At 59.4% G+C, this 140,137-nt stretch overlaps 1 protein-coding gene across 1 annotated transcript; it reads right to left on the bottom strand.

Annotated features, from left to right (window-relative positions):
- Nucleotides 1–25,333: 25,333 nt before the first annotated feature.
- ANKRD55 (ankyrin repeat domain 55) lies at nucleotides 25,334–88,187 on the bottom strand. Its single transcript, XM_045204834.3, has 11 exons — nucleotides 87,870–88,187; nucleotides 64,874–64,996; nucleotides 64,335–64,465; nucleotides 60,768–60,877; nucleotides 55,236–55,296; nucleotides 45,979–46,107; nucleotides 41,044–41,228; nucleotides 36,055–36,222; nucleotides 32,959–33,626; nucleotides 27,286–27,378; nucleotides 25,334–25,516 (listed from the first exon to the last, which is right to left on the bottom strand). Exons 1-11 carry the CDS (start codon nucleotides 87,907–87,909, stop codon nucleotides 25,395–25,397), a joined length of 1,830 nt encoding a protein of 609 aa, XP_045060769.2. The 5' UTR covers nucleotides 87,910–88,187; the 3' UTR covers nucleotides 25,334–25,394.
- Between the last annotated feature and the right edge of the window lie 51,950 nt (nucleotides 88,188–140,137).

Genomic DNA, 140,137 nt, shown 5'->3' on the forward strand with positions numbered 1-140,137 from the left:
GCAGGAGTGCGGGAGGCGGATGGGGGCGAGGGTTGTCCCACACTGGGAGGCACTCAGTGCCACCAACTTGCAAACCTAAAAACGACTACAGTGATACGTTTTGTGTCAGGTGTGTTCCACCACGATAAAAAAGAAGGCGATAAACTCTCGATAAACTCTCAGCAAGAGTTCCCATGGACTCTGCAGCCTCGCCCCTTGGCGACAGCTCACCAAACGGCCCGCAACCAGGACGCTGGTGCCGGGACCGCCCCAGGACCGCCCCCAATCTCACACCGGCCTCCGCAGCCCCACGTGGACCCATTCGCGTGGCGTTTACATTTCTCGATGATCGAAGACAATCAAAAGACTAACATTGTGTGACCCGTGAAAATTACATGAACTCCAAATTTTGGCATCCGTACGTACAGTTTGGGTAGAAGGTAGTCTCACGCATTCATGTACGTGACATCTGCGTCTCCTTTGGGGCAGGGTCGCACGTTGGGACAGTACGCGGCCACACACATGACGTGTCCACTCTCCTGTCCTTCGCGGAAAACGTGTTCAGGCCCCGGCCCTGGAGTGCAACCAGCTGCCCCGCCCCCCAGAGGCGTGCGTGTAAAACACCCTGGGAAACACCCTGGGGGGCCCACTGCACAATATGTGTAACTTCAGGAAGAAGAACAATAATGGAAATGGTCCGTTGTCCAGGGTTGTATTTATGGGACTTAAAACCCAAGTTGGAGCCACTTGGCCTCGCAGGGAACTCTCATTGTTCCGACATGCACGCTCTCGGCTCTTGTCACCACAGGAAGTGTTGAGTGCTGCTTGTCTTCCTGTCTTCCTGTCTTCCTTCCTTCCTCCCTTCCTCCCTCCCTCCCTTTCCTTTCTTCCTTCCTTCCTTCCTTCCTCCCTCCCTCCCTCCCTCCCTCCTTTCCTTCCTTTCCTTCCTTCCTTCCTTCCTTCCTTCCTTCCTTCCTTCCTTCCTCCTCCTGTACCTTTGGTCATTGAACCAATGCATATGCTTTTGATGCAAATAACAGAAAACACACTGAATGTAGTTTAAATACTAAGAAAATTATATCACCTCTCTTTAAAACCATAGAAGTAAGGGAGTTCCGGACTTGCTTAGCTCAGTGGCTCGAGTGTGCCCCAGGGCCCAGTTGCTTCCACTTCTGGGCTCTGTCTGGCCAGCCCTCCCATCCACCACATGCCCCACGGCTCACCCTGGCCCGGGTGTGGCTGAGGCAGAGCCGTGTCCCCTCCTCCTGCTTCATGGTGGGGATGACAAGACTCTTTCTGCAGTCCCCTTCCTGAGGCCCTTCATGAGCCCACGCCAGCCTTGGCAAAGGGAGAGAATACTACCATGACCAGCCAAGACGGGTCGGTCTCCACCCTGGAAGAGGCAACCTGCAGCCTGCGGCTCAGCCATGGGGACCTATGGGCCAGGAAGTGGGCTCTGCCAGACACCGAGTCTGTGTGTGGACATCCCAGGCTCCTGAACCACGAAGACCCAGTTTCAACAGTTCACGAGCCCCAGGGCCTGGGATAGGGTTAGGGCGGCTGGCTGACAGCCCCCCCCCCCCCCCACCAGTGCCTCCTGCCCTCTGGGTCTGAAAGCCCTTTGAATGACTCTCTCAGGTGACCCAGCAGCTCAGCAGCGGTGAGCTCAGCCTGCGGGTGGAAATGAGCCACTCAGGTCAACCTGCTTCCTGTGGAACCGCCAGCTGCCCTGCAGCCGTGCTGTCCCCCCTTCAGGAATGGGGGGAGTTTGAGGGAGGGGTGTGTGACTGAGACGGGGCCGAGACCTGTGCTACCAGAGAGGGGCTCCTAGAGCAGGGAGCGCCCAGGGCCGCGGGTCCTGCAGAAGGATGGTCTGGGGACATTTGGGGCAAAGGGGCGTTAGGACCAGAAATCTGGGGTAAAGGTGAGCATCTCTCCTGGGGTTCTGTTCTCTCTGGCCTGAGTCTGAAATCCTGAGTGATTAGGAGCTTGAGAGGCAGGGGGTCCTGCCCAGAACTGCCCTGTCCTTGCTAAGCAGCAGTGTCCTCCACCCTCAGCCACCCTGGGACGCAGTCCCCACCGGCGTCTTCCCGGTGGTCCAGGGTCCACGCAACCAGAAGAGCACACGTCTGGGAGAGGGTCCTGGGAGGTCGGGCCTCCACCTCCGACAGTCAGATCCCTTTCCTGTCTGGTCTGGGATGCGCTTCCGAGGTCCAGGGCGACGCACACTCCTGTGCTGACTCCTGAGAGCCGTTCCTGAGTGCATTTCGTTGGCGGCCGGAGTACAGCCTCGGAAGGACTCTCGGAGCCCCAGGACCACATTGGGAATGGGGTGGCAGAGACCGGGTGGGATAAATTCTGAGCATGGCAAAGGTGAATTAGAAGTAGGAGCCTCCGTCACTGTACCCTGGGTTCAAGTGACAGTGCCGGGTGATGTGGCAGATGCTGGACACTGGGTGAGCAAGCAGAAGTACGAATGGGAAGGAGGAGGACAGAAGGGACAAGGAGGATGCTCCTATCACAGCACTCGTCCTTCAGAAAGCCCGCATGCCCACGAGACCCCTACAACCAGACTGTTTGTAAAGAATCCTCGATTCACACGTATCCCTCCTCTCTCGAGAAAGAGACATAAAACGCACCGGTAGAGAATAAGCAATGATTTTAAACAGAGGAAGCAAGACAAGTGAAACCCAGCCTAAGGCCAGGGCAGAAACGCCTGATGACTAGGTGTGACCCAGACACACCCTGAACTTGACTCCTCTCTGCCACCAACTCACGACTCATGTGGGGGAGAGAGCTGCCTGCGCAGCTCCCACAGCTGATCAGAGAAAAAGGCAGCGGCCCCAGGCAAGCCAGCCGTTCCTGGCATGGAGACCAGACACACCCACTGTCAGGGAGCCTGCCGGAGTCGGGGGCAGAACACCGGACAGTGAGCTCAGCCCTTTCCTCAAGGAGTGGGGGCTGGGCCAAGGTCTTCCGATGGCTCCCTTCAGCAAGCAGATGCTCCTGGGGGTGGGGGGCGGGGGTTGCCTCTTTGAAATGGCAGGGTGTGTTCATCAGCCCACAAGCGTATTGCCCGTTGAGGAATAAACACAACAGGCTCCATTTTCTGGAAGGAGAAAGCCCTGCCTCCAGCCCCAATACCCCCGTCCACACACACACACATGCTTCTGTAAACCCTCCGCCCTCAGTGTGGCCGAGTGGAGAACGGTTACACTGTACCACCTGCTTGTATGGGTGCTGGAGCTTACGCGATCTGGGGTTGTGGGGCTCAGAACAGGGCACCCCAGATGTGTCTCTGCGGTATGCAGCTTATTTTGAGCTAAAGGCAGCGGAGACCTGCAGGCTCAAGAGAAACTTCTGCCCCCCACCCCGAGCGAGCTAGAGGAATTCCAATGAGGGGCCTTGTTTCTACGCTGGTGCCAGAGATCACTTTTTACAGCCGAGAGAACATCTAATCACGGAACATCTGCTGTCCTCATCATCCTGGGAACGGCCCTCTCTGACGCCCCAGGGCCCCAACCTCACCCCTGGCTCGGAATGTCACGGGGACCTCATTTCGCCTTTCTGTCTCAGAGCCTCCCATGGGCATGGGTTCCCACCGGCATGCATGGGACTCAACGTGCCTGCTTTCTCTGGTTCGTCTGTCTCATGGAGCTTAGATGGGAGCTCACTGGAGCAGCCAGAAGAACCTGAGAGGGTGGAGGAAACCTCCCTGCCCCACAGGCTCTCTTTTTAAGGAAAATAACACACAATTATGAACATCGAAATCGTATGAAACCCTGACAGGCTTCTGAAGCCTTCGACCCCAATGCACTCTCAGCAACCCAGAGGGCGCGGAAGAGGTTGGCCCTGGGAAAAACTGACAGTGGACGTCAATCTTAAAGGAAGCACACATGGATTGCTTAAGGCATGCTCCCTACCAGCTCAATCGCTGAGGAGCCAGGGGAACTCCTGGGATTGCTTCCACGCCCGAAAGGAAAACATTGTCATTGTATCAATTAATCGTTATCTAAACTGTGAGAATAAATCACAGCACATTACTGGAGCCAGGAGGTTGCAGTGAGTTCCTCTCTTCCGAGATTAGGCCATCTTCCGGAAACGCTCCTGGAGTGATGCTTCCTGGCTGCAGCCAGGGGAGGTGGGGGGCACTGTGTCTTACCCACTGCGAAGCCCTAGCCCCCGGCGGGGCAGGGAGGGGTCTGCAGCTTAGCCTGAGTGGATTCCAGGCTTTACGGAAAGTCTCCGTTCCCGGCACCAGCCCATCAGGTCTCCTAGGAGACCCAGCGTCCCCCACCTCTGCTCCCACAGACTTCCCAGCATGTTCTTTTTTAAAAAACGGTTATTTGCCCTTACTCGTGTGTTGGGCTATAAATATGGGCGTTCTTGGCAATTGCGCAAGAGGATTTCCAGAGAAGTGTTTTGGGGCCAAATGGGAGGAACGTGAGCTGTGTGCTGCTCTGTGAAGCCAACCCCAGGAAGCGGGGAGAGCCAGGCATCTCTGAGCCTGTTCTCTGGACATTTTGTCCTCTATTCCAACCAATTTTAGTTTTCCTTCTCGGACCACCAAGCTGCCGCTGACGAGCTGGGAGAAGGTCGACTTCAACTTTGTAACTAACGCACTGGGAAGTGGAAAAGCCGGATGGAAAAACAGTCTCCAATCTGAAAAGCCTAAAGTCACGCATACTTTTAGAAAAATGTTGCATGTGACTCAGAAAAATTAGTATTTAACAGTGAAACTATGAGCACACAGGTTTTGCTGAGTGTTTCCTCTTTGCCTCTTGTAATTTTTTGGGGGGGGGGCGTTAAGCAGCGTCAGCAGATTTGCTACAGAGTAGATTTCCTGTCCGGGCTGGGGAGTCAGAGGCCGAGTTTATCTGAAGGAGGCCAGCCCTCGGTGACTAACAAACTGTGAAGTGGCCAGATTTTTAAAAAGTCCACAGCTGGTGTAGCTCGGCAAGATCCTCCCCACCCACCATGGTGTCTGAGCTCCGGGGACGCGGTGTGAGCGAGGCCCCGGGGACGGTGGGCACCCAGGGGACACGGGCTCTGAGCCCAGACTGGAAGGCAAAGCCTGGGACGCTCAGACCCGTTATCCATGCTGCTGGCCTCTGGGTCCCTGGAGAAATGGGGGTGCCTTTCGGATTGGACATCGTTGCTTAGGAGGCCGCAGAGCTGCCCGTGAGAGCACATCGAGCTGATTCACGAATGGGCTTTAAGGGAAGGACTGGGAATGAGTCGTGAGAAGGAAACACAGGAAGGAGAGGAAAGCAAGCCTAAGTTCGAGTGCAGCGCGTGGGGAGGAAGCACGGGCGGGCTTCTGGAGCCCTCAACTCCGAGAGCTCTCAGCAAGGCAGCGGGTGCGGAAGAGGTCGGACCGGACCGAGACTTATGCTGGACGTTCATCTAAAGGGAATGCGCACTAATGACTGCAGGGCACACTCCTCACCAGCTTCGCGGCAGAGGAAGCCAGGGGACTCCTCCTGGGACCGATTAAAAGCCCAAAGGGAGACGCGCAGAGTGGCCGCCGGGCTGTCGCTGTCCTCGAGGCAGAGGCCGCGGCAGCGCTCTGGGGCTCGAAGGCGCTTTGCTCCCAGCAGCACGCCCAGCACAGTTTCGGCGTTTGTTTATAAGTCTCATTTTTCAAAATATCGCTTTGACAGATCTTGACTCATTCTTGAAATTATTTGGTGCTCTTCCCACCGCAGGGTGAGGAAGAGCGTGGTCTTAGCCCATGAGGATACATTCGACTCTCGGGGCAACTACGGTGCAACAGTACTTTCCACGTATTTTGTGTTGGCTGCGGAGCAGGCTCCAGGCTGAGCTCTCCCTGCTTCTTGAGATCACAGTTCCGTGAACTGGTCAGCTCTACCAACCAAAAAGTAAACAAGAGAAACAGAAGGGAGCAGAGCGAGATGCACAGAAAGGAAGTCTCCCTCCCATCCTTACTCCCCGTCTTTCCCCCAGCGTCCACCTCGCCCCCACCCTCAGGTCTGCCTGCGAGACAGCGCGCTGAGCACTGAGAGTGGGTCCCTCTGTCCCCCCCCATGCCGTGTGGGGCAGAGAAACTTCCCTCCCACCACCTGCCAGCTGGCCTAGTAACCAAATTGGCAGGAGACCGCTTACCAAGACAAAATGACCAACTTAATTTCACATGTATGTACGGAACTCCTGCACACACGAGAGTGTCACAGGCCCCACGTACGTGATGCAGAAAGGCGAAATGAGGTCCAAGTGACTTTCGGAGCAGAGGGTGGGGTCAGGGGCCCTGGGGCGTCAGACGGGAGGAAGGCCGTTCCCAGGACGCTAAGAAGAGCAGATGTTCGTCCTGCCCAACACTAGGTCACGAAAACACCTCCGGGAATAACTCACTATGAGCAAGGCCCCTCAGGTGTATTCTTTAAGGGAGAGGTGACACTGCCCATGAGCCCACGGGGTGTCGATCGCGTCCCACCAGAGCACTTCTCGGGCCGAAGTGGCCCGTCTGGGGGAGGCCCGCTCCCAGCCCTTTCACGGTGCTTCCTACACACCCCGTGTGTGGCAGCTACAGCCGTCCCCTCTACGACAGATGAGGAAACTGCAGCCCAAAGCGTTCTCGTCCCAAATCACAGGAAAGTAGGAGACCCAGGGCCAGGCTCATGCCATCTCACACCAGGGCACGTCCTTCCCAGCGTCTTCACTGCAGAGGAACCCCGGTAACCGCCCCCGCCCCCATGTGCCCCTCTGACCGCCCCCCCCCCCCCCCCGCCGCCTGCCAGCCTGCCAGGGCTCTGCCCGGACAGGAACAGCAGCCTTTATTCACTGTGTGCCGGCACACACAGACACGGTCTGATTAGCCCCAGACGCCCGGGGAAGGATGTACTATTACTATTTGCCCACTCGGAACAAGAGAAATTGAGACCTGGACAGTCACCCAGCGAGTGAGTGGCAGAGGGAAACTCAGCCAGGCCGGTCCCACCTCAGGGCCTGGCCCCCCAGCTCAGACAGACCCGCCCCCGAGGTCCCCGGCTCAGTGTGGGGACAGCCGCCGGCAAGTCAGCATTGCAGACCCCTCTCCGTCAACTCGGCTGTCTGCTCCTGGCGAGCAAGGGCTCTGTTTTAGGGCTCAGCGATGATGCTTATCGAGCGGCTGGCTATACTGAGTGTAAGTAAACCACTGGTTTATCTCTTATGAAAAAGGTTTTGGCTCCGGCGAGCAGTGGCAGAGACAGAACGAGAAAATGGACTGTGGAACGCCGGAAGTGTGGACTCTAAGCCGGGTGGACCGCTGGGTGCAGGGCGGGGTTATGTGTTCTCCGCACTCCAGGGGCCCCGAGGCTGTCGTGACAAAGGCCTCCTGCACTGTCGATGCCTCTCTCTCTCTTTAGCCAAGCCCTCCGGGGCTCTGCAGGATGCTGGCTCTTGGCCTCCTTGGGGACAAGGGCTGCTGGGCTGGGCCAGAGGGGACGCCGCGGGGACACCCCAGGTCCTGCTGTGGGGACCACTGCCCGGCCTGCGAGGACCTGTTTAACCTGCGGATTCTCCAGTGGCCCCAGTTCCTCCTGCCCAGGTCTGCCCCTTGTGTACCAGCAGGAAGGAGCACATTAGCCAAAGGGAGGGAGGGAGGCTCAGGTACTGTCCTCCCAGACTCCCGGAAAGGGGGGGTGAGCCCAGAGCTCCAGTGCGGGGCCTGCAGGGAAGGGAAGCTGGACTCTAGGCCCTGGCCCCCGACAAGGCTGTGCAGGGAGGCCCTCTCTCCCGCCCCCACCTGTGGGTGAGGCAGCGGCCGCTCTCTGCATCCCCTTACATCCGTCTTGGTCTTGTTGTGACCCGTTTGTTGGCTTTCCTGGAAAGGCGCTCCTGGCCTGGGACACCCTCAGTTCAATGCCCCCCTTTTCTGGGGTTTGTTAGGCTAGGTTGCCACAAACAGGCTTGACAAGCCGTCTCCTCTGACAACCCCCCTGCGCCCCTCTCGACACTACCCCCAAATCCGAGAGAGGGCTCCTCGCTGGTGGAGAGAGGCCAGTCCGTGGTTTTTCTGCCCGATAAGTCTTGCCATTCATCATTTATCAGAGCCTCAGCCCAGGGGTCCGCTTCCTCAGGAAGCAACCTGCCCCCACTTCCAACAGCAGCCCCTAACCCCCAGGCCACTGAGGGCCACCCCTCCTGGCCTCCAGCACCTGCCCCTCCTGCTTGGGACTCGGGCTGTGTCTGAGCCGCCTGCCACCCCCAGCGACCACCTCGACCACTGGACTTCACTCCTCGCTGCCCGTGGTCCCCGCAGGGTCACGGGGTAACCGCCTGCAGGGATGTGTCCTCTTTCCGCCCTCTCAGACACTGTGTGTTTCAGCTTTTAAACTCACGTGTCCCCCATCCGGGCGCACCACGGGGAGAGCGCAGGCTGGGTCCGCCCCGGGCCGTGAGACGGGCAGCAGCTGCGTGCACAGGAGAGCGTGGACCCAGGGGGCAGCAGCGGCCGCCTGGGACCGGGGACGGCGGCGTGGGTGGCCCCAGCACCCGCTCACCCAGCCTCCCCGCATTCACTAATGGTCACACCTGCCGCAGTGCACAGCGGCCACCTGCCCTTTCCCCCAGGTGTCTCCAACATCAGGTGTAACACTTCACCCTGCATACCTGCCTTTGCATCTCTAAAACCGACACTTCCTAACAGAACAGTAACGCCTTCCCCACAGCCCATCATCTTTATGGTACCTAAGAAAATAACCAGTGGGTCCCCACCATCGCCCGGGTCCCCAGAGGTTCTCATGTTGGGTTTATTCAAACCAGCATCCCCACCAGGGCGCTCGTTGGTGGACCCCACCCCTGCGCCCAGGTTGTTGACTTGTAGGGGAAATCCCGCCAGTTCTGCCCAGAAGCCCCCTTTCCCAGTACTGTTGACCCCCAGACCCCTAAGGGGGCTGGCCCGGGAGGGGCCGCAGCCCCAGGGCCCCGGGCAGGCCGGAGCGAGCCCCTGAGCTTGGGCTCCAGGTGTGAGGGGCAGCCAGCGGCCAGCAGTGACATCCTGGAGTGAAGCGAACACTCTCTCCTCCCAACTTCCATGAACTCGGTGAATTTCGAAATTCACCTCAGAAAAACAGCCTGTTTTCTAAGTGACCGGAGGTCCAGCCTCGCCAGACCGGTGGGCCAGCTCCAGGAAGCAAATCGTTCCCATTGGCTGCTCCTGCTGGAAAAAAAAAGGAAGAAGAGACGACTCATTGATGGACTGAGACCTGTGTGGCTGCCAGCCAGCGTCTGGGCCCTGGTGCCAACAGGGAGCGGTCCCGGCCTCGGCTGAGAGGCGCCCGCCACCCAGCCCCGAGGAGCAGGGCCCGCTTTCCCGCTCAGAGGGAGGGTGGCGGCTGGGTGGGCTCAGGGCAGCCGCCTGTGCAGCTCCGGGCCTGGGCGGGGGGCGTGGAGTGCGCAGTCCCAGACGCACAGGGTCCCTGTGGGGCCCAGAGCAGGGGGGTGGGGTCAGGGCGGGGTGTGGGTGGCTGGAACCCCAAGGGGAGGGTTCTTCCAGCCTGGCATGAAAATCTCACTGTTGACGTTGGCTCCTCGGGCTTCTACTTGTGTTTATTTTTTTAATGAAGAAACATCTCTGGCACAGTTGCCTTTGTGGGGTGGGGTGGGGTGGGCCGTTGGGCCCTTCCCGGGCATGGTCCCTGCTGGGTGGTGGTGAAGGGGAGCGAGGACGGGCCTGGGCACTCCCACCCGAATCCTCAAGTTAGCATGGGTTAAAGCCTTTCACCTTCTGGCTCTTCCTCCTACTAGTCTGTTTCCTGTTTTTCCTTTCTGCCACGCTGCCCCCCTTCGCCCCCACGACTGGCGCCAAAATCAGAACATTATTCAGTTTTGAAACAGTCACAGCCGGAAGCTGATGAAACCCTGTGCTCTGGAGGTTTCACTAAAGCACGTCTGAGCTGCTTTTTTTTGCAGCAGCTTCTTAGGGAGAGGGGCGTGTGTGTTGGGGAGGGGGTGCTGGTGCAGGAAGGGCGACCTGGAAGGACACCCTCTCTGTGGTGCAGAGTGGGGGCTGAGGGCGGGGAGTGGGTGAGGCTCCTGCTTCCAAGGGAGGCCCAGCTGCCGGCAGATAACTTGGCCCCGGCTCCGAGCTGCGGTTGATTTGGAGAGCAGATTGCTGAGAGCGGCCAGGACACAACCGCAAACCCCCTTTAAGAGAGGGCCCTCCTGACACACTCTGGGGGGTGGGGGTGCCCGCAGAGGGACCTGCAGCTTCAGGGGAGGGGAGGGGGGTCTGGGGGGCCTGAAGCAGCTCAGCTGTCTGGGAGAGCAGGACGAGGAAGAGGAGGAAGCCATGACTTGGGCTTTGAAGCAGGTTAGTGCTTTGTGGGAGGCAGTGGACACAGAAACTGGTCTAGAGGATCAGGAACCAAACAAAATTGGGGAGGGGGTGCGTGGAGAGGGCGGGACGAGACAGGCGAGAAGAGGCGTCAGGCCCTGCCGGCCGTGGACCACCTGCTGTGGGCCTTCTGGAAGCTGACTGCCCTTCCACATGGGGTGCCCTTGTCCTCTCTGGATGCAGCTCTAGGTCCTTGGTCCCATCTCTGAGGTCAGCCCCCACTTGCTCCCTGACCCTTTTCCGGAGCCACCAGACCCTTCTGGGCCCCAGCAAACCCTCCCTCCTCCCTCCTTCCCGACGAAGCAGCGATGGAAGGCTCCCAGGGCAGGCAGCGGCCACACCTCCGAGGCAGCACCCAGGGGCCAGCAGGGGCTCTGCTGGGCCCCACGCTTGTCACCTCGGCTCAGGGGTCTCCTGGGCCTAGGGTTGGGGGCTAGGAGCTAAGCCTGGGAAAGGAAGGAAAGCGAGGCATCGGGCCAGTTTTGTTCTGTCCTGTTTTCTTCTTGCTGGTGAAACTACAACCGGAAAAGGCGTGCGAGCATTAAAGCTGACATGCACCTGGCGCCCATCTACCTGATCGGTCTCCTGTCGGGGACTTTCTCTTCTACTTTATAAGAAAAAATAAAAGCCACCAGAGAGCAATGTCCCGAATCCCCCGCCCCCGCCCCCCACTCCGCACACCCGCAGAGACGCCGGCCCTCCGCCCCTTCCCTCCGTCGCGCGTCGCCCAGGTCCAGGCCTCCGCTCCTCTCCCGTGGCCGTGCCGACAGCTCGGTGGCAGGGCCCTCTCTCTGCTGCCGATGTCTGCTACATCGGCATTTCCACAAGCCCACGCTTCCCCACCCGAGACGAGACGCCTCCCTCGCTTCGCATTCCTTTCCAGCATAGTAACTGCATTTTCATAACTCCGCATGCTCGATGCCCTGGCAGGTGAGGCCTTGCTGACCAGGGCTAGCTCTGTCCTGGAGATCCAGACAACTCAGCTGGGACTGCGCTTTCATTTGCAAACTCACCATCCTTTAGGGCTTGCACGGGGCTCTTACCCATGGCCCCACCTCCTGCCCTAGTCACTCCAGCGCCCCACACCAGACGATCAGAGACAGCCCCTGTGCCCCGGGCCTGGGCCTGCTGAGGTTATTCAAAGCAGCCCAGTGGGGCCTTCCTGTGGAACACAGCACCCTCCCCTGCGCCCCCTTCCCCGGGCCTCCTGCTGGACGCAGCTGCTCCCTGCCTGGCCCTGTGTGGCCTGCTGAGCCCCTCCTCTTGGGAGCTGTGGGTAATGCACTCTCCAACGGCTGCGTCTCCTGGTTTGTTGGCCTCATGTCCCTGGAAGAATGAGGAATGACAATAAAGTGAATGATAATGATAACCTACATTCTAAACCATGGCCCCATCTGCTTATCCGGTTCCTTCTGGGCTTCAGCCACATGAATGGAACCAGGTGAGTGTGTTCGACATCCCCTCCTCCTCGCCCTCCACTCTCCGATGCGGCTTGAAGTCTGGCCCCCATCCGGCCTCCCTCAGAGGGAAGTCCAGCCACAGTCCCCGGAAACCATGCTGCTGGAGTGTGAGGCCACTCTTCCGGAATCATCCGGCTCTCGTGCTAAGCGGGTCTCCTGCCGGTGACTGGGCTTCCCTTGGCCCCAGATCTGCAGGTTCCCTTGTCGTGTACGTGCTCACTGCTGACTCCATGTACACGCATGAGCGTCCGGTCGCGGCCACACAGATGTGCCCCAGCATGGGAGAGCGGGAGCGTCTCACTGGAGCTCACCACTCCACCCGAGCCTGTTCCACACTGCACAGCCGCGCACCGCTAAGTGACGGGGTGCCTTCTGAGAAGTGCGTCCTCGGTGGTTTTCTCACTGTGCCAGCGTGGCAGAGCGTATGGCACCCCCGGGTGGGGTGGCCGCTGCTCGCCTGGGCTCTGTGTCTGGCCTGTCGCTCCAGGACACAACCCCACACAGCACATTCCTGTGTCGAGGGCCTGAGGCACCTGCACCACGGTGGTGAGGGCCCAGCGAGAGCGTGGTCGGAAAGATGGGCCTGGCGCACCAGCACCGGGCAGAGGCCCCGAACGGAGCCTGCAGGGTTGCAGGCTGCTCAGGGCGCATCGGGAGTGAGTGGTGAGCGGCTGAGGGCCAAGGACGTGGCTGCTCACGATGGCAGACTCCGTGGACCCCGCCCCGCAAGCCTCCCCTCCTCCTTCCCATGGGGTCAGAAACGGAACAGGGCACCACGAACAGGGGCCCGGCTGGACCAACAGGGAACACGGAGGGGAAGCTGGCCAGGGAGGCGCTGGTCACCCTCACAGACGCCGTCGGAGGGGGGGGGCGGGTGGCCTGGGGTCGAGGAAGCAGGGGTCAGGGTGGATGGGGCGCGGGCACACCAGGGACGGCCACGCGACATGGGAGCAGCAGCCAGACTGAGGAGCCCTGTGGTGAACAGAGAAGGGGGCGCGGCACGGGGAGGGTGTGGGCCGAGGGCTCTGCATTCTGGCTTCGGAAGTTTGGTTTTGGATCCCCTGACCCTGCCTGGCACCGACGGTGGGAACAACACAGCCTGTCCGTGCTTCACAGCAGCCCAACTGGAACTGGTCCCGAAGCGTGGGGACAGGCCAGCTCCGCAGCCTCACAGAAACCCGCCACAGACACGGCAGCGGCACTCACTCCCCGTCTCGGGCACGCCTGTGGCCCCACGTCCTTGCGCAGGGCCCAAGGTCCCCAACAGAGGACGTGCAGCAACACACTCGGAAGACCCTCAGCCGGGTCTGGGAGGCCTCTGCGCCCCCGGACCTGCAGCACTACGGACACAGCTCCTCTGGGCTGACACAGGCCAGAAGGGGGCCGACGGGGGCTGTCAGCTGTGCACTCAGCCCGGAGGGGCTGCTGGGGACAGGGACTTCCTGCCACGCCCCACAGGCCCTGCTCCCCTCAGAGAACACCCTCCTGGACCACATCCCTCCGTTCCGTTAGGAAATTCGGCTCCATCGGAGTCTGACGGGACCCCTTGTGTGTGGCGCCCACCGCGGGCCGTCCGCCATCAGCAGCACGTGGCTGCGCTGCTTTCTCAGGGAGGCCACTGTCCCCTGCCGGGCCTGGTCGCAGTCCTGAGGTCATCCTTGCTCCTCAGTCAGCCACAGACCCCACCTGCGGCCAGCCACCAAGACCTGGCAGTGTTACCTCTTCAGTGTGTCCAGTCCGCTCCTGTCTCCCTGTCCCTCTGTCCCCGTGGCCCTGTGTCAGTTGGAGTCACTGGTGCATCTCCTGGACTCCCTGCGGGTCCCCTTCCTCCATTGCTCCCGTCAAGGCCAAGGCCCTTCCCCACAGCCACAGCAGAGCACAGGGCACCGCACCCCTCCCCCGACCGGGCCCCTGTGGTGGCCACTGTTCCTGCCCCTCAGGACAGGCCTCCCTTCTCCTGACCTGTCGGCTGCGGCTCTGTGCTGGCCTCCCTGGTCTCTTTCCTCGCCATGCCTCCCCCGCCCACCACACTGAACGGTGGCAGATCCCTGGACGCGGCCCCGTCTCCCAGCCTGAGTCCATGCTGCTCCTGCAGCCTTCTCCTCTCTCCCAACAGCTCAGGCTCAGCTCTCCAACCTGAGTGTGAGTCGCGGGTCCCCCTTGAAGCCTTTCCTGAGTGCCAGGCTTTCCCGAGCCCACAGGGTCCCTCTGGCCAGAGTCCTACACACTCTGTTTCCTGTGCCCGTCTCCCTGTCTCCCCAACACCTGCCGGCATGGGGAGGCCAGGACCATGTCACATGGGTGACAGTACTGCTCCCGACCCCTCGCCCGGGGCTGGCACAGGTCGCAGCTGAATAAAGGACAGTGCTTGTGTGCGAGAGGCTCAGTGGCACGGCCTGTGCTGAGGACACGGAGATCCTGTCCTCACTCACCTCACGTTGTCAGAAATAACATTCACAGACACAGACAACAACTGGAGATCGCTGGAGGGCAGGGGGAGGGGGTGGGGCAGGTCGAAGAGGGGGAGGCGGGTAAATGGTGACGGACGGAGACTGGACTTGGGGTGGAGAACACACGATACCGTGTACAGGTGACATGTTACAGACAGTACCCCTGAAACCTGTGTAATTTTGTGAACCAAAGCCACCCCAATGAATTCAGTTTGACAAAAAGAATGGCCGCCGTTGAGACCTTCCTGGGTGCCATGCTGGCTGCCAGCGGCAGGGAAGGAAGCCCAACCACTTCCTCATTCCTTCCACTGAAATGACATTTAACAGAGCCGCTTTCATTTTTCTTCTGTTTGGGCAGTGAGGAGAACCGAGACCGGGCCTGTGGGCTCGGGTGTAGAAGGTCCCGGGACCAGTCGCTGGCTCTGAGCGGCGCTGACCTCGGGGGACAGAGGTCCTGGTTCTCCGAGAGAGACCGCCCAGCACAGATACACCCCTTCTCGTGACCAACCATTTATCACACGACCACCAGCACGCAGTGCTGTGACGTAACGATGTCCCACTCAAGCACACCACGGGACATTTCAGGGGACACGTCCAATGGCTGTCCATCTCGTGCGAGACATTCGCGGAGCCCGCCAGCCGCACTCAGGCAGGTGCTGCTTCTGCCAGGCCCCGCGTTTGCCGCAGGCCGCTGGGCCTGGACGTGTTCATGCCAGACCGTCCTCACGCTGTCTGGGGACCGGTTTTAGAGTCGCGCCCCCTCTCCAGGAATCGAGGGGCAGGGAACGAACGCGCGTGCTTTGGTTTGCTCATAGGAGTGCGGTCCCTAGTGCGTGCTGGGAAGAGGGGGTTGGCCCGGGCACAACGGAGCCGTCGCTGACGAGTCGGCAGAATGTTTGAGGGTCTCCTGGAGCAAACGGGTGTTTGCACACCGGGCGGCGGCTGTGAGTGACCGCGCGTCTTGCGTGTTTGAATCCTGCAGCGCCCCCCACGAGGAGTCTTCCCCCACATTTGTCACAGGACAGTTTGCGAGGACCGGGCGGGGCCCCCACGCATTCTGGGGTTGAGTGGCTGCCCGTCATCTTCCCCCGGGGACGGGGTGAGAGGCACTCACACCCCCGAATGCCTCCGTCCCCCACCATCCAGGCTGCAGAGAAAAGGCTCTGTCCTCGTCCCTGTGGGCTGCTCCCACAGCAGACATTTCCTCGTCACAGTTCCAAAGGCTGGCAGGTTCAAGGTCTTTTGGTGTCTGGGGAGGGCCTGCTCCCTGGATCACAGACGCTGGGCGCCTTCTCCCTCTGCCCCCCCACCCCATGGAGCGAGGGAGGTCTCTGCAGTGTCGTTAACCAGGGCACTAATGTGGGGGGGCCTTGGGGAGGCGGGCAGTGAGGAGGTCTGGAGAGGTGGGTGCTCTGTCAAAGGCCCCGCAGGCTGCTAGCCCCTTCCCCCACAGAGCACAGGGCCAGGGCTGCCGTCTGCAGCCCAAAACAGCACCCTCGCCTGACTGTGCCCGCACCCCACTCCCAGACTGCCGGCCTCCAGGGCCGTGAGAAGTAAATTTGTTGTCTGAAAGCCGCCCAGACGGTGGCAATTTGTTACAGCGACCCATGGATCCTGACCCAGACAACTTCCTGAGTAAGGAAGGGACCCCGGGAGGGAGGTGGGCACCCAGACTCTTGGGGCGGGTGGGGAGACAGGAGCCGCTGGCCGAGGGGAGCTGTTTCCGGTGAGGGGGAGGAGGGAGAGCAGTTTCAGGAAGTCCCTTGGGGCTGGGGAAGAAGGGGATAAAGGAGGTGAGCACCTGGGACAGCCGGTTCCCCCACGGGCTGCCGAGCCCACAGCTGAGGCGAGCTGGGAGCTCACATCCCACTCGGGTTGAAGTTCTGATACTCACTGTCCTGGGCCTGGGAAAGCCTGGGGCCTGCTCGCGACGTGTGTCCTGGGCCTGGGGGAAGGGCCTCCGCTTGCTGTGGCGTGGTGGGCGAGGCCAGAGTCGCTTTCACACTCACACTCGGCTGAGACTTACGTCTTCAAAAAGCGGGTCACATGGAGATCTTGGAGTGTTTGCTAAAGAGAATTCATCCTGCTACGTCACGGCGTCTTCGTGTGTGTGTGTGTGTGTGTGTGTGTGTCGTACATACATAATACATGTCACATGTATGTAACCCCAGACTCTTACAGTGGGCAGGAGATGGTTTTGAAGATGCTCTGGTCCCACATACCCGTCTCCCCGCACGACTGTTTCAGGAAGAGCCTTTCGGTCCCTGAGTTCCGGGACTGGAGGCGGACAGCTACCCATGAAGCACAGTGAAGTGCGTGGCGCTTTCCTCTGAGGGAGGGGCATTATGTTGCCTTAAAACACAGGGAGGCGACGTCTGGTGAGAGGCAAGGTCTCAGGACGCCAGCAGGCTCGTCACTCCAGCCGGAGGCACAACGGTGGCTTTTCAAACGAGTTGCACTGGGGACCCGCCGCCTGCGTCACCGCAGCGTTCGGCCAGGAGCCCAGCCTGGGAGCCACCGAAGGGCAGTCCGAAGGCTGCCCTTGTGTCGAAAGGGCCGTTTCCAGTCGCCTCCAGAGGACGTCTAGGCGTGCGGGCTCCCCATGGAGCCTGGCTCTGGCTCCCCAGGTTTCCTCCCGCCCAGCGGCACAGGCAGACCCTAAAGGAACATGGGGTAGCAACAGCCACACGCCATTGATCTCCTCCTCTCCCCTGGAGTCTCCAGTGAACATCACCAGGTCGCCTCTCCCTCAGGGCTCGGGAGCCGCAGGTCCCGTGTGGGACGGGAGGTGGGACGCGAGGGGCACTGCCGGCTGCAGGTTGGCAAGCACTGCGTGGCTGAGAGGGCACCAAAGGCCCCACGCCACCTTCTCTCTTGGGCCCTGTGGTCCAGAGGCAGCAATGGCGTTGAAGTGGTTAAATATCAGAGCAAAGGGGCAGGTGCCTGAAGCTGTGAGCATGTTGGGGCCTCAAGCATGAACACTCAGGTGAACACAAGACAGGGAGGGGTGTGTGCCGAGTTCCCGGGAAGCCCCGGGGTCCAGGTCTGGGTGTCCGGGAGCCGGCGGGAGGAGGGGCCTGACCACGGAGACCGGTTCAGCCTCGGGGATCCCCCAGCAGGGTTTCAGGTTGACTCTGCAGGAGACAGAGCAGGGCTACCAGCACAGTTCTGAAGAAGTGGCAGCTGTACAAGCCAAGCCACCGGCCCCTTTCATTCTGCCGAGATTCTCTTGTACACACGCAGACCACAGGGAGCTTTCCCAGAAAAATCAGATCTTAGCAGCAAAGCTGCCGGGGCGGTCCCCAGCCCTGACTCTCGGGGACAGCACCAGCAAGCTTGCTGCACGACAACCTCCACGTCCAGTTGAGTCTCCGGCCACTGGACTCCGACCACAGCCACCCACCAGTGCCGCCCTGCTCTAGGGCCTCCGTCCTCACCTGGGTCCTCGGCCTCACGCTCCTGCGGCCTGCCCTGGGCCGGGTGTGCAGAGGCGGGCGCACCCCAGACACTCTCTGTCAGGGTCGGCTGGGGCCTCTGCCCACGCTGCCAGGTGCTGGAGACCCAGTTTCACACAAGCCGGCAGCAGCGCAGCCTGAGGTGTGGGCTGCGGCCTGGAGCAGCCTGGGGGAGTGCAGTGGGCTGAGGCTGGTTCACGGGAAACCACACCTGTGCTGAAGCCAGTGACACCGAAACCAGACCCCGTCCTGACCTCGCTGCTGTTCAGCTTCTCCCACAGACAGCGTCTTACCCAGCGTCTGGGCACCCCGTGGGGCCAGCTGTCACAGGGGCCTCTCCGTCCCCCTCCTGACCCTGCAGACAGAAGAGACAGTCTGCTGGATAACCTGCAAACCGCCCCCCCAAAGATGTCCAGGCTCCCCGATAATCCCGTCTTCTCTTTCGTTGACAGCTCTCTCGCCCCACCGTCCTTCCTATAAAACCCCCCACGCGGTTCGACCCCTGGGCGGCCCTTCTGGTTGCTGGACCGGATGCTGCCTGAGCAGGAAACGCTAAGTAAAGCCAGTTAGAAGGAGGCCTTCGGGTCTCCTTGGTGTAATTTTGTTTTGTTTTCTTTAGATTTTATTTATTTACTTTTAGAGAGGGGAAGGGAGGGAGGAAGAGAGGGAGGGAAGCATCGATGGGTGGTTGCCTCTCGTGCACCCCTCACTGGGGACCTGGCCTGAAACCCATGCATGAGCCCTGAGTGGGAATCGAACCGGCGACCCTTTGGCCACACCAGCCAGGATGAATTTTATTATTTAACAGGTGAGCAGGCAAGGTCATTGACACCAGCGCGCTGGGTGGAGTCCTGGCCTTGCCTCCTGAAGCTGCGACCTTTTCTGTGGACAGGGCCTGATGCATCCCGTGTCCCCACCACCGGCACGGAGCTGGGAGCCCCTCCCGGGGGGGGGGGGGGCAGCAGCTGCTGTAACGCCCTTGGGGCAGGCCCAGGACCTGAGGGAACAGGAGCCACTCCAGCTTCTCCTTTCTTGTATTTATGACTTCAACTAAAAGTGCTGTTTTCTGAAGGTCCTTCTGCTTCTCCTTTCCTCCCCTGCTCTCCAGGCTGCGGCTGGGGTGGGGCTGGGGCGTGGGGGAGGCTGCTCCTTTGCAGACCTGCGATTCCACCTCCCCACTCCGGGCTCGCCCCACCCTGCGGCCTCCGGGCCCCTGCCCGCCCTCAGCACGCGGGAGCACTTCCTCTTACAACTCGGTCCCCAATGCCCACTGAAGGAGTCCCTCTAAATCAGGTGTGGCCGCCCCCTCTGGTTTTCACCTTTTGATCCCTTATCTGGCTTCAGTTCCCGCAGGAAACGACACCGGGGGGCCTGGGGTCATTAGCAGCAGCTATACCAGTAATTGGGAACCAGGTTTCGTAGGGTTTCTGGGAGGTTGGCGGGACAGACTCAGAGACCAGAGCCCGAGACAGTGCACAGGTCAGGCGCCTGTGTGGCGGCCTCACCCTTCAGAGAGTGACTGACCTCAGGAGGGTCCGGAGTTAAACTCTGTAACCGGCGGGCCTCGGCGGGCAGGCCTGTCCTGGGCCGGAGTCCCCCTGACGGCACTCAGTCTGCACCTTCACCGAGCCCGTCTGCTGTCTCCTGTCTCTGAGATCACACACCTCTGGGATGCCCAGGTGGCGTCCCTTTCTCCGGACCCCTCCGGGCGCAGCCACCACCGGGAGCAGAGACCGCAGTCCCCGTGTGGCTACTGCCGTCGCGCTGACTGCTGACCGTCCCGGCCTGCACCCACCTGTGCAAAAGCAGCATGCGCCTGTCTTTTCCTTCCCGTCCAGTCCCAGAGGTTCCCCACGGCGCTCTCTCCCGCCTCCCCGACCTGCCACCCACGGAGGGCCTCTCTGGTTTTAATGTGCGAAGCAGGGGGCACTTTCTCAACCCGCTGAGGGTTTGCTTCCCGGCAGCTGTCAGTCTGGCTGAAATAAGCGCATGCGAATTCTTACAGGTTTGGGCGTTTCTTCCGCTGACACTCGCGAATGACCTCCGGAGGTTCTGGCCGTGTCCTCTCAGACAAAGGGCTCGTTTACTCCCGGCCGCGGCTTCCCACCTGGCGCGGAGCTCACCGCTGCTGAGAAAACGCTCTGCACCTGGGGCGGGGCGCGTGGGCCGCGGAGGGAGCTGGTGGGAGCGCGGCGTTTATTAAAGACCACAGCAGGAGTCTCCTCTGATGGTCTCCGCTGCTTCTCAGGGGCCTCTCATCGAAACGTCGTCAGTAGTATTAGCAGGCATTTTAACTGCATGACAAAGGACACTAGCGAGGTTGGAAGGGCGAGCCTACTCTATAAAAACACGTGTCTTAGGGTCCACATGGCCTTTCTCTTTCATCACCTTATTTTTCTCTCAAAAACTGTCAAGAAGACACATTCCCTGGAATCGATGTAACTGAAAAAAGGCAATTACTCACGTCGGTGAAACTTGAAAGTAACAAAAAAATCAGAGCAAAGCATTCATTCTGCTAAAGTGACCCTGTTTTTAAAATGGTTTGTAAAGGGTAACTTTAAAACAAAAATATTTATTTATTTATTTATTTTTAGACAGAGGGGAAGGGAGAAAGAGAGAAACATTAATGTGTGGCTGCGCCTCGTGCGTCCCCTACTGGGGACCTGGCCCACAACCCAGGCATGTGCCCTGACTGGGAATTGAACCAGCAACCCTTTGGTTTGCAGGCCAGCACTCAATCCACTGAGCCAGGCCAGCCAGGGCTGGTAAAGGTAACTTTTGAATGTCGAAGGCACCACGGACCCCAGAAGCATCTTTATGGTCTGTCCTGACCGTTCTCACGGGGAACCGACCTCGCACTGAGGACGCAGCCGCCAGCTCACTGTCTGTCTGTGTGCGGCTGGTGTGGTCGTGCAGCCTGCGGCCAGGGCTCCCTCGCAAAGGACGGCCCTGGCTCCCACAACTCTCCCTTCTCCCTCCTCTGGGGCTCACAAGCACATCCCTGGGGTGGGTAAGAGGGGGGTGGGATCGGGAACATGGCCCTTGGCTGGTTAGGCTTTTGTGAGCAGGTGTGTTCAAAGTTTTGCGTGAAGAGAGCAGGTCATGGGGAAGCCATGGAGACGCTGTGTCCCAGGGGGTCAGTGCCCCACAATGTTCTGCTGGGTAATCAGTCTAGAGGAAAATTGGGGATCCCGGCTGGGCTGAGCGGCCCTGCAGGGTGGGCCAGGCTGGGGGCGGATCAGCTCAGTGTCCCCCGCTCCTTCCCCCACTAGGGCCCCTGAGGAGGAAATGCGGTCAGGTTAGCATGAAGAGCCGCTCTAAGGAAGACACGGCCGGTGATGTGGGTGCACTGGAGAGGGGTGGGTTTGCCCCACGTGTGAGGACGGACTGCCTGCCGGGCAGCACGGGTGCCCGTGGTGCGACCCCAGCCAGCCCTGCGCGCCCTCTGGCCCCGGGGTCGGCCACGCAGAGGCCCAGGCCCTGAGCGCCGGGGTCCAGTAGAGGTGCTGTGGTGGTCATCCTACTCATTGCTTCCGTCTTCTCTCGGGTTTCTTCAGCCTAGAGCCTTTTAACTTTCTTTTTTTCTTTTAGGTGCTGAGACTGACTCTGACACTATCACTGAGAGCGGAAATAAAAGTAGAGAAGCAATTTCAAGACAATATTTGGTTTTATTAAAAACCTTTTTGGGCTTCAAATCACAGCCACAAAAAATAAAGACTCAAAACAGAGTCCACAGCTTAAGTAATGACATTTTCCCATGAGGATTTTACCACTTAATCTCGTATAAATTTCCTTTACACCACCTGAGTTCTTTTTCTACAGCGCAATGCAAGCAACCAAGGCCTGCGGAGTGAGTGAGTGAGTGAGTGAGTGAATGAATGAGTGAGTGAATAAGTGAATGAGTGAGTGAGTGGATGAGTGAGTGAGTGAGTGAATGAATGAGTGGATAAGTGAATGAGTGAGTGAGTGAATGAGTGAGTGAGTGAATGAGTGAATGAATGAATGAGTGGATGAGTGAGTGAATGAATGAGTGAGTGAATGAATGAGTGAGTGGATGAATGAGTGAGTGGATGAGTGAGTGAATGAGTGAATGAGTGAGTGAGTGGATGAATGAGTGGCAAGTAAGTGAGTGAATGAGTGAGTGAATGAGTGAATGAGTGAATGAATGAGTGGATGAACGAGTGAGTGAGTGAACGAGTGAGTGAATGAGTGAATGAATGCATCAAAGCTGCTTGGTCGTCTGCTGCCGACCCAGAGCACACTAAGGCGAGGACAGAGACCCAGTTCCGGAAAAGGAGATGACTCCCAGATTCTGGACCGAGAACCAAATCCCCAGGGGCCCCTCTGACCCATCCGCGTCCTGTCTGAGTCCTTGGGTCACACGATTTAAATGAACTCTTCTCCCTACCAACAAGTGGTGACCAGCTACGTCCCCGACAGAGTCGTCAAACACACGTACCTCCAGTTCCGCACAAAAGACCTTACTTCGCCTGGTAGGTCTACCGTGGGCAGACATGGCAGGTGAACGTGAGCGGAACCCTTGTTTCTCCTCGGGGTCCTGGGGGAGCCCGCCCGAGGCAAGGCACGTCACACCCGTGTCCCGGTGCCCCCTCACCAAGGTTCAGTGTTTATTTCTTAGCCATGAGGGCGGTTGGGGACACACGCATTTCCTGAGGGTTTGAGTGTGGGGGGCAGTGACAAGGTCAGACCTGCGGCCCCAGAGAGTGCTCCCCACTTTTTGACCAGGCTCCCCACCTTGAACAGAAAAGCTGCCCACACTGGGCCGCGGGGTGTCCGCGGTGCCCGGGAGAGAGGGCGTTCACCCACAAGGAGCCGTCGGAGGGAAAACCCCACTCGGCAGCGAGTCACGCGTGCGTGTCGCACGGCTTTCATTGCGAAATGTTATGATTGACACAGTGACACGTAGGCGAGTCAGGCGTGCTCTGGACACAGGCTGCGAGTCCTGTTCCCCAGCGTCGGTGTTTTCAACGCATAGCTTTAAGTTAATGAACATTATGTGATTTAAAGTCCTCTTAATTCTGCACAACCTCCCCCCAGAAAAGCCACTTCCAGGGATATGCAGGTAAAGCGACCTCAACGGAAACAGCACCCCGATTCGCAGAGCCTGCTGATCCCCGCGGTGAGCGCTCACACCCGGCCGGGTGCCAGCTCTCGATGGTAGAACGGCCGTCCACCAGATTCCTCACACCACACCCACGGTCTTCTAGAGCAGGAAAAGGGCGATTTGGGAACTTTGTGTGTGGACTGGGGCCGAGAGATTTCCCGCTGGTCTTGCTCTGCCCTTCGATAGCTGTGTGACTTGGAGTGAGTGGCCGCGCCTCTCCCTCTGCCTTGGGTTCTGGCCTGCGCTGGGGGGTGCGGCCCGATGCGGCGACCAGACGGACGGCGTCTGCAAAGCTGGGGTTTTTCTGGGTGTAAGTAAACTGCCCCCAGCAGCAAAGGGAACTATAAGTGATAAAACTAGAAAAACATCATTTTCTGAGAAAATAAATTTTTATAAGCTGTGTGCACATCGGGGACGCCTGACCTCTGCTTTGGTCAGTAAAATATTGGCCAAGGATAGACGCGCCCCAAACCAGCAGGGTTCCCTGGCGGCCGGAGGACAGCCTCCCTACTCACAGGGGTGGAGGCAGGCGGGTGCCACTTCCGCACAGCTGGGGAACGGTTCTGGAAGGAGCTTGGAGGGAAGGCCCAGCACCAGACGACTCTAGGTGTGTGGATGTAGGCGCGCCCGCTGGGTGATGTGGCTTTGTCCACAGCTGCACACAGGGTTTCCTTCCTTTTTTTCTTTTCTTTTCTTTTTTCTTTTTCCCCTCCCCTCCCCTCCCTTTCCTTCCTTCCCCTCCTTTCCCTCCCTTCCTAGCTGCTTTGACCTCTTAGCCCTCCGCTTGGCAGGGGCACACCAGTGCCATGAAATGCTCACTTGGGGCCTGAGTGCTGGTTAGTGTGGTAACCTTTTGGATTAGTCATCCCGCTCCCGTTCTCCCTTGCCCTGACACGCAGGAGGAGTGCATTTCTCTATGCGCTTTGAAGTGAGGCATGGCTACGTGACTCAGTCTGGCAAACGAAATCTAAGAGGCGGTGACGAGACTCACCTCCTGTTTCCTGTGCGTTGGTCACCGCGGAAGCACGTGGTGAAGTGGAAACTAGTCAGCCACCTGCCATCTGGTGCGGGACACGGGGGATGCACGAGAAGACAAGTGTGTCAGCCGATGAGGCTCGGGGGCTGTTTCTCAGTGACTCCCACCCTGACACTGGGCTGTGGAGAGCAGGCGTCTCCTCGTGGAGGGGCGCGGTTCGGAGGCAGCCAGGTGATGCAGGGAACGGCCTCACCGATACAGAGAGTGAGTCTTCGCAGATGGGAACAGCCCGAACACGAAGGGAACAGAGCCTGTCCCGAGCACTCTTCCGCGGGCACCAGGATGTGCCGCTCAGCGGCTGCCTGGCTGGGGAGGCCGAGTGCCGGGCGCTCCTTTCCTGGTCCCTCATTCAGACCACCGCCGTCCAGATGACACTGCATGCAATAACCTCTCACGATTACTTCCCACGTCTCTCCCCGTTACCAACTCCCTACCTCCTACTCCCCTCCCTTCCTTCTCTCCTGGAAAATGAGACACGGTCAAGCGCCTGCTCTGTGCCAGGCACCGCACAACTTTCCAGAAGGGCAAAGCCAGAGGGCTGCGGTTTGCCTTTGGAGGAGCTTCTGTTGAGTCTGAGCTCCCCGAACCAACAATGCTGATGTAGAACGGCGAGCGTGGTACTTGGTGAGGTATGCACAGGATAACACGCTGGCTCAGAAACACCAGGGAGTGACTCTGACCTAACGCAGCTCAGCCTTGAACTTCAGACCAGTCCAGACAGCACACAACGACCCAGCAGGGAGATCCGCAGTCAGCTGCAAACTTTGCCGAGTCACAACTCCGGGAGTGTCGCGGGCAGGCTCAGATCGTCCTTTGGAGACAGGAGAACACGTGGTTAAACGCGCAGAGTGTGTGAGGACTGAGTGAGAAACGTCTGCTCCGGGCTGTGGGGCCGAGATGTGGACCTTTCCACTCACATAAGCTGCTCCCTCTGGAAACAGTCGGTCAGGTCTGAAAATGCCCCTGCACGGAAATCGAGGAACAAAGGAGACCAGGAACAGTGCCCCGTGACCTGGGCCGTGGCCCGGGGTGAACGGTGTTAGGAAATGTTTTGCCGAAGACCGTGCATGTACAAGTCACAAACTGACTGGTTAAGGAATTTACTACCTTACTTTTAATGAAGTTTCATTGTGACAAGGCAGAGTTACAGTAAACGTGAAGAACAGTTGCAGAACGTGCTGTTCTGTTTGTTATTCAGCAAAGCAGACTCCGAAAAACAAAGCGTGAAGTCATTCAGAAAAAGCCTCGGCACACGTCACGCAGCCAGCCAGACGCAGCCCGGAGCCCCGCCGACGCCGTTGTTTGGCGTTTGGTTCGGGCACGTTCAAGTCCAGAGATGCACAGGCTCACAGTAAAGGCACGGTCAAAGGTTCTAAGTGCTTATTTGGGACATGCCATTATTTGGAATAAAGAATTTTGAGTTCCAAAACTGTGAATGGCTTACTGAGTGCAATTCATGAAGTCAGCCTCTGTCCTTACAAACCAGGGGACGCTCCCCTCGGACGACGGAAAACACACGCAGTCTGTGGCTGGCAGGCCGTGACCCACGCTCAGTCTCCTTCCGAGGTGGGGGCGGCAGCGCGGTCACTCCCTCGGGCTGCTGGGCTCGCGTCCCGGTGGCTTGGAATGGCAGGAAGCACCCGGCTCGCTCGTAGAGGTCCTCCCAGCAGAACTGGGGTGGAGACAGAAGCAGACACTTTCAGAGGTGGCTCCTCCCAGAGTCTCCTGAGGAGTGGCGGCAGGAGAAGTGTGCTCTTTCTTCAGGAGCAAGTGTAAGGAGCGTGTGGGGGTGGGGGCTGGGCTGCAGCAGAAGGCTGTGTGTGCGAGTGTGTGTGAGCTCGCCACACGTGCTCAGCAATGTCGAGTACGCACAGACACAGGTCAGGCCCAAGTGTGACCACCGCGTGGTGGGCTGTGCGGCTGGGCAGCGCTCGCTGGGCCGGGCTGGGCGGCTGTGGATGGCCCCGCCAGCACCGGCTCTCAACCAGCCCCGAGACACAGGCACCTCTGCGCTTTTATGCAAACTTGAAGGTTCTCCGGTTATTTTCAGAAAAAGCACTGCCTACCTTTCTTTCCATTTCTTTCTCATAGAGCTGACCAAAGATCTTTATCTTCCCTCCTCTCCTGAAATTTAATTGTGAAAAACGGAGAACCTGGACCCTGCCAAGACAATCCCGTTGCTGGGCCTCTCTGAGCCCTACCAGAGTTTCGGGCAGATTAAGTGGCTGTCTTTGTTTAGACACCTGAGACTCACTTCTGCTTAAAGACGGGACTGGGCTGGAACTGCCCGAGCAACTGCATTCGCACCGCCCGGAATTCTCTGCACAGACCCTGAAGGGCTGAGGGTCAGCTGTGGCCTGGGCTTCTGAGGCTCTTTACCACACCAGGACCTTCCCTCCACTGCTCCCTTTCCTTCTCTGCAAAAACAGAGGGTCCTCCCGAGACGCCCTGGCTTGCTGGTGCCCCCGGAAGAACTCCAAGACTTGGGCCCGGTCCCCCCACAGTGCAGGCTGGGGCGGAGCAGGCACACTGGGTATGTGCTCTGGAGAACAGCTGCCAGGTGTCTGGCGTTGGGCAGCACCTACATCCCTTAGCGGCCGCAGTCCAGAAGTGTGGAGGGTGCGTGTGCACGTGGGCCTGGGCACGCGTGGTACCCCATGGCCGGGCTGGGATGGGGGAGAAGGAAGAACAGTGGAGTCCGGGAAGCTCGCCTGTCTCAGAGGCGGCTGACCCAGCATCCGGAGAGATGCTCCTGGCTCCGCCATCGACTCTGGGAGTCGAGTAGCCTCTCTGGTCTCAGTTTCCTCTTCTACGCGGTGGGAACAGTGAGAGGCTCTGCCCCTGAGGACAGAGTGTCTGGGTGTCGGCCCAGAATCTACTTTACGACAAGCACCCCAGCTAATACTTGCAAATGCTCACACGCGAAGATCACTGGCTGAATAGAATCCATTAATATTAATAATAATTGTGAGACATTTCTGTATAAAGTATAACAGAAATCGGTGATGCCAAAGGTACCACTGGTGGGCAGCATCTGTCCGACTCCTTTCTGCGGAGCAACGCGCCGTCTGTGGACGCAAAGGGGACAGACCCTTCTGTCGTCCACCACAGTAAACAAACCCGGGCCAAGGGGCCAACCTAACAGAAGGATTTGGAAGCACCTTCTATACACATGAACTGGCACTGAGCCGAATGCACTGTTTCTATAGTCCAAACAGAAACACTCCTCCAGGGAAGGAGTAGCTTTTTGCTCTTTAAAACAAAACAAGCATCGCCGAGCTGGCTGAAGCTGTATGGACTTTCTCTGTTCTGTTTTCCTGTGATGTACCAGTGCTGCCCGAATGCCCACTTGAAAACTGAAAGTACATGGAAACGACACTCGGTCACGCCCAGACACGCTACCACTCGCCCCGCAAGCTGGAGAAGGCGGACGATACTCACATTTTTGGTCGGGCAGGGGAGCCAGGCTGTTCCGGCTGAAAGGAAGGTCCCTGATTTTGGCTCTGTTTGGGGACAGGTGCTGAAAGTTTTGTCCTGGGGACAACATATTTGCATCAGTCATTTAGGAGTCACCCGAGTGCAAGTTAGAAAGAACAGTGGGCGCGAGAGCCGTAGAAATTACTAGAGACCCCCCCACTGAAGATGCCAACAACAAGTGTAACAGCTCCTCTTCACTGGGTTTCTGCTACATGCCCATCGCTGTTTAAATAAAAGGAAAAGTATCAAAAGGTATCATTTTGGAATGAACTAGTTTAAGTAAGATTTGAAGACCAAGCACAGTGGGCCACCCATACTGTAAAACTTAAAAGCTTGAAAATAGAATAGGTCATAATGTATCACAGTCATCAAATCCGTGAAGAACGAGTGGGTGCTGGGCGGGATATGTTCTTCTGGCTGGAATTCCTGACGGGAATTACCCGAGGGGTCAAGGAAGCACTGCTGCCCAGATCGGTGAAGTGGGCATCTCCGGGGAGGGGCAGCTGGGACTGAGAGTCACCGCCCTGCCCCAGCAGGTGTAGGTGGGTGCAAGTCCTGGGGGACGGCTGTTGTCCAGCTCCGACCTGGACCAGTGTGGTGCTGAGGGCGCAGGCACCAACTCTGGGGAGCTGATGGCCAGGTTCCCAGGAACTCTGAGAGCTGGTGGCCATCACCGTGGGGCCGGGACCTCGGCCACGGTGGACGCATTTACACCACAGAAGTGAGCAAGCACTGGCTCTTCTTCTGGAGGGTCAGCTGTGACCCATTTAGCAACACACTGCGGCTTACCCGAAAACGGAAGGGAATACGCCAGTGACCAAGGCCCTTTTTGACAAGTGCTTGGGCCCTGGGGCCTGGCGGGATTCAACTCAGTCCCCAGCTCGGGTGATCGATGCATACCCTTAAGCCCTCGGTTCCTCGTATGAAAAAGGATAAAAACCACTGTGTGTCTGTCTCTTCCAGATGTCACGGAGAGGAAATGGGGGTGCAAACGCACAGCATTCAGGGTGCAGGGTCACCCCTCGAGAGACGCCAGCCGTCACTGCAGACTTGTTCTGCGCCGTGTCTGGCAGGCCCTCCTGCGCGGGGGGCAAGCGCTGACTTGGCCTTTCGCCCACAAGCCTGCAGGAACCGGGGTCAGCGCAGCCACGCCGGCAGGCTCCACGTCTTCTGTTGGGGCGAAGCCGCCCTCAGAAGCGGGGGGGGGGGGGCAGGAAAGGGTGTCAGCCAAGTTGCACCGTTCACCCGCACAGGTGAGTTCGGTGGCAGGCCTGCGGGCTGGCCGGCCCTCCGAGCAGAATCCCGGTCTCCCCAGTGGATGTTATATTTCTGTTCCTTTGGACTCAGAAGGTCAAGTAACTTAATAAGCCGTTGTTTAAAACAAGTCAGCCCCTCCTAAGTGGAACGGCAGCGAAGCCCACACCCCCGCTTGTGCGTGACCTTACCCACGAGCATTTGAGTGGAAGTCTGCAAAGCTGGGGACGGAGAGGACAGTGGTTGTGGGTGGTGTTTATTAGGCGCTCACTATGGTTGACACTGGGCTGCCCACTTACACAGGTGGGTGTGAGTGCATGTGAGCTGGACAGTGCCCCCCCGGTGGGACCGCACTGCTGCCATCACAGACACTGGCCTGGCGAGTGTGCAACAGTGTGCAGCCGTGCGCAAGGAGAACGCAGGCTGGCAGTCCCAGCACCGGCGCCCAGGCTCAGGTCAGCCTGGCCGGAGGACCCCAGCCTGCCTCCTCCCAGCAGCCAAAGCATGCTGGCAAGTGGGGAAGGGGGCAGGGCTGTGGCCGTGGTGTGGGGTGAGTGGGGGTCCACCCTCATGGACCCGGCGTTTGGCTCCGTTTCGAAGGACAGGGTGGAGCTGGGACAGCCCAGGGCCCCTCCAGGGGTGCTCAGCTGTGGGGACACAGCCGAAGACGGCCTCCTAGGACAAGGAGGCCGGAGGGGTTTCTGCACTGCAGGGAGGAACTGCAGTGAATGGAGGGCAACGGGCACTGAAAAGACGCATCCCGCCCGCACTCAGCTGCTGCCCGGGGGCTCACAGTGGGAGAGACAAGCAGGCTGGTTTGAGGCCCACAAGGCTGCTGTGAGGCAGCGGGGGGGGGGGGGGGGGGGGGGGGGGGAGGGTGCGCAGAGGTCAAGGCTCCTGGAGCCCCACAGACCTCGCTTCCCGGCCAGCTCCGTGACCGAAGGCAGCAGCTAGGCCAGCCGCTCTGCGCCTCCGCTTCCTCACCTCGAGGAGGGGGACGGACACCCCTCCGGCGTTGCTGGGGGAACACAGCTCACAGCCCCAGCAGCGGGGCCCAGCAAGGTGGAGCTGCGCAGTTTTGACCCGGAGTCAGCAAGAGCCCCCAGCCCCGCAGAGGTCAGAGGTCAGGGCGCCTTTTACGTCCACAGGTGTTCTGAGCTGGCTCCTAAAAGGCTGTAGGACGCTGCCGAGCACAGGGTGGGCCAAACGTCCGTTACGTTACATGTTTTCCCAGGCAGGCGGGGACTGTAGCAGTGCTTCCTTGTCTTTAACTTCGTTGGAAACAATTTTGTAACATTGCATTGTCACAGCTGTCATATCGGTGAGCATTAAAATAACCACATCGAAACGGGGGAATGTTTGTGCAGCCATTTTAATACTGAGGACGGAAGAAGACATGCAACACTTCGGCGTGTTATGCTTTATTTTTTCAAGAAGGGTGAAAACACAACTGAAATGCAGAACAGAAGACCTGTGCAGCGTGCAGAGAAGGGGCCGTGACCGGGCGAACGTGTCTGAAGCGGTTTGCGAAGGTTCTTGTACTGCAGACACTTTGGCCAAACGGTTCCTTGCTGTGGGGCTGTCTCACGCACTGGAAGGTGTTGAGCAGCACCCTGGCCTCTGCCCACTAGAAACCAACAGTGGGAGGGAGCCACCGTACTCAGAATGTCCAGATCAATAGAGTTATTGGTGAAAATGAAAAATGCGTCTTCTATTTTACGGAACAAACCATACGGGCTTTTTGTCCAACCCCATAAAAGTGACAGGAACAGGGACGCTGTAGCGTGCAAAGGCACAAGGGGCCCTTGCTCAAGGGGGTGGGGAGATAGGGCCAGGCAGGCTGAGGGGGCTGGGGACTGGGGCATGTTGGGAGGACTGTCTGCCTCAGTCCAGGAGACGCAAAGCCCTGGATGGGATGGGCTGGAACGGAAGGGTCACAGGACCAGACCTACATGGGGAGGAGGGTGCATTGTTGCTGGGATGGTCTAGAAAATTCCAGAGACGGAAGTTCTCTTGTGAGCGAGGGGGGAGCTCAGCACGCCCTTCCTTTCCTTGTGAAGGCCGGTGATAACCAGGCTGGGAGTGGACCCCTCCGGCTTCCTGTTCCATTTTCTCTGGAAGCCGCTGGCAGTGGAGGGAGCGGATGTGCTTGGGCAGGGCAGGGGGCGAGGGCCTCACCCGCGTCTCTCCCCAGTGCGGCGAGCGCACCGACAGGCCTCAGCGAGCGCTGGACGCTGACCATTACAACTCACATTCAGGGCCCTGAAGCAAGCGCAGGGTGTCCCCGCCAGGAGCTCGGAGGCAGCAACTCTGCGCCCACATTATTGCTGCCGCCACGGAGAAAATCCGAAGTTCCGTCCAAGTTCGAGCCAGCACTGCTGTGCGTGGATTTCTAGCAGCCGACTGACCACTTTGCCCCGTTCGACCCCCACGTCAAGTGCGAGAGGCCAGACGCACAAACACTGCCACCGACAAAACACTGTCGTGCAGACGCCTCGGCAATCCCGAAAACGGCATTTTGAAGTGGGGTAGGAATGTCCACAGAACTAAAACCCGCAGGCAGGAACCTTTTATTTGGGGAGGACGGTGCAATTTCTAAGAGGATCACACTGTGCCGTCCACTTTGGAACTTAGGGAGAGACGCGCGTGCCTCGGGGGTGCCTCCCTGTTCAGGAGATCCGCGGCTGGGTTCTGAATGCGCCACTGACAGGCTGTGAGGCTTGGAGCCCTTTGGGTTTGCTTTTCTGGGCCACGTGGACTGCAGTTAGAAAGGGCCCCGTGGAACCTAACGGTCCTGGCCTCACATCCAGAGGGGGAGGAATAGTGGCCTGGAGGCCTGGTGTGTCTTGCTTTATCAATCAGTCTTCATCCAGGAAAACAGAGATCTCTCCAGGTCTTTGAAACAGAGGGAATTTCAAACAAAGAGTTGGTTATACCGGTCAAGGGAAAGCTGAGAAGCCAAACACAGCACCAGGTGGAAAGGCAACCCAGACAAGAGCCAACCCGCTAGGCTGGGGGGAGAGGCGAAGAGGTGGTCTTAGTGCAGCCGAGAGACTCTTGGGAGCCAGAACCACAGAGGAGGGGCCGTGGGGAGGGAGCTGGGAGGAGGAGAGCCACTGCAGGGCCGGGGAGCGGGCTTCCACAGCAAGCTCCTGCTCTCCGCCTGCGCCTCCTGGCACTTGGCCCAAAGCACCCGGAAGCAGCTGGCAAGGCAGGCTGGGAAGTGGAGTTCCTGGAGATCCTGGGGGGCGTGGCAGGGAGACGCTCAGATGCCAGGGCAACAGGCAGCGGACGCTTACATTTCATCATCTTAACACAGGGAACGTGCGCTGTGTCCCTAAGGCCCAGGGCCTGGCGTGGTTAAAAATCACCAGTGGGGTCCCGGCTGGTGTGGCTCAGTGGGTTGAGCGCCAGCCTGCGACCCGAAGGGTCACCAGTCAGATTCCTGGTCAGGGCATGTGCCTGGGCTGCGGGCCGTCTCCAGTTGGGGGAAAGCGAGAGGCCACTCATGGATGTTTCTCTCTCACGCAATGTCCCCCCCCCCCGAAAGACAAGACAAAACCACAAACCAGAATGTGCGTCTAGCACCCTGTTCAGGTCCCTGCTCTACGGACTGGACGTGCGCCAACTCAGACCCTAGCGGCAGCCTGCCCCGGATGAGTTAGGCGGGGTTTCCTCCCGTTTTTCCAGACGAGGAAACAAAGGCTCAGAGAAACTTAGTGCCAGCACCTGAGTGGCTGGCCAGACAGCGTGGCTCAGAGCCCTGAGTAGCCATTCAGTGAGTGAGTGCGAGACCGAGCCCTCCCCTGAAAGTGCGGCGCGCTCTCGCACCTCAGCCCGAGAGAGAACCAGCTGAGAGTCAGGGCGCGGTCAGGTTAGCAAGTCTGCGCCCCTGAAGGCTGCCGTGCAGGCCACGGGCTCTTGGGAGGGTTGTGTTAGGCACCACTCAGTGGCCCAGAATGGCTGCCAGTGATCAGCACTCAAAACGCTGGGAGAGGCCAGATGACACCTGCTTTTACTTGGGGCACCTGAAGCCGGGAGGCCCAAGAAAGAAAGGAGGCACTGCCCTGACCTGGTGGCCCTGTGGTTGGAGCATTGTCCCGTACACCCAAAACTAGCGGGTTCGAGCCCCGGTCCGGGTGCGTACGAGAGACAGCTGGTGGATGGTTCTCTCTCATGTCACATCTCCCTCCCTTCCTCTCTCTCAAGTCCGTGAGTGTGTCCTCAGGGGAGGATGAGAAACAAAGAAACACAGAAAAAGACCCATCACCATTTTCCCTGGCCCTGCCCTCCCAGCGCCAGTCACACCAGCCCCTCCCCAGAGGGGACCCCTGTTGCGGGAGAGGCTGACAGGAGTGAGGATGGAGGAAGCCCGCACTTTACCTGCTGACGGGCTGTGCAGGTGAGGGAGGTGTGGAGGCCCCGGGACGTCCTGCTGCTTGGGTCTGCCGCACAGCAGCCGGTCCAGCAGCCTGTTGGCCGCGGATGCTGGCCACGCCTGGCAGAGCCCCTGGTGGGCATCGCCGCGCCAGAGGTCACTCCGCAGCGCCTGGCCGCCTGGCCTGCTGTGCAGCAAGTCCTGCTCGCTCCAGCTTTTCTGAGACGGTGGGCCTGCGTGCTGGGGGCCAGGGCCGGGGCCCAGGCTGGTGTGGGAGGGGGCCCCAGGGCAGGCCGTGGGGAAGCTGTTGCCTGCGGTGATGGGTGGGAGGCTCTGCGTTCTGATTGGTGGAAGCCCCTGGCGGGCCAGAGGCCTTTTCTCTGGCCAGAGGTATTTTGAATCCTCGGGGGTCCTCTTTTTGAAGCCGACCATGGGTCCCTGGTCCCCAGGCTGCTCCTGGCAGTTGGTACCCAGGACGTTGTCAAAGGTGGTGATGATGTCATCGACTTCCGAGGGGAGCTCCCCCCTGTCAGCATCCTGGTGGCCGTCCTCTGGAGAGGCCCTCTGCTCTTCTTTCTTGCCTTTGCCGAAGATCTGGTTGAGCACGCCGAACCGTCCCTCCTTCTTCAGGGGTCTACCGGGCTGGGGAGGAAGGGGGTGAGCAGGCTCCACTCTGTGAAATGCCGAGGACAGAGGTGAGGTCAGCAAGTGCAGGTGACAAGCCCACCGACTCTTCCGTCTGGTCCTGCCCCTGGGCTCAGCCCTCTCAGCTCAGTGACACACCAGGACTCAAGACCCCCTTCTAGACCAGCGATTTTCAACCTGCCCACCGCAAGTTTTAACACACGTGCTACCTGGCTGTTTAGTCAGCGCCACCGACCTCTTTTCCCTCAGGCTGTCAAATAAAAAGATGACAGCAGCCAACCCAATAATAGCCATGTGTGAACGCATCAAATTCATACCCATTTTTTGGTCACATCGGCGAAGGATACAATGTATTCTTTGGTGTGCTGCAGGGTTTCAGTGATTGGTTTAGGTGGGGTGAGGTGGGGCAGGTTGGAACTTGCTGGTCCCCACAGAAGAGCTTCCTGGACGGCCTGTCCCTCCCAGGAAGAACGGGTCCCGGCACAGAGGCTGGTCTGTCAGATTTGCAGGGACAGCCTGTTTTCACTGCTGAGAACAGCCCCCAGCTCCCTGCCCTCACTCTCAAGGACAGGCAGGCGCAGGGTAAGGACGCGGGCTCTCAGCCAGAGACGAAGGCCAAGGGCGAGCGGAGCTGCTCGGAGTCAGGAGCCCCGAGGTGTCCGGAGGGGTGGCCCTGGTCTCAGCCTCTCTGACGGCCCCCGGGGACCCCAGGAGATGGGGGAGGGGCTCTGACACTCTCCCCTATGTGCTTTTGAGTCCCTTCCAGTTTTCACTAAGTTTCCTGCTGAAAAACACTTCATGAAAAGTATGCTAAAGGGGACCAGGGAGAGACGCTGCCTCTGGGCTTTAGCCGCAGAAGAGGAAGCTTGGGGGCCAGGGGTGGGAGGGAGGGAAGTGAGCAGCAGGGACTGGCAGGCACGTCCCAAGGGGAGAAAGGTCAGCGGCCAGCCGCACACGGGGCTTCCCTGGGCACCGCTCTGTGTTTGCCCCTTGGAAACTTCTGTTCTCTTCTGAGGCCGCAGTCGACCTACTGCTTTCCGCGGTGTGAGCGGAGGATGCGGCCTGACCGCCGTGCGGCCCTGGAGCCAGACGGTGGCCCTGCTCCCCGAGAGCGAGATGTGGGGACCTGCGGTCTGAGGATCATCACTTGTAGTTGGGACACGTGGTGCAAAATCGCACCTTTATCCCCAGGGAGGTATTTTTATCCGCCCCCACCCCCACCCCCCAGGAGGCACTTGGAGACACTGAGCGTCGCTTCTGGACGCCCAGGCTGCCGGGAAGAGGCTCAGGGGATTTCTAACCCTGTTCCAAGTTCCCTTGTCGACCATGTCCCGTGCTGAGGGGCTGATGCTGCTTCAGCAGCTGCGATAGTCACCTCCTTGCCCTCTTACGGGGGGGGGGGGGTCTGGGCCGGTGGGCCTCCCAGTGTGGCCATGAGCCCTGGGGACAGGGTCCGGACAGCCGTCAGGGGGCTCGTGGGGTGCACGGTGTTCCTCTCTGTGGGTCTTCCTCACTGTGCCGCTTTCGCACCAGGGGCTCAGCGGAGACAGAGGGCAGGACTGGGGTGACCGGGCCCCAACAGGGGCAGCGGTGTCCTTGGGCTTACTCCACAAGCCTTGTCATTTAACTCAGCAAAGCCCAGTGTCGTTTGGAAGACACTTGTAACGAAGTGAGCCGATATCTTCCAAACAACCAAAGCAAGCTGCTACAAAACCACGCGTATGGACAAGTGGATTTGAACGCCACAGGAAGTGTGCACTCCTGTGGTGAGGTCCGCCCTGCAGACAGCTGCTGGCCAAGCTCCGGTGCGCCCTCGGTTACCTGAAAAGGCGACCGAACCATTTCCGGTCCAGCCAGGCGTTTCCGTGAGGCCGGGCGGCTCTCGCGCACGTCAGTCGGAACGACGGCGGTGCCGGACTGAACGCAGGTGCAGCGGGGTCCCGCTGAAGTCTGCTAGACTTCTGTGCCGAGGCCAGAGACCTGTGAACCCACGCTCTTCCCGTTACAGTGTTTTGTGTTTCGAGCAGCAGGTGGTTTCGACCAAAAGCATGGTGTTGATGTTAACACAGAAATGTAAAGGGTCCGCTATTACTTTAAACAGACAGCTGAATAACTACTCCCCTGGAAACTTTGTTTTCATGGTGAATGTGTGCGTGTCAAGTCGCAGGATCAAGAGCTCTTTGGGGTCTCCCACCACTTTGAGAGTGAAGGGGCCTACGAACAAGAGGTGTGAGGACTGCTGGTGCCGGCGGGGGCCGGTAGGACCACGGCTGATGGGAAGAGGGGGCAGCAAAGGGAGCGTCAGGTGGACGGACTCGCTGCCATCGTTTCGCTCCACAGAGGCGAGGGCAGGTCACCGGGTGCTGACAGTGGCAGAGGCAGCCGGCCGGCCGGGGAATTGGCAAGTTCCCTCCGCCCGGGGGGGAAAGGGAATGCACACCCCGCGCCGCACTCACCTGCTGTCTAGGGACAGGAGCCGGACGCAGGCCAGGTGGCCGCCTCGGAGCGCGTAGGCCAGGGCCGCGCCGCCGTGCACGTCTTGCTGCCCGCTGTCCACGCCCAGGTCCAGCAGGGCCTGCACGCACGCCGCCTTCCCCGCAGCCGCCGCCCAGTGCAGGGGTGTCCTGGGGACCAGGCGGGAGGGGACACAAATGCGTGAGCACAGGTGGGACAGGCCCCGCTCGGCGCAGGAGAGGCAGGTTGCTGGGGCGTGTGGGAATGGTAGGGTCACAGGGGCTTCAGGGAGACGGGTCGCTGGAGTCTAGTGCGCCCGGCCTTCCGCCTTCGCTGGCCTTTCTGCGCATCTCCTAGAAGAGGAAGGTGTGGGTCGAAGGTGGGACCCACTTTAAGGCTCTTTGTACTTCTTATCGAACTGCTGTCTAAGAACACTGACCCGACTTACCCTCCTCCTGGTGGGGGCCTGGCTCCTCCCAGGCTGAGTGTCAGCCGGCCCGAACACCTCGGCCCGGCTGGTGGCTGAGCGACGCTTCACTGGGGCTTTCTTTGGGGTCTGCTTTCTCAGCAGCGAGCTGGACTTCTGAAATGTGTGTTCAGTTGTCAATTGAGTTTCCTCGCTGAAAGGACCCAGTGCCCTTTGCCCGTGAGAGTGTTAGTTTTTCTCACCAGTTTATGAGGGTTCTGTGCGTGGTACAGGCATCGATCTTTCATAAGACGTCCTTACACAAACGTTTCCTCCAGTTCGTTACTCGACTTTTAAGTTTTTAGTGATCTTCCGTAAGTTTTAAAAAACGACCTCTTCGTTTTTGTGCCTTTCACAATTTTATGCTTATAGAAAGTCATCAGCCAGGAGGTAAATAAACACTCATCAGTATGTGAAGCTTTATTAAAATGTAAAACTTGTCCTTTTTAAAAATAAAATGAAAAGAAAAAGCCAGAGACTTGGAGAAAATATTTGCAAATCGCACATCCAATGAAGGGCTTATATTCAGAATACATAAAGTCTTTCAAAGCTGAATACGGAAATCCAGAAGCCCAGAACACACACTTGGTCAAAGAAGATATATGAGAGGTGAATCAGCTCACGAGAAGGTGCTCATAGTGTCCTCCCCTGGGGAGATGCACGTTAAAACCACAGGGAACACTGCTGCATTACCTCTGAAACGGCCAACATCCCAAAAGAAAAACACGAGCCCGGCGACCCCAGGAGACCCTGGGGCGTCGGCCGTTGCCGGTGGGACCCAGAATGGTGCCGGCCACCTGGAACGTGGCATGCCAGCTCCTTCTGCGCCGTAAACATGCCCTCCCTGCGTGAACAGCAGTCTCACTTCTGGATGCTGCTCGGCTCGAGAAATGAGAACTCGCGTGCACACAAATGAGAATGAACCCAAAGGAGAACTGGGCGTGACTGTTGGTAGCTGCGTCACAACGCCCCAAATGGAAACACCTTACGTCCTTCCGCAGGTAACCGCACCAAGGAACAGCAGCTCCTCGCCCAGCGGAACGGACCTCAGCACGGAGGGCGGCCCATGTTATGCAGGGCGATGCGGGCACGACCCCGACACGGCCGGCTCAGTGAGTAAGACGGTCTCCCACAGTTCCACACTGCATGTTCCATGGACGCGCTTCTGGAGAAGGCAGACCTCCGCGAGGAGAGCCGATCGGGGCCAGGGCGGAGAGCCGGGGGAGGGCTATGAGGACACACGGTGAGCCAGCGCCGAATGGACGGCTTGTTCGGAATCTTGTTTGTGGCGGTTACAGGAATCCGCGAGCGAGCTGAAATCACGTAGCCGCACACCAGACGGGTGAATCTGACTGACTGTAGATTTTTTAAACAATCAATATTTTCTCCCATGTTTATTTGGATTAAAAACACTGTACGTGGTTTGCATGTGAGGGTGAGGCCACGCTGCTTTCCAGGCACAGGGCCCGGGTCCCAGCGCCGGGTGTTACGTCCGCCGGTGAGGTGGGGCCACATGCCAGACCCGGCCCGGGTGCGGGTTTCTTGCCCTTCCCCCTCCCCATGAAAGACCACGGTCGGCTTTGTGTGTGACCTCAGGGCAGGAGGTCCAGAACAGGCAGGAGAAACCGTGTCTCTCTGTTTTCAGAGCCAAGCCCGGAACTGAGAGCCCGTCTGGAGTGAAGGAGTCAGACCCCCCCACCCCAGCCATGGGACATGGGGGTGGGGCGCAGGCAGGGGCTCTGGCCCCAGAAGCGGAGCCCACTACAACTGAGCTTCCTCGGCGGGGCTGCTGGGACGTTGGGCGGGGGAACCTGTGAGGATCTCCAGGTAGTGGGGCCATAGGAGGGAGGGGAAGGGGGGCATGGGGAAGGGACCTTCCTGTAAGTGGAGTTCCCACGAAGAGAATGGCTAGGCTTCCTGTCAGGCCCTCGGGGAAGGGCCGTCCTGGGGAAGGACAGGAGGGCCTGGGAGGCTGCTCCTTGGCCTTGTGCTGGGGCCCTGCGGTTGCTCAGTGGGACAGAGCGGGGCTCAGCTGGGACGCCTGTGAGGACACCGTGCCCGGTGTTTGGAGGGCAGCTACGTGCACAGTATCCAAGATCCCCACACGCAGGCTCTGTCGGCAGTCTACCAAACACCCTCCCCCTCAAGGGACGCTGTGGGCAGCGATGGGACGGCTGCACGGGGCTGCGTGCGGGTTGAACACAGCGGTCAGGCGCACTGCCTGCGTGGGCCTGTGGCAGACAGGCTTGCTCCGCTGCAGGTGAGAGGGCTCTGAGACGGATTCGTCAGGAAACCGGTGGGACCCCAGCCAGGCTGCGCCCTCCCGCGGAGAGAACACGGGGCTAATGAACTCTGCGGGGGCTCAGCCTCCCGACACGGGACAGCGTGTGCTGGGGCTCTGTGCATCCTCCTTCACAACTGCTAGAGCAGCTGTCCTCGCTCTTCTGACCCACAGCACGGACGAGGCGGCCCAGGTGAGCAGGGGGAGCTTAACTTGGTTTGCAGAGCGGCAAGGGGAGCATGGAGACGACACCTCCCTGATACGCACAGGGCCTTCGGGGAGACCTGCCGCGTCCACGTCCAGGCGAGGCCAGCTGTGGCTCCTCCCTCCCCTCTGTGCTCTGGGTCCCAGAGCCCATGCAGCTCCAGTCGCCTCCTGCCCCGGGACTGGCCTCAGCTCCCACAGTGAGGGGCAGAGGGGCAGGGCTCGTGATTCAGGAGACAGGCACAGACAGGAACAGGGGGGACGGTGGGGGGTGTGCGTACAAGAACGCAGTGTTGCTGGAGGGTCCATAGCCAAGGAGAGATCTGTGGAGCAAGCCCACATTCCCTGGAGAGCCCCGGAGACGCACAGGGAGAACTCGATAAAAGACCGTCCTCCCTGGGATAAATGAGCTGGGCACTAAAGGGCAGTGCGACCTCAGAGACTGATGAAACCTGGGGTAGTGACACTTCGCAAGCTGTCTCTGGGCTATGTGTCCTGTGCCATCAATCACAGGCTGGCACCACCTTGTTTTAAATGTCGTAGACTTATGACGTATTGTAATATCCAGGCGCTTGTTCCCCGTTATTTTTCTTCATCCTCTTTTTTAAGTCAATGCCTTATTTTCCTTCCCTTTCCACAAGGACTTTCTCTCCACCAGGAAGGAGGAGGGCAAAGGGGAGTTGCAGCGACTGCATTTGCGTAAAGCACGGAAACCCAACAGTATTTTAAAAAATTCCGTTACTATGAACACGCGCACGCCAGTTTCAGCGAGAAGGTGCCTCTGCCGGTGCGGAAAACGGGAAACAAGACGGCTGTGGCCCGGGGCAGGAACGGAGCTCCGGGAGATTTCACTTCGCCTTGAACTCTCGTGGCCCTGCCCTGTGCACCCCCCCCCCCCGCCCAGTTTTACTTCCTCCCCTGAGGGCCTATAGGAACTAGATTTTCTCTGCTCAGCGTGGGACCACACACAGTGGGAACTATTTGGTGCGGAGCTGGTTCCAGAAGGGCACTGGAGCTGGCAGGCCGGCTGTTCACCGGCCTTCCTCCCTTTCAGGGTCACTCACTCACTTTCGTTCCCTGGGACCGAAGCCCTTGTGGCGTCTCACCTGCTCGGGGCCAACGCCTGCTCTCAGGGAAGCCCTGCTCCAGGGACAGGGACTTTCCTTCTGACTAAGGTCCGCACGCCCACCCTCTCCAGCCTCTGAGACCCACGTGCAGCTCGGCGTCTTCCTGCATTGCAAGGGTCTCAGGTACCGGGGAGTGTCTCGTGGTCTCTGAAATCAGGACGAGTAAGCGGCTGATTCTGAACTTGAGTGAGAGAGGGTGAAAAACCACACGTAACATAGAAGCCTTGAACTGATTTCCCTCAGTGCCGTGTTTGTTATGTTCTTCTACTTCCACTGAGTGGGCGCCCGACCTGGACAAAGGTGAGCCCAGCACCGTGGCTGGGGCGCTCTGGCAGGTGAGGGCGGAGGCAGCGCCTGCGTGGCGGAGACCTCTGTGCTTGGAAGACGGGGCACAAGGCTTCACTTAGCTGCTGACTGCCCCCCAGTTAAGTCTCTTCCCTTTCTGGACCCCGCTTCCTTTTCCCTGCCAATGCCTCTTTAATGACTGAAAAAATAAAAATAAGAACCCTAACAAGGTCTCACCTTGTTCTGGACACAAAGCCTCTATTGTGCCTTGTCTGGAGAACAGAACTGTTGACTTTGTGACACGTTCAGGAATGAAGAAAAGTAAACCACGTGGTTAAGGACAGAAAGGTCACAGGGCAGGGAGCTGATGTACCGAAAGCCCGAGAATACAGAGGACGTTTGGCAGAAGGCGGCGGGTCTCACAGCGCCGTGCTGTGCCGGCGTCTGCCCTGACGGCAGTGGCTTCCCTGCCTGGGGGAAAGGGGGCGGCCCGTGTTGCACGCATGCGAGCAACCGGCATAAACCTAGAGTCGCACAGGGCGACTCCTCAACCCTGCCCCCTCGGTGGAGAGGGACAGCTGCAGAAGGGGAGGGCTGGCCTCCACCGGGCTCTGCGTTTCCACAGTACCTGTCGTCCACGTCCAGAGCCTGCAGGTTGCACTCGGGGACCCTCGCCAGGTCGGCGAGGATGTCGCTGAAGCCCGCCGCGGCGGCCATGTGCACACACGTCTTGCCGCTCTCGTCATCGCAGTTGACAATGGACGGGCCCTGGCGGTGGCTCAGAATGAGGGAGCACAGCGTCCTGTTCCCGCTCTGGAAGACAGGGCAGGGGAAGCGCGTCAGGTGCCGTGCGGCCCCCACCCCACTCCGGTCCGTGCGGGGGAAGACAGAGATGCAGAGCGGCGCATCCCCCGCAGGAGCAAAGACACGCACCCCATCCAGGCCGCCCACGAAGCCCCGCGTGTGTCTGCTGGCTGCGGAGATTTCTGCCTCCCCTACAGCGACGCCGTCTTCCCTGACTAAGGATCGGAGGGGGAGCCACGTCACACACGCGGTAACGGATGGACACGGGAGCTGGCGGGGCGCTGGGGCCGCCCGCCGGCCACTTGCTCAGTGCATCCACTCGTCCTGTTGCCCACTTGGCTCCAGAAGCTGACCGCCGAGAGGCCGGCCGGGTCAGTTTTCACATCCACTCGATGACGACGGTGCGTGCTGACCGAGATGGCCCGGCAGTGACTTCTTCGCCCCAAGTCACGTGACCTCCACCCACTGAAAGTCCTCGGTGATGGAAGTGGACAGCTGCACAACCAGGTAGCTGACCCGGAGAGAAACGGCGCACACGAGGACGAGGAGGGACGGTGCGCGGGCGGGCGGGGACGCTGGGCCCGCGCCCTGAGCAGGTCTTTCATCTGGCAGTCCCGGGGGGCCGTTCCGCACGGTGTTTTATGGCGCACCCCCGGCCCCCCCGGAGAGTGCCCCGCGTCTCTTCAGCGTGAGGAAGTGGAATCTAGGCATTCCGCTCTGCTCAACACCACTCACAGGACTGACAATCGAGACACTCGGTACGAGCATCTGCCGTTTAAGGTGATGTGACATTCTCCGGGGGCCGATGGTCGAAGCCCTGGGTTTAGGGTACACAAAGGAAGCCGTCGCTCCTGGGCTTCTCCTGCCACCTGCGGAAAGATCGTAAGACGCCCCACACAGTCCGTTAGCATTCCGCTCTTCTGCACGGACCCTCAGGGAGACCCCGTAGCTGTGTGCACGGGGTCCGAGGGCAGAGGGCATGGCCGGGAGGCGGCCGCAGGCCCAGGGAACAGGGGAGGCCCGCCTCGGGGCACGAAGACAGAGCTGGGTTTTTAAGAAGCTGCAGTTCTGATAACACACAGGTGCCGCTCAGGAGCGACCTCTGCATCCACTGTCCCCCCCAAGCCTCCCGCCCGCGGTCTTCCACTGGTCTGTGTGCGCTGGGCCAGTGCTGGGTCGTAGGTCCTGAGTCGTTAGCACGATTCCCTGGGACGGCACAGCTGCTCCCGTCCGCTTTTGCCCTTCTTCCCTCTGTTTGCACCTGTGGCTCTCCAGAGGTCCCATTGCTCAGGGGGTGCAGGCTTCACAGTGGAAGATCATACCCTGAGGCCGAGTGTGCCGCCCTGTCCCAAGGGACAGCAGCTGACACCTGATCTGAAACCTTGGCAGGGCTGAGGGCGGGGGACACTGGAAGCTCCCAATATTGAGTACTGAGTGGCCCTGAAATGCTACTACCAGGGCCAGCTGCACAGTTTGTGGGGCCTGGGGCACAATGAAAATGTGGGCCCCTGTTCACACAGCAGGGGAAAGACTCACTCCTTTCTTCCACGGTGTCTCCCTCCACCTGGCATGGCGATCTTTATTTGCTATCGAGTATCATGCTCCCTCAGGCTGGGGATTCTCGCTGCGGCACAAGCCCCAGAGGCTCCTGCCGGCCCTGCAGCTCCGTTCTGTGCAGGCCTGAGCCCCACCTGTGCTGGGGAGGCAGGGAGGCGGGACTGTGTGCCAGGGCTGCACTGTCCAATCAGACTTCGCTCACAAAACACAAATGCAAAGACGTCATTACTACAATTTGCCGAAGGCGACCGCAGCATGCAGCAGCCGGAGCGCAGGTGGCCCTGGGAGGATGGGATGTGCCCGGCCTTGCTGTGTGTCCCGTGCACACCAGGCGGTCCCTTCTCTTCCTCGCACCTCTCCCTGTCCCCTCTGCCACCCTCCATGCTTCTCCCTCCGTCTAACAGTGACTTTGGGACAATTCGGGTCAAGCTGTGCAGCCACACTGGACACACCTAAGCTCTCATGCCAGCTTCATCGACTTTTCTAAGATTCTTCCACCTGATATAACTTTAAACATATTTTTCTGAGGTCTAAAATACATTTAAAACAATCAAGAGGCCCCCCCCCCAAACTCCCTTTTAAAAACCACTGACTGTTCGAGAAGGAAAACAGCAGGAAGTGTGAGTTCAGTGACTTGATTCGCTTCCAGTTTTGCGATGGTGCAAAGGGGTGCAGGTTGCAAGGCCACTCAAACGGCAACGGCCCTGGCCCGTACCCTGGGTGTGAAGCGGAGCACCCAGCCCGGAGAGCACTGGGGACACCTTACTCAGAAACAGGTAGGCTGGCAGCCCACGCGCCCACAGGTGAGCCCTCTAGGGTCCCTACAAGGGATCTGTACACCTTCCTCTTGTTACCCCCATGCCAGTCACATGGTGGGGGGGCCTCAAGAAATCTCTGCTACATGGTTGAGTGAACAAACAAGGTGTTTTGCCTGCACACAACCCACATGCAAATACCTCGGGCGGGCTAGCGAAGGCTTTGGAGCCCAGGTTTGGGACTCATTTATCACTGTGGTTTTCAACCCGGGCTTCACATTACGCCTCCTGGGAGGGGGAGGGGAAGCTTTAGAAGGTATGGGTGCCCCACCCAGAACGAGGGACAGGAACTCCAAGGGGCTCACAGTCCGGGACTGGGTAGCGGGAAAGACTGCAGACGCAGCCTGGTAACCCAGCCGCCACGGAGGAGACCAGGAGCCAGGATGGCAACGGCCCCTCTTCCCGTCACCCAGCTCATCATGAGTCGCTGTCACACGCACAGTCAGTCACGCGCCAAGGACACACTGGTGGTGAAGCAAGCAGGTGGCAGACTTTTCTTGGGTTAAGACGGGGCTGCGAAGGCAAAGCCAGACCCTCTGAGTTAAGGACACCAGTTTTGCCAAACGGCCTCCTTGAGGCTAAGAGCCGGGGTTCCTGCCCCGAAGAGCCCCACTCAGCAGGTATGGAGTGGGGTCCGCGGATGTCTCTGCCCCAGCCCGGCCCAGGACAGCAGCGCTGAGCTGCAGGTGCGCGCGGGAAGGGGAGGCGTGGACGCGCACCAGTCGGAGGGCCCTGACAAGACAGTCCCACGTGCACACACAGGAGCCCCCACCCCAGGTCCATGGAGGCAGCAGGCAGAGTGAGTGTGCAGAAAACGCTCCACACTTGGTTCTGGCACCACGCCGCCTAGGCTGACAGCCGCCCTACATGGGACCCTCCCTGGACGCCCAGCCAGGTCACACCTGGGTCCACTGCTGTGATGGCAACCATGGCTCAGCCGGACAGCTGGGCCCTGGGCGGGGACTGGCCTGAGAGGGGCAGGGCAGATGATTAGATACTGAAGGTGCTGTGGGCAGGTGGAGGTGACACAAGCCACCTGGCTCACCCCACTTTGGCCCAGGGCTGGCCGGGTCCGGTAGCAGCAGCCACAGTCGGAGAGACAAACCCAGAACAGTTTCCAAAGCCCTTCTGCGTCCCCCTGACCTCGGGCACCGATGTCCGCGCTGAGAGGGCCAGGTGCCCGTGTGTGGCACTGGAGACCACTGGGCACCGCCGCGGCTGGGGGGGAGGGGCAGACACTCCTCTGTCACAGCCCTGCAGCGCTCGCACGGCGCCCTTCCTGGGCTGATGGGAGCAAACGGGGCGGGGGTGGGGGTGTCTTCAGAGGCAAGAAAGACAGAGGGCTGGCAGGCCCACTGGGCGGGGCACAGTGCCACTGTCCCCTGAGGGACAGAGCAGGTACCGCCTCGTTAACCACTCCCCCGGGAGGAGAGAGCCTTTCGGTGGATGTCATCTACCTGTCCTTCCGCTTTGTCCCCCGTTTCCCTCCGACAGCACACTTCCTGGGCCTGCCCTGAGGTCTTCCGCTGCGTGTCTGACACACACTCCCTTTTGAGACAGTGACGTGGGGTCACCAGCCACGGTGGCTCAGCACAGAACACAGGGTCCCCCGGCCTCCTCTGCCTCAGAGGGCTTGGGAGGAAGAGGAGAGTCATGGTCTAGGCACTTCGAAGGCTTATCCTGGAGCCTTGTGTGCCCGTGACGAGCACTGAGAGAGAGCAAGAGGGGGGTGTGAGTGTGTGTGTGTACTAGTGTATCTGTATGTGTAAATGAGTGTATGAGTTTGTGTGACTATGTGTGTGACTGTGTATGTGTGTGAATATGTGTGTGTGAGGTCAGTGTAACTACATGTGTGTGAGTGTGAGTGTGTCTGTGAGGTGTGTGGCTGTGTGACTGTGTGCGTGAGTGTGAGTGTGTCTGTGAGGTGTGTGGCTGTGTGACTGTGTGTGTGAGATGAGTGTGTCTGTGAGGTGTGTGTGTGACTGTGAGTGTAGCTGCATGTGAGTGTGTGAGTGTATGTGTCTGTGTGTCTGTGAGGTGTGTGTGACTATGTATGTGAGTGTGTAAGTGTGCGTGAGTGTGTGTGCGTGTGTGTGTGTGAGAGAGAGAGAGAGAGTGTGATGGCCAAAGCGGGTCCTACCTGTGGCCCACAACCTGTCCCCCCACCCCGTCCACCCCCATCTCGGCAGGGTTTCTTCCCAACAACGGAGGCCCCCATGTCCTCCCCAGTGACAGGTGTGCTTGCCCCCCGGGTGTGAACGGCGGGGACAGGGCACTGTGAACCCTACTTGGTCAGACAGAGAAGCCGCTCATCAGTGCTCCGGCTGCCCTGTGGCCGCCCCAGGTCGCAGGTGTGCCTCCCACAGGGCACCGCGGACAGGCCCTACCTGGACCGCCCAGTGCAGAGCCGTCTTACAGTCCTTGTCCGCCAGGGTGGGGTCTGCCCCTTTCCGCAGCAGCGTCTGTGCGTGCTGAGGCCGGTTGTGGAAAGCGGCCCAGTGGAGCGGTGCCATTCCCTGCAAAGCCAAAATCAGACCGGGCACAGGTGAGCACGGGCCGCCAGGCAGGAGGACGGAGTTCACACTTTCTCCCGGGCCAAAGGCCCTCACCAGGCCGGCTGCTGCCGCCCGCTCATTCATTCCTTATATGTTCTCCTGACTGATTCATTGTGCTTCCGCTCTGTGCCGGGACACAGGGGTTGAGGACAGCACGGGGAATGAGATGGACGAGACCCCTGCCCCGTGGGGATTGTCTTGTGGGAGAGGAAGACAGACAAACGCACCCAGAGGAGCCGAAGGGTTTCTCAGATTGCCGTGTGCTAGACGGACGCATGTGGAGGGCCCTGATAGGGTGACGCCCGATGGGCCTCTGGGAGCCGGCAGCAGATCGTGGAGGCCAGCCCTGGGACGGAGCCACACCGGACACCATCTCCTCCACGAGGGCAGCGCACGGCCTGCCGTGCTGTGGTGGTGCCCGCAGTTACTACAGCCGAGAGAAGGAAACGGCGGGTGGACGGATGAAGGACGGATGAGCAGGGAGAGGAGGAGAGCCGTGTGAGTGCGGCCGCAGAGGGAGGCCGGGGCTGACCCGGGCTGTGGGACGGGGCGCCCACCCCGTGGAAGGTGCGGCGCAGGGTTCCGAGCAGACGCTGGCGCGACCTGGCGTGCGCTGCGGAGAGCTGGTCACGCCGCGGCTGTTGGAGAAGCGGCGCGGACGGGTCAGTCTGGTGAGCCCGTTTCTCTCAGGGTCTGGGGGCACAGGCTCCCAGTACCATCTCACAGTCAAGTGGACTCCTCATGGCCCCTCCGCCCCGCCCACACCTCGCGATGGCACACAGCAGAGCACACCTGGCTGTAGATGGCGGCCAGCGGGACTCGGGGCAAGGCCAGAGTGTAAAGAGAGGGGTCCTGCCCTGGGCCTTCGCTCCACCCACAGGGAGAGGAGTGGAGAGAGAGGCCTCTGCCGGGGTAGGAGAGCGGGGCTCACAGTGTCCCCAGTTAGCACTCACTGGCCCAGGGACCTGTGTGAGTTCTGGCGTGTCATCTCTCTCCACCTGCATTAAGTGTGGTGGGAAGACAGCTACCTGCTTACCAACCTCCAGCTCCGTCTTCTCTGGGGACACAGACTCCGCCTCCCCCTAGGCAGGTGTGGCATGAGACCCAGACCTGACTGCGCCATGTGGCCGCTGTCACGGAGCCCCTCGGGACACCCATGTGGTCCTGCGTGCATCTGCCCTTCCTCACCTGACAACTGGATGTGGAGTGCACAGGCTCGAGAACGTGCCGGAACCACAGGATTAAAGAGCCCTGCTGCCCTGACTGATCAGGTAGGACAGGGCCATCTGGTCGACCAGCTTTGGCCTCTGGTGCCAGCAGGACACAGGCGGACACCGTGTCAGGGCCCCGAGATTCGGGGACATTCTGGACAGCGGTTAGCCCACACCGGCAGGTGCCGCTCTGCTTCTCGGCTTGTGGAAGAGGAAGCTGAGCTCCGGAGAAGTCCCTGAGTCCGTGGGTGGGCAGGGAACTGAATCCAGGGTGTGGGCCCGGGGGCACTGGGGTTAGACTGAAATCCCCTTGGCCGGTTCCACGTCTGCACCACCACACTGTGCTCCGCTCCCCAGTTTCGTGTCCAGCCACGCGGCACCAGGCCTCTGCAGACACGCTGGATGGTATTTCAAGAAATTGGTTCCATGTGGACCCGAGTGCTGGTGTGAAGGCAGCGGAACTTCTCGTTCTCGTTCCCACAGCTGCCTGTCCGCTTGTGACTCAGAATAGCTCGATGTGTTTCATTTTTAAGTTGGCCCGCTGGAGTTAGAAATCCGGACTCCAGAGCACCGGCTTCTCCTTCTCACGCACGCTTTCCTCCTGCTGGTGCCGCGTCCCGTGCGCTTCAGTCACCGGCCCCGTCCTGAAGCGCCCCTGTGCCCAGGATGAAAGACACCGGGACCAGGGGGTCACTGAGTGTGAGCTGCACGGGGCCGGCTGTCAGCCCGTGGCTTCCCTGCAGCATTTACTCAGGGAACAAATGGCTTCTCATGGTCCCTGAGTGAATGTTTCACTTTTGTAAAATTTGGCTTCGCTTTTTAAAATCGTGCGCACAGGAAGGAAAGGCAGAACAGGACTCCTCCTTTACAGAACGTGAGCTTGTCTGACGCCATCACTGTCAGCAAATCGTCCTCAACACGGGTCAGCATTTTTGACGGGTCGCAGCTGCTGTGTGCAGAGACGTGACTCTGTGAAGTGAGAATCCGGTGTGAAAATGTGGTTGTGAATTAACCCGTAATCACGAGTTTCCTAGTGATCTGTTGTTCCTTGTCTCCTACACACAGCTAGGCGGCAAGAGCTATTGTCTTCAAACAACACCCTTCCCCCTCCACACAAATGACAACCCAACTCCGCCTGCTTTGGCGAAGGAGCAGGGTGGGGACGGACATGACAGAAGATCGGTACATCCCTGGGGCCCAGAATTTCCTATATGTCACCTTGCTAATCCTCACGACAGCCCTGGCAATGCCCAGGTGTTTTTACCTGTGCCACAGGTGGTTACCGGTGAGGCACTGAGAGGCAGGCAGGCGAAGCCGTCTGCCTAAGGCCACCGACCGGCTCCGTGGCGAGGTCAGGTTCAGGTCCAGGTCTCTCCAACTCGGCTCCTTCCTCACATCCTGCTGCTCGACTGTCATTTTGGAAATGAGCTCTGATGCTGGGAGAGTCTGGTCTTTGTGATTTCAGCTGGAGTGAGGAGGGTCTTCTTGCTTCTAGAACGGGGATTCTCGCTAGCCCAAGGGTTGCCGCCATATACTACCATTTGTTCCATTTGTCATCACCTCTGCCCCTCCCTGAAGGGCAGCTGGCAAATATTTATTTAGGTGAGGTGTTGCGACGTGTGTATTTCCCCCCCCGCCGCCCAGGCATCTGGGATCGCCGTTAGACATGACCCTTGATCCACTAAACGGCCCCAACCCGAGGGAGACTTGAATTACTCCATTACTTCTCTGAATAATAACATATGTTATAACGCATATAATACACAGCGCATAGACACACAGGGCGTATTTATGGCACAGCACACACAGGTGGAAAGAGCGCTGAGTCAAGGGGAATTTCCTGTTGTGTATTTTTCACCTGGGCTAAGGAGAAGTAGAAACCAGTCCTCTTGGAGTCGGTGACGTGAAAACCAAACCTTTCGAAACCTGCCTGGGTCTAGTGCCGCGCACATATCTTGCACACCGTTGTTCAGCTTTTCCTCTCGGCGGGCCCTGCCCCTTCTCCTGCCGAGCTGCCCCTGGCGAGCTGGCCTCGGTGCAGCCAGCCGTGACCGAGACCAGGGTCCAAGGCTCAGGCTGCGGGGCTTTCACCGTGCTATGCCCACTGCCCCGAGCCCACAGTGGGTGCCCGAGTGATGTCACAGGGAGAGTGAGTTAGAGAACTGCAGGCATCGAGCCTCCTGTGGATGCACGGGGCGGGTCACACACCGAGACCGTTGAACGCAAAGCCCTGTGTCCAAGCCGGGGAGGCCACTCATGCTGGCTGCTCTCTGGAGCCTCACCGTGGGCTCAGCTGGGCCGAAAAGGCACCCAGGGCCTGAGCAACGGGATACCCACCAGCAGACACCCAGCGGGCCCGGAGGGTGTAGAATGCCACTTTCTGGAAAAGCAGGAAGTACTGGCTCCGAGAACAAGGACTGACTCGCACTTGGCTAAGCACAGGCTCTCTGGGTGTGCTGCAGGGAGGTGGTGCAGGGTCCACTCCGAGATGCCCTGGGACCGAGTGTGACTGCTGTCAGGCACCGTGGCTGCTTGGAGCCACGCTGCTGTGCAGATGAGTCATCCTGTGCCCTGAGCTTGTGCCGCCAACACTTCCGTTAAGGGCTTACAAGACCTATTGGCTTCCTAGAACGTTTTTCCCCCAAACCGCTGTAGCTTTTGTGTTTCCTGCACCAGAAATCTGATTCCGTTCCAAGCAGTTTGCGCTTCCGGAACTGCACTTTCCGATGGGGTCCGGCCGCCCTGCGGGCAGGGACAGCTGTGGGCTGCACCAGGTGCTCTGGGGACGCCATCAGAGCAGGTGGCCGGCAGGTCAGCAAAACAACCCCAGATGCTCCCGCAGACCCGGGATGGCCCGGAAGTCCAGCGGGGCCCTGGCGGGCGTTTTTGAACGCACACACTATTAATAGTAATCTCCCACCGCGCGGGACTGCGCCACACAAAATTAGGAAGGGTTTTCTCCAGACACAAAATTGGCATAGATGCTGTGCTTTAAAAGATTAAAACACCTGTTAGAAGTGTGGTCACAAATGCCATTTTCTTTCATTTTTATTTGGAAACACCTTACAGATTGAAAGGATCAGTAAATGAACAGGTCGCCTCTGTTCTAGGGTTTTCTAACCTGGACACTCAGGGCACACCCCAAGCAGAGACCCTTTGAGAAAGCCTGCCTCCGCCTGTGATGATGACAGAACAAGGCACCTGACAAAGAATAGAAGGCTTTAGAATGGAGATTTTCCTCATGTAAATGAGACACAGACGCAAGAAAAACAATGTGAGCCAACGTGGGTCGTGAAGTCGCAGAGCCAAGTCTGACAAGGACAAGTGAATAACACAGCCTCCGGAGTGCAGGCCGGGGCGACACCTCCTTTTCAATGACGTGGAACCCTCGCCCCTTCTGTGCTGAACTGTGGCCTCTCAGTGCGGGGTGGGGCCTGCGCGGCACGCGGCAGGCGCCCTAAAACGTGTCGAATGAGTGCGACGACGACGTCTCTGGACTCTGGGGGTGCACAGATGGGAAAGACGGGTCTCCCCCGGTGGGCTGTGGGGTGTGGGGGCTGGGGCAGAGGGACGCCGGCTCCTACAAGTAGTGACTCCGTTCCATTTTCTCAGGGTATGCGTTTTTAGGACAAAAATTCTGGTGCAATAAAAAAATGGGCCTGTTATTTTACCTTTCGCTAACCATAAAGTAAAATGATTTCTAGGGTCGGGGACCATTCGTTCGACTTTGCTTTTCTGGGGCGCAGTCTGTGCTTGCGGCTGTGCCTTAGGAATGTCAGTGCTAAGAGTGAGAGCCAGAGGTTCACATCTGGCTTTTCCGACTTGGCTTTACTTTCTCAGCGTGCTGCTGGAATGCAGGTCTGGACGGTCCAGCCACTCACAAAAAGTCTGCTCAAGCCAGAACACGCCTCTGATGGGGAGCCCACGACGTGTCCCAAGCACCACGCATCTCGGCACTTCTCTGGTGGGTGTCAGGCTCTAGCCCGCGTGCCAGCAGCTCACAGCCCCTCTCATGGGGTGTCTTCCTGCCAGGGCCACGGAGAGAGCAGGAGAGGGCAGAGTCCAGGTGGTCAGCAGCTCATGGGCTCCGCGGAGCCGCCGGGGAGAAGACTCTGTCTTCGGCGCGGTCCCTGGAGGACAAGGTGCAGCAGCAGCCTGAGCTGTCTGCCTCTCCCACTGGGTGCAGCTCTGCAGTGTGGCTGCCTCTGAATGAGTCACTTTGTACTAAAGCAGTGAGGTTAATGAAGCGGAACCTCCCCCCAAAAACTGGACCGTTAGCACAGAACAAGAGTCAGGAAAGGAAGCTCGTATTTAACAAAGAAATCTTGTAACCACTAAAAGCCTCGTGCAGACACGCCCCTGGGGGCAGGGTAGGCCTTTCAAAAGGCAAAGACAAAAGCAGTCAGGGGCCAGAGCGAGGTTTCGATGACATCACACTTTAAAACGTGTGCGCGAGAAAAGACATCACGAGGAGTTCTGCAGTAAGCAGCAGACTGAAAAAAAGTTTGCGACCCAACAGCAGAGGATTCGTTTCCAAAACGTGAACGCTTACGAATACGTAAGACCACGACAAGCAGCCCACCTGAGGAAGAGACGAGGGACCCAAACAGGCGAGCCGCGAAAGAAAACGCAAAAATGGCCACCAACCTGTGAGGCAGCTCCGTCCCACTGGTTCCCGGGGGAAATTCCAGCAGCGGCGCAGCAGCGAGCGCCTTCCGCGGCGGCCTCACGGGAGGGGAGCCAGGCAGGCGGGGGACAGTAGCCGTGGGCCCCATGCGAAGCCTTCCGGAGCAGTGCGAGTGGAAGACACTCACGGGGCCCAGACAAGGACGCGCCCAGGGAGGCGCTGCAAGGCTGAAAAGTGGAGACGGCCTACATATCTATTCGGGAGGAGCAGTGAAACGGAGGTGTTGTCACAGGACAGAAGCCCCCCCATCTGTGGGGGACCCTGGAACCACGATTACACCAACCCTGTGTACGCCTGCTTTTTCTGAACGTACGTGCCCCCGATAACACTGATTTATAAATGGGGCACAGTGAGAGATGAACAGCGACACCTAATGAAGTAGGAGGACAGCTATAGGAGTCCACTAGGATGGAGGGCATTTGGCTGGGGCTTCGCCGAGTGAGAGGAGACCGGCCCGTCCCGCCCTCCCGCAGCTGCTCCTCGACGGGCCAGTGGGAAGCCTCTCAGCACCGGTGCGCCAGGCGTAGAGCTGAGCCCCGTCCCACGGGGACAGTGTGAGACCCCACCAAGCCGCCCGGAGTGGCACGCAGTCAGATCTTGTGAAGCGCTTATTTCTTGAAGTCCCCGTGCACCACGTTCTGACCTCGGCTGACCGCGGTGACTGAGCCGTGGACAAGGGGACGACCTATGATGCACGAAGAAGTCATCGGCGGGGCAGGCCAGATGACACGTGTCACACAGAGGGGCTCTGGGACGGCTCTGGGAGAGAAAGCGAAGTTGCGGAAGGACAGAGGGACTGTGACACTTTCTGCAGCACATCCTGTGGGGTCCACGGACACGCAGGAGAGGCCGGGACAGAGACCCCTCAACAGTGGCTGCCTGGGGCCATCACCCAGGACGTCCCAGCATTACCTGCAGCCTTTGAGTTTAGAAGAGCGAATGCATTCACGAATCCCTTATGTGAGTGAAAACCAGTAACAACAACAGTAGAACATGTTTGCAGCCCCCGAGCCCGGGTGAAGGCAGCCCCCGCCTGGCACTCGCCCCCCCCCCCCCCCCCCGGCGGAAAGTGGCGAGCGCTTTGCTTTACTCGGACAGTTGCAGAACGGCTTCAGAAACAGGCTTCTTCTTCCCCTCCCCCTATTCTTTCGTTTCGCTCTCAGGCTAACACAACTCTTGAGAAGTTGGATTTCTACCCTTGACCCATTCCTCTTCAGCTGTTATCAGGATGAGCTGGGAGTCCTCCAGTCGCTCTTGGGAGCTGGTCTCAGAGACCACGGGTGGCGTGCCCTCCTCTGGCCTCCGGCCACGGGGAACCACAGAGCCCCCGGCACACACTCACCTCTGACCCGCCCCTCGCTCCTGGGCCCCTGCGACCTGGCTTCCCGCCTTGCAGCGTGTGTGGGGAGGGCGGTGCCGGCACTGTACCCGCGGCTCTCGCGCCCGGTGGACATGCACTGCGCAGGGACTCCCTGGGGCCTTCCTCGGGAAGTGGTGGGCGGTGGCTGGCTCAGGATGTGGAGGAGCCAGAGGCAGGCCCTCCCCCAGGGGAATGGCGGAGAAAGGAAGCCTGGCTGCGTCCTCTCTGCTCCAGAACTGTCCTTGCTTCCCAGTGCCAGAGAGCCCCCGGCCCTCGCAGAGTTGTCCACATTGGCTCACGAGCAACAGCACATCTCTGCACGGAAGACAGCGCGGCGAGCATTTGCAGGTGGCTTTGGACACGGTCAGCCAGGCCCGCGGGCTGGGACAAGCCGCCACACTGCGGGAGGAGGGACCTTCCCAGGGCCCCTGTTCTCTGCACGGAAGAGCCCAGGGTCCAAATGCAGTGTCCCAGCCAGACAGAGGAAGCTTCTCCAAGAGGTCACTGGGCAGGAGAAGGACCGAGAGACCTTCCCAGTACTCACCACTCGTCCCAAACACACTACAGTGAGCACGGGTAGCATGGCATGGCCCTTCCCTGGGCCTACCAGCCAGGGCCCCAGGCTGGGGAAGAGCAGGGACTCGCTTTGCTGGGAGGTGTTTGCTCGGCGGAGAGTCTGTGAGGGGACCTTTACCTTTGGGGTAGGGGTGACTGAACGTGCGCCATCCCCAAAAGCCCCGTTTGGGGCCAGGGTCGGAGCTGGAGGTGGAGGACGGGCCAGCGGTTCACCCAGGAGTTCACGGCCAGCTGATGGCCCACACCTGCTGACGCGGCCTGCCTTCGCACCTCGCACCGCGGCCGCGCGACCGGCGTGCGCTCTCGTCTCTGGCTCTTGGTTTTAAAGCAGAGGCCACACACGGTGCCGTCCCCTCTCTCCTGCTGTCAGCTTCAAACCGCTGAAGACGTGGGCGTGGACGCAGAGTGTGGCCGCAGAGTTGGGAGGGGCCCACCTCAGACCCGGGCTGCGACGCAGGCACTTCCTGCCGGGGTCACCGGCCCAGGCCAGCTGGGAGGAGGCCTAGCCACTGAGGGCAGGCGGACGGCAAGGCCCAGCCCACCCGCTGTCGACGGCCAGCCGGCTCCGTCGGCGACGGTGCCACTTGGCATTTGGGGCAGATGCACTTACTTCCCTTGCTGTCAGACGCACGTAACGTGATCTATCGCACGTTCTTAGCGGAGGGCGGCCAAACCGAGAACATGCTTCCAACACCCGTCATTAAAAACCGGGCATTTAAATTGGTTTTCCAGAGCTTGTTAAAGGCATCAGGCTGGCTCTGGGCAGCCAGTCCTGCTTCTGGAAAGAGCTAAGTAGCTCCCACAGTGCCTGGCGTCTGACCTGCACTTGCCAAGAACTTGGCTTCTTGGAAGCCGGCGCCAGGCTGTCTTTGCAACAGGAACGAAACAGCAGCTGTGGCTGCTGGCACGCAGAACGCGGGCTCTGGGACCGGAGGCCTGGGGCCGCTGTCTCTCTGACACTGGTCCCTCCGAGACAGCGTGGCAGCCGCAGCGGGCCACCCGAGCTCTGGGGACTCAGGAGGACAGGACAGAGCCATGTGGGTTTCTCAGTGTCCGGGGGGACGTCACAGAACTTCAGGGGTACGCTGGAATTCTTAATGCCACAACCCCCCTCTGAGAAGCTGCCTGCGGCCGCCGTGGAAGACACTTCTACCTGAAGGCCCCGGCAGCCCAGTGAGTGGTTCCAGAAGGTCTTCCTCCCCCCACCCCCACCGACGTGCACAGTGGCCATTGTCCCTCCCGAGGGCAGGCTCACCTCGTTGTCCTGGTGATTGACCTCGCTGAGGCTCGACTGCTGCACCAGGACGGCCAGGAGCCTGGAAAGAGAACCAGAGGGAGCTCGGGGGGACAGACCCATGTTGTTGGGGTGGGGGTGGGGGGTGCTCTGTGTGAAGACACCCATCCCCCCGGCCCCTCTCTGCTGACTCGGTGGTGGCGGTGGTGGCGGGGACTGAGCAGCAGGCGTCTCTGGTTTCCTTTGTGAATTCTGGTAGGAAGGGGCCATAAAAACAACTGCATTTTGGGTAACACTGTTCTGTATTTGTAATTATACTCCACTACTGGGTGTGTTTTCCCTTAAAGCTGCTTTGGGGGGTGGGTAACCGCAGGCTGCCCTTCTTTTCTCTCTCCCTCCCGTCTCTCCTCCTTCCCCCCATTTCTCTCTCGTCTTCTACGAGCACATCCACCCTAACCAACCGCTTGCCGGCTGTCCCACGTTGCCCCACGACTTGCCTGGACGGGCCCCTGGGGCCCGGCGCCCAGCCCGCTGCTCCCAGGCTGTCAGGGCACCGAGGGAACCTGAGGACACTGGCCCCACACCTGTCTTGGTCGCCACACCCCTCGCTCGCCTCGCGGTTTTGTCCGCAGGGTTGGTGTGCAGGTAGCCGGAGAACCCCTCCCTTGACTCCCGGCCCGTCTCCTGTGGGCCCCAGCTCGGCACCGTCCTGGCCTCAGATCTCCAGGCAGCAGAGGGACAGCCGGTGCAGGGCCGCAGTGCCTCAGCTGGAGTCCCTGCTCCGTGCTCAAAGAGCTCGAGACCTTGGCCGAGACCTTGCGCCTCCCAGTGCCTGACATTTCCTCGTCACAGTCACACCTACTTCTTAACGGTTTGTTTGTTGGGACTTTAAGTGTCAGTCCTGTAGAGCACTTGGGATGATGTGCATGCCCTAAGCTCTATTTAATGATCACTTTTTTGAAAAGCTTCTACCCTTTATATTTTGGGGTCCTCTGATTGCCATTAGGTGGCTGGTGGGCCAGAGAGCAATCAACCCAAGGTGTCCTGGGGCAGCTGGCGCTGGGGCTTCTTCTCTGTTTCGCTGGCCCCTGGGCCCGGCCAGCCCAGGGTTGGGGGCGGGAGAAGGGGTCCCCTGGCCAGCCACCTGCCCCGTCCCGGAAGCTCCTGGTTGTATGTGGCAGTGAGACACACCCCTGTCCCTGCCCCAGATTAGCGTGTGTCCCTGGGTGACTGGGGAACAGGCCCCAGAAAGAACGAATCCCCTCCTGCTCCTGGCCACAGGCAAAAGCGGTGGAAACAGGCCGAGGGGCTGGTGCTCTCTTGGGCAGGGAAGAAAAATTCCACCAGTTACCACGGAGACCATGAAGAAGGCCTGTGAGAGTCCAGGGCTACTGCAGAGGACTGGCTGCTGGCCTTCCCAGACCAGCCGGGGCACCCTGTGCACACACAGCCCCCGGCCTTTAGAGGCTCCGTCTTAGTGATTGCCCGGCGGGCTCCAGCCCAGGAGGCAAGCGAAGCCCCGGGACCTGCTGAGAGGCTGGGGGCTCCATGCGGGCCGGGGAGTCGTGAGGCAGAGGCTGCACCCCTTTGCTTCTGTCCACCTGCCTGTTTTCCAGCTGGTGATAGTAAATCACTTGTCCCAGCAGCATCTGGGACCGCCTGGGGCCCTCAGCTCAGGCTGCGTGTGGGAGCCGACTGGTCTGCTGGTGAGCCGTCTCTGTGAGGACCCGATCCCTGGAGGCAAAGGGCTGATGGAAGAGCCCCTTGGCTTGTCTCTGCGAAGCCTGAAGCCTCAGGTGGAGGCTTTGCTCCAAGAGACCTGCAGCGAACACCGGGTGGGAGGGGCATGCGGCTCAGAAACTCGGGAGCTGGTGGGTTTTAAGCAAGAGTGGCTGCCTGAGCACCAGGCCGCCGCGCAGTCCATACTCGTGCTCGAGACCAGGGGAAGGAGGCCCCGGCGCTGAGAGCAAAGGCAGGGAGGGGCGCTTCGGGGAGCTGAAGGGCCGCGTTTGATGTTCGTTGGTGTCTTGAGGGCAGCCCCAGACCCTGGGGACCCTGACGCCTCGCAGTAAGTGTGTGCATATGTGCTCACGTGTGTGCGTGGTTCCGTGCACCGTGTGTGCTAGGGAGGGGAAGGCAGGTGAGAGCAGGGGGCAGCAGCGGCAGGGTTCATTACTGAGCACTGACATACAGCATTTCTCTCCTTCCGCCTGCCTAACGTCGTCCCCACCGTCCCCCCCAGTCACTGAGCACGCACTCACAGCTGACACTGCCCATGCTTCCCACACCTTCCGTCCTGCTCTCCCGCCTACTCCGGGAGGCAAGTCCTGCGTCGCCCCATCTGAGGAAAGACAGCCAGCTGAGCCTTGGCGTGTCAGCTTGCCCTGGGTAACGTGGTCCCAGAGAGGGGGTGCCGATTCGCACCGACCCCTGGGCTGGCACTCCGGGCTACGCTCACCTCCGTCCAGAAGTGTCTCAGGTGGTTTTCAGACACAAGCAGTGAGGCGCGATCGCGTGGGAGGACACGGCCAACCGGGGGCAGGCGGGGAGGGCGGAGCTGTGGCCCCACGGGGCACCAGAGGTGGACACACCCAGCCCTGGCCTTTTTGACCAGAGCCGGAGCCCCAGTGCGCGCAGGAAAAATGAAGGGTGATTTACCCAGGGCGAGCGCAGCAAGTCCTCTCTCAGCGAATTTTTCGTGTGGAGTCTCACAAAGGATTTCCGGTTGTTGGGAGGAGCAAAGCCCTCCCTGACGACGAGAGGATAGGAGTTGGGCACGGCTGTCCCCTCTGAGGCCCTGGGTGTGGGCCGAGGGCCGATGACAACAGGTGGCCGTTGAAGTAAACCCTCCAGGGTCCGCAGCAGACCGCCGGCGGCCTCACCCCTGGCCCAGGAGACTCGTCCTTCTCTTCCTGGGGCCTCTGCTCCCTCAGCTGCAGAGAGATGACAGAGCCATCACCGTCACACCGAGGCACTGCCAGATTTGATGGGGTGGGACACGGAGAGCACTCAGAACTCGGTCAGTCACGTTTCTGTTTGCAGTCATCACCATGGTCGTAGTGAGGACCTGCTGCGGTGGCGGTGGCCAGGCTGGCCCGGAGGACATGTCCCCGCGTCCATTTAGGCAAACGGGGCAAACGGGGGCACACAGGGACACACAGCCTGACGGGGCTCACGCCGCCCCGCATTGAGGCTGCAGGGTGGGGAGGTCCTCACGAGCCAGACCGAGGTTCTTCCTGCTCTCAGAAAGCAGTTGCTCGCCCTGTCCCAGTGGGCGAGGGCGCCGGGCTCTCTGCCGCGCGGCCGGAGTGGTCAGTTTCTCCCGGAAACGTCAATACGGACGCCGTCACCTCCGCCCGGGCCATGAGGTTTCTCCGTAAGACAACGAAGAACACCCGACTATGGGCAACGCAGTTCCACAGGGAGGCGCCTAAGGCAAAGTAGCTTAGCATGCGCTCTAGGTAACAAGCCCGCTGAGTGCTCCGTGGGTGGGCGAGCTTCCACCCAGCTCGTTTCCGGAGAGCACCCACCAGAAGTCATGGTTCTGGCTCCGAAGCGGCGACTCGCCTTAGGATTCTACGGTGGCAGCGGCTGGTGTTGGGGTGTGTAGATTGAGACTTCGCCTTCCGGACCAGCTCAGGGTCGGGCCAGGACAGTGGAGCTGCGTCGTCCGCACACTCTCCCAAAGGCGGTGGCTGCGTCATCAGGAACAGCTGCAAGCACAGGGAGAGCCGCGTGCTGTCACCCCAGGACGGTGACGCGGTGAGCCCCTCCAGCCTTGAGGGCCGCTGCTGGGCGTCAGACTCGTAAGAAGAGGGAGCACAGGTGGCCTGGTCCTCGCTCTGTGGTCGCAGCGATTTCAGCTGATGCGCCTCTCTGACAGGACGAAGCGGCCGCCAGTGGGATGAGGACCAGCAGGTTCAGCACGCCCGCGGGTGCCATCAGGCCCTTCTTCATCATGTCCTTCATCATGCCCTTGGCTTGGGGTGGCTGCTGGGAGGGGGATCCCTCATCAGGGACTCGAGTCCCCAGCACCCGGCCCCCAGCTGTGGCCAGACCACCGACTGGTCCTTGTACCTGGACAGTGAGGGGAGGGGAAGGGCGTCACCTGAGGCTGAGAGTTTAAAGAAGTAGGCGGGGCTTCTCTGCCCTCCTTCCCTATCCGCTGGCTGACCAGGGAGGGTGTGCGATCTGGGGGGACAACAGAGCCGTGAGAGGGAAGAACCTGGGTCCCGGAATCACCGTGTGGAGGGGAGCCACCCCTCCCCTGCCAGGATGCCCGCACTAGGCTGAACTTGCACCGTGTTAAACCCCAGAAGCATTGGGCTTTGGTTGCTCCAACGGCGGTAACTGCCGCGACTAGAGCAGGCCTTCACTGTCCAGGACAGCTGGGCAGACTTTGAAATGACCGCTCGGAGTGAGGCACAGAAAAGCAGTTACCTAGAGTAAATCAAGGCGGAATGGTCTTAAAAGACACATTTTAAACCTATTTCCTGAAGGTTACACCCAGGAAAACCGTATGGCTTTGTGACCCCACGTTTCTGGGAGGTGTCCGGACGAGCCATCTCCCTGCTTCCCCGAAGGGCGTCGCTGTTGACGTGGCTCCGGCACTTCCTGCTCCAGCCTTCCTCGTGTGTGAGGCTGAGTGCTGTCCTGTTGTTCCTGGACGTGGCCCAGCGACAACAAGCAGCCAGGCTTGGTTGGGAGTCGACGTGGGGTTTCCCAGGCCCTCCTATTGTAGTGCCAGGCACAGCGGGACGTGCTGTGATCGGCTGCTCCACGGGGCTTTCGGGAGACTGCAGACCAAGGCGGCTGAGACCCGCAGGACTGGGGACGCTCCGCTTGGCCTGCGCAAGCCTCTTCCCTCTGTTGCTCCGTTGTCTTACAAAAACGAGAACTTCGCGGTCACCCCATCAACTTGAGTGTGCCTGTTCCCAAGCCTTTCAACACGCCTGGTTTTCACTCCCACCCACCGGTGTCCCGGCCCAGGCTCCTGTCATCTGTCCTTCACCTCTTCCCGACCCAGAAACGCCAGCCCGACTCTTCGTTCCCACACCCTCCTTCTGCCCGCACTCTCCCGTGTTGGGTTTTCTCCCGGCACTTGTCACTGTCCTAAGTGACCCCATTCCTTGTCTTATGAGTGGCCACTTGTTTCTGTCCCTGGGGCCTGAGCTCTGTGAGGCCAGGACCCCGCTGTCCTTTCCCTGGAACTCGCGTGGGCCTCAGAGGAGCGTGGCCCGTGGCGAGCACTCAGCCAACAGTTACTGAAGTAGTAGGTGATTGATTCAGGGGGTGGGCGTGTGAACTCGAAGGTGACAAACAGCACTACTGCTTAAACCCACGGGGACGAAAGGGTCTGACGGACTCGAGTCCAAGATCATTCCAGGGTGTTTTGCTTCACTAAGACGCAGTCCTGTCTGCTCCAACGTCAAACAAGTGGGTGAATCCGTTTTAAGTGGCCGCAGGGCTGGAGTGGATCACCTTTCAACCCCAGTCGGCCCCGGCCCCCAGTCAACCCCGGCCCCCAACAAGCCCCGGAACCCGGCTGCTCACCTCACGTCCGGCTCCGCCGTGGCTGCGTGCAGCGGCAGACGGCCGTGCTTGTCCGGGATGCTGTGCTTGGCCCCGTTCCTCAGCAGACTCACACAGCCTTCCAGCCACCCCTGGAAGGCGAGAGCGGCAGCCCCGTCACGCCGCAGTCCCTCGTCACGCCGCAGTCCCACACCACGTGGCCCAGACCCTCCCTCGTGTCCTCCCCCCTGCTCCGCGTGGCTGAACGAACTTCGCTCTCGACTCGGGCGGTTCAACACGCGCCCAGCCCACACGCCTCAGCAGGGCCCAAGGCCTCGAGGTGGCTCCCCAGGAGGCTGACTCCTAGGCCCTCCCTGCGTCCCCCACCCACATTCCCAGGGCCACCACTGGTGTTCCACCTTCACGGCCAGTTCCCAGGGCACGTGACAGGGGTGACAAATCCGCTCGAGCCTCCCGTTCGGGGGGCTCAGCCCTGAAACGTGCTTGCCCGAGTCTGACCTCAACACCATGGTCCTGCCTCCGACACTCGTCCCTGGTGTCACTCCTGAGCCCCAGCCTCCTTCTGTGCCTCAGTTTACCTACAGCCAAAAAACAGGCCTTGGTCCTCTTTTCCAAGTTCCCTTCCTACTGACCCTGACCGGAGACAACACCCTGCTCATTCTAGTCAGTCTCCTGCCGACACCACCACCCGCCCGAGCCCTGCTCCCATGGCGGGCACCCTGCCACCTCCTGTGGGGTTGTTACCGGCATCCTCAAAGGGTTCCCCATGGCTACGTTTTACCCACTCACAGCTCCCCAAGAAACTGCATGAGCCCCGGCTGTCCCCACATCCCACGCTCCTCCCTCCTCGGTCACTCCCGAGCAGGCAGAGCTGCGGGCGCACCCCCTTTCTGCCCTGTAGACCGGAAGTGGCTGGCTCAACCCCACTGATGGCCAAGGCAGCCTCGGCTGCCAAGGGGCATGGCTCCCGCACCCACCCACAACCACTGGGGCTCGCTCAAGGAGACTGATATGCAGATGAAACTGTTATTATGAAGAATAATTGATAGCTTTCTTCCCAGCCTACCTCCTTTCACGTATAATTAAGATTCAAGATTCCCGAGGAAGATAAGGAAGATGACTGGAGATTTCCCTCACAAAATTGCAAATAGTAAAAACCAAAATGTTGTCAAGTGCTCAGGGGAGAAGGGAGATAGATAATGGTAAGAAAAGAATCTTTTGGTTCTGAAAAGTCTGGAAAAAAATCTTTCAATAAAAGCACAGGAAAATGCATGGGCTATAATATTGAACATGATTTTGTAGAGTTGACCGATCACTTCCACGTCTGAAACAGTTTTCTTCTTATGCCAGCGTTTACTAAGGAATTAGATCTGGTTTAGTCGCCAATGTCCACGTCACCGAGTTCTCTCATTAAGAGGAACAAAGTGGACTGACCGGGAGACCCAAAGGCAGGCATGTTGGAGAGATGTCAGAGCCGACAAAGTGTTGCGGGTTTGGAAACACAAATCTGATGCGGGACGGTAGGAAACATTTTTATCATTTTGCAACGTTTCCTGGCACTGTGTGTGCGTGCGGTTTTCTTTCTTTCTTCGGAAAAGGGCTGGGGAAGCTACCGAATACTTCCAAAGCCCGCGGTCGGTCGAGGTTCGAACCCACAGTCCGCCCCGTACTGACCGGGGGCCGGGCGCGCCCGCACGCTTCTGCTCTGACTCCGACGGTGCCACACCCGGCTGCCTCTTCTGCCCCATTTCACTAACGCGGAAAGAGGCACGAAGAGGGGCAGCGACGTGCCCACGGTCACACGTCTGTGGCGAACCTGCCTGTACCCTGAGTTTGGAGCTGCAGCTGAGACTTTGTCCCCGAGGCCCCTTTGCCAAGTGTCTCGTTGATACTTGAGCTCACACGCTGCCAGGGGGCGTGGGGGGCTTCGCAGGGCACACCCAGGTGGGGGCCCCAGGGCGAAAGGGGAAGGGGCCTGCCTTGGGGGGCCATGCAGCAGCGGGGACGTAGCTAAGCAGGTGGGTGATGCCACGCAGCGTCCTGCAGACATGCTCCCCTCGGGCGTCTCTGCAGAACGTGTCCCCTGAAGAGCTGACTGCCCGGGTGGCCGGTCCCTAGGCTCATGGTCACCGTGGCACAGAGGAGCACCTCTTCCTGGCCCCATAAGCACCCGTCTGGCCCAGGAGAGGCTGAACTTAAGAACTGGGAAAGGAGTGCAGCTCGGTTCCCCTCTGCTCTAAGTGCTAGTAGCAGCCAACTTCAGAGCCATCTCTGTGGCCTTTCCCCAACCCCGGACCCACATTCTCCCTTTTCCTTGGCTCAGAGATGCCGACAAACCCCGTAGCAAGGGCAGCTGTTCAGGCGGGTGCTCGAAGGGAGGGCCCTGGGTGTGGTCCGGCGTCTGTCTGAGACGAGGAACCTCACCCAGGACCGAGGGCCAGGGGTCTCTAACGTGAGTGGGCAGGCAGACTGCCGGGAAGGGCTGTCTGGCATTGCAGGCCCCCCGGCCCACTGCCCTGGGGTCCAACCCAGGAATTCTAGGGCGCCCTCCTGGAAACTGCAACACTGGAAAGTTCTCCCCAGGCCCCCGTGAGAGCCCTAGAGGAAGGGGCCTGGGGACTGGCAGCAAGAAAGTGGTTTGTGCAGAGAATCTGGGCACAGGGCCAGGTCACGGCGCCCACGCAGAGCGTGGCCGTGCGGTGTTGGGGAGGCAGGGGTCCTACTTCTGATCCGCAGGCAGAGGCAGCCTGGAGGTGGGGGGTCGGGGGTGGGGGGACCCAGGGTACAGCCACCACCCTGAGGGGCAGCAGCAGCAACTGCAGGAAGCCGCTGCGGCAGCCACGGTGGTGACAGCGGTGGTCTCCAGGAGCCGCAGTGGAGGGGAGGGAGGACGATGACATCGTGGGGCACTAAGGAGACCTTGTTTGACCTGGAGTGGGGCTTCCCAGAGGGCTTCAGGGAGGCTCCGAGAGCCAGGGCCGGCAGTTTCTGGAAGGCCCAGCAGGCTTGCTCTGGGGGAGGGAGAGGCGGACCCGACCCTCCCGTGGTGAGGGCTGGCCCCACACAGACTTGAAGCTGAGCACTGACTGTGGGCTGAGCCCTAGGCCAGGGGTGGCCCCTCGGGAGCCTGGTGTCTCTCCCCCTCCCACCCCTACTCTCCCCAGGTCTCCTCGTCAGTGACAGAGGTGCTCACCCTCTGCCTCCCATTCCACTCATCTGACCTTCAGGCCCCACGGCAGCCACAAGGATGCTGCCCCCTTCAGGGCATCCTGGGGGGCCTGAGAAGGGGCATCAGGGGGACCAGAGATGCCCACGGGGAATTCCGATGAAGACAGCTGTTCCTCTCACGGCGCTGTCGTCTCTATCTCAGCTCTAGAGAGTTGTCGGGAAGGGCCAGAGGGACCGGAGTCCACACCACCAGCTCTAAGTGGTGGCACAGCCATCGGAGAGAATTGACGCAAAGCTTCACACTCAGATTCCCTGGGCCAGCCGCGTGGGCCCACAGCACCCCCCACCCCCGCCGTGGGCCCCGTCACAGCACCCTGGCCCACCCACCCACCCCCGGGGCCGAGCAGACGTGGTCCGTACCAGGTAGGCCGCCAGGCACAGGCTGGTGCGGCCACGGGCATCCTGGGTGTTGACGTCGGCGCCCATCTTCAGCAGCAGCCTCACGGTGTCCGCCTGGCGCCCGGACACAGCGTGCATCAGCGGGGTGCACCCTGGAACGAGATGTCCGACAGCTCTCAGACCTGGGGCCCAGGCCCCGCGGAGTGGACAGAGCCTGCCTGCTCCTTCCCCACACTCTCTGCCGACCGGTGCCCGCCCGCCTCACGAACCCAGGAGGGCAGAGACAAAAGCTCTGCTCCTCCATCCTCTTGGAGGCGGACGCCCTTGCTGCCTGCTGGTAACCCTGACACTACCGGTGTCCCTGGCTACACAAGTGCCCCTCCTTTCCACCCCTTGTCTCCACCCACGACTTTCAACCTTGGGACGGAGAAGTTGGAGACAAAGGCAAACCAACTGGCTTCCCTAGAAGAGGAGATGCAAAGGAATCTGTCCCTCTGTTCCCGAGACCCGCGTTTAAAGAGGTGCCAGGGGCCCGTCTGCCACTCGCCGGGCCGGCTCACCTTCGCCGTCACAGCACTCGAGGATGGACGGGTCCTCCCGGATGGCGGTGGTCAGAGCCCGGACATCGCCGCTCGCTGCTGCCTGGTAGACCAGGGTCAGGTCCACTTCCTCCAGTGACTCACCTGCGTGACTCAAACGGAGACATCCTCGGTGTGCGCGGGATTTGCTCAAAGGACAGCACCCACAGGTCGCCTGTGTTACTGATTCACGAACTCCTCTCGGTGGGCGGGCAGAGGGCTGAGTCAGCCGCTCACTGGCACCCACACCACTTCCCAAGAAAGGTGGGCCGGGGTGGCCGCAGGGCGGTGTCACCGGGGCTGGGAAGGAGCTGTGGGGACTAGCTGTGCCCTGAGACTTCACCACTCCCTCCAGGCATCGGACTGCACGGAATCTGAGACCACAGTCCCCGCTTCCCCTTTCTATCGGGAACACGGCACTTTTGCTTTCAGTGATCCGGTGTACCCACCTCTGAAGGTGACTTCGTGTCTCTTCTTCTCGGTCCTCCAGCTCTGCTCCTTACCCTTTTCCCCGGCCCGCTCTGCGCCCTGAGGACTCACCCTCGCTGATAGTTCCACCTGGCCCCCGCCCACTCCCCCTGTTCTCGGAGACGCCGGGCAGGAGCTGGTGGGGAGAAGGGAGAGAGAGGCCTTGCCTGCCATCCCGGAGCACAGAGCCCACCGGGAGGCCCCCCTTGCCCAGAGCCAGCTCCCTGGCTCCTTCTGGGAATGAGCCTAGTTTTCAGCTCTGCCTCATCTCTGCATGTCGCCCCTTCACAAAGGCCCCTCCACGAGAGCCAGCTGGGGTTTCAGGTCAGGTGTTTCCAGAAGGAGCAGAGCCGCATGCAAGTCCTCTGACTGGTGGCCACCGGCAGGGCACCTCTGCGCACCTGGGCCGGCAGTGATAGTGGAACTGCGGGTTGAGCGAGCCCAGGGCAGCACTGGCAGGCCTGGGAGGCCAGTCCCGCTCACAGGGACCCCACGGCGCGATGCCATGCCGAGCCCTCCACTCACACGGCTTCTCCACACACAGCCTTTGTTGGGGAATACGTGGGAGAAAAGTCGTCAAGTTGAGTTTTGCTCCTAATGTGGACATCATGCCAGAGAAACCTCACAGCTCTGACCGGCCCCTCGCTGGCAGGGGTCCTGACCCCTGGGCGTGGCTCCTCTTGTCCCAGTACTCCTGGGACGTCAGTGACGATTTTTCAGCAGCCCACCTATCCCAGGAGGAGCTTGTTACTGGAAGCGATCCACCGGGGCCAGCAAACGGCCCCGTACAGCGAGTAGCTGCCCCCTGCTGTAGCTGCAGGAGGGGCGTCACTGTTGGGTTTCTAAAGCTGACACACTGGGACACCTGTCCCCAGTGGGGGGCGGGGGCACTGGCAGGTGAGGGACGGGAGGGACAATGCCACTTCCGCAGCGAGAGCCACCGGCTTGGGCTCCAGTCTGGAGTGTGACCACCAGCTGTGTGAATTTGGGCCGGTCACCGTCTCGCAGCCTCGGTTCCCTTTTCTTAGCAGCTGAGGGGGACGACCGCCCGTCTTGGAAGCTTGCGGCGGAATAAACGGGTTACTCCTCTGAGCTTCTAGGACAGGGCGTGGCGTGTGGCAAGCGCTGTGCACACTTTGTCACTGTCGCTGCCACTTTCTTTTTTCTTGCAGTCGAGGGAGCTTTAGAACTCTGGGCCACGTAGAGAAAAAGCTCTTTCTTCGAATGGCTAGTAGCGAATCTGCTCGCTGCGCGGAACTGTCCCTGTCGGTTAATTTCTCGGGTTTGTTCGTTCGTCTGAACACCAGCTGGACTAGTAGGTGTGAAGAAACCCTCCCGGAGTCTGGGCCCTCGGCTGAGGTCGCTCGCGGTGCCTCTGGGCGCAACGGACAGAGCCCAGACTCGAGGACCAAGGCAGTCCCATGACACCCAGAGAAGTCGGGGGCGGGACCTGGGCAGGAAGTTCCTGGGGTGGCCGAGGAGCCCCGTGCCGACGGCCTGCTCACATCTCACATAACGTGTTTACGGGACGCACACAGGGGTTTATAGCGTGTTTGCCGCTGAGAGTGACAGGGTCTGCAGGCACGCCCCTCACACCCTGGGACACACGCAACGGAGAGAAGCAGCACCGCGCTGCCTGACGGAGTCAGGACTCCGAGACAACTTCCCTGGAGGGTTCTAGAAGGGCCGTGTTTGTTAGAGATGAACCTAGGGTGCTGTCTTTGCCCCAAACACGCCCACTGAACGCACTGAAGGATGGCGGAATCCATTGTTTTTGTTGCTCACCTCCCCTCACCCTACTGGGGACCTCGCCAAATTATCTCCTGGGGACCACCCTCCTCCACTTTCAGCACGGGGGCTGATTCAGGGGAGCTGGTGCATCTCCGAACAGGGCAGCAGATGTGACCTAGAACCAGCCATTCAGCACAAAGGTCACCCTGGGCCCAGAGGCCGGCCAGGGGCGTGCCCCTCTGAGGGCCCCTAATGGGCCCGGACAGCAGGACTGGGTCGTCAGGAGCCAAGCCTTCCTTTCTCCCACCCCCCGTGAACCTGGGGGACAGGCCGGGGCATCTCGCGGGGGGAGGGCCTGAAAGTCAGGGCCCCCAGAGAGCAGCAGAGCTGGGTAAGACAAAGAGGTCACCGAGACCTGGCAGCACCGCCTGAGCTCCCAAGCGAGCCACACCTGACGCCCGCCCGTCTCTGGACCAGTCACAGGTGCCGACAGTTCTGTTTTGCTCGAGCCGGTTGGCACCACAGCGTGTGTCTTCCTGTTAGTAACAGGGAGAGGTCCGCCTGGACCCAGGTCTCAGTGGCAACACACGGGCAGAGGGCCCAGGGCTTTGGCCGGCAGCAGGCGCCCTGGGAAGGACGGTGACACTAAAGGAGTCGGAACAGTGGTGGCATCAGTGACAGCCTAGTGGCCAGACCGGGGAGGTGATGGGACTTTTCCAGTCTTAGCCGGTCGTGCCCCGTTGGGGTCTGCGGCCCGTGGGCTGAAGGGCTCCAGGCGGAGGACATGCAGCAGCGAGTGCGGGGCACGGGGCGTGAAGGGGCCTGAGGTCCCATGACCCAGAGGGAACGGGAACAGCTGTGTTTACTCTGGAGATTATTCTCCAGGGTTATGACTGAGACCTTGAGATATTTGAAAAGCTTTCTTTTAAAGATTGTTTAAAATAATTGTGATAAATACACCCAACATAAACTTGCCATTTTAATTACTCTCCAGTGCCCAGTTCAGTGGCTCGCTACACAGTCACACCGCCGTGCCACCGCCGTGCCACCGCCGCCACCGCCACCTGCAGAGCTCCTCCCACCTTCCCCAACTCAGACCCCATGCCTCTCAGACTTTTTTCAAAGCTCCCTATTCTCTCCTCTCCCCCTCCTGGCCCCGGCTCCTGGAAACCAGCATTCCCCTTCCTGGCTCTGGGAGTGGATGGCTCCTGGGTCCCCCATGTGAGCGGAATCAACAGTCTGTGTGCTTCGGTGCCTGGCTTACTCCACTCGGCATCGCGTCCCTGCCGTCACCCACCCGGTGGTGTGTGCCCGTTGTCTCTGGGGGCCACGGCGTGTTTATCCATTTATCCGCGGATGCACGCTTGGGCTGTTTTCCACGCTTTGGCTATTGTGACCAATGCCGTCGCAAACAGGGATGTGAAAATTCCTTCCAGACTCTGCTTTCCGTTCTTCTGGGTGCGAACTTCAAAGCGGAATTGCTGGACCATAGGATAATTCCACTTTGAATTTTTTAAGGAACCCCGTGCTGTTTTCCGCAGTGGCGTGCTGTGCCACTTTCCATTCCCACCCACAGTGCTCAGGAAAATCTCCCATTCTCCCCGTCCCTGCCGACACGTGTCATTTCCTGTTTCTGTTTCTCGGGTTCGTTCATCTGAGCACCAGCTGGACTAGTAGGTGTGAAGTGATATTCGTGGTATGATCACGCATTTCCCTGTGACTGGTGACGCTGAGCATCTTTTCACGTGCTTCTTGGCCATGGGTGCATCCTCTCTGGAGAGACGGCTACTTAAGTCCTTTGCCCATTTGTTGACTGGGTCATGTGGTGTGTTTTGTTATAATATTGTAGGGACTCTTTGCACACCCTGGATATCTGCCCACCAGGCACACGACTTGAGTACAGTGTCTCCCACTCTGCGGGCCGGCTGGTCACTCTGTGCGCGGCGTCCTCCGGGGCACGGCGCTTTCACTCGGACGCAGTCCACTGTCTGTTTCTCTGTGTGTCTGTCATCACATCCAAGAAATTGCCGCCAAATTGGATGCCATGGAGCCTCCCCGTGTTCTCCTCTAGGAGCTTTGTGGTCTGAGGTCTCTGATCCATTTTGAGTTACTTTTGTGTGCGGTGTTAGGTGAGGGTCTGATGTCATTGTTGCATGTGACGGCCCAGTTGTCCCAGAACTGTCTGTGGAAAGACAATTCTCCCCTCTGCCGGACGGTCTCGGTGCCCTTGTTGAAAATCAGCTGAGCACCGAAGTGTGAGATTATCCCCAGACTCCCGGTTCTGTCCCATAGGTCTGTAGGCCTGTCTTTGGGCCAGGACCACACTGTTTTGATGACTGTAGCTCTGTAGTAAGGTTTGAAATCAGGAAGTACGAGGCCCTCAACTTTGTTCTTCTTTTGTAAGATTGCTTTGGCTCCTTGGCATCCCTTGAGATTCCCTATGATTTTTGGGTGGATTCTTACATGTCTGGAGAAATGCCATGGGGATTTCGATAGGGATTACATGGACTCTGTAGCTCTCTCTGGGCAGTATCTTAACAGTACTGTCCTCTCATTCATGAAATCCCGCACGCATTTCCACTCGTTAGTGTCTTTCTACATTTCTTTCCGCAATGTTTTGTAGGCTTCAGTGTGCAAATATGCCACCTCCTCGGCCGAGTGTATTTCTGAGTATTTTATTCTTTCTGATGCTGTTGTCAGTAAAATTGTCTTTAAAAGAGCTTTTAAGCAGACGTGTGTCTGGGTCTATGGAACTCCAGCAGTGAGAGAGCCGCAGGCGGAAGTGGCGGACAGAAGAGGGTATTAATTACTGGGACACCGTGGAAACATTTTGAGTCACCTCAGGAGGCGGTGAGCCTCCTGTCCCTGACGATGGCCAGTCTGGGCCAGATGGCTGCCAGTGGGGTGGACGGCAGAAGGAACGCAGACACGAGTGGATCCCCGGTGGGGGAAGGAGAGACTCGGGAGGCGAAGTGGAATGTACTTCTCTGAGTTCCTGCCCCAAGACAGCATCTGAGCCACAGAGCGATTAGGAAACAGGGAACGAAGGGGCCCCCACGAGGCTGCGGGGACCCAGCCCATTGGAACTGTGGTCGGTGCGGGTGAGCGAGCTGCCCATGAGGCAGTCGGAAGACGCTGGGGAGACACGAGTGAGGGCGAGGTCACGATGCCAGGTACGTATGAGGACAGCAGTGACAGGCGGTCCTTATGGAGCCTCAAACAGGGGCAAGAAAAATGTTTTCTACCAAAGGTCACAGAACCATCTCGCACAGGGGCCCCCAACCCCGGGGCTGCAGATGGGGACTGGTCCATGGCCTGTTAGGACCGGGCTGCACAGCAGGAAGTGAGCGAGCGAAGCTTCGCTCTCATTGCTGCCTGAACCCTGCCCTCTGCACCCCCATCTGTGGAAAAACTGTCTTCCAGGAGACTGGCCCCTGGGGCCAGAGAGGCAGGGGACCACGGGTTTAGGATGTGCAGAAGGTCGAACCAACAGAGAACACGTAAGTTCCCCCTTCTTGCCTTCCTTCTCTCCTTACGTGTCTATCATCTACCTATTGATCATCTATCGATCATCTATCGATCAGTCATCTATTTATCTACCATCATGTACCTCCCACCTATTTTTATCATGTCGTTCTTTCCGTCCAGCTTAGTGGCGGGCCACGGTTTGACCAGCTCTTGCCTCTCTGGCCGTAGGAAAGTTGAACAGCTAGACTTACGTACTGCTCACAAAGAGAAATTCCAGAACTCACGCAGAGGAAGAGAGACTGCCAGTCAAGAAAGGGAGAAAGACACAAAGGAACAAGGAGAGCGAGGCATGTGGACAGAGGCGGCCACGTTTTACAAGGAACCGTCGCAGTATGGACTGTAGAGACGGCTGGAAGAAGGTGCCTCAGGAAGGCGTGGAGGCGACGTCTTGGACAGTCCTCAGAACTTTCTCATACTTTCTCCACGTCCCACAAGGAGTCTACAGTTTGACGGTCACCCAGGTGACCGGGCTGCGTCCTTCACAGGGAAGGAGGGCCGCCCGAGTGCCACGCCGCAGGGACAGAGGCGGACGGCCCAGCGTGTCTGCGCTGAGTCGAGCCCTCGATGTTTGACGGAGCTGTGAAAACATGCATCTGTCTGACTCTGAAATATCCTGGATGATTTCAAAAAACGAACGGGTACGTATTTTGAATTTTCATTAATGTTTACCTAAAAATTGAAGGGCAGGGGTTCTCTCCCTCATTTTCACGGTTAAGAGCCAGGACGGCTCTCGCGCTGTGTCCCCAGTCGTCCGCCTTCCTGCCGGGACTGGCTTGTTAGCAGCGGGGCCTCAGCCCCGGGACCGGCGGATGCAGGAGCGGCTCTGACAAGATGACCTTCTCCGGGCCTCTCAGGCCTCACACCACGTGGCTTCCTCTGGTCATGCTTCCCAGGGGCCCTGCCCAGGGAGCCTGGACCCTCTGACCATGGGGTCCCCTTTGTGGAAATTACCCAGAGGGCAGAGGCATTTGTTCTGCTTACATGGTGACCGTCGGTGGAAGGGCAGGCCACGGTAGGGGTGGATGGGCTCTGGCAGTTTTGAGAAGCCAGACCAGGATGGCCAGGAGGGCCCTCGGGTGGCAGAGCCCGCCCTCGAGTTACCCGTGAAACCCAGCTCCACTTAGGGCGACTGCAGAGGAGTCTGCAGACCCTTCTCCGATCTCTCCTCGGGGTGCAGATGATCACTGCAGAGGGCTGCAGTGGGATCCTTCACCTGCATGCCAGCACCTTCTCAGGGGAGCGAAACTGCCGGCACAGCGGGTGCAGTCTCCATCCTGGACAGGGATGCTCCCCCCTGGAAGATGGGCACTGAGTGTGACTGCACTATACCAGGGGTCTCACACAGCACAGGGACGGATCACTTAGTAACCAGTGTCCTGGGTGTTGCCCCAGTTCAGGGCCTCGTACCCCCCAGCAGCCTTCTCCAGGGTTGGAGGGGACGCTGGAGAAGTAGCGTTTGGGGGCTTCCTGGAATGACCTGTCAGTAAGGTGCTGAGGCCTCTGTCCCATCTCAGGGAGGTGCCAGCCCTTCCCTGCACCCAGCCGGCTCCCTGTAATGACAATGCCGCTCACTGGTGATAAAGAGTCTCTGTGGCCTTGACCGGGACCCCGAACCAGGAGGGGACCAGGTCCGCTGGTGGAATGAGAAGCCACGTGGGACCAAGCTGGAGGCCACCAGCACAGGTGGCCAGCATGAAAGCAAAGTCGGCCTCTTGTGGGGCACCAGGCATAGGACACGTGCAGGCGATGCAGAAAAATGGGGAGAGCGCAGCCCCGAGCTCAGGGTTTGAACCCCAGCCCTGCCCCCACCTGCTGGCTGTGCGACCCCAGGGAGCTGCTTGCCCTCTGTGTCCCCACCTGTCAATCGGGGCAACGACAGCATTTACCTTGCAGGGCCATCCTGAGAGCCAGTCCATGAGGTGTGCAGACAGCACGGCCGGCACGGAGTCACTGTCCACCCTCCCCGACTGGTGTGGCTGTCACTTCTCAGACGCAGACGGGCACCTCTGTGTCTCTCCCCTAATGATGAGGCCCCACACTTGGCCTAGCACATGCTGTTTCTGCTGTCTCCTCTGCCAGCCCCTTGGGGGTCCTGGCTGAGGCTTTGAGAGTGCTTTATCTCGTGCTAGTCTTGGAGGGAGGAAAAGAGTTCCTTTCCACATTTCACAGAGAGAGGTCGCTCCCAGCTTCCTGCAGGTAACAACAGGGAGAACAAATTCTCGAAGCAGCCTCGGTGCCTCGGGACCTTATGTGGCAGGCGGACAGCATCTCGAGGGTCAGCTCCGGCCACAGGCAGGTCTGCGAAACAAGACACTGCAGCTTTTTGAATCTCAGCACCTGCTGTGCCCCTCGGGCAGGTGGCTCCTCCGGCCTGGGAGTGACACCCTGTGGTAGGTATCTGTGCCAGGGGCAGGGCCAGGGCCCGGGACAGGGGTGGGGATCTGCTGCTGGATGTATTTACATAGATGTACTTTCATTTTAACGACACAGATCCTCACACAGGAGGCCTCGGACGTCGACGCACAGGGCTCTCAGACATGTCCAGTAGCTGAGCCGCTGATGCGCTTCGCACACCCAGTGGGTTTTCTCCCTGAGTCTCGGGGGGCTCCTGGCGTTGCAGCTCTGCGCCAGGCGCTCTCTGGTCAGTGGGCAGGCACACGGTGTACATTTCACGCAGCTGGCCTTGAAAATGAGGGCTGTTGTTTCAATCATCCTCCTCGGAGCTCCCTTCTGTCCTCGGAGCCAACTGCAGGACCCCGCCCACGTCTTCCGCTCCAGAAATGCTGCTGTTTGCCTCGGGGTTTGCCACGTCAGTGGGGACTGGGGAGGTGAGCGAGAGGGGAAGCAGCAGGGTTTGTTTAGTTTGGAGGAGACCAGGCTCGCCTGGACGTGAGAGCTGTTTTCAAACGCTGGACAAGGCAGAAGAGAGTTGAGCTTGTTTTCCGCGTGGCCGGAGGGCGGAGGCAGTTCTGATGGGCAGGAACTGGAATACACGGGTCCGGCTTCTGAGCAGCCAGCACCGGTCGGGTCAGGGAGGGGTGGCCCGGAGGGGTCGTTGGCGCCTCTTTGCCACTGTGTCAGCAGGCTCGGACCGACCTGTCTCGAGCACTCCTGGCGAGGACACCTGTGCTGAGCAGGCGGCCCCTAAAGTTCTCCCGTGCGGGACAGTCTGTGCGTCCTCGTCCTCGTTCGCACCAGTGCAGCTCTTGCTGGGATGCACTGTGGCCCCGGCTGGGAGGGGTCTGGAGGAGGACCCTTCCCAGCGACTCTCCACTGCGGCCGCCTGCCAAACGGCCCCGAGTGCCGGCATCTCCCGAAAATACCGTGAGAAAACGGGTGCAGTTTGGGCAGCTGGTCCAGGCACCTGAGGTGGAACAGGCCTGTCCCTCCGTGGCCATTGTGTCACCCCTGGAGCCTCGTGACAGTCACAGCCCAGCAGCTGGCCTCCCACACATGACGTCACCCTGACTCTGCTGTTCCGCCCATCAACAATTCCTTCCCTGAGGTGACAGGATCCCGTCCTGCTTCAGAATCGCACTGACCCCGTCGTGACGCACCCACCCTCACTTCCTATCCACAGTCAGACTGCCAGGGGCTCCCAGGGGGCCGTTCCCGTGGAATCTCCTCCTGACACTGGCATTGCGGCTGGCCCCACCTGCCATAGCTGTGGTGTGAAGGCAGAGGACAAAACCATCCTGGGAGCACTGCCCCCCGTGACTGCGCCAGTTCTGGTTGCATGGACCTGCCTTTGTTACAGAAATGAGTTCCAGCTGCTGGACGGCAGCGGCTGCAGGAGGGTGGGCTGTCTGGTGGGGGCGGGTGCGCACGTGTTTGCTGCTCTGACTACACTTTCTTGCCCACCTGGAAAGCTGACAAGGGCAGGAGGAACGAAACGAGCCCATTCCTCCCGATCCTGGGAACAGAGTGGGACAAGCGATGGAAGAGGAGCCTCCTGCCCCATTACGCAGCTTCACGAGGCGATCCCAGTGCTTTACGTAGAGCTGAAATGAGAGAACAGCTCCCCTCAACTCTCCTATGACAGACGCATGGATTAACTAAGGCTGACGGGGCCCCGAGCATCGCCCTTCTGTGGGGTTTTCCAAGTCTCCCGGCGCCATTGGTCGAAGAGGCTTCCTTCTCTCCACTGTGTGTTCTGGCTCCTTCGTGGAAACTTTTTTGCCCGTATGTATGTGGCTTCATTTCTGGGCTCTCAGTTCTGTCCCGTCGTTCTCTGTGTCTGCCGGTGCCGTGCTGTTTTGATTATTGGAACTTTGTAGTATAACTTGAAGTCAGGGAGTGTGACTCCTCCAAATGGATCACAGACCTGAACATAAGACCTGAAACAAGAAGTTACGTAGAAGGAAACATAGGTACTAAACTTACAGACTTTGTATTGACTTGACTGCAAAGGGCAAGAGAAGTGAAAGCACAAACAAACGATGGGACGATGTCAAACTACAAAGCTTTTGCACAGCAAGAGAGACCACCGGCAAAGTGAAAAGGCGACCCAGTGAAGGGAGCAGGTACCTGCCAACAGCAGCTCCGACGGGTTAATATCGCGTATATGATATGATACATTACGTTATAATGTATATGAGGTTATATATAATACACGTATATATAGAACTCATGCCACTCAACACCAGAAAACCCCAAACAATCCAGTGAAAACACGGGCGGAGGACCTGAACAGACCCTTCTCCCAGGGGCACACAGGAATGGCCAGCAGATGCGTGAAAAGATGCTCAGCCACACTGGCTATGCGCTGGGGAAATGCGAATCGAATCCACAGTGAGGTGTCCCCTCACACCTGTTAGAAAGGACTTTATCAACAGGACAGGGAGTAACAGGTGCTGGAGAGGCTTTGGAGGAACAGGAACCTCAGTCACTGCTGGCGGGAACGTCGCCTGGGGCAGCCACTATCTCAGAAAATTAACGATAGAGTTACCGTAGGACCCAGCAGCCCCTGTCCTGGGTATCTGCCCCCACAATCTGAAAACGTGAGTTTGCGGAGATATGCGCACCCCTGTGTTCACTGCAGCACCGTTCCCGGTGGCCCAGACGTGAGACACCCACAGGGCCCTTCGGCGGGTGACGGAGAGAGGAGGTGTGGTGTGTGTGCACAGCGGGACAGGACCCAGACACGGGAAGAGATGAAGCACCGCCATTTGTGACGACACGATGGACCTTCCAGACGTCACGCTGAGTGAGACAGGTCCGCCAGAAAAAGCTAAGAACCACGTGACTTCCCTCAAGTGTGGGACATAAAGGTGAAAGCAACAAATAAACAAAGAACCAACTAAATCTCACAGACACAGACAGCAGTGCGGCGGTGCCCAGAGGGAAGGGGGAGGCAGTAAAGGGGGTCAAATATAAGGTGATGGCAGATGACTTGGCTTTGGGGGGCGGGCACACAGTGCAATACACAGACCACGGGTCATGGAACTGCTCCTTGAAACCTGTACGACCCTATTAGCCGATGCCACCCCATCAATTTAATAAACACTAAACCACGCCACCGGAGCCCCGAGCGTGTCATCTTGGGAGCTCCCGGAGAGCGACTGCAGACGTGAGTCCTCGGTGAACAAGAGCTCTGGCTTCCCGGCTGGATCTGAACCTCACAGAGCACGCTTGCCTCAAACGACCAATGGGTTCACCGGGCGCCCCTGCGCCCCGCGGGGTTCTGCGGCCGACTGGGCAGAAGGACTGGCCGAGAGCAGCCCCGGATCCCAGCCTGGGCGGTACATCGGGGTCACCCGGAGCTTCCCAAACCGAAGCCCCGGTGCCACCCAGGTGTTTGTTTTAGCTGCTCTGTCCTCTTATCTGGTGTCTCGCTGACAGCATGGGGTCACTAAAACCATGACAGCTTGGACGAGAAGAGCAGACAGAGTCCACATGGGTCCCCACCAAGGTGCGGGTGTGGTGCACTTTCGGGACACAGTGGCAGGACGGGCTTGCGCCTGGCCCACCGTCGGTCCTCACCCTCCACCCACCTGCGGGCTGGGCGCGGGCCAGGCGAGGTGCTGGCGGGAGGAAGCCTGGAGGCCACAACGCTGCAGGCGTGAGCCTCTGCCACCTCCCCTCAAACCGGGACTGCTGCCTGCTCCCACTGCGTCCAAAGGGACACGGTCAAAACGGGTGGGAGCCCAACCCAAGGTCACATGAAGGAGAAGCTAAGTTCCCAGGAGCAAACAAGGAGAGGCCAGGAGGCAAAGAGGAAGAAAGATGGTGGAGAATCTGTTGAGAGGGACCCCCGTTCTGGAAGGCCTGCAGCAAGCAGAACTCCTGAGAATGCTGAGCATGTGCGGGCTGCCATCAGCAAAGGTCGGCGACTGACAGTGCGGGACCTGGAAGCTGAGCTGGGGACTCCAGACACTACTGTGTCCGAGATTTCGACGCAGGACCCTGGCCTGAAACGTGTCACAGCAAAATTCACTGCGTGGCTTCTGCTAGCGGAGCAGAAGGAATGTCGTGCTGTAGTTGCTGAAGGCTGGATTCAAACTGCTGCCAATGAGCCCGATTCCCTCCAGAAGGGCGTAACTTTGAAGGGGACCGCGGTGCCCTTGTCCTGTGTAGGATGTTCTTGTGTCCCGTGCCTTCTGCAGCGAGCACCCGTTTCTCACGGGGCGCAGCTGGCGCTTCCTGGGCAGACCGTGTGTGTCTGTTTGTGCCTCTTTGATTACTTCCTTCCGGCACTTTCCTAGCAGTGCGTGAGGACACACCCCTCACCCCGTTCTAATGACACCGTGCATCGCGGAGTGCTGAAAGTTAGCACCCAGGTGAAAGGACGAGAGCGCATGGTTTGCAGTGGCCGTGTCTTTGATTGCTCCAGAGAGAGAACTTTGTCGTGGGCTCACGGCCTCTTTGCAGATTATTTACTGGTGTCTTCTCTACCTGGTTATGGCGCCCGTCTTCATCGACCTGATAGGAAAGAGCTTTACCTTCGGTGGGCGCGCTGGCCCCACCTGTTACCTGGCCGCGGCAGCTTCTCCCTACTTGCCACTGCAGTTCTCAGCCTTGGCTGGTTCTTGGAAACACATCTTCAGTGTTTATGGTCACAGTACGTGGATATTGCACTTAAAATGTATTTCACTGTTTTCAGGATTAGGAAGACCGTCTCTCTGGAACCTTATATTTATTTGTTTGTCAACATGTAACTGTAATTAATATGAAATTTTTAAGCTCATTTTTGCATGCCACAGTTAATTTTGCTGGCAACAGTCACTCGCTGGACTGTATCCCTTTCCTGGCCGGTGCGACGGCAGCCTCAGCAGGTGGGAATCTGGGCGGCCGGCGGCCGAAGTCGGGGAGCGGGGCCCAAGGCGACCCACCCTGCAGCTCTGCACCTGGACAGTGGCTGCGGCCACAGAGGCTCATGGTCGGTCCACAGGGAGGGTTCTGAGTCCGCTTTTCTGTGTTTGCTGCACAGAAGTTTCAGTTGCAGAATTTTGAGCAGCACTCGTGAAGGAACTGAGACCCAGAACAGCCCTGAAGTTTGCCACCACCACCGCCCCCCCCCCCCCCCCCGGACAGCGCTGGCTCCCAGTCCGCATCACCATCTGACAGTCCTACCGACAGTGGGCATTCACGTCCCACGTCACGGTGAAAATAGCTCACTATGGTGAGAGTGTAAAACCCCCGGGACCACGTGTTCAGCATGTGGACGGGGAGGACAACCAAACTTGACTGAGGGACTAACAGACGTGTCGAACTCTCGAAGGTCCACGCGTGTTCTCAGGCAGGATGGCCCAGCAGTCTCACCAATCCTAATTAGGACACAGATTCATTTGTGGGTTTAGTGTCCTTCCAATAGAAGTGCCAACAGTTCTTCTTGGGGGGGGGGGTGTGGGGCTCAAGGAAATGATACTAACTTTTGTTTGTAAAAATAAATAGATCACTTGATACTTTAAAGAAGAAAAAAAGAATATACTCGGGGACTTGCTCGTCTCTGTGCGGCCCGTCTCCAGGAGGTGCTAGAAACTGCTTCTGTCATTTTGCCTGTGGCGTTTTGTGGGGGGGCAGTGGTTGGTGGCTGCGGGGATGGGGACAGGGGCAGATTTTTCACTGTACTTTGTTTTAGCCCCTGGAAGCGTTTGAATGTATCATCATTCCGAAGGCAAAAACAAACAGAGAAAACAAGAAACAGCCAAGAATACCCAATAAAAGGAAAGAAGGAGCACTCAGAGGTTTCCTCCATCAGACATGAGAGTAATAATTTAAAAGCGAGGTCAGCCTCCGGCATCACAGCTAGACGGGTCTGTAGAGCAGCACGGAGGGAGTTGGACCCCCCCACCCCCCCCCCCCCCGACAATGGCACTGGCCTGGGGTGTGGAAGCCAAAGGACAGGTGGCCTCAAGCACCGGCCGAACTGACCCTGGAGGCCAACTCTTCCACCCAGAGGGTCACCAGCAGAAATAGCCAAGGGAGCAAAGCTCTCCCCGGGCTGAGAGCTTTCCCGGAAAGTCACTTTCCTTCTGATGTGGATTTCCAGCTCAGGCCAGTTCTGCCCCTTCCAGGTTTCAAATATGAAGGGGTGCCGTGCCGTGGATTCGTAGCAGAGGGGGGCTGCGGGGGGGGGGGGCCGACGGTCTTGTCCGTGTGACGGGGAACTCAAGAGTTAGAGTTCAGCCTCAGTTGGTAGGCATTGAAGTGACTCATGCCCGTGGAGAGCTGTCATTCCAGGAACTGGGACGCCTGACCTGTGACTCCAGGAGGTCTGACAGGCAGCCTTCCAGCCCTAGAGGGGTCTGAGCCATGGTGTCCTGGGAGGGACGTCTGTGACTTAGACACAGGACTGTCGATCAGCAGATAAATTCTAGGACTGTGACTCTTAGGGGATGAAACTTTTCCCAAACCCCGTCCCCACCCTTTCTTCTCCCTGTACGGCTAGAGACGAGATGTTCGTCTCGTTACTGAGGGGACCCCCCCCCCCCCGTCTTTTCAGATCGCTGGTGTCTGAATAAAGCGCCCGTAAAGGTTCCAGTCCTTCTCTCTACTTACTGGTCCTGGGGGTGACAGGCAAGCGCGCTTGCCGGCTTTCCCGGTTTCACACGCGCCCTTACACAAGTCGTGTGCAAGGGCCGCAGTCCCCAGGGCCTAGTGTGCGTCACGTCATTAAATCGTGACAGCGGTCCCCGAAGGTTGTCAGAGCTGACCCACAGCTGACCCTGTCACCACCAGCAGCACTTGCTGGGTGGCTCCCGAGGGCCGGGCCTGCTTGGCAGCCACTCCGTCTTCACAGCAGTCCTCCTCCTGGTCGCCGCGGGGAGGGCGAGACGTCGAACAGCCAGGCCACCGCTGCCCCAGCCCCGCGTCACTGCTCGTCCCTCTGTGTCCCGGCCGTCACACGGAAACGGTGAGTGAGTTCGCCGACACATTCACTAAGGTGCCTTCCAGTTCCACAGGTGCGACTCTCCCAGAGCACACACTTCCGGGGCCAGTCCTTAAATCGACTTCTGCTGTGACCTCCCGAAACCAGACTCCGAGGGCCCATCCCGGCCCTTCTTGACATTCGGGTCTGTGTGGAGCCAGCCAAGTGGTGGCCGAAACCCCAGGACACCATTTCTGAACGGCACTGAGTAATCAGAAGGCTAAAGTGGCAACCAGGACGAATTCCTGGTTCTTAAAAACAAGCAACAAGCACCCGCCCCCCCCCCCCCCAGACTGCGCTCTGATTCACTGCGGTGAGTTAGAGAGCAGAGAAGTGATCTCAGATTGCAACCGAGGACGCCAAGGTCGAACCAACTGAACTAACTCTTCTCCCTTTTTACAAACCGCCGTTTCCATGCGACCTGTTTACGGGGCTGGGCTCCCCGAACCATCTCCTGGAGAAACGTCAGCCTTTTGCTGCGCAGAGCAAACGAACTGAGGAGGGAAATGAGGAGGGATCTGCCTGCAGAAGCTTTGACGAGGGACCCGAGCCCAGACTTTGCAAATCTCCCTCCGGCTCCCAACACGTCAGTCCCCACGTCACGTTCTGGGGTGACCCAGCAGTGGGACCCTCCTCTCCCTCCTCCTCCACCTCCACTCTGAAGGCTGCTGCCAGGGCACAGCCTGGCACCCTGGCCCTGGGAGAGGGCGAGGGCGGCTGCCCCTGAGCCGAGCCCATGGAGTGAGTGCATAGGGAGCCAGCTTGAGCAAATCTACCATATTTTTCAGACCATAAGACGCACCTTTCCCCCGCCAAATTTGGGAGGAAAATGGGGGTGCATCTTATAGTCCGAATGTAGCTTACCTGGCTCGCTGGGGGTGGGGGCGGCGGTGCATCGGGTTTTTTCCCCCTATTTTCCTCTAAAACTTACATGCGTCTTATGGTCTGAAAAATACGGTGTCTGCCTCATCCTGTCTTTGCCCTCTTGTGCTAGGGGCCACGGAGGGGCGGGCGGGCCGACAGAACCCCGGAAGGGGTCTCGGGGGTCACCGCCAGAGTTAATTCTTACACTGCCGTTTGCAGCTTTGCCCTTCACCTGGGTGGCCTCAGGCAAGCGGCATCAGCCCAGAAAAGCGAGAAATCCACCGTATCTCCGAGGCTGTGTGAGGCCCAGCGGAGGGCACGGAAACAGGTTAGCACAGTGCTGGGTGCGTGGGAGCTGTTCCTGAACTGGGCTCTCTGCTCCTCTGATTATCAATCAATTAGGACTCCCAGCCTGACCCTCAGCTCCCCAGCCCCCAGCTTGTCCTTGTGGGTCTGAGCAGCTGGGACAGGCTGCTGGGCTGGGGGACCGAGGAGCAGAGCCCTCTGCCAGCCAGAGGCACAGCACTGTGCAGGCTGCGTCTGTATTTGCACTGTCGAGCATCTTGAAGAGGCGGCGTGAATTCTACAACAAGGGGGAAACAGTGTTTCTAAAACTCCGGAAGAGCCAGTCAATACACCCACACCCTCGAACTGCGGGGATGGGGTTGAAGGACACCGAGCCCGGGGAGGGGCGCCCCCGCGTGGTGCTTGGCAGACTTGCAAGGGGTGCGATCCTCAGAAAGGCCAGCGTCACACAAGGCGAAGGGAGCTGCGGCAACGGCCCAGGTTACCGGAGACACTGGGCCCGCAGCCCATCAGCCGCTGACGCTTGGAGTGCTGCCCCCGGTGTGACCTCAGCACTAGACCCAGTGTCTGGACCAACTGCAAAGCGTCAACACTTAGGGGCTCCCTAGTCTGGTGTCCCTTTGGGTTAAATACACTCCCCAAAGGCCGGTGCTTTCTAATCAGTCCATTGTGATGACATCCCCTGAAATAAAGGTTTTCTGATGTGCAGAGAGAGAGAGAGAGAGCGTGAGCGAGCAATGAAGTGTGTTCCTAGTCCCAGACTGGACCCCACACTGGGCGGGCGGTGGGGTGGGGGGAGCGGTTGGGCCATCATTGGGGGATTGCTGGGTCGGCAGACAAAACTGGAGTGCAGACAGGCGAGGTGAAAGTGTGCTCACACTCGCAGGCGCACGCACACACAGACGGAGATGCGGAGAAACAGCCGACCATGGAGCGACTGGGGTGAAGCCCATTAGGGGGAGCCGGGTGAAAGACACACAACTGTTCTCTACACGACTCTGACGACACGCAGGTTCAAACGGTTTTCAAACAACCAGTTAAAGAATTAGAACACTGTTAAGTGTTACGTGTGCGTATTTTAAGACTCCGAGGACACGTTCAGAAATGGGACTCTCTCCCTTGCAGACCGGAACGGCCTTCCTCCGCCCCTCCCCCTACAGACCCAGTAAAATGTTGTCAGAACAGACTCACCAATGAGGAGGCGCCGTGTCAACTTTTACGAAGAAACCAACCCAAGGGCCCTTAGGAACCACACACACCCATTTACAAGTTCAAAGTTAACCTTAGGACAAAACCACAGTGACCTCAAGAGCTAAACCAGAAAGTCTGAGGTATTTGCTCACTCACGACACGAGTGAGTCCTCGGAGTGAGCAAACGCGTGTGTCAGACCACCGACAGGCTTCCTGATCTCCAGTGCGCCAGACACGCGACCCCTGCTCGGACAGGGTCTTCTCTCGGGAGGGTCTAGCTCACGCCCACCGTCTACACACCCCTGGACCTCAGAGCACCGACACCCTCACCTTGTCCCAGTCTGTTTCATCGCCACTTAGCAATAAGAACGGCTACAAATTCAGCAGCGTTTCTTTAAAGTATCTTTGTGTCCAAATGGTCACATCAAAGGAAACTGCACGGATGTCAGTTACCCAGTACAGCTGCTCAATAACTGCTACAGTGTTGCGGAGTTCGTGGACAGAGATGGCAGGAAGAGCTCAGTGTGGCGACCTAGTGCAGGGTCCCCAACCCCTGGGCCCTGGACGGGCCACACAGCAGGAGGTGAGCTGAGGGCAAATGAGCAAAGATCTGCTCTCATTAACGCCAGAGTTCCGCCTCCTGTCTCATTCCTGCCCCCGCCCGTCTGTGGAACAACTGTCTTCCCTGAGACCGGTCCCTGGTGCCAGAAAGGCTGGGGACTGCTGACCTAGTGGGCCTGGGGACGAGGCGCTGAGTTGAGTCGACCTGGCTGTGGGACACATGTCAGGGTCCATTCTGGAGGCCGGTGGCCAGGTGGGCCCTTGTTCCCTCTGGATGCCACACCCAGACTCTCCCTCTTGGGTGCATCTGCAGGCAAGAGCCCCTCTCCCTGGACAGCAGGCTAAGGCTGCGGAAGGTTAACCGTGTGGCTCATGAGGGGGGTCACGGGGGGGGGGGGGGTGGACAGGGCGGTCACAGCCTTCCAGCCGGGGGTGGGTTGGTGGGAGGGAAGGGCAGCGCAGAGGGGCAGCAGGGAAAGGGAGGGGCAGGCTCCCAGCAACCTGGTTTGCCTCCATTTAGCCTTCCAAGGACCTTGGCGGAGAATCCCCATCGCCCACCTGTCTCTCCCTCTCTGCTCCTCCTTGGTGACCGAGAGAGGGAGGGGCTACAGAACTTGAGGGTCGGTCATCTGCCCACGAATCTTCCTCTCTCTGGACGCCACCCTGAAAACCGACCACAGAACTCTCCCCCACGCTCCTGCATTTGTTTCCCTCCAGGAAGGTCTGGGAACCGAGAACCACCCCCAGAGGCCAGATGACGCCCCCTCTCCTGCCTCCTCACCCCCCCAGCCTCAGCTCTGCTCCCACACCCCTTCCAGATCTGCTTAGTCTTCCTTGGAGGCACCTGGCTGGCACACAGGGGTGTAACTGCCGCTTCTCCAGCGCAAGTCTGCGCCTCTGAGCGCTTCTTGCCGAGCACTCTGGTCTCAGCCTGTCTGTGAGCGGGAGGGGTGGAAACCCAGCCTGGCTGGAAAGCAGCCCCCCGGGAAGACGTCATCAGTCTGCATGTGCGCCAACGGCTCATGTCGTCAGTAAAACACACGGTCGATCCCAGAAAACAAGCAGGTTTAGGCTGGATCGCGGCTCTGACGTTTTGTTTCGAGGTGACCTTGGGCAAGTCTCGACCTTTGAGAGTTTCCTCATCGGTCAAAGGGGGGATGAAGGTGGGGCTGGAGTGTGGATTAAAGGCTGGCCTGCCTGCACCCGGCTCTGCCTCGGGCTCTGGATCTGTGCCGAGGGTGTTCACAGTGTGCCCGCACGCACCCTGTCCGCCCCAGCTCCTCCTGGCTTCGATGAGAGTGGATTTCACCAGAAGCCAAGTCCCAGGGCTGTGTGCTTTCTGAAAAGGACTTGAGATTTGACCTCTTCTCATGCAGTGGAGTGGGCCCTGAACATACGTATACCTGGGCCCCGATTCCCGGAACCTGGGAGCATCAGCTGATACGGCAAGGGAAGCGATGAAGTCGAGGGTCTTTGTTTTCCTTTATAGTGACCTTACCGGGGTGAAGTCAAGGGTCCGGGGGTGAGCAGGTTGCCCTGGATTATCTGGGCAGGCCCTAAGTGTAATCACAGGGATTGTTACAAGAGACAGGCGGGGGTCCAGACAGACCCGCAGAGAAGGCTGGTGAAGACAGAGGCAGAGGTTGGGGGGGCACAGTCAGCTCGAAGCAGGAGGGGCGGGAGGTCGCTCCCCTGCAGCGCCCCGAAGCAGGGCCACCCTGCCGACATCCCATGCGCTGGCCTCTGTGACCGTGAGAACGCAGGCGTGTGCTGCCAGCTGCCCGTGGTGGCCATTTGTTACGGCATCCAGGACCCTCAAGCTCTGTCCCAGCGGGGCTGGCAGCGGAGCCCTCCCTAAGTTCTCCCAACAACCCACGCAGAGAAAGGCCTGTGGGGGAGGCAGATGGCCCATCCCTGCCCCCGCAGGTGCCTGCAAGCTCACTGCTGGGCAATCCCTGTCTCAGCAACCCTGGGGATGGCGGGGGCGGGAGGCCCTGGGGCCACACTTGTCCCTGCGTCTCTCCGAGGCCCGGGGTCCTCCTTCAGGCACCGCAGAGCTGGCCTCTCACAACTGGAGACGAAGTGTGAGATGCAAACATCTCAGTCACATGTCTCAGCTTCACCGGGACCCCGAGTGTTCCATAGTAATGGCTCCACTACAGTCTTCTCCTGCACGGCCAGGAGAGAGGTTGCTATGGTGACAGCCGTGGCGAAGCACGGAGCGCAGGTTCCCCAGGCCCAGGCTCCTGCATCTCAATTTATCCAAGACCCGAGAGAGACATGCCCTGTCCCAGGCCAGTTGGAAGCGGATCTTTAAGTCCGCAGCAACCCCGCCACCACCTGCTGTCGTCCCCACGTCACAGACGCAGAGACGGACGTGTGCCGAGTCCACGCCGCGGCGCAGGGGACAGGCAGGCTGCGGCAAGGCCCGTCTATTCACCAGCCCCAGGCACAGGGCGGCCTCACCGCCTCTACTAAGTGCGGGAAACGCAGCTGCTTTTGCAGGGGGTTCGGACTCACCAACTCCCCCTCGTCGCAGCCGTGAGCATCGTAGCTGCCCTGCTCTTCAAGCGCACCGCTGGCCGTTCTCTGGGGTCCCCACCCCTGCCCCAGCCCGCAGCTGCGGGGCCGGGGCCTCAGACTGAGGCGAAAAGAAGTTCCCCCCGGTTCCGCCTCCTGCCAGTGGAAACTCCTGGGCCTCAGCCCGTGTTGCTAATGAGCTGTCATCCCAGTAAAGGGCCGGCCTTTGACTGCTCTGCGCTCCGCGCTCCCCACCCAGGACAGCAGAGTGGACTGCCTGGTGGTCCCCCCGCTCTACCTCGCTGGGCCAGCGCCCAGCCCGAGGACAGGGAAACGTCCAGGGAGAGCCCCAGGCTCCAGCAGGTTCAGACACGTGCAGGGGAGCCTGACAGGGCCCCGTGTGAGAGCCAGAGGCTCACACGGCGTCTCTGACCGTCCCTGGTGCAGTGCCTTTGGCCGACATCAGCAGGGGGTGCTGCTGTCTCCATGCCCCTGACATTCGGGGTTCATGAAAAACCGTCCGCGAAAGGCCCACAGTCAGCTCTGCCAGCGGAAGTCACTTCACCGGGGCTGGCCCAGCCACGTGGCCGTTACCTCTGCAGGACGGCCCACAGCTGGTAGGGCCTTCCCTGCTTTCAGGAAGGGAGACGGAGGGGTGAGAAGGCAGAGCTATGCAAGGACCACTTAGCTAACCGTAATTCTGGGGGCTGCTCCCGGGGGTGCCCCCAGGTCCTGAAAACAAGGAACGTGAACTGGTCAGCCAGCGCTGACCGAGGCTGCACTCGCTCGGGGGGCGGCGAAGCCCCAGCTGTGTGGAGAGCGAGGCACTTGGGCCGGGGCGGCGGGCGTGGTCAGGGCGGAAACAACACAGTGCCGGGCGCTCGCCGCATGCCGGCCCACGGGACCGGCACGTCCCTACGCTGGGTCAGGTCCACACAACCACCCTCCTGGGCCGGCAGGAGGCCAAGGCCCAGAGAGGCCGGGACTCGCAGGGCCACGCAGCTGGGGAGTGGCCGACCTGCCCTGCAGTCTAGGTGGCCCACGCTCCTGCCTCCACAGCACGGCCCCTCCAGGGGGCAAGGGCTGAGAAACGGAGGCAGAGGCGGCCGGAGAGGCGAGCTGGCATGGGAGGCACGTGGGCCGGGGGCAAGCGCGGAGCTGCGGCGAACTGCTCCCGTGAAGGGTGAAGGGTGCCGTAAAAACAAGTGTCGAACGTCACCACCTGCACCGGGCTGAGTGCTGTGGGAGACGCCCTACCCCCGATGACCTCATTGCCAAGGGCCGGCCCCTGCAGTCACGCCCCAGTTCGTCTCAGAATAAAGCCATCACACCCTCTTGAGATGACAGCTCGACGACGCCCCTGTAGCCAGAACGAGGTCCCCGGATCACCTCGCAGGTACGTTGTCGCTGCTGCTGATTGTCAGCAGTGACCCCACAGCCACCGCGGGGGAGGTGGGGGCCCAGCTGGGACACTCACGTTCTCCAGGGCCCATGCTGAGGACACGCACACCCAGGTGTGCACACACCGGTGTGCACAGGCGTGTCCAACACAAAGCAGCCCTGGAGATCAAAGTGTGTACACGCGCGTGTGTCCCTGGTCCCCCAGGGCTCTAAGAGGAAACGCCCTGGAAGCCAGAGGGTCTGGAGGGAAAAGGGAAAAAGAAGGCAGCAGTGAATTTTCTCAATGAGTCGTTGTAGCCAAAACAAGCAAAGACCAAAGGACCTCGGGGCTCGGAAGGACACTCGGAGATGAGAGGAAGTGGTTTGCTGCACTCACAGAGCGGGGTCCCCTGTGCACACTTAGGAAGGGTGCACAGTGACACGCAGGGCTACGTGTACGACACAAACACACTCAGGTGCAAAACGCTCGCGCTCAGGCGGCACAGGCGGCACGGGCTCGGTAAGCGAGGATGGGCGGTTTCACACGGTCATTTCACGGGGACTTCCAGCCCTGCTCCGGCACTGTGGGCAGGAGAGTAGGCGCTGTCACTGCAGATGGCAGTGTGGGGACGAGTCACCACACAACCTCGGAGGAGGGACGTCAGCCACGCCACCCGCTCCTGAAGGAAATCGAGGGCTGTTTAGAAAGCGATGCACGGAGGTGCCGCCTGAGCAGACCGAAAGGGGGCACAGCGCCGGTTCTTGTTTCCATTACTTTCTCTAATGGATTGTTTAAATGTCTGACAAGAAAAAACCGATCAGAATAAAGATGACACCCTGAAAAATGGCTTGAAACCCAATTTAAAAATTGGCAGGTAGGAGCACTTTCACCAGACAGAGAGGCCAAAAGCTTATTTAGAACAGGCTTGGTGTCCGTGTGGAACCCTCCCCCCACATCTCATACACGCAGACAGACACAGGCACCCCCCCCCCCCAGCTCCAGTGCCCACTGCGGACTAGGATGCGAGACCCAGAGGCCCCGTCCAAGCGGCCCCTCACCTTTGTGCTGCTCCAGCACGGACGGGGCGCGGAAGTCCATGTGCCTGTCTCGTCCTCCGCCGTCAGAATGGCAGACGGGTCCCCGGTCTCTGGAGAGGAGGAGACACCGCCTCACACGGTCCAGTCCACGCAGCAGCCCCAGCCGGCATCTCTGCCAGGACCTCCGGCCGAAAACCAAGCCTGCGCTGGAGCTGCAGCGGTTGTCATGGCAAACGGTGGCAGCAGGGAGGTGTCACTCCCACAGACACCCGCCAGGAAGAGGGTCACTCCACGGCCTCATTCATCAGCCCTGCGTGTGCGTAAGCATTACACACCCTCCACCCCAAACCAAAACACAGAAAAGCGCAAACCCTGAAAAGCAGGATTCGTGGCGGCCCCTGCCTCAGACCCAGGCCAGGCACACACCGGGCGTCACGGGGCTCCGGCAGCTGGACTGTTGCTTAACCCACAGACCTCCATGGGCGAGCGAGGCGCACAGGGCGGACGGAGCATGTGCGGCGGCGGTGCAGCTGGGGCTCGCCTGTGCTCTCCGTGCGGGCACAGCTGTGCTGGGGATGCGTGAGCCCTGCCGGCTCAGCGGTGTGGGACGTGGATGCTGCAGCAGGGGGCTGCTGGCCTCGGGCTGGCTCCGCTTCAGGTTCCCTGGGGCTCCTTCTCCAAATGACAGGGAGGGGGCAGGGGGTGGCGGCTGAAAGGCTCAGGCACCCACAGGACAGAATTAAAGCCGCCGCCGTCCCCGGGGTCAGCAGTGAAGCACACAGGCGGTGACACCCCCTGAAAATCGGCTCAACGTCTGTCATTTGAGAGCAGTTGAATAAATGACAGTAAATTCAAACTAGATGAAAAAATCCGAGTTAAATCTATATGTATTCATCTGGTGGAATGCCTCGAATCTGTTGTCAAAAAAAACAAGTGATGTCTGTTATCTGTTTGCAGTTTATAAAGCCAGCAAGCACCCACCGCATAGGTAAACGGGTTGCAGGAACACGGGGGGAGATACAGAGAGACGCTTTTAATGCGGGGGACCACAGGGACCACGGTGGAAGCAGGGGTTTCCACTGTTCTTCATCTGCCTTTGCATTTTCAGGCTCCTTAGAACAGGTGTCCGTTACTTTATATTTACAACTGAAAATCGGAGAAAATATATTCAAAACAAACAAAGCTCTGCCTTCAAGGCCCTCGTAACAGATGTTCTCACAAACGCTGTGGGTGAGGGCAGTGACTGTTTTCTTCGGAACTTAATTAGCACGCGAGTGTGGAAACGAGAGCGGACACCATTCCCCTCATCTGTGGCCACCTTTGCTTCCATGCGGGCTGACAACTTTTGTCAGCGGGGTCCTTTGCCAGGGAAGCCTCTCGCCTCTCCTGTCTGCTGCTCATTTCTTTCCCTCCACACGTGGTGACGAGTCTGCTCCTGTCACCTCCCCCCCGTCAGCCCCTCCTTGCTGCACCCTATTCTTGTGAATAGTTACCCAGCGTGTGCGCCGTAGGCAAGCCTCCGCGATTTCCCAGTGTGGGGATTTTGCCCGTGGAAGGCGAACCAAGGGGCGTGGAGCCGGTGGGGACGGAGAGACTCGCGCAGGCAGACGCTCGCCGAGGACAGATGCTCAGCTCACCCATGGCCGCAGAGGAAAGGATGTGGCCACTCTGTCCCCAAGGAGAGAAAACAGGGTCTGGATGAAGCTCCCCTGCATTCGCTGTTCGCAGACTCATCAGTCGCCGGGGAAGGGCTGTGCGCTCCGTCTGTTTCTACAGGGAGGGGCGGGCCCCCGGGAGCCGGACGGGGACAGTCTCGGGCTCCCGTTCACATGCGTGGCGGCCAGGTCTGCGCTGGCCGGACGGCGCGCGGGGACTGGATTTACCCTCCGGCCCAAACAGCTGGGAGACTGGGCAGAAGACCGAAACAGAGGTTTTCAGGCGGCAGGCAGTGCGGGCCAGCAACCCCTGGAGACCAGACAGGAAGGGGCCCACTGGAGCCCGGGGTGGGGTGCAGGGGGCCCAGGGGCGGCCCCTGAAAAAGCTGGGTCCACATCTTGACCTTCAGAACCTGTGACTGTGACCAGATTTGGGGTCTTCGCATAGAAGGATCTGGAGCTGAAATCACCCTCGATTTTCTGAGTGGGCCCTGAATCCAATGACGAGTGTCCTCGTAAGAGACACATGTGACCCGAGATTGGAGGCGTGCAGCCACAAGCCACGGCACTCCCGGAGCCCCTGGACACTGGACAAGGCAGGAACAGAGCATCCCTGGGGCTTTCGGAGGGACAGAGTGCCGCCCGGGCCTCGACTCCGAGCCACTGCCGTCCAGAGCTGTGCGAGCACTTCTGGGTGCTCGGCCACCACGTCCGGGCTGATTGGTCCCAGCGGCTTCAAGAAAGTGTCACAGAGGAGGAACTCCCTGAACAAATGAAAACTCTCCATGACCCTTCCATTCCTGGGCCCATTGACGTTGGCATCAAAACCAAATTAAAACGTAGACAACTTTGTGTTTGTAAAGGGGCTGGCTCGGTACATCTGGAGAAAGGACGCTGGACGGAGCAGGGAGGACGCGAGCTCCCGGTGTCTTGTCGGCCCGGTGACTTGGGCCGTGACGTAGCTTTTGGAGGCTCCATCTTCGTCCGCATGCAGTGTGGACCGCACCCCGGCTTCTTGGAGAGTTCGTGTCGGTCAGCATAAGTTTTCTATGTGTACAACCAAAGCCAAGTGCAAAGCCAAGTCCAAATCTCCCCTTCCTTCCCCTAGTCCCTCTCTGTCCCTCCTGCTGGGAAAGAAGTGCCTTTTCTCCCCGAGGGCCCCAGGCTCCCGCTCGCCAGGGCCATCTTGCAGAGCATCGCCCCAGGAGCAGGTCGGCCTGCCCATCGGGACCTGGGCTCTGGAGCCTGGGGTTGGGGGGGTTGGCGGTCAAACCCAGTCCCGTAGCAACCCTGTCCAAGCTGTGCCTTCTTGTCCTCGTCTGAAAAATCTGATTCTTTCCACCTCTTCCTCACACGGGTCGTTTCAACGAGTCAAGGTCTTGAGCGATGCCTGACACACAGTAGTTCTTACCCACATTTCCAGTTGTTTCCATCAACTTTTCCATCTTTTCATCCCTCAAGATCCCGTTCCCAGCCTGTGTATGTGCTCACACTTTCAACCCTGAAAACAGAACAGAAGAGAACAAAACTGTGATGATTCTCTAAACAGGCCGCCCTTCCTTCCAACCACCCAGTCTCCTCCTCGCAGCCTCTGTTCCACCGCTGCCGAGGGCGGCTCCACTGTGCACCGGCTCCGATGGACGGACACCTGCTGTGATGGACAGACACCGGCTCCAATGGACAGACACCCGTTCCGATGGATGGACACCTGCTGTGATGGATGGACACCTGCTGTGATGGACAGACACTGGCTCCGATGGACGGACACCCGTTCTGATGGACAGACACCGGCTCCGATGGACAGACACCCGTTCTGATGGATGGACACTGGCTCTCATGGATGGACACTGGCTCCAATGGACAGACACTGGCTCCGATGGACAGACACCGGCTCTCATTGGACTGCGAGGTCCCACTTCTCCTGTGGCCACACTCAGGTTTTGAAGGTGGGGGCTCTGGTTGGCAACCCCTGCTGTGAAAACGTGCCGACTTACACACTACTTCCCACAAGTCCCGGGCTCTGCCACCCAAGCATCCAGTGTAGCGGGGGGACCTGGCCGTTTGCCTGGCAGTGCGGTGTGGTGGGGCAAAAGAGGGACTTGAAGTCACAAGACTTGGGCTCAAGTTCACGTTCCGCTCTGCCCAGGGGGGATGCTCCGTGGACACCTGTTTAGCTGGAATGAGTTACTTGCCCAGCAAATCACTGCGAAGTCTGCTTGCTTGTTTTTATGCCAATGAACCCGTTCTCCAGGTGGCTCGGGCTCCCCGGGAGCCTGAACAAAGGCTGCCTGTCTATAAACCCAGGGGCTTTGAAAGGATTTTCTCTCTGAGGGAGGATTAAGGCAGGGGTGAAGGGTGAGTAAGTCAGCCAAGGGACCCAGACCCCGCCCCTCAGAGGGATGGGAAGCAGCCCCAGTCCGCTCCTGCTGGGCCCCGCCTGGGGTTTCTCCAGGGTCATCAACCCGTTGCCCCTCTCTGCAGCTCTGTCTCTGATCTCATCTTCTTCTCAGGAGACTCTTAGCCTGAGGCCCTCGTGTCAGGTGTCCTGAGAATAATTTCCAACATTCGGAGACTCGCGACCCACATCAGAGCATAAAGCTGCCTTAACCGGGCTCAGCTCACAACCAGACCCAGAGAGTTGGTGACTGATCCGTACTCGTCAGAGAGAACGACTGTCTTTCACTTGTAGGAAGAAAAAAGCAACTGTGTTTGGGGCCCTGGTGGCAGGTGAGGCGGCCCGCCGGCGGCGGGGACAGAGCTCCGGCAGTGTCGTGCCCGTGGGGGTGGGGGTCTCCTTTACACGCGGGGCAAGAGGACGTTTTCACGTGCGGCCGTGCCAGGCAGCGGTTTCGAAATGCGGAGCGGCACCAGCAACCCCTGTTTTGATTTCACAGCTTTTTGTAAGACACAGTTTTTAAAAATCTATTTTCTTTCCCGCTAAAAATGAGGTTGGAGCAAAGAGAGCTATATGGAGCTTCTGAGGCAGAAAATTGGAAGTTTAGTCAAACCGTCGTGTGTTTTATTTGGTCCACAGAACAGACAACAAGTTGACGGGCCGTGGGTCCCCACAGCAACCGTCTTTTGGTATCGTACCGACCCAGCCAATGTCTCCTAGTGAAACGATGCCTGACCCCCTTTTCTGGCCCAGTTTGTCCTGCTTGCGAGAGGTTTGCCGTGGCCGTACTCACGGGGCAGTCTGCCAAGCTCCAGGCAAGCTCAGCGTGGCTATTTCACCTGCTGCAGGGCGCAGCTTCCAGAGCTCATATTCTCTCATGTCCCCTCCTTCCCGCAGGGAAAGAAATTCTACTGAAATTAAAACAGGAAAGTGGGAAAATAAAAAAGGGATCTCGATTTGCAGCATGAAATTTTTTGGCATGACGGGGTTTGGGGACAAAAAAATGATAATTTCCAAGAGCTAGTTCTGAATTAGTCCCTGGATCCCCAATCAGGTAACAGGCTGAAGGTCTCCTGCATCCAGTGAAGCAAACCGAAATTCTGTCTGCACAGGGACACAGCTGTCCTTTCATTGCAACATTCTTTTGTCGTGATTCAGGGTACAGAGCCTTCGATAAAGGCTTTAGCTGTCTGTCTGATAAAGGGAGAGGTGAGAGAAACGGGGTGCGGACCGCGTCCCGAACAGGACTTGATGGGAATGGGCGGGGCAGTGGGGCCCCGCTGTGGCCCCACAAGAGGAAGGCAGCCTGCCGGTGGGCGTGAGCTGTTCTGCTTGCAGGGACGGGCTCCTGCGGACCGCATGCTTGCTGACCGCACACCGGTGGGAATCCCAGACAGAATTGTCTAGCGTTTCTCTTATTGAAACCCCAAGCAGCGCAGGTAGAATGGGTATCAGAGATGGTTCACTGACCACAGATCAAGAAGGACGAGTGTTTGGGCGCTCACCCCATGCCCCGCCCAACATTTGCTGCGGAGACCACCTTAGGATCCCAACACCCTCCTGAAGGAGCTGCCCAGTCTCCCACCTACTAACCCCCAACTCCTCCATCAGAAAAGAGGCGTTTTTCCTATTTTCAACAATCCCAGTTTGTACGCATGAACATCGCACATGCTGCCGCTGGCGCCCCCTGTCCATCCCCCGCCACCCCACTTTCCTTCTCTGCTGGCTCACGATTCTCACGTGGTGACCTCCCCAGACTGCTGGTTGGAGCAAACCCTGTGTGCGCGCAGCCTGCCCTGCGCAGGGTCAGTTACATCCACCGCCCCCCCCCCCCCCCCCCGCAGGCCAGTGCCAGGGGCAGCTGGTGATGGGCAGCTCTGCTGAGACCCAGCCCCGGGGAGACGGCGAGCGCGAACCCCCTCGGAGCGTCTCCGAGGGCTGCAGGAGAGAGCTCCAGCCCAGCCCTCTGACCTTACGAAGGACAAAGCCAAGGCTGCAGAGGTGTGCGGCCCAGGCCGGCGCCGTCTCTGCCTCCCTGCTGTCCGCCTGTCCATGCTGCCCGCCCGCGCCGGTCCATGGTCACAGCTGCCTCCCGGGAGTGGCGCCAGGACCAAGCGCCTGCGCCTTGGAAACCCGGGCAGCGGGAGGCGCAGGAGTCAGAAGGCCAGACTTAGGAGCCACGTGCTGCCCCACGTGGCCCCTAAGAGGCTTCTCCGAGGAGCCCCGCCCCCCGACCCCGCGTCTCATCTCTGCCCAGGACTCCTGCCCTCCCCACCTGCACCCACCTCCAGGGCTCACTCCGCGCCCACGTGGGGAGCAGCACGTGCCTCCGCTCACGGGTGACTTGTGCGCTCAGCTCCCCATGGGCAGGCGCCGTGCTCACCAGTCTCGGCACACGTTTCCGTTTAGTCTTCACGCAAACCCCACGGGAGTGGGCGCGGTGACAGCTCACTCACAGACGAGGAAATCACGGCTTGGACATGCGACGCGCAGGCCCAAGGTCTCGGAGCTGGACTGCGAACCGAGACCGTCTAACTGCAGGCGCCAGCGCCGAAGCACACTGGTCACAAACCCACAGAAACGCGGAGCGGCGACTCTAACGTGAGCAGCGCCCGCTCGGCCAGGCCCTGCGGAGCTGGAGCTCCTGCCCAGAGGAGGCGCCTGCTGGACTATTTCCACAGAGGGATGAGCATCGTGGGCAGTAAGTCAGCGAAGGGGCAGGGGCGGTGGCATAACTGATCCTTTTCCTGTGTGCCGGGACCTCTTTGGCCGTCAGGTGAAACTTGGGAACTTTTCACCAGGATAAGTCCCCAAGATGAAAAGCCCCGAACTGCGAAGGAAACCACTTAGAAGCAACAGGGCGAGAAAGCGTTCAAGGGCTGTACCCAGTGCTGCGTGAGCTTCTGTGTTAACACACACACAGCAAGGTGCCGCGGGGCCTTTGGTAGCCGCAGCCGCTCTGGAGCAGGGCCGAGCACGTTGGAGGAGCCACAGGGAAAAGTCTGTGATTCCTGTTGGTGACGAGGTCACATCATCACACCTGATGCCACTGCGATGTGTGACCGTGGAAAATGCTACCTTCAGTGAGAGGTTAGTGAGGACACAGAAGTGCTTTTTCCCACTTGAGTTTCCCAGACCCCCGAATTCTCTCCGTGAGCCCTGCCGGGGTCTGTGAAAGAGGGAACAATTGCTTGAGGGCTGGAGGCCCCGGGGAGTAGATACTATTTTTTATCACATTTTCCTTTGATTTATTAGTTGTGGAAAACGCATGACTACATTGTCCACCGACCATTTTTAGGGTGCAGTTCACACAGCTGCGCGGCAGCTCTCCGGGACCTGTTCATCCTCCGAACGGAGACTCTTGCCGGATAAACACGGACGCCATCGCCCCACCCCGCAGCCCTCGGCACCCACAGGCCCCTTTCCATTTCCCAGAGTGTGTCTCCGTCCGGTCCGGTGCCTCCTCGAAGCGCATGGAGGCAGCGTCCGCCCTCTTGTGTCTGGTTCACTCCACTTAGTGCAGTGTCCTCAGGGTTGATACCCGCGGTGGCACGTGGCCGGAGGGGCAGGCCTCACGAAGCCACTTCACGTTTGGGTCCCAGGAGCACGGAGCTGGGAAATGACGCAGGTAACTGACCCACACTCCCCTGGCTCCAGCCCCCAGGTCCCTGCATGTTCCCCATACAACGCACGGGCTTAGGGAGCACCCTTCACCACGTGGCCGTGGAAAAGTCTCCTTTTGAAATAATCAGGCCGTTAAGACTTCACACAAGTCGCCATCCTGAGTCCCCAGGGGCCGGAGCCGGAGGGAACTGGGGGGATGCAGCCCCGGACCACTCGTCCCCGACCCACCGACTCCCTCCCTGGGGTGTGAACCACGCGCTGTCCCTGTGCACGTCCACGTGCTGGTCTCTCATCGCCACGAAACACTCACGTTCTCGCGCTGCCGTCCCAGCCGCTGGGACTGCTGGGAAGAGTGGGCAGCCTCGTGTCTGCGTTGCTCCTGTGTGAGAGAGCAACGGGCGACGCAGAGGTCTGGGCAGCTGGCCGTGAACTTGGATCGCGTGCGATGAATGTGAACGGTCGCGGTCAGGTCTAGGAGCGAGGTTCCGGATACAGCGCGCCGTTTTTGCACAAGGCTGGCGAGAGGAATTAAACGGGGAATTAAAGTCACTTCACTGCCAGACGACAGTCCTCAACGGAAGCTGCACTCTCTGAATTAAGCTGGGCTGCTTCTAATTACTGACACGACTCCACCTCACAGTCAGAACTGTGGTTTAGCAAGTGCTGGTTTGAAGAGAAACACTGGCATTTTTGGACGATAAGCAACATATGGTGTCAAGATGGGCTGTGAAATGCGAACTTCCCTCGTGAGTGAGGAGGCGGGGCCTTTTCCACTGGCTCCTCCACCCGTCTGATGTCTTCTCTGTGACGGGCCTGCTCAGAATTCTCGCCCGGTGTGAAAAATCGCGGTCTTTTTCCTATCAGTTTACAGAATTGAAAATATACATTCTAGACGTAAGTCCCCTGTGAGGGTGTGGATGTGTGCGGTGTATATGCGTGTGTGTACGTGTGTGTACGTGTGTGCGTGAGGGCACGTGGGCGTGCACGTGGGTGCGTGTGTGCAGAGTTCTGGTGTCCTTCTCCGCTGCTCTCCCTTCTCCAGGGCTGGGCTCCCTGAGGGTCCAAATCCAAAGGACTCCGGGCTCCGACTGCTGCCTCCTTAGCCCGGTGAGAGTGTCGTGTTGTACACCCGCGTCCTGCCGCCTGTGAGCGTCTCCAGGAAACATCGGGGGTGAGCGCGCGGCGCACGCGGGGGGCTTCCCTTCTCGGCCTGCCCGTGTCTGTTGCCGCCAGTGCCCACACGCAAGTGCTCTATGTTCTCTGTCCGATGTTTACCGTTGTCCTCGGAGTCTGCGTCACTGTGATGCAAGCTGTCCTATCACAGCTGCGTGTGCGGAAATGTTTCTGTGGGAAAATAACACAGAACTCGCCCGATCCCTTCTCAGGGGGCACCAACTCATCCCGGCTCTGCGGCCGGGCGGGAAGGAGGGGAGATGAGGGAAGATCGATGGCTATTCACTCGGCACGGACCCCGCGGGCGGACGGAGTGGGGGCTATGTGTAACGTTTGAAAACAGTATGAAAATTGGATTTAAGGAATTAACTCTGACAATTTGATGAACTAGACTCGTGCCGATTCGTGTTTGTTTCAAAGGAAAAGTTAGACAAAACCACATGGGGCTCCAGAACTTTCCTGCATGTCCTGACTTTTGTGGGGCGGACTCCTAGTGGACAACACTGGCCGCAAGGAAAAGTGCATGCAACCCAAACTGTCTTCAAACTTGGAGATAAAGTAAAACTAATTTAAAACAATTAATTCTTAAAAACTCAGAGGTCAGGCAACGAAGCTTGTGTGGGCAGTGGGAGGGGGTGAGATGGAGGAGAGGAGAGACGTGAAAGTGTGGAGGGGGGTGATTCTCAGACCCAGAACAGCTTTGCTCTGGGGGGGGGGAGTGGCCATAAGAGCCCTTCCGGGGGTCAGCCTGCCCGTCCCTCTCCCCGTCCCCTCGCCTTCTGTTCAGTGACCTTCAGGGGCTCCCAGGGGGCCTGGTGCCGCTCTGGGTCCTCACTGCCGTGGGCCGGACCTGTCATTAGCCAGGGGACCTGGCCTGGGCAGGAGGCGTGTGGGAGCCGCAGCGCCACGGCTGGATGGTGTCCTTCACCGGTCGCCTGGGGAGCCGCTAGGAAGGCTTTGCCTGTAAGTAACAGGAGACCGAGCTTCGAAGGCTCGGGCAAGAAGAGCCAGTCACTGTCTCACATGTCAGGGGGTCTAAGGCCCCACCTCTGTAGGCCTGGCTTGGTCCTGGCTCGACGGCATCACAAAGAACCGGGTCCTCTCTGTCCAGCTCTCTACTCCGCCACCTTCGACGTGGTGCTGCTGGCTTTCGCTGCTTCTGTTGGTTCCCCAAGTCACACCTGGACACGTCCGATAGAAGGAAAGGAATTTCCCTTCCCATCTGCATCTCTTCAGTAGCTAGAAATCCTTCCCCAGCAGCCCCACAGCCCTCGCCTTGTGAATTACTGCACACAGCTTGGTCACCTGGTCCCGCCTCAGCCAACCCCCAGCAAGCAGAGGGTGGCCCCTGTGACCCGCCTCTGAGATCTGAGGCCCCAGCAGGGATGGACGTCTGGACAAATGTGAATTCCACCCATGAGCACGGGGTGGGTACGGGGAAGTACAGGGAGGGGACAGCCACCGGTGCCGGCTGCACCTGCTGCGCTTTACCTGCAGAGCAGGGGACCGTCATGCCTGGTTTATGGGGTCGAGGGAAGGACTAAATGCAGTAATTCATGGGCCATTCCCCCAGGGTCCCCCCACAACCTGCTTTTAAACCTCTGAGCATCTCCTGGACACTCTGACCCACAGCACGTCCTGTGGCCACACGGCTCTGCTGTCTGCGCCCCGTCTCGGCCCCCGTCTCAGCCCCCGTCTCGGCGCCCCGTCTTGGCGCCCCGTCTCGGCGCCCCGTCTCAGCTCCCCGTGACGCCACAGGCATTTTGCAGGCACGGGCTGCAGTCCAACCAACAAAGGTGCATCCAGGCACGGTCTCTATTCACTCACTCACTCACTCACACACTCACTCACTCACACACTCACTCACTCACTCACACACTCGCTCACTCACTCATCCACCCCTCAGTCAGCCCACCTTTACCCCTGGGATCTCATTTACAGACAATGAAACCGAGGTTTGGAGAACAAGATGTTCGAGGCGACAGAACTGGTAAGTGGCCCAGCTGGACCCATCCAGGTAGGTCCATCTGCCACCATGGTTTGTGACCCTTTGTGAGCTGCTTTCCTGCCGGCTTGCTCAGTGTCACAGGCACCAGGCTCAGCCTAGTGGAAAGGGTGTCCACTCACAGCCCCAGGCTGGAGGGGCGGCCCGTCCTGGGGACCTGGGGCTGTTCTGCGCCGCACCAGCAGGTGGCAGGCTGGGATCAGCCAGGCTCACCCCTCTGCGGGGAAGCTGGGCTGAGGGGTGAGAATGCGTTTCTTGGCAAATGGCAGAAACCAGCCTCACCGCTTTGGGCCCCGCTCTGCAGGAAGTGAGAGGTGAAATGAAACTGCAGACGAATCAGCCTTTCCGCTGCTGGAAAGGGCTCTCCCGTTGTTTACACACATTCCTCCCCATTGAAACGCGAACGTTAGGTGCTGCCCCCTGTCCTGTGTGTTCTCCTGTTCTGTTCCCGTCTGCGCCCCTGACCTCCTTGTCTCTGAGCTGGCAGCGCCTGGGTGGGGCCAGCTGCACGGTGGGGACCGCTGGGTGGGCCGTGCTTCTGGCGAAGCACGGTTGGGAATGACTTGCACAAGGCTCTCCGGGTGGGGCTCTGTCCTGGCTGCCCTCTCTGGGAGGCTCTCGGTCAGCCATCTGCTCTCAGTTTCCCCTCAGTGACAGGACAATGGTGGCAATTCCTATACTCGCGTGTCGTGTCGTGAGGAAGAAAGCTGCGGGAACAGGACTCGCCAGAGTGCCTGTTCAGAGACGGCTGTTATTTTTAGGGGGTTGAGCCAAGGTCACAAACTAGGTTAGGGGTGCTTGCTTTCTGCGAAGGGTCAGACCACGAAGTGATGGGGCAGAATGTCGCAGACCCCTCAGGGCCACTCCTCCCTGGCAGCTCCTCCTGCCCACAGCGCGGTCACCTCGCACAGGAGTCCCTGCAGGACCTGCTGTCTGTCCTGGCTGCAGCCCTGCCTTCTGCAGACCCCGCTTCTAATGGTGCTTTTTGTAACTGGGCTTCAATCTGCCTTTCCCCGGCCGCCGGGTCCCGCCCACTGTGCCGGGCACCAGGGGCGCAGCGGCCGCAGGTTCACTCCTGGAGCCCGGCGTGCCTGGCACTCGCTCACCACTCGGCCTGGCATTCCCTCTGCTCAGTGATTTTCACTGCTCAGTGCTCAGCCGGGCCCAGTGCTCACCAGTGAAAACGACCCTCGAGTTAACTTCCAGCAAAGCCACGGAGCCACTGACCGGGGGCCGCTGCCACGTGCCCAGAACCTCATGGTTTTCTGACCATCAGACGCCAGTGCCGGACGTCCACGGGGCGTCTGCGAGCCAGAAACACACATTTCATCACAGAAAGAGACTCCTTCCTGCCCAGCTGGGGCGTTACCTGCAGGACAGGGAATAAAAAAACTGGAGGAATCCTGAGCGGGACAAGGTGAGGCTGACGAGGAACAGGATGCTGACCCCGTCTCAGCAGGAGGGCCCGGGAGTGTGCCTCCACCCCTGTACCCCAGCTTCCCTTCCGCCTCCCCCCCCCACACTCCCCCCCCCGGGGTCTGTGTGTCAGTGGTGAACAATGGCCAGGCTCCAGGGCTCCGCTTCTTCCTGCTCTATTTTCATGATTCTCCAAAGGAGCACGGAGCCGTGTGCTCTGTCCCTGCCAGGGTGGATGCGGTTGCAAAGCTCTTCTCAGTCCCAAAGGAAGGTGACTGTCCCTGCAGTCCCAGGGGGCTGGGCTCCGGTTCTCAGGCCTTTTGTGTGAGCGCTGGGAAACCCCAGGGTGAAACGTCACCTCGCTGCAGAGTCAGGGACCTCTCTCCCGAGCAGCAGGCTCTTCTCTCCCAGGGCCTGAGCCTGAGCCTCGCCCCGGGGGCCCCCTGCTGGCCGCAAGAAGCAGGCGCAGAGAGCTGTGCTTTGGGCCCAGAGAGCCCGCATTGGAAAGCAAAGCACAGAGGGGCAGGAATTTCAGGAAGCGGTGGTCACACTGGGTTCCACAGGGCACCATGGCTGGAGAAGACCAACCTAGCAACCGGCCACGTCTCCCTTCGTGAAGCAGGTTAACAATCAGACTCGGGTCTAGATCCAAAATCGAAGTTAATTTAATGAGGAGTGCTGGAAAAAGTCTCCTTGGGGAAATACCTGTAATGTGCAGCTGTTTCTATTTTTTTTCAACACGAGAAGAAGTCAGAAGTCAGTGCAGACTGCTAAACCCACCCGAGCGTCTGCTGGGAGGCCTGCCCCCCCAGGCCCCGCCTGCCCCGTGCCGGCACTCTGGTCTCTTTCAGTGCCAGGCCCCAGTCCCCAGGTGGGAGGTGCGCAGACCCACGAGTGGGTGGAGGACTCACACACTCGCATGCTCGGGAGCTGGGGCACCCTGGTCGTGGACGGGGCACTGGGGCCACTGGCCCGCCGTGGTGGGGGGGGCTGGGCCTGGGTCTGTTTCCTCTCTGTGGCTGGTGCTTCTGCTCTGCCTGAGGGTCCCCAAGACCAATGGCTTCAGGGGCTTCCCTGTGACAGGGGGCTGAAGGGCTCCTTAGACACAAAGAAGCTTCCTGCCGCCCGTCACCACCAGGACAGATGGAGGGAAACCGAAACCAAGCAGGTGCGCACCTTCCCCCGTCGTCCGCCTGTGTGAACGTGGGGCAGGTGGAGAGTCGGAAAGCAGTCCCGGGACCTCGACGGCCGCAGGCAAGAAGTGTCGGCAACGCAGCCTCGAGAAGCTGGCCAGGTGGATCGCGGGGTGGGGGCGTCCTGGGAGGGCAGGGTGTGAGAAGGGACACACCCTGGCAGCAGGGGCGGGGGTGTCAGAGGTACTCCGCGTCCCACAGACACTCGGTGCGTTTCCCGCTCAGCGCCTGCCACCCGCTGGGACACCCTGGATCCGTTTTGCTCCTCGAGGGAACAGCACCAGAGAAACAGGAGCCGGCTGGCCTCGCACGCTCCCCCACAAACGCCGCTCCGACTCCACAGACTGCTGTGCAGCGGTGCTTCCCTTCCTGCACCCCCTTCCCGTCCCACTTCCTCCAGCAGAGGCGTCACGTCCCAGCAGGGGAGCCTCTGACGCAGGGACGGTCACCTGCTTCCTCAGCCACGACCCACTCGGAACACTTTCCTTTTCCAGTTGGTGGCAGTTTGAAGACAGCGCTCGGGTGGGCGGGCCGGCCTGGTTTGGCGCCTGTGAGCTTTCAGGAGCCCCCTCATGACCCCTCCACGCCGCTCACCCAGGGACACCCTGTGGGCAGCGTGCCGGAGCCGGCACACCACGGAGAGGGGCAGACGCTGCCAGCCGGGCTCCCTCTCCCCCAGAGCGGGCTCTGTTGAACCTGCGGGTGCAGCGGGGTGCCCGGCAGTCCGCCCTCGGCGCCATCCTGGGCAGACCAGAGCAACAATGTCTTCAGAGCCAAGAAGACCCTCCAGGGCAAGCGGTTTCCGCACCCAGAGTGACCAGTCCCGTCGGGCTGCCTTTCCCATCCAGGGCGAGCAAGAAGGAAACGACACTTCCCTAGGCGGTTTGAACTGTTGGGGGGCGACCTCAGGGAGGCTGCTCCCCTTCTAGCTTTGGGCCTTGGGGGAAGTGCGAGCCTCCTTGTGAAGTCAGCTCCACTGTCCCCACGAAGTGACGGTGTGTGGGTCAGGAACAGGGGCCAGGGGCCAGGAACAGGCTTCGAGTCCGCTATTTGTCATACAGCCGCAGCTCTGAACCCACGAAGGGGCACAGCTTCCTCGGAGAGACACAGGCTTGCACCCTGGCCAAGTCCTCGCGTTGCTGGAAGAGCCCACTCAAAGCGTCCGTGGCACCGTGGTGGTTGCGGGACAGCGCGCTTTGCGAAGGGAGCGGGTCCCGCGACTAGTCCACCATCTGTGCTCACATCACTGTGACTAAGTGCTTTGAAGAGAGTGTTGGCCTGGGGAGGGGCCCCCAATCCCGGCGGGCACCAAGCACGCTCAGTTCGAGAGCACCGTGGAGGAAGCCGGTCCCCGTGACTCGTGTCTGGTCCTTGTGGTCCAGTCGGTTGGAATTCGGGCCCCCGTTACTGCCAGGCCTGGTCGCTGGAACCTCGTCTCCCCAGGGGTTTGTCTGCCCCGTCTCCGTCGGCACTCGGGGTTCAGCCACTCCGCCTGGGTATGACCTCACAGCAGCTGTCTCCTCTCCACCAGGGCCCAAGGTCCACCTGCACCGCTGACCTTCTTGTGAGCCGAGTCTGGGGTCACTAGCCTCCTCCTGGGCCTAGGGGGCAGTGACATGGTGGGATGGCCAGTCCCTTTGGCTGACCACCCTCTAGGACCTCATCTCCCCAGTCATGCCCTCTGCCTCGTGGCCCCGTCCCGAGGCCTGAGAAATAGCCTAGCTCGTCCCATACAAAACCGCCCTTCTCCTGAGCTCTCCTCCCCCCAGCCCGCGATTTCTCTTCCCTTCTGACACTGATTCCAGAAGGAGAACCCCCACTGCCTGCCCCCATCGCTCCTCCCTGTTCCATGGCGCCAGCCTCTGCGCTTGGGTTCCCATCCCCAGTGTGCGCCACGCCAGACCCTCGAGGGTCAGCAGGTGGTCCAATCTGGGGCGGCCCCTCCGCCCTCCCACTGCTGGGCTTCAAGAACACTTGGCACTGTGGGCTGTCTCCTCCTCAGGCAGCTCCTCAGTGCGGCCTCTGGGGCAGCGTCTCCCAGGCTCTCCGTGAGTCCCTGGGTGCCCCTGTGGGCTCCTCTCTCGGCCTGCACCATGCTGGCCAGGCCTTCTTGCAGCTCTGTCTCCTTTCCCTCCCCGCCCCCCCCCCCCCCGCCACCCCCCAGGCTCTCGGGCCCTTGCTGTTGCACAGTTTCCACCGTCACCTTCTCCTGGGAGATTCAGTTCTTCATCTTCCGGTCTGACTTTGGTGCTTCGCTCTATTCTAAGCTTCCACGTGCCTGTCGGGCATCTCTGCCAACACACCGAATTCATTGTGCGCAAACCTGGACGCAAACCTTTTCCTTTCCCTGCCCCTGTGCCCCACCTCCTGTCTATGGGTCCGTCATAGACCCTGCTACTCAAGGTGCTTTCTCTCCTTGCCCGGGACAGTCGCCATGACAGAGGCACAGAGCCCCGGGGTGTTCGATCTCGATGGGAGTGGAGGTGGTGCCTTGGAGCAGGAGGCCCGGCGGCGAAGAACAGCTGTGGCCTTGGACAGGTGCTGGTCTGGATTTGTGCATTGGCTTAGTCTCCCGCTTGCTGAGTGACCTGTGGGAAGTCACTTAACCTCTCTGTGCCTCCGTTCCACATCTGTCAGACACAAACAACGCCCTGCAAGACTGGCTTCAGCACCAGCCGGAGGCCGTGCGTCACGTTAGTAGAGAGCCTAGCACTTACGAAAGGCTCAGCGAGTGGGGCTTAGTACCAGGATTCCGCCCAGGACGGGTGCTGAAACCCAGGACTGTGGAGACCACGAGATTAAGTCCCAGCCAGAGAACTGGGACCAGAACCAGTCTGACGACTTCAGGGCCCGCGGGCCTCGCGGGAGCGATGACTGGAGACAGTCAGGGAACTGCCTTTGGAGAAGCTTATTTTTAGATCGTTATTTGGGGAAGGGACCGAGTCTCTGGAACTTGCTGTCAAGCCTGGGTTATTGATGCTAAGTGGGACCGAGGGCAGCTGGTCAAACGAGAGGCACACACAGGCCAGACGCCGCTAAGCTGCAGCTTCGCCCTTTTCCCGCAACAGCGGTGAGCGGCGTGCCGGGGCCCTCCGCTCGGCGTGGAAACAGAACCCGAGGAACAGCGGAATTCCAGAGCACATCACAAGCCGCGCCGTCTCAAAGGAAATCTGGAAGGAAACTCCGAGTGACAGAACTGGACGAGGACACGGCGGCGACTGCAGACAGGCCCGGGGAACTAGTGTCTCTAGTTATCAAGGTCTGCAGGGGCAGCTCTGTGCTGGGGAGGAAGTGACTTCCTGCTCCCTGCTGCTGCCCTTCACGGTGACTGATCTCGTTAACTTTATCAAACCCAACAGGAAGTGCTTCCAGCATCGCAGCTAATTTGTTTTGACTGTCTCCAGAGAGCTCTTTCTTCCTCTGAAACGGGGCCTGCCGCTCTCTGCGGGCCGTGCCCCGGCGGATGGCGCATCTGCTGTTGGAACACCTCCTCAAAGACCAGTGGGGTCTGCGAGTCTGGGGGGCAGACAGTAGAGTCCTCCCTTTGAGGCCCACCTCTGCACGGGGCATATTCTCCTGGATACATCTTCATTCAGGTTTTAAGTCTTCTCAGACTTCGGAGAAAGTCGCCACGAGTGAAGGTTTCTTTAGATCAACGTCATCTATCAAATCGGACTCACGGGGGTCGGGGGCGAATAAGGGGTGTCCCCACAGGAGGTGTGACGTGTACGGCAGGTTCTGGATGTTTCTAAAACCTGCAGGACGACGGGGGTGCAACCTGAGCTGCGTGATTGGTCAGGGTGACCCCTCACTTCCACCTGAAGTCCGTTCCGGTGCATCTGGTTTGAAGGGACCGGGGCCAGCGGGGCGGCCCAGGAAAGACCAACTGCTCTGCGGCACAGGTAGGACTTTGACAGCCTCCGGGGGAGCAGCGGCAGGCTCGGCCCCCGTGCACAGCCTCGCTGCCAGAGAGCCTTGTTTGCTGGAATGTGAGCAAGTCTCAGGTTGCATTTTGGCAGACGTATTAGTGTTTATCTCTAGCATGGAAAACAAATGCAAAGTTATTTCAAGGGCAGAACGGACCAGCCTTGTAAGTAGGTCAAGTTCATTATAAAGTCCAAAGGTGCAGGACCGGGGCCCTTGTGAGTTGGAGCTGGGTGTGCCAGACTCTTACACCCAACTCAGCACCACTGAGACATACGGATGGATTCCCGGTTGGGACTCCCAGCGTCTAAGGAGTTCCCCCCTGCAGGGCAGATTCCTGGTCGGGACACTCTGGATGTCACCTGGCTGCTTCTCAGTGGCCACACTGGCGTGGAATGTCGGACACGCTGCTGTGCAGCCACGCACGGTGTCACACGTCTCCCAGCTCCCGGCCCATCCACAGATGCTGACCAGCCTGGTGCGGAATCGCCGTGCACACCTGGCTCCCCGAATCTCCAGAGCCCCTGGCTTCCGACTGTCCCTGTCACACAGTCGGCTCGCATGGCGGTCTCAGTCTCCCAGCGGCCCGCCCTGGCCTTCTGCCCTTCCCGTCACTCCATCCCTAAAGCCAGGCCCCACCCCGTCACTCTCCGCACACGCTCTCTGGAGGGTCCCACCTCCCCGCTGGCCACGCGGCCCTCGGGGCGTGCGCCTGGATGGCAGCTGTCGTGTTGGGGATGGCAGGGCTGTCAGACGCGGGACAGGGCGTCCAGTCGCATGTGAGTGTCAGGTGAAGGATGAGTGACGTACAACCCCCGCAGCATTCGGAACGTACCCCAGGTCTCTGTCGTCTGTCTGAATTTCTATTGTAACCGAGCATCCTGGTTTCTGTTTGCTCATTCTGGCCAGCGGGCGGGGCTGCCATTCACCTGTCCACGCGTCTGTCCCTCACCTGCCCGGGAGCGCCTCGCCGGCACGCGCAGCTAGGTGTACGGCCGGACCCCAGGCCTGGCAGCACACTCTCCCCGAGCACAAGTTGCTTAAACGGAAGCAGAGGGAAAGAGAACAGTCAGAGAGGAATGACAACCGCTGCTGGTCTCTGTCCACTCGGGAAAATTAAGCCCTCTGGGCCACCCCCCAGGTACAGGGGGCAGTGCGCCCTAACCCTCGCAGCGTTTCACAAGTATATTTCCATCCAAAGATGCGTATTTTCATTCAAAACGAGGGATGAGAAAGTAGGGCAGAGTACACGAGCATTTCCCAGTGTGGAAGCCGGGAGTCTTGTCCAGCACACAGAAGCAGTAATGACAATGGAATAACGTCACTCACTGTGGACCCCCAGGAACACCCTCCCCCCCCCCCCCTGCCCCGTCCCCTGACAGTCCTGCCGCGGCGAAGCAGGAATGAAACACACCCTCCCGGGCTTGTGGGCGCGCTGTGGACAAGGCACCCGCTGGTCCTTGTTTCCCCCAAAGAGGCTGTGCAAACCCACCATCGTGATCTGAAAGGGCCCAGGGGAACCGCACCCAGGAGCAGGTGGCCTCACGCCCTCTGGGCACCAGCTGCATCTCAGAGGAGGGGCTGGAAAGGGCGGCAGACTCGGTGAACTCGGGAAGGCCGGCGGCGCCAACCGGAGCTCCGCAGTCCCCTCCAGGCGGAATCGGCCAGAAGCTAAAAGTAGAAGGTGTTTCCCCAACACCTGTTGGGCCTGGGGCCTGCGGGGTCCATGCCTCCAGGGTCTGGATGTGTGATTTCTGGAGGCAACTGAGAAGAACTGAGATCAATGGAGGCGAGAACAAACCAGTAGACAGGCTGGCCCGGAAGAGGCGCTCGGCACCAGAATTCTGCCGCTGAGGCCGCCGGGCCTCAGACAAGATACCCGACGGGAACGAGGAAGACTCTTTGCGTCTGCGGTGTACAGGGCGCCAGCGGGGAGAAACTGCCAGCCAACAGCACAAAAGAGTCCTCCCTTCATAGGGCTGTTTTGTGGTTTAAATGGACAGTTTTCATCAGAAGCTTTGCTTTGTTCCCAGAACCGGGCTCATTTCTTCCCAACATCCTTCTCTACGCCTCCCGCCAACCCTCCAGTCACTCTCTGCGTCATTCCATAGTGACCACCCAGCAATGGCAGCCGCGCACCCACCACACGCCAGACCCTCACACAGCCTCCCTGGGCTCAGGGAGACGTGGGACCCAAGTTCCCGTTCTCAAGGGCAGATACCAGGGGGCCGTCAGCGGGGGTGACAGCCGCACCTGGCTCTGGGGGCGCAGGCGGGATGGCCTCCCCGACCAGTATGCCCTGAACCCGTGCCACACGGCCCCAGGCAGACGCTGTTTCCCATCTGCTCCACACCATCACCCCTCGTTCACTTCCCGGTTCTGTCAGGGGCAGGTGCGTCTGGGTGTTGGGAAGGGCAGTCCCCTCCCCGAAGCTCCAGAGAGGGAGTCACGGTGGTGTGAGCCCAGGGGTGTGGCTGAGGGGAGGCAAGTCACCCCGTTCTGACTACACGACACAAGGAGCCTGCTCGAAGCTCCTGCTAAGAACCTCGCTTCCCTTGTGAAAGGCACGGATGTGGTTTGCAAGGCTCCTTCCTTTTCCTTCCAACTTCAAAGTGGAACTGATGCCTGAAACTCCAGAGCTATTTTGGGGCCGTGAGGCAACAAGCATGAGGTTAAGAAGCCAATAACCAAGAATGGAGAACCTGGGGCACAGAGAACGGACGGAGCCAGGGCTCCTTGTGGTGTCACAGAGCCCGGCCTGCTGAGCTCCTTACTAGGTGAGGCACGCACGTGTCTTCATCGCTCACACCACTCTTCGTTGGGTTATGTTACTTGCAGCTAAACGTACTCCTCTCGGCTATTCCTTCCCTCTGAAGAGCACCCCTTTCTGAAGCAAAGTGCGTACCACAACCTGCTTCCCAGCCCGGCCGCTCTCCTTCCCTCCAGCCGCCGGGGTCCCTGCGGATGTGCTCTGGGGACCCTGGTGTTAGCTGCGCTGAAGGTCTGATTTCATCCAAGAGTACGTGCATTTTAACAAAGGATTCCAGTGACCAGAAAAATTTCCTAGACCCAAAGCCATGAAACCATGATGGTGGGATGGCGGGCTGGGGAATCAACACTTCGCAGACGGCTGGAAGCGCTAACGCCTGCCCCTTCGAGCACAGGCATGACCACCTGTCCCCATGTCGTGTCCCCCAGAGCCCCGCTGCGCAGCGTGTGGACCCCCCACTGTGCTGGCATCACAGGAGGGCTGCCACAAATGCAAAATCGCACGCCCTGGCCCAGACCTTCTGGATCAGAACCCGCACTTCGACAAAGATCGCCAAGCGACTTGGACAGACGTCCACGTTTCAGAAGCGCAGGCCTGGGGGCACAAGTTCTAGGCTGGAAAAAAGTTGGGTCTCCTAGTACCAGGGGCACAGCGGGCGAGGCATGCTGCCATAGGAGACCTCTCACGCTGTCCCTTCATCTGGTGTAGGGATGGAGCTCCTTTGTGGAATAAACAAACACTATTCTTTCAGGACCTTCGGAACATGGAGACCAAAGCCAGTGACTCCCGCCTTTCAAGATTATATCTTACTTCTAAAAGAGACCGAAGTTATGCAGAAATTGAGAGACAGAGATGGAAGGGTGGTGTGGTCTCGGAAGGGCCCCCTGGCCCGGGACACGTCACATTACAGGCCCTCTGTTAAGTCACCTCGTGTGCGGGTCCCCCGTTCCCTTGTGGACTCAGAGTCTCATTACTGGTGGTGCCTGGTTACCCACACCAGTAAAAGAACTAGACTCAAGGTTGTCAAAAAAGTAATTTCCGTGGAATATGTAGCCGCCAAAAGGACAGGACAGCCCCGCGTGGCCTGGCCCAAAGGGCTTTCTCCCCGTAAGAAGCTTTGAGGAGACCCACGTGGTAATCAGAAGCTCCCACGCTGGCTCGGAGGGTGCATGGCCGTCTCAGCGCCCAGCTCGCTCGAGAGCCCCCCCGAGCACATCGTTGTCCCTGCTGGACGGACTCACATGGGAAGCCGACACGGGAAGGATGCTTCGTGCGCACAAACTCCGGGTGAGGAGCTGCAGACGGACGCGACCAAGGGCACAGGGCTGAGCCCCGCACGCCCACCTCACTGCGGGGAGGGTCCTGGTGAGGGAGAGACTGAGGCTCCCCGTCGGGGAGCACAGCCAGCTGACCCTCCCCGTGCTGTCCTTTGTCAGGTGAGTCGTGACCCCGCTTCTGGTCGGATGTGAGCCTGTCGCCCACCGAATGTGTGGAAGGCGACGTCACGTAACTCGCTTCCCGGCTCTCAGCAGCCCCCCCAGGGCCGGTGTAGCAGACACAACCAGGCAGAGGCTCGGTTCTATGCTGGAGGACGCGGTGGGCGGCAGTATCACGGCCCCAGCTGTGGGCCTCCGGACGCGTGGCGGCAGTGACCACCCCTCGGTGCACGGGGTCGCAGGCAGATACTGGCAGTGGGGTGCCCCCCCACACAGTGGGCTGTAAACCATTGTAACTTCCACGCGTGGCAGCACAGGACCAAGGCAGAGCCCCTAGGACAGGGGGTCCCTAGCTGCAGGGCGGCCTCATGCAGGCCACCACACTGGCGGAACCGCGGCATCTGACACAGGAGGGCTGAAGCCTCTTGGTGCCCGACTGACAAGGTGCGGCCTTTCACTCGGCGTCCTGGTCTGTTGGGGCTGCTCTAACACACAGACCACGGTGGGTGGCTCACAGGCCACAGACCACGGTGGGTGGCTCACAGGCCACAGACCACGGTGGGTGGCTCACGGGCCACAGACCACAGTGGGCGGCTCATGGGCCACAGAGGTCCATTTCTCAGAGTCTGGGAGGCTGGGAAGCCTGGGGTCACGGGCAGGTTCGGTCGGCGGGGGGAGGGGGGTGCACTTCCTGCTCCTCAGAAGGCCGTCACTTTGCTATAACTGAACTTGGGGAGATTCGGGAAGCAGGAAGGCCTGCGGGGTCTTTTCTAGAAGCATGAACCCCATTCCTGCGGGCTCTGCCCTCACGCTCTTCTCACGCCCCCGAGGCCCTAGGGTTCAGCCTCTGAATTTGGGGGGCACACAGGCCACAGCAGCACTAAGAGAAGGCAGCCCTGAGCTGGTGGGTTGAGGGCAAGGCGGCCCCAGCTGTGGGCTGGCTGGTCACCAGGGAGAGGCGGGGGGGTCACCACTGGGGGCCTGTGAACCTCCTCAGGGCTTTCCTTCTGCTGCCAGAAACTTCCTGGGAAGTTTTATTGGAGTGTAACTGTGCTGGCTTCTTAGGGCCCCCGTATCAGAGCATCACACTCCAGGGGCTTCAGTGGCAGGAACTTCCTGATTTTCTCAAGACTCTGGGGCCTGGACGTCCGAGACCCAGGGGGCAGCAGGTCCGCCTTCTCCCTGTGACCTCACATGCTCGTCCCTCAGTCTGGGTTTGCACGTGCCCTAACCTCCCTTCTCACAAGGACGCCTGTCACCGTGGAGGGAGGCCCACCCACACGGCCTTATTTCACCCTAATCGCCTCGTAGAGGCCCCGCCTCCAACACAGTCACCTCCTGAGGTAGTGGGGGTCAGGGCTTCAACACTTTGATGGGGGGGGGCCAGTTCAGCCCATCACAGTTACCAATAACACTGATAGTAACCTTGGCTGGCTCAGTCCTGCAGGGCCAAAAAAATAAGTAAATAAGAGAGGAAAAAAGGATGCAGCAGGTACTTCTTCAAAAAACTTATTTTTTAATTAGAGTTGACACACAGTAATAGTACATCGGTGTACAGCACAGTGGTTAGCGCCGCGTGGACCTTTCGGAGTGACCCCGATGGGTCCAGCGCCCACCTGACACACAGAGTCACCACAACGCTGCGGACTCCGCTCCCCGTGCCGCGCTTTGCATCATGGGGAATAAAAACCACCCCCGGAGCTGGTTTTGTAAGTGGCAATTCATGCTTCCTGACCCCTTCACCTGTTTGGCTCGTTTCCCCCAAACTCGCTCCCATCTGGTGGCATCAGCCTGTTCTCTGTGTCTCGGTGTCTGTTTCTGCTTTGCTCGCCTCTTCTGGTCTTTAGATTCCGCGTGTAAGTGAGATCCTACGGTATTTGTCTTTCTCTGTCTGAGGGATCTCACTGAGCACAACACCCACAGGTTCATCCGCGTTGCCGATAAACACGCGGCAAGCCTGCGTTCCTGTTCGTGGCTGAGTCGTACTCCACGGTGTCAGTGTGCCCTCTCAACTTCTTTACCCTCATCTGTCCTGGGCACTTAGGTTGCTTCCAGAGCCCGCCTCTTGTACATAATTCTGCACAGGACGCCAGGGGGCACGTATCTTTTCAAAGTAGTGTTCTGGATTTCTTCAAATAAATACCCAGATGCAGAATAGCTGAATCATATGGTAATTCTATTTTTAATTTTGGGGGGACCTTCCATACTGGTCTCCGCAGTGGCCGCACCAGTCTGCATTCCCACCAACAGTGCACTAGGGCTCCCCTTTCTCCCCATCCTCGCCAGCACTTGTTGTTTGTTGATTTACTGATGGCGGCCATTCTGGCAGGTGTGAGATGGTTTCTCATTGCGGCTTTAACGTGCATCTCTCTGATGATGAGTGACGTTGAGCATCTTTTCGTAAGTCTGTTCGTCATCGGTGTGTCCTCTTTGGGGGAGTGTCTATTCAGGTCCTTTGCCCATTCTTTAATTGGGTGGTTTTTTGACGTTGCGCTGTACGAGTTCTTTTTTGAATATTAGCCCCTTATCAGACAGAGCATCTCCAAATATCTTCCCCGATTCAGCAGCCGGCCTTTGTGTTTTGCTGATGGTTTCCTTTGCAGTGCGAAAGCTTTTTAGTTTGACGTGGTCCCAGTTGTTGGTTTTTAATTTGGATTTCCTTGCCCTAGGAGACGTATCTAAAGAACTATTTCTCAGGCCAGTGTCAAGGAGTTTATCGCCCCTGTTTTCTCCTGGAAGTCTCGTGGTTGGCGGCCTTACGTTTAGGTCTTCAGTCCACTTTGAGTTTATTCCTGTGTGTGGTATAAGAGAGTGGCCTAGGTTTTTTTTTTGTTTTTTTTTTTCGCTTGTATCTGCCAAGTGTCCAAAACCATTTGATGAAGAGACCGTCTTCACCCCATCGCACACCCTGGCCTCCTCGGGCAGACTTCCGGTTTTAGTTGTACTAACAGCTCACAGGACTTTAGACGAGAACGGCACCTCTTTCTGTAAATACAGTTTTATTGGGACACGGCCACGATCACTTATTCACATGTCGTCCACGGCAGCTTTTCTGTCCACTGGCAGAGTTCAGTAATTGTGGCAGAGAGCATGAAGCCTCCAATACTGAAAGTATTTCCAATTTGGCTTTTTACAGAAAAACCCTGCAGACTCCTAAGCCAAAGATGACATTTCCAGCCTCCCTTGCAGCTAGGTGAGGCCCTGTGACCAGCTGCGGTCCAAGGAGATGTGAGTGAGAGTGACAGACGAGCACGCCAGGGCCGTGTCCGGGCCCTAAAAGACTAGCTATGTATTTGTCCTTCCCTGTCCCGTCTTCCTGTCACCCAGTGAACCTTTCCCGTGAAGGGCCACCTCGGGCCACAGAGTTCCTGTTACAACGACTCAGCTCCACACCCAGGGTGCGAAAGCAGCCACAGACAGTACGCAGCCGAGCGTGGCTCTGCCCCCGTAAGTCCCCGTTTACCGAGCCGGTGGTCAGGCAGATTCGACAGGCAGGCTGCGCGCTGCTGACCTTCACCCCGAGAGACGGCTGAGAGACACAGGGAGGCGGCTGAGCTCCTGAATGACCACGAGGAAGAACCACCAGCCTGGACTGGTGAGCTGAAGACTACTGCTTTATGAGGAAGATGAGTAAGTAAACAGTCCGACCCATGTGGCCACTGCATATTTGGGTCTCTGTTATGCCTTACACAATGGTTCTTGGGCTTGTGAACCGTGGCCAGAACAGGGAGACAAATATTTGGGTGGTTGATCAACATCTTGCTTCTAACATGTACCACAGAATGTTCCCGAGTACTGTCGTGAGCCGGCCTCCGTTCCAAGTTTAGAGGATGAAAAGATAAAAAATACATATTCTCTCCCATCACAAAGTACAACCCAGGTGCCAGGACTCACTGGTGGGCTGTACTCCGCTGTGAGGTCATCACCAGCAATTTGGACCTTTAGAAGTAAAGTTCTGAAGTTTGTGAACGACATGTTGTCTGGTGGGGGCGGGGTCCCCGAGACCTCAGGCCAGCCCCGCACTCTGTCTGAGGCACATGTGGGAGACTGGACCCCTTCAGCCCTCAGCAGTGGGCATGGGGGTGGCTGGGCTGGCGGCAAGCCCACCCTCTATGGCCCCTTGTCTCTCCCCGTTTGTCACAGTGCATGGTGAAGCCACGGTCATTTCTCTGTGCGCAGACGTGGAAAGCGGCCGAGGAGCACCAGGCCTGGGCGTGCCCTTCTGTTCGAGGTCATCGCACTAAGTCACTCCAGGTGCTCGGCACCTAGTGAGGACTTTCCTGCCAGCCCCTACAGAAGGGAACAGATGTCGAGCCTGTCTCGGTGGGGGACGACGGGAGTGTGGGTTCCAGGCAGGCTGTGCGGAGGGGGGAGCTGCGGGGAGGCCTGGAGGGGGGCCCAGAGTGGGCACCTGGTGGCCTGGAGCCGGAGATGCACTAAGACAAGAAAGGGGCCCTTGGGAAGATGGGAGGCTCAGAGTAAGGCCCCGCTCCCCTGGGCAGGGTCGCAGCCTCAGGCCCCACGCAGCCGCGGTCAGATCACACCCACAGACGGGCTCTAGGCCTGAGTCCAAAGCGTGAGCACCGGGAGCCCCGGGTCCATGGTGACTCGCTGGGAGACGGACCTCGAGTTCGAAAGGGTCGGTGAGTCATCCCAACCAGGGGCTGTCTCAGAGGACACAGGCCCCGACAGTGTCCCCTGAAGGGATGACACTTGGCTGCCGCCTCCCTCCCCATCCTGGTCGTTGGGCTCCAAGCCCTTTCCCAGGGCTCTGACTCCTGGGGTCAGCGCTAGATCGGCCGCCCCTCCAGCCTCGGGGCTCTCATTGTGAGCGCTGTCTTCTCATTCCCACCCACTCAGTGCTGGCCCCATCCAGACGCGACTGGCTTCTCCAAAGCACCCCCCCCCCCCCCCCCAGGGCTGCTTCCTGGCAGGCACCTTCCACGGCAGAAGGGACTGGCCTCTGAGGGCTGGGGCTGCACGGGCAGCCGAGCCAATGGTTTCCAGCAAGGGCTTCGGGAAGCTCTGCCAAGCCCCCGCCACTGGCCAGGCCCCTCTGACTCCCCCCACCCATCATCTGCTCGCTGGCCAAAGCCTTTTCAATCCCCAGCTCCACCCTGGACTTGGGCCCAGTGAGGCCCGGAGAGAAAACCCTGACGCAGGAAGTGGGACATCTCTTCCAGCGCCGCCCTGCGCAACCAGCCGCCCCCCGCCACCCCCCCACCCCCAGTCCCATGGTCCAGAGGCTGCGTTCACACAGCTGAAGCAGGGCCCCTTTGGCCCAAACCCCACGGGAGGGTTCGCACACGGAATTCTGTTCGAATGAGAATCTGCACCACAGGAAGGAGCCGTGCTGACCAGAGTCTCAGGGGAGATTGGGGTGGGGGGAGGGCCACGGAGGGAGAGGCTGAATAGACCATCCGTGAACAAAACCGAGTCTTAGGGGACAGTCCAAGCCACACGCCACACGGCACGGCCGTTTCGGAATCAGGGAGCCTTGGCTTTCATCTAAATTCACTCTTCAGCCAAGTCCTTCTTCCGAACACCCTGGGCCGCCCCAAACTCATGTGCCTTTTTCTCTTTAACCCAAATCAGCCTTCATTTCTCCGCACGACCTCTCCGTGTGCACAAAGCACACTGCTGGCCTCACGCACACCGACTGCCGAGGCCCCCTGGGGACCTGCCCCACCCCACGGAATGACCTCGGCCTGGCTGGGTTCCCGGGGCTCCCTAGGCGCTGAGCCCTTGACCTGCCTTATTACTGCATTTACGTCTCGTCGCAGCCGAGGATGCAGGCGTCTTTGCTGCGCCCAGCTGGGGATGGTGGCGGGCGAGGAAATGAGCAGAGAAAGGCGAAGCCACTTGGTCCAGGACACCCCTCTGTTCCTAAGCGACAGAAACGGCCTTCTAGAGCCTGCGGCGGGCCCGCGGCACTGTCTTCCCCTCCTCCTCTGTGGAGTGAGTTTCTCCAGTTTGGCGTGTTTGGGGACGGAAATGCCGCCACATGTTGGGCTCGGGAGATGCAGTGCTGGAGCCCACTGCTGTCTGCACAGCAGGAACACCCATCTCTCCGTCAGGGGAGCCCCGGGAGGCCGGGACCCCAGCTGTCAGGGCCCGGGCCGCTGTGGGAGCTAAAGGAGCGGGTTCTCTCCCTACACGGCCAGGATGCTCCCAGGCCTCTCAGTTCAGGGCGCACAGCTCTCCGGCTGCACCAGCTCCTGAGAAGCCGAGGAGGGTGGTCCCACGATGCCCACCCCGAGGTGCTACCCTCTGTTGGGAGGGCTCCACAGCCCCCTGACAGTGACACGGGGTTAGATGCACACGGTCACACCCCCGGGGCCCCAGAGCGCCCCCCAGAGGCCAGTCCCTCCACTGTTCTTCCAAGCTGGGGCTCAGAGCAGGGCCGGCCCTTCCCACAGCCCCTCGCCCCTGCCGCCGTCTGCAGTGTGGGTCTGGGGCTCTCTGGTCTCCTGGCCACTGACCCTCAGCTCACCCCCGCAGGTTGCAATGCCCTTGGGCCTCAGGTGGGGCTACGGGTGCTCGAGTCCCCTCCCCACTGTAGATCCCTAGGGTTCGAGGCACCTTTGCACCCACCTCTCCGAAAACTTCAAGCAGCAGTTTCAATGGTCTTTACAGAAATTCAAGCTTCCCCTCCGTCGGCTGGTGCACAACCACGGCTCAACTGTCAGGAGAAGCTGCAGGGAGGCCTGGTCTCACAAGCAATGTGGAGGCTGGACACCATGGGCCCCTCACGCTGCCCCGCCCCTCGGAGCCCACGAACTGCTGTTCACAGACCAGAGCCCCAGAGCAGCCTCTCTGGGCCTTTGTCCCTCCCCCTTTGCCCAGCACGGCTGGGGGCAAGGACGGGCAGTACTGAGAAGGCATCTGGGCACTGCTTCAGACGAGAGATGTCGGGAGCAGACTCCGGGGTCATAAGGGCTTGTCCTCAACCAGCCCGCAGCCTTTCTGCACCTCGATTTGGTAACGTCATAACCTAGCTGAGGCGGATTTCCAGCTCTCCCGTCTTTCTCTGCACCCCAGGGGACACGGAGTGTGGGCCAGAGACTGGAGCAAGGCTGGGAAGGCTCAGAGCCTTTGAAAGGAGCTGATAAGCACAGCGTTGGGGGGATTCCGCTCCCTCTCTGCTCTCCTTTGATCTGGTCCCAGCTGGACGCAGAAGGCCCCAGACTCTGGGCTCCGGCCCCGGGCTCCGGGCCCAGTGCCGCTCCTGCTGGGCAGTGGGGCCTCTCTCTGGGGGAGGGGCGTGCTTTCTCTGTGCTCCCCGCTTTCTCCCTGCTCTCCCCACACCTGCCGGGGCGGGTCTGGGTGCCGAGGCTGCAGGGCACGAGGATGTTCTCTCCCCTTCGGGGCCATGGGTTGAGCTCAACCAACACCATGCAGAAGCAGGGACAGTGAAAGTTACCCTTTCCTACTGCCTCTGTCGCGGGGGCCCTAGTGGGCAGTGTCTCGCCAATCCGCACGGAAACACCACGAGGGGGAATCATTCCGTCTCCCACCGAGGGCATCGAGATGGGTGAGGCTCCCCCCATGAGACGCCCATCTGGCCCGTGCTGGAGCAGGGGCCTGCGCCTGAGGTCCGCGGTCTCCTGCCACTCGACTCTCCCACGGCCTCCCCGCGGGAAACTGGCCCAGGCAGCATCAGCCCTCTCTTTGACTGGGCTGTTCTTTTTATCCATCAGAAATATGAAAAACCCACACCAAACCATCACTTCAGGGGAGGATGCTAACTGTGAAACGCAGCTAAGCTCTGAGTGTAAGCGCTCGCTCGTCTCCGAGCCTGGCTTCGCCCCACAGCCTGGCACTGCCCACACTTCTCGCTCACTTTCAGATGTCGCTGCGGGCGCTAGTCCAGCGTCCAGTCCCTGCACCACTGTCCCACGGTCATCGGCACGGCCAGGGGTGTTCCCCTGGGTGGTCAGAGGCACAGAGCTACGAGCCACACGGGACTCAGAGCTGACCGCCGCCTACTGGGGGCAGAGCCTCTGACTACGCAAAGGTGAAATGAGTTACTCAATTCACAGCTTCCATAACAGTAAGACTTCGAGAATTTTAACTATTGTTGATTCATTTTTTGTTTTTAGATGGGAAGGGAGGAGAGAGAGAAACACCGATGAGAGAGAGCAGCATTGCTCGGTCGCTGCCTACACGTGCCCTGACCTGGAACCGAACCGGAGACCTTTCACTTTGCGGGATGACACCCGACTCGCTGAGCCCCGCTGGTCAGGCGAATTTTAACTATCGTTTATAAGGTTTTCAACTGTCCTGAAGAAGCAGCTCACTGTGCTTCCTGACATCCCTGCGCGGCTGCAGGTGGAAGCCGGTCCACGAGTGCCAGCCGCCTGAGGGGCAGTGCGGGTCTGGGAGGGCCTCTGAGCCAAGCTCAGCTGTAGGGCGGACAGAGCTGAGTGTGGCCTAGTGTCAAGATGAAATGGGACTTGGAGGAGAGGGAGACCTCTGACTCCTCTCTGTCTTTCCAGGATGAGTTATTTTAGTAAAAGAGAACCACAGTGCCGTCCTTCCCGAGCAAGGGAGCACTCCTCATTTCGGCAGCACGGTTCCCACTGTGGAGAGTGTTGCGGGGTGGCAGGGAAGGCCCTGAGGAGAAGGGAGCTCAGGGCCACCGAGCCGTGGGGTGACAGAACTGGAGCCGACCCTCAGGCAGCCGCTCCACGGTCCGTGTCCTCAACTTCTGGGCAGCGTCCCCCCCCCCCCCCCCCCCCCTGTCTGGGGCTGGAAGAGGGAGGCGTGTGGCCGGCTGGACGGGGCCAGTGTTCACCACCGCAACACGGCTCCTCCCCAGCAGCAGCCCAGACGGCACCCTGCCTGAGCCCCTGAACTTCCAACGCTACCTGATTCTGACACAGGATCTTTGCAGATGGAACCGCATGAGGAATCTCGAGCCAAGGAAGGAGGTCGTCCTGGATGGGATGGGTGGGCTCGGAATCCAGTGATAAGAGTCCCTGAGGGGGAGACAGAGGGAGGCTTGAGGCAGAGAGGAGAGGACGCATGTGGGAGCGGAAGGGGCTCCGTGGCCACTGGCAGAGATGGAGGCGATGTGGCCTCCGGGAAAGGAGCAGTGACAGCCACCGGACGCTGGAAGGGGCGGAGTGAAGGCCGCCCCTGAGAGGCGCAGACGGTGGGGGGTGCTGCTGGGTCTCGGGCCTCGGCCCTGAGCGCTGAGGGGAGAGGCTGCGAAGTGGCGGTCACTCCTCATGGCGGCCGGGGACCAGCACAAACACCGTGCATCGGGGCAGCCCCTCCAGGGTCCCAAGTGATCGGCACGCACACTCGCATCTGATCCGCAGGCGCCCGCGCCCGATGGCAGGTAGTCTGGGGACCCAGCTCCACCTCGAAATAACTGTGGGACCCCGAGCAAGTCAGGGGCCAGTGCCCACCCAGGCCCTGCTCACCAAGTGCCACCAGGGTCAAGGGGACGGGGCGCACAGGATGGGCTTCCCACGCTGAGAAGGGGTCTGAGCTGCTCGATTTGTCCTCTTGTCTCAGAGGACAGCTATGTCACCCACGGGAAGGGGACGCAGGCCCTGCGAACACAGTTGGGGGCACCTGGGAATCGCTGGAAATGGGGGCAGGAAAGGACAAGTGACCAGACTGAGCTGCACCGCAGCTTGGCCACACCACGAGCGGACAGTGAGCTGGTGGCCCGAGGCGGACTTTGTGGAAACATCTGGTAGAAAACACCGGCATTCTGTAGTCATTCTCGAGACTTTCGCTGACTTGCCCCTGAGTGTGTAGGAGATGAACTTTGGGTTCCAAGAAGATATAGTCCCCAAGTTCCTGGAAAGATGCTCAAGGCAACATAATTAAATAAAATTCAAATGAACGTGAGCGGTGCGTCAGGCACTGTGCTCCGCACCCCGTCTGACCCTGGAAGTGACCCAGAGTCCTGACGAAGCAGCGAGGGTCCCGGACCGGAACCCCACTCGGGGCGGTCGCTAACGTGGAGCGCCCAGCCGCAGGCGCGCCTCACCCCATCACGGGCTCTCCTGGGCAGAGCGCTGCTTTCTTCTCCCCTGGAAACGTAACTCGCAGCAGCAGTAGAACGCGACGGGAGATGAATGGGTGCTCTCGGAGCAGCCGTTGAGCGGAAGGTCGTTTCTGAGGCCACTTTCCATTCTCGTGGGGCCAAGCGCATCCACGCGGAGCGTGATCCCGTTCACTGCTGTGCCAGGAACGACCTCACAGAAAACGCACCGCCTTCCCCGCACACGTCCAGCTCCCAGCCCGGGCCTGTAGGCCGGACGCAGGATGTGAACCACTGGCCTCCTGTCGGCCCTGTCGGAAGGAGAACCACGTGTCCAGGGCGGGGTTCTCGTTCCTGGGAAGCCCACTGAGCTGTATTCTTAAGGACAATTCTGTGTCTTCACTTGGGGCCTGGACGAGCAGCGGTGGGTGGTGATAGAAGAGATTGGAAGTGAAGACCCTGGAGGGAGGGTCAGCCTTGTCCCATTGCCGTGGAACGGAAAGGGTCCCGGGACGGGCCCAGGTGGCCCCCTCTGGGCTGCTCTTCCTCGGGAGGAAGTCTGCTGGGGGGGGGGTCGTTGTGTGTCTGCCCCCATCCTCCCCCCAGCCCCTCGGCTGCCCACTGAAGTCTGAAGACCTTCATCCCCTTTTTCTTGCTTGAACGCGCTCTTTGGCGGGTGACATCGAACACACCGGACATGTGCAAAGCTTATAACGATGGCCATCGTCCCCAATTTATCCACCTTCACAAATGAGACGTGGCATAGTGTCTGTCTGTACCGACCACCTACTGTGTGCCTGCCGCCATCGGAAGAGTTTGCCACGCATTGTATCGCTCAGGACTCACCGAAGCGTGAGGGAGGGGGGAAGTTCTTTCCACGTCACTCACGGGGAGGCTGCCACGCCGCCCCGACCTGCCCGGGGTCCCTGCGAGTGCGCGGGCTGAGGCTGAAGCCAGGGCTCTCTGAACGTGAACCCACACTCTTCGCCGCTGCGCCGTACACGGGACGCAGCCCCGATCCTCTCCGTTGTTTGCGTCTTTTTACTTTGGGAATTTTGCTGGGGACACCATGATCCTAGACCTAATGCCGTGGCCACTCGGAAGCAAATCCGTATCCTACAAACTCGTCGTAAGGTTGTGCTAAGCAAAATGAATGGTAAATCTGGGTGTTTTTTTTTAAAGTACATTGTTCAAAGTAAAACACCCAGCAGTTCTTGCTCTCTGTAAGTGCGGCTTTTGGAGAGCGACTCTTTGCCATTTTAATTCTATATTTTCTGTTCTTTGGTTGCTTTTTAAAAGAGTCTTTATTTGGAAGCATTACATCAAAGAGGGAAAAATCGATGTGACTTTAAGGGTAGATTGGTCCAGACTGAGTTGTAATGTTAGTCCAGTTCCACATGTGAGCATCGCTTAGTCACCAACACATTACTAATGTTCTTCTGGACAATAAGAAATAAATTATGGATGCCTGTAGTCCCCAAAATAGACTCCACAGAAAGCAACTTCACTGATACAAGTTTGACTTAAACCCACTTACAATAACAAAAAATGCATGGCGCGTGCACACACCTAACAGAAAATGGTAACCAAGAAACGTGCTGAGCTAAAGCAAAGAAGACACATTCAACGGGGGGCAGGCTGTGTTCCTGGCTTGTTCCACGCCAGTGACCCGCAACCGAGGGTGGGGAGGCTCAGAGCACGCCCCCCCAAAACACGGCACGCAAATAAAAGACAGACATAGGAGGAGTTCTCTGCTCTTCCTGTAACCACCGGGGAGCAGATCACAGACCCCCCCAGCCCCCCACAGTAACAAAGGCGCCCCCAGCCCACATCTGCACCAGGGACAGGGAGCGGGGCCGTCCCCAGAGGCCAGAGGGCGCTGCACCGCGAAGCCTGCCCAGCAGGGAGCCCACCGTCCAGCATTTCCTGTCTGTTCCCCTCCCCACGCCTCCATCTCGTCCCTTCTCTACAAACACGCCGTCCTTGTCGAACGCTCTCCAAGCCCGAGATCTGACCACCCTCTGCGTCGCCCGTCACTCAGTTTCTCCCACGCGTGGGTGCTGTGCGCATGGTAACAAACTCCCGTTTGCTGTTCTTCCGTCCGTCTGTCTGCGTGCGGCCAGCCTAGTTGTCAGGTGCCCGGACACAGAGCCGAGGAGGGTAGAAGGAAACAGGTTTTCCTCCCCTACAGGGCCACATCTGACCTGCCGCCAGCCTTTGTAAATAAAGTTTTATTGGGACACGGCCAAGCCTATTCATCTGGCTATTGCATGGCTGGTTTTGACCCCCGAACCTAATACTGTCCGATTCTATAGAGAGAATGTTTGCCAGCTCCTGATGGATAGACTTAGCATAATCTCAATCAAATTCCACTAGACATTTTTAGTGTGTAGAAACTGACAAGCTAACTCTAAAATGCGCACAAAGATGGGAGGGACCCAGCCCCGCTGACCTTCCTGGAAAGTGCCCTCAGTAGAGGGTCACTGGCACCCGATTTTAAAGCTGACTGGACTGCTCAGGGCTCTGACAGCCCGGGGCGTCCTCCGGAAGCTCTGGGTCTCCCCAATCCTGACCTCAGCCGCAGCTGTTGCTCAGGGGACCCGCCTGCTGGATGGGGTGCGGGTGGGCGTCCTTGCACAGTCCCCGTGACCGCTGTGGTCTGATGGAAGGCGGGCGAGGTCACAGGGCACAAGTGCCCCTACCAGACTCGCACAAATGCCCCCCGGGTCCTGTCAGGCGAGCGCTGCTCCGCGGGGACAGTCTCCCACGAGTGATCTGTCCTTCCAGCAGCCCCTGGCGGGAGCGTCCCCCACGACCTGGGATTCCTCTGCTTCGACTTCCTCTGCTAGGACCAGCATGAGCCCACCACCCCCCTTCTGCCTGCGGGGCTCTCGTGCGGGCAGAGCCACACCCTCCTCTCGCTCCCTCTGCCGCCGCACGGCCTCCCCTCCACCCCGGGTTCCCCCACAGGCCGCTGAGTGGGGGACATTGTCAAGTTTCTCCCAGCAAACGGCTTCTTCTCAAAGCTGTGAAAACCAAGGGGGTGAAGGGGGTCCTCCGATCCCGGCTGTCGGACTGGTCGGGCGCGGCTTTTCCGTCGGGGGGACCACCACTGTTCAGAAGGCACTCAGCCCAGCTTCATCCTCTCTCTCTCTCTCTCTCTCTCTCTCTCTCTCTCTCTCTCTCTCTCCAGGAATTTCCCAGTCCTTAGAAACCGACCGATCTCCGGGGATGTTTCCCGTCATTTCACCTCGCCCACGCGCTGGCCACCGATGCCTTAGACCAAACCTGTTCAGGACTCAGCCTCTCCTAGCGCCTGGGGTCTCCGGTTCGACATCTGCTTGGAGGGACAAGCCTCGCCTGCAGATGACTTTCATGCAGGGGTGGCCGACCCACCGCCCCCCCCCACCATGGCCAGCGGGCCGAGTGGCAGAACGAGGGGAAGAGCACACCGCTGGCTGCAACGCGGAGCTCCGCCTCTCCTAGCTCTGTGACTTGAGGCAAGCTCCTTGCCCTCTCCAGGCCTCCGCGCCCTCGCGGGTCGAAGGACAACAGCGCTTGCCCTGAAGCCCCACCTGTGAGGTCACGGGGCGCACTCCCGAGGCCGTAAGGACAGTGGAGTTAGAACTCGTGACGTGTGTGCTCCCGTGTCACTGACGTGCAGGGGCGCTTCTGGGCCTGTGTCACTGGTGCTGCCCGCCTTGGACTTGACACTGAACCCGTGAGGAGGCAACTCGCCTGTGACCGCACCAGCTGTCTGGGGCGGGCAGTGGGCGGGTGGGGGGGGCGCCTCTCTCCAGAAGCAGAAGGAGTCTCAGTTAGGAGCAGGTGGCCTCCAAGCAGAGGGCAGCGCGGTCACATGACTAGAGACACACTCTTCTGGGGCAGGAATCCTCCCCCACGCTCTCCAGCCACCCCCCACACTCAGCTTCAGTGTCCCAAGGGGGGAAACTGAGTCCCTCTCTTTCCCCCTTTCCAAAGAGAGGAAGCGCAGCGCTTTACACGTCAGAAACTCGGGCTTCGTTACTACACGGTTCCTGTGTCTCCAGGTGGGTCTCGTTACCATTCTCCTTAGTCCCATTTGTGACTCTCCTTTGAACTCCCGGTACTGTGTCTTCCTCTGCGCGGTGGCCCTGGGTGTGACCTGTCACCAGGGGCCTGGCTTAACGCCAACTGGGGCGAGGAGACCGTTGCTGCTCTATGCTGCTCTCTGTAGCACCCGGCGCCCAGTGGAACCACAAGACGGCGCCGTCACGGAGTTCTGAGCTTTCCTTTCTGATCACAGAGAATCGTGTTTCCACGTGTGCGTGCACAGCCGGCACATTAGGTCATTTGAAAAATGGCCATCGTTACTGCAAAGGTTGTTCTGCTCTGTGCTTTCATCTCACTGTGTTCCAGCTGACTGGTCCCTGGAACGCTCCATCCTGAGAACAACCCAGAGAGGTCGTAAAACTGCATTCTGAAGTATTTTCCCGACTTGTTCTGCATGCGTGCCTTACTGACTTAGAAATTATTCAGGCTTCCAAAAGAGGAAGTGATTTTAAATAGGATAGTTAAAAATTTTCGTGCATTAGTACTTCTATCTGGGGTGCATGTTAAAAATAGGAGTTTCAAGCGTCTGAAAGTTCGGCAGGAGGAGACAGAAAATGAGACGTAGGAGTGAGAGGGAAGAGGCGTTATACCCTCTGCTCAACACACGCCGTTAGCAGCTCAGGAGGGGCTGGGAGGCCAGGCCCCCCAGGGCTGGTGGGGAGCAGGGCCCGAGGACGAGGCTGCAGGATGCTGTCATCTCCGCCACCCCCTCCTTGCTGTTAGGGTGCTTTCTGCCCATGGAAGCCTTCTCTTCTCTAGCAGAAGAGCTTCTCAGTGAAGGCAGTTTGGAAAAAAAAGAGAGAAAAACAGATGCCAGAGAGAATCTTAAAAGTAACGAGAGAAAAGGAAGCCCCCATAAGACTGTCAGCTGGTTTCTCAACAGAAACCTTGCAGGCCAGAGGGAGTGGCGAGAAGTATCCAAAGTGACGAAAAGCAGGGACTACAGCCTAGATCACTCTGCCCAGCAAAGCTGTCAGTTAGAAACGAAGGGCAGATGAAGAGCTTTCCAGACAAGAAAAAGCTAAAGGAGGTCATCACCACCAAGCCCTTATTCTATGAAATGTTAAAGGGCCTTCTTTACGAAGATCAAAACTATGAATAGTAAAATGACAACAAATAGATATCTATCAATAATTGAATCTAAAAAATAAAATAAACAAGTATTACAGAGACAGACGCATAAATACAGAGAGCATTTTGATGGTTGGCGGGTGGGAGGGGGTGTGGGGGCATGGGAGAAAAAGGTGAGGGGATTCAGAAGCACAAACAGGCAGTCACAGAACAGCCGTGGGATGCAAAGTGCCGCACAGGAAACCCAGTAGCCAAAGGACACACACGTGCGACCCATGGACACGGACAACGGTGCGGGGACGGCCTGAAGGAGAGGGGAGGGGGCTGTGTGGAGGGGGCAAAGGGGGAAAACCCGGGACGACGGTGATAGCACAGTCCATTACATACCATTTTAGAAAAGATACACATTTGCAGTCCAAAAACAAAGTGGACAGGTCATCTTAGTGTCCTTTCTTCTTCTACCACGTCAGCATGACAAAAACTATCTTGTGGTTTTTGAAGGTTCGCTGCTTCAAGGTCACGTTGGACTGACAAACACGATTTCTGACACAACAAAGGGAGAGATTTTAACCCCCTCTGTTAATCCAGACTGGCCCTCTCGGGGGCTCTGTGAGGGCTGACCGCGCTCTGTCATCACAGCCCGGGATGAGGGGCGGGGGCGGGGCCCCTCTGCTCGGCCACTGGGGCTCCTCACCCCTGCGGTTCTGCAGTCTGCCGGGTGCCCTGGGCCCCTCCGGGCCCCTCTGCCTGTGGCCAGCAGAGAGGAGCAGAGGGCCGGGGTGGGGCTGAGCCCGGCAGTGGTGTGCTGGCCGCAAAGAGCCGGACACCGTGTGCCTGCTGTGTGCTCGGGCAGAGCGGCGGGTCTGGGGAGCAGGGAGAGGTCTCCGTCACAGGGTGTAAAGGTCACGAGTCTGTGGTGGGCAGGCTGAGAGCTGCCCAGTCGTGGCTCCTTCGGGCCTGCAGCAAATGCCTTAAAAACTCACTTAGTTTTAAAATGCAAATATGGAAAAATCTGACAGGCCTTCCAGGTCTGCGTTTCTACTGCGCAGTGGGAGGCTGGAACTACGGAGCTGGGAGCCCTGGGCCGGCCAGGGTGGGGGCGACGGGAGAGGGGGGCTGCTCCAGTTGAGTGGAGGGGGCCCTGTGCTCCCCGTCTGCAGGATGACTCAGCCTTTTCTGTGTTTTTATCTTGTCCTCAATTGTTGTTGCAACACTTGGAAGCAGGGCGTTGACTTGGGCCTGCAGCTGTTAGAAGGGGCTTCATTTCAGGGTGAAAACTACTGGTCAGCCTCTGAAACTTCCTCTCCCCGGAGACCACACGTCCAGTTTTGCACGAAGTGAGATGTGCTCTCTAGCCCGTCATTGATTTGTGTTGCCATAACTCATATTTTGAAGAGGCACGGCAATCTCCTCAAAATAAACAGTCTCCACGATGTTTGTTGGCTGGGAAAACTTCGCTGTTCTATTTCTTCCCAGGACCAACGCTTGCTGGCTCATAATTTCAATATCCTTTGTACGGACCAAGACCCTGCACAGAAAAAAAGCCTCAAGCCCCAGAAGGGCCCTCAGGTTCACCGCAAGTTTACAGAAACACAATCTACCTCACGGTTGCTGACCCTTGGCTATGTGGGGTGGAGCAGATTTGATATAGGTACCAAAAAAATCTTAAATAAAAGAAAGATTCCAATATAGCTCCCCTGTGGTTCTTTTATTTATTTATTTTTGAATATTTTATTCATTTGCTTTTAGAAAGGGAGAGGGAAGAAGAAAGAGAGGAAGAGAAACAGGAATGTGAGATGTGAGAGGGAAGCACGGATCGCTGCCTCCTGCACACGCACCCTGAGGTCAGAGCCCGCACCCCAGGCGCCTGCCGGCCAGGAACCGAACCTGAGGCTTTTCCTTTGCAGAACAACACCCGGACGCCCCATGCCAGCCAGGGCAGCTGTGCGGCTCTTCTGGCTGAACTTGAAACCCTCCCACAGTTGAGATTGAGAAACCAAGTTGCATGGAAGGCGGGGTGGTGGTAGGTGAAGGACGACGGCAGCTATTACTGCTCCGCTCCTGCCGAAAGCGCTCTCTCTAAACACCCGAGCAGCTAGTGTTGGGAGTCTTCACGTCCTTCCAAAAAGGGGGGAAGAGATTAATGAACTTAAAATTGCACAAGCTGTTTGCAAAGAAAACATCTCTTAACACCCTGGGAAGGTGAAAAAGAATGAGCAGAAACACACCCAACGACGATAAACACAGAGCAAAAGTAAATATGATATCCAGGGCTTTATCTCTGTTTGCCGTTTTCTTAGCGGAGCAGATGAAAGTGTTGTTTTTTAAAAATCCCCTGAGGGTCTGTCCAAGTTCCTGTGAACTTGAGGGCACAAAGTCGGCCTTTCTGCCACCTTTTAGTCCACGCGTCTGGGTTTGTAAGAAGTCACATCAGTTTGGTGGGGAGGAGTTTTGAGTGGATTTACATAGAGGGGCAACATAAGAGCTGAGCTCGTATTGAGTTTCTGTTACTGGTTTAGACGAGGGGGTGAGCCACTGGTGCAGTTTTGCCGAGGAGTCAGCCCTGGGCACCGGGGGAGCGGGGAGAGGGCAGAAAGCTCCTCTGAGAGAGAACACATGAGTTTTTTAATCCCCTTGAGTGGCGGCTGGTGGGGGGTCTCTGGGGAGGCAATGGGTGATGAAGCTGAGAGAGGCCCGCTGGAGAGGGCCGGCTCCCGAGCTCCTCGGCCAGCCCCAGGCCCTCGCACACGCCCCGCACACGCCCCGCACACCCCAGGTGCACGTGCTGAAGAACTCCAGCCCACGGCCCGCAGGCACGGAGGCCTGAGCTGAGAAGACCAGGAGGGAGCATGGAGCAGTGGCCCGTGGAGACCGGCGGTTGAAAGGCACCGGTCAGCTCAGGTTTTCACATCTCTCACTGACCAGACGACTTGGGAGAGCAAGCTGGGCGAAGCATGTGTCGCTTCTCCCTCCAGCCCCTGGGCGCCGTCCGGCAGTGAGGGCCTGGCCAGGCTCTTCTCGGCCAGAGGAAATGTGCTGGACAGATTCCGGGAGGGCAGTGGACACCGCGAAGGGAGCAGTGGCTGGAAAGCCACACGGACCCTCTGTGCCCCTGGAACGGCGGGCGCTCCCAGGCAGCGGCTCTTTGAAGCGCAGGAGGCTCAGCCTGCAGCGTGGGCGCATCTGGGAGTCGAAAGTCATGGAACGTGGACAAGAAACCCCCAAGCTGATTGCAGGAAGTGCTTTCTGGACACATCAGGAGGCAGCTCCCTGAGTGAGGCTCCATGCTCCTCACTTTCCCCAACTCGCTCGTCTGGGCGTCCCAGCGGCCCCTCCAGGAGCCCCTCTGCTGTGCTGCTGTGGCCACCGCAGGTGGACCGGCCAGGCCGGCCCTGGGACGCCCTCCCAGCCCCTCGGCCGGAGACCCGGGCGGTTGGGGGAAGCGACTCCTCTGCTTCCCTCCGAGGTCGCTATGAGTCATGCGCACATTCGGCAAGCCCCACACGTGGGAAAGGAGCATCAAAAAGCCCGGACCTTGTCATCAAATGTTTAATGAAAAGGAAAACTCCCCTCTCATGTGATCCTTACAGAAATCGTTTACTTGGCCTTTTCATGTTGCTGCCATTCCTTTGATGTGTCTGAGTCCGGGGCGGGGTGGCAGGGGGAGGCTCTCCCTCCGAAGGGGAGGGCGAAGGCTCACACCCTTCTCCAGGGAGTGAGGACGCTTCCCTGAAAGCGACCGGAGTTCTAGTCAATGAGGAATCAGTTCTCCCGCTCTGTGGGGGTCAGAGCTCCCCGCATGTCCGGGTGGCCGGAGACGGGCCCACGTGGGGGCTCGTGTACGAGCAGGGACATCGACACCAGGCGGGTCTGGGCTGGAATCCCGGCTCTGTCACTAGCTGCGTCACGAGCCGTGTGAGCGGGGACAGACACTGACAGCTCTGAGCCTGGGCCACGTGCCGGGTGCCACGCCGGGGTAAAAACCACGCTGCTGCTGCTGCCGCCGCCCCGCCTGCTGCTGCCGGAGCCGCCGCTCGGCACCAGACCTCGTTCCGCGCCTTTACAGGTATTACCTCACGCCATCTTCTGAGCAAGCCCAGGTGCAGGTGCTGCTGGTGCCCTTGCTGCTCAGGCGCGGTGCCCAAGGCGCACGGCCGAGGGGCTCATCCAGGGCGGCAGAGGCTCCGGGGGCCGCAAGTCTTCCGAGAGGTCAAGCAGCTGCTCGTACCCGTCCCAGCAGACGCACAGACGCGAGCTTGGTGTTTGAACCTGAAGGTGAGGAGAGAGCACCCCCCCCACAGGTGCCCCGGCCGTCACCTCTGGCGAGAACTCTCCCGCTGGCTGGCAGCCACCCTCACCTCGTCCTCCCCTGCTTTCCTGGGTGTGTGTGCCAGAGAGGAAAAGGGATTGTCTCACTTTTCTTCTTGAAAGGCAGCCAGTTCTGTGGGAGGAGCGCCCTGCCCTGTGACCTCCCTGCACTGAGGTTGCCTCTGAAGACCCCACCTCCAATCCAGCTTCACTGCGAGAGTCAGGGCCCCAGCAGCCAGCGTGCCGTTGACAGCTAGCTGCGAGGGCCCTGCCCCAGTCACCCACCTGCCCCGCAGGCTGCACTCGGCTCCACGGCGGGGCTGCCCGAGGGCCACAGTCAGGATGAGGGTGACAGGAGAGGGCGCCTGGCAAAGCGGAGTGGAACGACTCCAGGGGTGCAGGGTGGCGGCCTTCTTTCTAAAAATACGTCTCGGGGGCCATTGTGCTCCCAACGCTGACGCCGTTCGTTTGGGAACACAAACACGGGCCTGGAAGCGGGAGCTCAGTCAGGGAAGGGAGGGTCCCGTTCTGCGGGAGGGACGTGTTCTTCCAGCGTCCACAGTTTCCTGTGCCGCTCTCGAGGCTCAGAAAACAATCGCCTAGGTGCTGGGGTGACTGTGTGGGTTCCCTGAGCCCCGCTGGAGCCGGATCAGTTAATTTAGGAAAGCTCGCTGACTTTTCTCCCCCGTCCTTTACCAGCACTTCGGAAACGCGGATGTGCTGTCGGCTGGCTTCCGACCTCCGTTGCCTTCTCCACCTGGCACAGGCGCCGCCTCTGCACGCGCTGGGGGGGGGGGTGCAGACGGAGGGGGGCGATGGACACGCAGTCAGAACTGCCCGGTGACAAAAAGCCCAGGCCACGTCTACTTTCAGGCGTTCGAAGTGGGACCTCCGCAAGGCTTAAGAAAGGGTTTTCCGGAAAAAAGTTTAGTCTCTTCTTTAGGAAACCGAGACAAGCGCCCCAAGAGGTGCTCCCCGAGGCGGGAATGACGCCCCTTCCAGGGCAGCTGGGCCGTGGGCCTGCCGCTCACCGGAGCAAAGGTGCTTGGAGCCCAGTCTTACACCAGACAGGACCGCACTGCCCTCCGCTGGGCCCGTCAGGGGCACGTGGAGACGGAGGCCTGACCTTCCCGCTGCAGTGAGTCTGGAGGTCGCCCCCTTTCCTTCCGGCGTCACAAGTGGCTCTGTGACTGCTCTGTGTGCGTGTGTGTGTGTGTGTGTGTCAGGGGAAGGAGTGAAGTGAAGTGTGGCTTCCCTGGGAACATGCTGGCAGTGTGCATTGATTCAGATGGAATTTCAGGAAACATAAGAAATATCCGAAACAAAACAGAAGGTCCCAAAACACACACACCCACACACACCCACACACCCACACCCACACATACCCCCACACACCCACACACACCCCCATACACACCCCACACCCACACACACACCCACACCCCCCACACACCCACACCCACACATACCCACACACACCCACACACCCACACCCACACACACCCACACACACCCACATGAGTACATAGGCACTGCTCTCAGACGTGTCAGCACCCAACACCCTGCTTCTCACTGGACCCCAACAATGACGTCAGCCAGAGCTCCCGACCTGCGCTCCCCTGAAGGCAGCCCCCACCCTGCCCCACGGTGAGCCTGCAGGTGTTTGTGGGGCAGAGCTGTTCCCCACCCCCTGCCCCCCACACCGGGACCTGCTGCTCTCTGCTGCAGGCCAGCGTTCACCATTGGCTGCCGAACGCTCTCCTGGCTGTATCCGCCGACCGCGGCAGCAGGCCCGTGAGGACGCTGACATCGCCCCCATTTTAAAGGTGAGGGGACGGAGGCTCGCGGGTGAGCTTTCCAGACCGCCGGCGCTCGTCCCGAAGCCCACGCGTGTTGCCCGCGGTGCCGTTCCACTGCCATGCGTCCCAGGAAAACGGCACTTCCAGATCACTGCCCGGGTCTCGGGCTCAGTGCCGAGGCTGGACGTTCTCTGGGCCCGCGTCCAGCTGCAGGGGACTTGCTCACGTCCAGGACACCGGTCAGAGCCCTGCCCGGCTCCGGCGTGGTTCATGGGTGTGCTGGGGGGGCACGCGGCTCACCGGCCCCAGCACTTCCCCAGCGTCTGTGGCACACCAGGCCCCTGCCGCCGGCCCCTGTCCCCTTCTTCAGCCCCCAACAAGCCGGTGGGCTCCCCAGGATCCCCACCCTCACTCACAGATCAGAAGATCGAGGCGTTTAGATGACGTGGCTGGATCTGTCCCAACGGCACGGCTGGGACAGCAGTGACGCCCCCGGTCCTGCCCGGCCACTCTCGGTGCTGCCGACGGGAACGCAGGCAGGCCCAGGGGCCAGAGGGTCCCGAGAAAAGGCCCTTCCTGCTCAAGACCTGAGCCAGGTCCCCCTCAAGGGCCCAAGCTGCCTGCCTTCGCCTGGTGTGACAGCACACTCTGTCACTGTCTGAGGTGGGGACAAGTGTCATCGTGCCCCCAGAGGGGGTTGGGAGGTTTCTGACAAGGACGCCCTTCCTCGGCCCCGTCTTTCTGCAGGTGCTGCCGTCCTCGGGGGTGTCCCCCTCCCCTTCAGATTCTCAGACACCCGCCGTCCTGCCCCCACCCAGGACAGGCTCTGGCAGCGGCCCCTTGGCCAGGACTGCTGGTACTTTGCCTGGAACGCATTCCCGCTGAGCGACCACCCACAGTCACTTAGGCTCTCAGAGCCTGCGCATTTTCCTGTCTCTGATCATGAACCCCGATACCCGGGAGAGCTGAGGGGTGTGTGTGTGGGGGGGCCCTAGTCCTGCCCCCATCTCCACCTGGTGCAGCTGTTCCTGCAGGAGTCCACGGGGCGGGGCGTACAGCTTGCTCCAGGGGACGTGAGCCCTCCACCTGCCCAGGACGTCTTGTTGGCTGCCCCTCCCACTGCCTTCTCTCCCGGAGGCCCCCACCCAACCCAGCGTCTGTCCCCTCCCCCACCTGCATCCACAGGGCCGGCATGTGTGTTCCTACACATTCCTCCTGGTTTCAGTTGGCAAAGTACTGAGTGAGTTTCCCCACCTGCTACCCTGAAACACACCTCTATACCTCTGACTGGCGTTTCCCCCTCTCTGGGAGCAAAGTTTCTGACCAAGGAAAGTGCCACGGGCACTGCTGCCCCATCAGCCGACATTTTTAATGTTTCAACAAAGTTTCTCCCTGGGAATGTTTGATAGTCAATTCCGAATCTATTCCGCCCACCACGGAGAGGGCCCTGCCAGTAATCCCTTCACCGGGTCTGGCCGAGTCTCGCATCCGGGCAAGTGGCAACGACCAGACTCGCTCGGGAAGGCGCCCGCTGGCCCGGGGAGCCCGGCGCCTCCAGCCTCACGCGGACGGCTCTGAGCTCCTGCTCATCACAGCAGAGGCTGCTGCTTTTGCATCTCAGTTTCCACTCTGTCTTCTTTCTCGCCACGTTGTCCGGACGTGGCTCAGCCTGCCGTAGAGATGCCACACGCAGCCGTGCTTGGCTGGGGCACGGCCTGCTGCCGGGCTCCCCATGCAGCCTCCCTCACGGAGCCCTCCCAGATCGCTCCCTGTGAGCTCTCCCAGGGGAGTCCCCCCAGCGCCTCTCCACGAAGGTGCTTTCATCCCCCCAGCTGTCTGCTCTGACACAGCGCAGACGCTTCACAGATGCACACCCAGTGGATAAAGACACTTGAACTGTCTCCGAGGGACGGCTCTGGAGCTGGCGTGACTCAGGAGAAGGGAATGCTTCTTGTTCCGCCGTTTCCTGGCTGTGGAAAGCCCCGGCTAGTTATCAATTAACAGTATCAAACAGTGATTTGTTTAGTGTTTAACGAGCGGAGACTTCTGGGCTGGCTGCACAGACCCAGCCCAGGGAGGGACAGGCTGGTCTCAGGGAGCTGCCCCGCCCCTGCCGTGCTGCCGTGGCAACAACCCACGCGGCCACCAGTCCCGTGTGCATGAACGAGCCTGTGCCCCACGCTGCCCGGGCCGGTGCACACGTCACGGGCTCCTGCCTGTGCACAGCTGTGCGTTTGCATCTCTGGGTGCAACGCAGTGAGGGGAATGCAAAGGGCCCACTTTGAGGGTCCTCGTACCGACGTTCCTCAACTGTGTCAGGCGGTGAGGATGAGGCCAGGGGCAGCCACAGTGCTGGGTGAACAGCTGTGAGTCCCCGGTGCTGGGCCTTGTTAACGTTTCACAGGCACTGCATCCCTCTGAAACAGCCACACAGCTGGAGCAAACCCACGCGGCCTCGCAGGGGGCAGCGGGGGCAGCGAGGGCAGCGGGGTGTCTCTGTCTCCATGGAAGATGGTGAGAAAATCGCAGGCTAAGCTGAGGGCCACTGAGCTGGACGTGGTCCCTCGCTCAGCGGCCTGGACGACACAGCTGTGGGTACAGGGGCCAAAGAAAAGTTTGGCTGCCCCGGTGCTCGAAAGGACACTGCAGGGGAGCTGCTTCTCTCTCTGTCTGTGTCCTTTTCGTGATTTATGTCTGTTCTTCCTGCCCACTTCGCATCGGCACCCTGGGCTTCAGGCGGTGTCTCCCCAGGAGCAGCCTGGGGTGGGTCACGGCTCCTCGGCCTCCACGGGGTAGCTGAGGAGGGAAGCTTACTCTGCAGACAGGTGTGAGGACCTGGTTTGGGGTGGGACCCAAGCGTACCAGCGTTGAGTTGAACATCCATGGCCCAGGAGCTGAAGTTGGTAAGAAGCTTCAGGGAGAAGCTTCACAGCGTCACAGTGGCTGGGTGGTTGGGGCCGCAGCTGCTCACTCACTCCCGGCGGTGGAAAGCACTGTGAATTCTTCTCAGCGACACTTCTGGTTTGGAAAGGATGTCAGTTCAGAAACATCAGCTAAATGCTGTCTTTGGGATGAATTAAGGCTCAAGGAATTAAACAATTGGCCAGTAAGTGGGGTTTTTCTCAAATAATCCTTGAACTGGGTGTCTGGAAAGAGCTGTGTGTCCGTGGTGGACAAACAGGGGTTGGGGACAGGCCTCAGGACCTGCAGACACACTGCTGCAAAGGGGGACCCTGCAGAGAAGCCGCACGCAGGGACTCCGTCTCTGGAGGGTCTGGGCCAGGACACGCTTTGTGGCTTCGGTGATACAAGAACAAAACAAAACGAAACTAGGTTTTGAAGGTTGAGACAATGAAGGTCAAAGCTACAGAGTTCGGGTGAAGAAAGGTCACGGTCACATTTCAAGTCCTGGAAAAGTCACGACAGCATGACCCCAGCTCACGTGGCTGAGACCAGACGTCTGGGAACCCCGAAAAAATAAGAGTCCTGCGAACCTACACAGAGAGAGCTCGACAGACGATGGAGACGCGGCACATGAATCCAGGTTGCCCGGGCGGCAGTTTGCAGCAGGGGTGTCCATCCGCTGCTCACAAATCCATAAGACTATTAGGTGGACAACTTATACCGTAAATACAGCCTCTCTGGAAAGTATCCACACAGTACGAAACATAGAGGCATTTATTAAAGAAGCCACAAGACACAGGAAACATTGTATAAGGACAAAGACGCCCCAGTCCCCTTCAAAGCAGGCCCCTTGGGACTCACACAGTTCTCCCTGGGTCATTAGCAACTGGGGCACAACGGTCCTTCTGCTCTGGGAGCAGAAGTCGCAGAACAAACTTTGCCACCACACGTTTCACACCAAGTGTCTGGAGTCCCCAGATCAGCTTCCAGTTCTCGCGCTGTCGGTCGCCGATCTTTGCCGAGGGCAGCCCGTACACGGTCAGCATTCTCAGGGGTTCTGCTCGCTGCAGGCCTCCCAGAGCGTGGAGCACTCCCAACAACAGATCCTCGACCGTCTCTGAAGCGTTTGTGCCACGCTTGTATTTGCACCGCGCTCATTGCGTCGTCCCCGAAATCCTTCTGAATCATCCGAATAGTTTCTGCAGAGGAATGTTCCAGCTTAACACAAAATCTGATGCAGATTCATTGCTCTACTCACTCAGTCATTTCGAATGTGACGGCCACACAGTACACGTGCTCACTCAATGGCATCTACTGCCCCCACTGACCAGTACAGTGAGGTTGTCATTGTTCATGTGTGTGCATTCGTTCCAGTCCACTCTCCTTGGCTGCCAGGTGACACAGATGTTGGGCAAACCATTCTCGTTATATTAACAATGGCTGGACTTTTTCCGGACAGACCTCATACACAGAATTCTTTTTCACCCATTTACTTAAACGAATACTTTAACATCTATTGTTTAATCACGTTTGCATCACTCCTGAGGAATTGGTTAGAGCAGATTTTACAGTCTGTCTGTCTGTCTGGGAAGGTCAAGCCCAGGTGACATTTCCTGGGCCTGGGCTTTGGACACCCTACCTGGGACTCCCCACCAGACCACGAGTTGCCCCCGAACCAGCTTCTCTGAAGTGCTGAAACCTACTGAAACCTACCGGCGGGTGAATCTCAGACGAAACCTGGAAGAGCCCCGCGTGCGGAGGGAGCCAAGACACACAGTCTGCAGCCACACCGAGCGGAGGAGACTCTGACCTGCCGCAGGCCTGCGAGGGGCGGTGCGGCAGCTCGGTGGCCTCCGTGCTGTTCTGTGTGTGTTTGGCTTCAGAAAGCGGGGCCTTGGGGGGCAGGATGGAGGCTCTGGGGAACGGTGGGGAGACACCCCAGCATGCCAGACCCCTGAGACCAAGGCGCTGAGGAGGATTCTACACCGGCCAAGGGCTCTGCAGTGGTGCTCAGAGTTGGTGGGGAGCAGCACCCCAAAATGGGGGGTGGGTACAGAGAGAGGGGTTGCAGAACCTCTGAGAAGGTTTGCTTACTTCCACTCTTATGTCTGCTGGTCCTTCGGGGCTGGGAGGCTGTGAGCAGCTCTCGAGGACCGACTGCGCTGGGGTCTGGCGCGGGAGTGAATTGGACAGGCCGCCTGACCCCGAGTGTCCACATCCTCGACTGTAAACAGAGACGCTGGACTCAGCGGCATCCGGCCCACTCTAATATGTGGTTTCTGGAAGGCCCCCAGAGTCCCTCTATTGGGAAGGCGACCACCTCTGCACCCCGCAGCAGCCCGGGCTTTGCTGCCACCCCCTGCTGGAGAGTCCCAGAGCCGGGGCTGGTGCTGTCTCCCCACCACACACGTCGGGGACGTGCAGACACTGCTGGACAGACGTGGCCCAGAAACGAGACCATTCTCCCCAGTCGACTCCGGGCCCCAGACGGGGCCCCTGTTGCGCAAACCAGACCTTTGAGCAGCGCCGTGTGTCTGTTCCGCGTGTATCAAGCGCTTTCACCGCCCCGAGCAAATTATTAACACATTCCAGCAAAGGCCCGAGGGTGGAGGCGGGCTGTGGAGAAAACAAGTAATCCCATCATGATGTAGCACTGCCCGAGACCATGAACTTCAGCAAAAAGGACATAAAAGCCCCACTTTCAATGGCAGTGGCTGGCCCGATGCCACGTCCCCGTGCCCAGGGGAGCCGCTGGCTGACCAGCTCCCCGTCTGCAGGCCGACCCTTCTGAGCCCAGGAATTTCCCACGTGCAGGCTGGTGCGGGGGAGGCGGGGCCTGGGCAGGTTCGGCAGGTTGAAGCATTAACAGCCGGCTGCTAGCCTTAGCCAGAGACCGGATTTTGTTGGCTGAGTGAGCAGTGACTCTCGGTTCCAGGCAGTAAATCTTGGCTTCTCAAGATTATTTGGCTGGAAAGTGGGGGAGAACTTTGTTTTTTTAAAAAACCGCAATAACTCTCAGATGCATCCAAGAGGAGAAGCGGACGTAAACTAAGCAGAGCCCTGTGCCGGGCCCACTGATGCGTTACCGCCGAGTGAAAGGCTGTGGGAGTCTTTCGTGGAGGTCCCCGTGGGACGGGGACCGCGCTGCTATCTACAGCGAGTTCACCTGGTTGGCAGGAGTCCAGGCGCGCGCTGGGACACAGCCTCAGCGGCTGCACCAACGGGTCTACCGCAGAAGGCAGCACAGGGGACCCTTCATGGCTGTGGGAAACCAGGACCTAGGGGCGGACTCTGGCCATCTTTGCCATTTAAAAAATGTCTCCAGGTGCCCCGGCTGGTGTGGCTCAGTGGATCAAGCACTGGCCTGCAAACTAAAGGGTCGCTGGTTCAATCCCTGGTCAGGGCACATGCCTGGGTTGCAGGCCAGGTCTCCAGTAGGGGGCGCACAAGAGGTTACCACACATTGCTGTTTCTGTCCCTTTCTCTCTCCCTTCCCCTCTCTCTAAAAATAAATAAATAAAATCTTTAAAACAAAAGTCACGCCACTGTCTGTGAGCAGCTGTGGACATGTGTCTGGCGGCAGCGTCACTTTCTCCTCCTGGGGACAGAGGAGGAAGAACGGGGAAACGGCACAGGCTGGCACGCTGGGACCCAGAACCCTCTGCCCAGCCTCCAGCCAGGGGGCCTGCTTCGCCCCGTGACATCGAGAGTGGCCGCTCACTAGTCCGTGGAGATGACCCCACACCCCACGGGAAGGGGGGCTCTCGAGAATCCCACCGTCTCAGCTGTGTCCTGCGCGGAGGCTCATGCTTGGGCTAGCGGGGAGCAGTGCCATGCGTTCGGGCCGGCTGGCCACTCCTAGCACGGGAAAGCAGTCAGACGCCGGCGCTCCGCATGCACTCGGCGTACCTACGGGCCCCTCTCTACCACGCTTACTCTGTACCCCTGGCCCTCAGCAAGGGGCCGTTCTCACCCCGCCCCGGAGGCTTCTGGGAACATTCTGAGAACACCCCGGGAGACATTCTTGTCTGCCTCGGTTAAGGAGGAGAGTGCCGCTGGCATTTAGTGGGTAAAGGCCAGGGACACGCCTGCACTTCCTAGAAGGTACCCGACAGCCCCCACGTCCATCACAAAGAATGATCACCCCGAACGCCAGTAGCAGCCAGGCTGGGGGACCCCCATTCCAGGTCTTCTTTGACGTCACCTACCATTTCTGCACTGGCAACACACAAATCCATTATTTTTGTTTTTCCCAGACACTCTCATCACCAGGAGCCTCACAGAGACCGCTACCTGGCTGTCCCACGGGTCAGGGCCCCAAGTCCTTGGATCTCCTTACTCCCAGAAACCTTCAGAGCTTTTTACGTTTCTGTGCCCTTGAAAATGATGCCCCCCTGGAAGAGCCTTTCTTCCCTCCTCGCTGGCCAGCTCCTGCCCCCCTCTGAGATCAGCCACAAGCTCTTCAAGGGCGGCAGCCACATCTCATCTGTTAGTTTATAAACCACAGCGCTGTGTCTGGTTGAAAGTCCAAAGCCGAGCTTCTGCACCCCCAAACTGGCCCCCACCAAAGGCTTCCCCATCTCAGCCACTCAGACTAGAGACCTGGGAGCCAGCAAATTCTTCTCCTTCTCCCCCCACCTCCCCCACCACCCTGTACAGTCCAGTCGCTCAGGTGGCAGCTCCACCTTCAGAGCACACCCACACCTGAAGCCCTGGGGCCGCCGTCCTCTGTCACCTGCAGGATGGCCGCAGTCCCGCCACGGGCCTTCTGCTCCTGCCCTTCAGCCAGTGCGAGGCCCTGCAGCCAGGGGGCCTTGCAAACGTGAGCCAGACTGAGTCCCCTGCCCCACCAGAGTTGAGGCGAGCTCCATCAGGAGCTTTGCCGATTCCACCAGAAGCTCCCAGTGCCCCACCTCCCGCCATGTCCTGTGCCGGGACCTGGCCCCACTCGTCTCCCCGCGGGACCTCCACTGTAGTCAGGGCCCTGCCTCTGGGCCTTCCTCTGCCGGACCCTTTACCCCAATGTCCACTCCATCACCTCCCTGGCTCACCTGCCCCCTTCCCGCTCAGGTCTGCCTGACCGCCCAACTTAAAGCGCGCCCCACACCCCCGTCCCTTGTCCCGGCTGTGGTCCCTCCGTGGCACGCCCGCCACACTGTGCGTTGGGCTGATCTGTCGTACTCCCTCCACCGCCCCCCCCCCCCCCGCCCCCGTCTGCAGGCAGCACGTCTGACCGTGCAGGGCGGGGAAGGGTCTTCCTCTGCTTGTTTGCTGCTCTTTCCCGGGGCCCAGCCATTGGAAGGCTGTCGGAGGGGTTAACTGGATGAAGGCAGGAGGGACAGCAGGCTCTTTCTCTCACAGAAACGCATCATCGCAGAGCACCAGGCCCGCTTTCCCTCCCTCGGCCCTGGCCCTCCTTCCTGCTCTGACCCTGCTGTGGCTCTTGTCGTAAGCCGGGCGCTTCTGGGACACGGCCTGGCCCAGACCACACTGCGTTTCCAGCCTGCAGGGCCCATCTGGGACCAGAAGCAAAGCTCAGATTTACTGTGGAATGGAGCGCTCCCCCTGCCCTGGGTCTGGAGCATATTGTGGGGCACCCTTGGCCCAGGTTAGCTTTTCCCCGCTGGAGAAGCCGCAGCCGAGATCTGGGATTCGGCATTCTGAAGTTCCACGAGGAGAGCCCCAGCAAACCCACCTGGACTTTCTCAGTGTCTTTAGGTCCCTGCCGATCACCCAGCGAAGCGCTGTGACCGCAGTGTGGGCGCACGACCCCCAGTCAAACGCCACGTGTTCTGTCGGACCGCCCCTGTCTGCGCCACTCGACGGCCCCACAGGACAGGGAACACAGACCCCGAGGAGCTGGGTGAGCAGAGTCGGCCCCCGAGGGAACGGACCCAGCGAGCAGGTGGAAGGGGAGGCGGGGGGCTGGGCAGGAGCTCGCAGTGCCAACCCCGCCTGCCGGAGCAGCCAGCCAGCAGCTGGCACAAGGTGCCAAGCCAGGTACTTTCCAAACGTCACGGGCACGTGGTGTGCAAAGGACGCCACGAGCAACTTAGGCAACCTCCTCACGGAGGAAATAGGCCCTAAGAGGGGCGGTGGGACAGGCACTGGAGTGAAACGTCTTCTGAACTTTGTCCTGAGTGGAGAGGGCACGCCCCCAGGGCGAGCAGAGGACTGCAGGGGAAGAAGAGAACCCACAGTGCGGGGGGCTCCCAGACAGCCTCCCCAGTGGGCTGCCGGCTGTGTCCTGGGCTGACAGACAGGGCCCCTGCCTGGTGCTGCCATTCTGGAAGGCTGGGGACCCTCAGGTGGAACAATGGTGGGAGGCTGTCCCGCAGCCAGAGCCCCTTGCTGTCGCTGCCCGGGCTCAGAACCGGCTGTGTGGGGGTCCTTCCTGGCGCCAACTATGATCATGACCCTCTCTTTAAACCCGTTGCACTTCACCATCCCCTGCACATCAGTGTTCTCCGGTCTTCTATTTCTGACCTCCAGCGCCGCTCTCCGCGGAGGCGGGGAGGAGC

This window comes from Desmodus rotundus, chromosome 1 (genome assembly GCF_022682495.2).
Source record: "Desmodus rotundus isolate HL8 chromosome 1, HLdesRot8A.1, whole genome shotgun sequence".
Taxonomy (NCBI): domain Eukaryota; kingdom Metazoa; phylum Chordata; class Mammalia; order Chiroptera; family Phyllostomidae; genus Desmodus; species Desmodus rotundus.

Bases quoted from the DNA above. Each gene is read 5' to 3' on its own strand.
- ANKRD55 (XM_045204834.3), bottom strand. From the start codon at position 87,909: ATGGACTTCCGCGCCCCGTCCGTGCTGGAGCAGCACAAAG. The intron at 64,466-64,873 runs GTGAGCCGGCCC...ATCTCGTTCCAG, and splicing joins CGAGTGCTGTGACGGCGAAG to GGTGCACCCCGCTGATGCAC. The intron at 60,878-64,334 runs GTACGGACCACG...CTCGCCTTCCAG, and splicing joins TGTGCCTGGCGGCCTACCTG to GGGTGGCTGGAAGGCTGTGT.